This window comes from Oryx dammah, unplaced genomic scaffold, assembly GCF_014754425.2.
Source record: "Oryx dammah isolate SB20612 unplaced genomic scaffold, SCBI_Odam_1.1 HiC_scaffold_25, whole genome shotgun sequence".
In the NCBI taxonomy this organism is placed as follows: domain Eukaryota; kingdom Metazoa; phylum Chordata; class Mammalia; order Artiodactyla; family Bovidae; genus Oryx; species Oryx dammah.
The window spans coordinates 17,499,804-17,643,982 of record NW_024070209.1 but is presented as its reverse complement, the minus strand read 5'-3'; positions in this window follow the sequence as shown (position 1 = coordinate 17,643,982).

Sequence of the window (144,179 nt, the reverse complement as noted above, 5' to 3'; positions counted from 1 at the left end):
CCCTCTTGTATTTCTTTTTCTTTGGGATTGCTTGGTCACTGCCTCTTGTACAATGTTACAAACCTCTGTTTATAGTTCTTCAGGCACTCTGTCTACCAGATAAAATCCCTCGAATCTCTTCATCACTTCCACTCTATAATCATAAGGGATTTCATTCAGTCATACCTGAATGGCCTAGTGGTTTTCCCTACTTTCTTCAATTTAAGCATGAATTTTGCAATAAAGAGCTCATGTTCTGAGCCACAGTCAGCTCCAAGTCCTTTATTTTTTTGCTGATTGTGTAGAGCTTCTCCATATTTGGCTGCAAAAAATGTAATCAATCTGACCTTGGTGTTGATCTGGTGATGTCTCTCTTGTGTTGTTGAAAAAGGATGCTTGTTATGATCAGTGTGTTCTCTTGCCAAAACTTAGTCTTGGCCCTGCTTCATTTGGTACTCCAAGGCCAAACAACTGTTACTTCAGGTATTCTTAAGTTCCAACTTTTTCATTTCAACACCCTATGATGAAAAGCACATCTTTTTTTTTTTTTTTTTTGGTGTTAATTCTAGAAGCTCTTGTAGGTCTTCATAGAACTACTCAGCTTCAGCTTCTTCACCATCAGTGGTTGGGGCATAGACTTTGGTTATTTTGATGTTGAATGATTTGCCTTGGAAATGAATTAAGATCTTTCTGTTGATTTTGATAGTGAAACCAAGTACTGCATCATCAGACTCTTCTTCTTCTTTTTTTTAAATATGAAGATTAACTACTTCATTTCTAAGTAATTCTTGCCCACAGTAGAAGATACAGTGGTCTTATGAATTAAATTCACCCATTCCCATCCATTTTAGTTCACTGATTCCTAAGACATTGATGTTCAGTCTTGCCATCTCCTGTTTGACCACATCCAACTTACTTTGATTCATGGATCTAATATTCCAGGTTCCTATGTAATATTGTTCTTTATAACATTGGGCTTTACTTCTACCACCATACACATCCACAACTGAGTGTCATTTCTGCTTTGGCCTAGTAATTAGTAATTGGCCTCCTCTATTTCCCCAGTAGCATGTTAGACACTTTCCAACCTGGGGGACTCATATACCGGTGTCACTTTTTTTTTTTTTTTTCCTTTTCTTACTGTCTGTGTAGTTCACTAGGCAAGAATACTGAAATGAGTTGCCATTTCCTCATCCAGTGGGCTATTTTTGTCAGGACTCTTCACTAAGACCCATCAGTCTTGGTAGTCCCTACTCAGCATGGCTCATAGCTTCATTGAGTTACACAAGACCCTTTGCCAAGAAAAGGCTGTGATTCATGAAAGGAATATTAGTAATTACTTGTTAGCTAATCCTGATAGCTAAAACACAATTGCACTAGACTCTGAGTATATAAAATATATTAAGAAATTCAGCAGATATTTAATTTGGATACTTAATTTTCCCTTATACTGATAGAACAGTACATTTCAAATGTTCTTCATCAGGAAGTTTTACCCATTTCTCTAATTTGAGCCCTCGGATCCTTTTTAGTTTGTGTGGAATTTTATACATTTTCTCAGCCTCTTAGCAGAACAGTTAGATCCCCCTAGAACTGTACCCACTTTGCCTTTGTCTTAGTTATTGTTCCTCTCTTTGACCTCAGTAATCACTGCAAAGTTGCCAAATTCTTAATCTTTTGCTTTAGAGCACAAATAAAAAGCTCCTTCCCCTCTAGTAGCCTGTCTGACTTTTCCTTTCATAGAGAACCCCAGGAATTTGCTATAAATAATTCCCGTTGAGGTTAATTGGAGAACACATTGAGAAAAATGGTCACAAACTCAAATACCACCTGCCTAATGCTAAAGACTGAAAAGCAAACTTGTAGTTTAATTGGCACCCTTCTATGAGGGTAGGGGATGAAGTCAGTTAGCAGATTATTATAATTATCAGAAACATGTAAGCATAACCCTGTGTTGAATATTTTGCTACTTTTCTTCTTCATTCAATAATCCATATCATTCTGTAAGTTTCATTTCATAGAAAATGTCTGAGTTAATAATCACAGCCCTTACTAACTAAATATAATATACCAAAATGGTGATTAAATGTATTTTAATAAAAATCTGGCTGTGTTTTTTATCCTTAGAAATGCAAAACTTAATTTATTCATCTATTCCCATAATATAATTTCTTACTATATATAATATTATATATATATATTTTTTGAGAACATATTTTTCTTTTTTTTAGTATTTTCTTTTTTTAATTTTTATTTTTTAATTAATTAATTAATTTTTTTTTTTTTTTTACTTAATAATACTGTATTGGTTTTGCCATACATCAACATGAATCTGCCACGGGTGTATGTAAGTTCCCACTCCTGAACCCCCCTCCCACCTCCCTCCCCGTATCATCCCTCTGGGTTATCCCAGTGCACCAGCCCCAAGCATCCTGTATCCTGCATCCTGCATCAAACCTGGACTGGCGATTCATTTCTTATATGATATTATACATGTTTCAATGCCATTCTCCCAAATCATCCCGCCCTCTCCCACAGAGTCAAAAAGTCTGTTCTGTACATCTACGTCTCTTTTGCTGTCCTGCATACAGAGTTATCCTTACCATCTTTCTAAATTCCATATATATGTGTTAGTATACTGTATTGGTGTTTTTCTTTCTGGCTTACTTCACTCTGTATAATCGGTTCCAGTTTCATTCACCTCATTAGAACTGATTCAAATGTATTCTTTTTGATGGCTGAGTAATACTCCATTGTGTATATGTACCACAGCTTTCTTATCCACTCATCTGCTGATGGACATCTAGGTTGTTTCCATGCCCTGGCTATTATAAACAGTGCTGTGATGAACATTGGGGTACACGTGTCTCTTTCAATTCTAGTTTCCTCGGTGTGTATGCCTGAGAACATATTTTTCAAATAATTATTTGAAGCATATTTTCCTTGGGACACATTTCCTGGTTTATACTTACCTATTAATTAGAAATACTGGAAGACACCTAATCCTTTTGTGAAGGGGTTGTATATTCTGCAGCATGTAGGTGGGAGAACAAACTCAATAAGCTGAACGTAGGAGGTGAGACTACATTTACTAGGAACTATCACTGAAATTACTTTTAAAACATAATTAACAAAATGAGTAAAATATTGAGATCTAAAAGAAGAGGTCAGAAACAAACTAATAGCATTATCTCTTTTTAATTATTAATATTTACATTTACTGTTAAATATATTATCATTGACTTAATAATATAATTTTAGATTTTTTAAGGTGCTAAATTATCATCACAATCAAACATTTAGCCCAGGAGCTTGGTTGCTAACTGTGATATTTAAAGCATAAAAATGATCATTATATTTAGGAAGGCTCAGAGGACGTCTAACTCAGAATATAGATGTAATACACATTAGTTGCAGTGGTATAGCACAAAATATATTTTGTGTTTGTCTCTGGACTTGGAATTTCCCTAGTGATAGAAATTTTGTTACTCAAAATGAACCCCTTTAGACCACATACACTAAGTTTATGCTAATAATGTAATTTAGGGTGGGGTCCCCATATAGTCTAGTAGTGGGGGAAGGGGCTGGATATTTAGCTCTATAAAACTCTTGAATAAGGATATTTAATGAGTTCCGGGTTAATGAACTGTGGGGTACTGGAAGGGCAGTGTATCCAGAGAGGACCCATAAGTTCCCACTTACCCTCCTGTACTTTGTTCTATTCATATCTTCTTTCTGGTTGCTCCTAACTTATAAATGTAAAAAGGCACTTTTATGAGTTCTGTGAGTTCCATAGCAACTTTCTGAATCTTGGGAGTTGGGGGGGGGGTGGTCCTAGGAACTATCAATCTACTATTAAGTTGAGCAGAAATATGGGTGGCCCAGGATTTATGACTGATATCTGAAATGGGGCCGGTCCTGTGGGACAGAGCCCTTAAATGTGGGGTCTGTGCTAACTCTGGGTGAAAGTGAAAGTGAAAGTCACTCAGTTCTGTCCAACTCTTTGAGGCAGCATAGACTGTATAATCCATGGAATTCTCCAGGCCAGAATACTGGAGTGGGTGGCCTTTCCCTTCTCCAGGGGATCTTCCCAACCAAGGGATCAAACCAGGGTCTCCTGCATTGCAGGAGGATTCTTTACCAACTGAGCTATGAGGGAAGCATTAGTCAGAATTTAGGGAAATTGTTGAACACCAAGTTTGTATCTGTCAAACAGAGAACTGCTTGTTAGTGTTGAAAAACACCCCAGAAGTAACATCACCACATTGTAATCTGTCTTACAACATGGACCATACACTGTAGTATTTATTCTTCATAATTTCACATTGAGCATTCTAAGAAACTTAATTCAGTATTTGCGTTTGACTCTGTGTGATCTATGGATGGCAGCCTGCCAGGATTCTCTGTCCACGGGATTCCGCAGGCAAGAATACTGGAATGGCTTGCCATTTTCTTTTCCGGGGGATCTTCCCGACCCAGGGATTGAACCCAGGTCTCTTACATCTACCTGCATTGGCAGGCAGGTTCTTTACTACTAGGGCCACCTGGGAAGCCTGATTAGATAATTGAATTGACAGTTAATTCATTTTTCTTTGGAACCTATTACATTTTGATCTGAAGAATCTATGAATTTCCTTTAAAGTACCTTATTTTTATACAAAATATGGAGCTGCTCATGTTGGAAAATAAATTTACATAACAGTCTTCATTACCAGGATGTATTAGGTTATGCCAATGGAAGAAATAATCAAAGGAAACATGGAAGGCAAAATTCTTGTGGTAGATAACACTACTCTTTGAGTCATAAAACAATGAGTTCAATCCTACTATTATATGTACTTATTATGAGTATAGGTATATACTTGCTTATGTTCTGAGCAAGGCTTAACTGTCCAACATGTATAGAAGCAAATAGTGTGGCATCAGCTTTTAAGAAAAGAGTTTTATTGCAAGGTCCATTAGCAAGGAGGTGGGAGGCAAGGCTTTCAAACTCTGTCTCCTAGATTCAGAGTTAGAGGCACAATTTAAGGAGTTAAGGGGATTTCACACTTGGAAGCTGATTGGCTAGTCATGAATTAGTCCATATAAACTATTCCTGCTGCTGGAAGCCATGTTTCCTTCATTGAAGCCATGTTTCCCTCATTGAAGGACTTCTACTTCTGAACGGGCTCTTGTGACAATGTTTCTATTCTTTAAATTTTGTAGACTGAAGATTCTTGGTTCCAGGGTCATCCTAGAGACACAGGTTCCCATTTTGCACATGTGTAGTGCTATCTCACTTTCATCAAGAGGCTTTTTAGTTCCTCTTCACTTTCTGCCATAAGGGTGGTGTCATCTGCAAATCTGAGGTGATTGATATTTCTCCCGGCAATCTTGATTCCAGCTTGTGTTTCTTCCAGTCCAGCGTTTCTCATGATGTACTCTGCATATAAGTTAAATAAGCAGGGTGACAATATACAGCCTTGACATACTCCTTTTCCTATTTGGAAGCAGTCTGTTGTTCCATGTCCAGTTGTAACTGTTGCTTCCTGACCTGCATACAGATTTCTCAAGAGGCAGGTCAGGTGGTCTGGTATTCCCACATCTCTCAGAATTTTCCACAGTTTATTGTGATCCACACAGTCAAAGGCTTTGGCATCGTCAATAAAGCAGAAATAGATGTTTTTTCTGGAACTCTCTTGCTTTTTCCATGATCCAGTGGATGTTGGCAATTTGATCTCTGGTTCCTCTGCCTTTTCTAGAACCAGCTTGAACATTAGGAAGTTCACAGTTCAAGTATTGCTGAAGCCTGGCTTGGAGAACTTTGAGCATTACTTTACTAGCATGTGAGATGAGTGAAATTAAAAGACGCTTACTCCTTGAAAGAAAAGTTATGACCAACCTAGATAGCATATTCAAAAGCAGAGACATTACTTTGCCGACTAAGGTCTGTCTAGTCAAGGCTATGGTTTTTCCAGTAGTCATGTATGGATGTGAGAGTTGGACTGTGAAGAAGGCTGAGTGCCGAAGAATTGATGCTTTTGAACTGTGGTGTTGGAGAAGACTCTTGAGAGTCACTTGGACTTCAAGGAGATCCAACCAGTCCATTCTGAAGGAGATCAACCCTGGGATTTCTTTGGAAGGAATGATGCTGAAGCTGAAACTCCAGTACTTTGGCCACCTCATGTGAAGAGTTGACTCATTGGAAAAGACTCTGATGCTGGGAGGGATTGGGGGCAGGGGAGAAGGGGATGACAGAGGATGAGATGGCTGGATGGCATCACTGACTCGATGGATGTGAATCTAAGTGAACTCTGGGAGTTGGTGATGGACAGGGAGGCCTGGCGTGCTGCGATTCATGGGATCACAAAGAGTTGGACACGATTGAGTGACTGAACTGAACTGAACTGAGTGCTATCTCTGAAAAATGACTAAAGGTGCTTAATCAACAACCTGTTTTAAGAAAGCAACACCAGTTTAAGCTGGTCACAGTTGTATGTGTTGTTTCACTTATACTTGGTTATATGATTTATCTCACTTTCCTTTTATAAACAATGAAAACAGTACCTACTCATTTCAAAGGCTGTCAAAAGAATTAAATGAACGATGGCATTACATAATGACAAGTAGTATACTATCAAGCACACAAAATTTTCTGTCAACAAGATTAGTCATTTACTCTGTTTAGCTGGCACTATCTGAGCACTATCACTGTAGATAAATAGCTTGATTCATGATATTGCTATATTTTATAGATTACTAATGTCCATTTCCCATTGAAAAACCCAAATGTATGACCAAACCATTTGGAAGAATTTTTTGCGTATTGAGATATGGGGAAGTCATTCTGTCTTATACATGATTTGGTGTGAATTTTATTCTAACTAGAATAGATTGTCTTATGCCTTATCAAATATACATTGTACATCTGCTATAGCTATTAAAAATGTATTTAAAAGTCAAAATAGAATGACTGGTTCAGGTATCCAAAATGGAGCCAAGGGGCGGTTGTGGATGTGGTTTAGGACAAGTTTTTGAGAACTTACATTTTCTGAATTATATTAAAGCAAGGGCATCACTAGTCATTCTCAAAAGAGTATCTGCTAGCTGCCAGCTGCAATCTTATGGTCTCAAGATCTCCCCTTGTAACTAGGCAACCATTCCAGACCCCAACCAATCCTTATTTAACAAGCACCCTTACTTGCCATCTCCAATTATAATTCTTTACAAACCACTTAGGTAATTTTGTGGGTTTTGCCTATTATAAGCCCACCCCCACCCCCAATTTATAGTCCAGTGGAACACAATTCAAGTACTTCTTGAATCTGTGTCCCCTGGATTATAGTTTTTGGTCTGGCTTAAATAAAACTTTTTTCTATTCCTGTTATAGAATATTCATTGATTATTTCCATTGGCAGAATATCTGTCTCTTAGGTTGACTTCTGTTACCAAATCTATGCCAGATACAGAAACCACTAGTAATTTGAACAGGGAAATTTTTAATATAAATAATGGATAAGCATACATTTTCTGCAAGAGGTTAGATAGGACATATTTTAGACTGCAGGTTATAAGGTCAGTATTATTTTTCAACTACTCAGCTGCTCAATTCAACTCTGTGCTTATGGAGTAAATGCAGCTATGGACAACATGAAATGAATGAGAATATTTGTATTCCAATATAATTTTATTTACAAAACAGAAAACAGTCAAGTGATATAAAATACTATTAATTAGTAAAAGGAGGTTAACTGTAAAAATATGGTAAAGGAGGACCTCAAAGAATATAAGAAAAGCAAATCTAGGGAGACTATACTACTTTTGAAGATAAAGGTGAGAACTCAAGGAAGAAATAAATTTGGAAGGACCTCAACCTCCTCATCTCATCCAGGAGGCTGACTTTCAAGCTTCATTGGAAATGGCATGGCTATAATCCACTGCATGACGGAGGGATTTTCTAGAGTACAGATGATCTGGAATTCTTTTTGGGGTGCAGCAAAGTTTGCTACAGTTCCTAGAGGCCAGAGTTTAATCCAAATACAATCAGACTAAGATTTCTTACTACAGGCAGAGCTATAAAAAATAAACAATAAGTAATAGTTTCAAAATTCTAAGGCAAAATATTTGCCAATGTATAAAATGTCAGAATTTATGTAAAACATTTATATTATCTTTTTCAAAAAGAACAGCTAAAGGCAATACTTTATTCAACCAGCCATAGACAATGACTAAATTGAAGAAAATTGAGAAACCATGGGAAGTAGCATTAAAGAATGACTCTGGGATAGAAAGCAGAAGCCAGAATCAAAGACAATTATAGACTAGATAGGAAAAAAGAAAGTGAAAGTGTTAGTCACTCAGTTGTGTCTGATACTTTGAAATATGGACTGTAGCCCACCAGGCTCTTCTATCCATGGAATTCTCCACGCAAGAATACTGGAATGGGTTGCCATTCCCTTCTCCAGGGGATCTTCCCGACCCAGGGATTGAACCCAGCTCTCCTGAATTACAGGCAGATTCTTTACTGTTTGAGCCACAAGGGAATACGGAGTTTGCCACAGAATCTTGATTGGATAGAAATTTGGTTCTTTGTCATGCATAATAGTGCAAAATTATAGTCGTCCCACTAATAACCTGTTCTCAAATATTAATCCACCATCTACAACACTGGCAAGAAGACTCTTGAAGGGATAAATTGCATAACAATGTAATCTGTAATATGATAGGGTGTATTGTCTGGAAAGGTGTTCTGAGCAGAAACATATTTGCCGGGGTCCAGCCCAGGTGGATCCAGGGAATTCGAAGGTGGAGACGGCGTCGGCGTCTTTGGAAAAATACATATTTAATCACAGATATAGAGAGAGATTAGAAACAGATAGTGTAGTAGGAGAATTAGTGGAGAAAAGAGGCTGAATTTCAGCCAGAGAAACGGGAGCAAGAAAGAAGCGACATGGTGGAATCAGTCTTTCTGGAAACTGATCCGATTTCTTTATTTTGGGGTTTGCTTATATACCTTTTGTTACACATAGGGATGAATACAGAGTCACGCGGGGGTCTTAGGGATATTACATCATCTTCTGGCCATGAGTGAGACTTGCTGACATTCTATGGTCCTTTCTTTCTGATAACCAAAAACCTCATTTCTTCCAAGGGTGTTTTTTCTTAAACCAGGCACCACCCTCCAGATAAAGTTGCATCCTATAGGGTGAGGGTGTAGTGAGTTACAATCAAGAAAGGAATTTATTTAACCCAAGGTTAACAGGATTAATCTTAAAGGTTAATACCTATCTCTCCTATATGCTTAAAGGTTAATACTTATTTCTCCTATATGTTAGTTATATTCATTATAAGGGCAGGGAATATGGAGATTTAGCAGCATACATCAGCCCAACAAATGAAAAACCCTTCACCAATATAATTCCTAACCAACTCACTGTACTAATAATTTCTAACTCCCCAAAAGAATTTGCCTTTAGTAAGTCTAAAACATCTTGTGCCTCTCAGATTGGGAGGCTGTAAACAATCACATGTGGCCGGATGAACCTATACAGGCAGGCTAGATAACCTTCAAGGAGTCCGCAAGCTGAAACACTCTTGTCACGCCCAGGAATTTTTATTGCCTTGGAGCTGCACGTTTACTCCTTCTCTGAGAGAAATGGTTATGGGGGAGAGCCCCCTGTAAAGTCAGAGGCATAGGTGAGAGCATAAAACAGACTCTGGTTTTGGGGTAGATGCTTGGGAACAGGGGGTTTCCTGAGGCTTGATCACGCCTTTGCATATACCAAGCCTCTTTCCTCATGACCTTTGCCATGGGCGGAGTTCCTCACGCTGGCCCCCAACACATATTGAGAGAATCTACATAGTCTGGAGACAGAGAAATTAGTCAACAGTAGAGTTTTCCAAACTCCTGCCCAAATTCAGCAACCTGTTTTTGCAAATAAAGTTTTATTGGCACATACCTGCATCTATTTATTTGCCCATTGTCTATGGCTCCTTCTGCTGGTGTCAGAGTTGAGGTCACATAGATAACAATGCTTAAAACATATACTCTCTGACCCTTTACAAGAAAAGTTATCTGACCTCTGAACAAGAATGTGATCAAATGAAGGACTGATGACTGGTGTAGAAAGAGAAAGTGCCTGCTATAAGATTTGTACTTGTGAAAACTTGAGGTATTCAAACTGGAGAAAGCATAACTCTCAAAAGAAGCATTAAATGTATGAAATCTAAAATGAAAAGTTGTGATTCAATTTCCTGAAACTCTGCACTCTGAAACTGTGGTTAGAGGAATATCTAATCAGGAGAGTGGCCATAGCCAGAGATTATGGTCATTACTGAGCTTTGGATTGTGGGTTAAATCAATATTTCTCCTCCTAGTACCTAGGTCAACACTGTGGAAATTTTGCTGATTAATTAATTATGAATAATTATATTTTTACTATATTAAGGATTTGAAAATTTACAATTTCTGGTTCCTGTCTTTGTTTCCAATTCCTATATCTACTATTGTCCTTTTGTCCTCACAAAACAGAGCTTCATCCTGTCACATTTACATTTTAATTTTCTGTTTAAATATCTCTTCCCGATGAGAAATTTCTCTGACCCTTATGTTGAATTAGTTCCCCAATCCTGCTATATTTCCACATCATAAATGTTCCTCTCTTAGCACACAAAATTATAGCCATATCTGTATTCTCCTTGTGGCCAGAAAAGCTTTAGGCTTTAGGACAACAGACCATGTTTGTCTTGTTCAAAGCTCTGTGCACTGAGCTTGGCTTATGTATATAATATATGTTTGAAAAATAAGCAATAAACAAATTTATGAAAAAACTTTATGAATGCCATCACCATCATCATCCTCATTGCCAGTATAAAATATGACATTACATGAATTGTATTTGCATTATGGTTTTATTTACAATAAAACATTTGAGAAAACAGATTGATTAGAGAAAAATTGCATTTTCATTATGGGCTTTATAAAATGACCTGTACAAAAACCCAGACTTAATTTTATTAAGTCAACATTTTTATGATTAGACAAAATAACCATACAAAATGCTCAGAACAGCATCTAGCCCCTTTTATGTTCCTCAATAACTGCTAGTCACTGTTAGCCCAAATCCCTCTCATCCTTTTTCATTTGCCTCCTATGGAGAAGAGAAGAAAAATTAAGATACTGACTCTGGGGAATTCAGTCCACTATGCAGACATAATGATAATTTTTCAGTTTGGGTAGATTATTTAACTGACAAAGGAAATGCTTACAAAGAATATTCATCACGAGGGTTAAAATTGGTTGCACATGGAAAATAGAAGAATATACATGGTTAATCTTGGTGTCCTTCATAAATTCTAAGTACAATTAAATTTCTTTTTAATAATTTAATACTTCATTGAAAGATACTATGATGAATTAGAAAGTGGGACTTGTTCAAGAGTGTAATGACATTTTGCATTTGTCTTTTAGCAGGTGCAAATATCTCACAATCATCTCTTTAGCCTTTACCATGGCCTTGAGGTTTAGTGCCCTTTTCAGAGATTTTTTTTTCTTTTTTCTTTTTTTTTGGCAGATATTGCTCTACCCTTCAAGGAAAAGTAAAGACAAAAAGATCAGATTGAAAGTTGAGTGGCAAAATTTTATAGCCAAGTATATTTAACACAGAGCCCAGCATTGGAGGGTGAAGTTGAGGGAGGAGAAAAGTGAGGTTTCTAATGACAAATATTGCAGACTCCGTTCCATAGCACCAGAGAAAAGGCTCACTGCATTAAGATGCTTATAATTGCTCATAACAAGGTTCATTATAAGAAACAATAGCTTTTCTCCAGTCAGGCATAGTCAACATTATTTAACCAATAATAGTCAACCAATCTGGGCTTCCCCTTTGACTCACTAGTAAAGAATATGCTTGGCAAAACAAGAGACACAGGTTGGATCATTGGGTCAGGAAGATTCCCTGGAGAAGGAAATGCAACCCACTCCAGTATTCTTGCCTGGAAAATTCCATGGAGAGAGGAGCCTGGAGGACTATGGTCCATGGAGTCACAAAGTGTTGAACACAACTTAGCAACTAAAAAACAAGTCTACCAATCAATTGATAGAAATAAAAATTTTCAACTGTATTCTACAATAAAACTTCATAAACAATTAAAAATATTTATAGTCATATGTCAACATAGCAATGATAGTGAACCAAGTCCTTTTTATGGGTACATATCTTCAGGGATAAATAACATTTACAAACTATACTGACTACACAATTAGTACACAATTTAATGTGTACTTTGTAAGTTATGAGAGAAAGAAAATATTACCAGGAAAGAATTATTTTGATATCTGTTGTGATCTTTCAACCTTTTTATTTGTTTCTTGATTGTTTGCTTATAACTGATTTGTGTGAAAATATCATTAGTGTTCCCATAATGCATGAGATGACTTGGGTTTTGCAACCTTCCTTCCTTCTGGGAAAGCTCTCAGCTTTTTTTTTTTTTTTTCATTGTCTCTTCCAGTTTCCCAAATCTCTATTTAATCACAGAATATTTTAGTATAGGAATAGAAAAGTGAGTCTGCCAAAATTTCAACTGAAAAAAATGTATGAGCATACCTAGGAAAAAAAGATATAATTTCTAAAATTCCTAATATTTCTTTTACCCTTTACCAATTTCATCATTGATTGACTACTTTGAGGGAGAGTATACTGTTCTCAACTTTGTACATTTCCATTTTTCTCACAAAGGTTCAGTTCAGTCGCTCAGTCGTGTCTGACTCTTTGCGACCCCATGAATTGCAGCACGGGTTAGTTGTATGTAAATGAAGTTATTGGCAGTAGGTTAACACAAAATTTAATACCATGTTTATGTACTGTTGAAGTGCTGTGTGTAAATGTAAGAGAAAATAGGGGAAGAATCCTTCTATTTAAGGAGCAAGTGAAGAAATATTAGTATAAGTGGATCATAGAAAAAGGAAGGGATTCTAGAAAAACATCTACTTTTGCTGCACTGACTGCACTAAAACATTTGACTGTGGAGTGCAACAACTTGTTGAAAATTCTTAAAGAGATGGGAATATCAGACTGCCTTACCTCCCTCCTGAGAAACCTGTATGCAGGTCAAGAAACAACAGTTAGAAACAGACATGAACAATGGACTGGTTCAAAATTGCAAAAGGAGTACATCAAGCCTGTATATTTTGTCACCTTGCTTATTTAACATATGCAGAGCATATCATGCAAAATACTGAGCTGGATGAAACACAAGCTGGAATCAAAATTGCTGGGGAAAATATCAACAATCTCAGATATGCATTGACACCACCCTAATGGTAGAAAGCAAAGAACTAAAGATCCTCTTGATGAAGGTAAAAGAGGAACATGAAAAAGCTGGCTTAAAACTCAACATTAAAAAAACTAAGATCATGGTATCTGTTTCCATCACTTCATGACGCATAGAAGTGGGAAAGGAATGGAAACAGTGACAGACTTCTTGGGCTCCAAAATCACTGAAGACGGTGACTGCAGCCATGAAATTCAAAGATGCTTACTCTTTGGAAGAAAGCTATGACAAACCTAGACACATATTAAAAAGTAGAGACATCACTTTGCCAACAAAGGTCTGTATAGCCAAAGCTATGGTTTTCTCAGTAGTCCTGTATGGATGTGAGAGTTGGACCATTAAGAAGGTTGAGCACCAAAGAATTGATGCTTACAAATTGTGGTGCTGGAGAAGACTTTTCAAAGTCCCTTGGGTACAAAGGATATCAAACCAGTCAATCCTAAAGGAAATCAACCCTGACTATTCATTGGAAGGACTGATGCTGAAGGCCAAAGCTCCAATACTTTGGCCACCTGAGGTGAAGAGCTGACTCATTTGTAAAGACCCTGATGCTTGGAATGATTGAGGGCATGAGACTAAGGGGGTAACAGAGGATGAGATTGTTGGATGGCAGAACCGTCTCAATGGACATAAATTTGAGCAAATTCTGGGAGATAGTGAAGGACAGGGAAGCCTGGCATGCTGCAGTCCGTGGGGTCACAAAGAGTCAGACAGGACTGAGCTACTAAGCAACAGTAAAGCTAAGCCAAAGTAGCTGACAAATTTCTTAAAGAGTCCCTAGGAACATTTTTTGTTTTCTGGTCTTGGAGAAATAAATTACTTGTATTTTTAATTTTGGCCTCAATCTCTCTTTTTTCAGGAAAACCTCCATTCTGGATAACATCTTAAAGAGCACTGAGAGTGAGACCAAGTAATGAGAATTCCCATTGCTCATAGTTTAGATTATTCAGCATTGTTATTTTTGGCAAGGACTTATCTTCGATCAAAGTCAATATTAATGTCAGGAGAACATGGAAATGTCCTTTTCTAATGTATGTAGTCAAGTATGACAAAGGGAAGGACCCCAAGTTCGACATTGTCTCTGGGGCAATTTTAACTCTACTGGTGAATACCACATTATGAAGACACAAAGCAAATTCCTGTAAGGAAACTGGATTCAATATTGATCTCTTTCTGATTGTACTCAATGTCACACCAAGCTGACATTTGAAAGGATTGTACAGCATAGTTTTGAATGACCGAGGCAACCCAGCCATGTCAGGAAATTCCCTGTGTGAATTGGAGGGTTTTCATACCACATTCTCTGTTAATATTTGATTTCAAGCAATAGTAAGCTGGCCATTAGTTAGGTTTATGAAAAGCTGACTGCACAGTAGTCTTGAGAGCTTGACTTAACTTATCACTTGTATTGTCACAATTCTTCTGCCATTGACTGCTTTATAAGCCTGAACTATATTTTAAATTCTTCTGATTTTAGACTTATGGTCTAAGAACTAAATCTAATGAATTCTTGCAGGAAGCACAATTTCCATTTACTGTTTGGAATACATATTGAATCATTCAGGGATTCTGCCTTCTAAACAAAAGAGAAAATAGAGATTATAAATAGGAAATGGAAAAAGAAACTGGAAGGCAGTGAAGATAACTGATTCTCAGAAATAGCTTGCCTGAGACATAATGGAAATGAAGGGAGATTTTCAAGTATTAAGTGCCTTATCTGTGTTTTTAAGAAGACAAGATTTTGAAAAGTTCTTAACTGAGTTAAAAGGCCACATTTGTAAAAAATGTGTGGAAAACTCCACTGGCTTTAAATATGTGAGATACTCTCTTGTGTAATCGACTAGTCTAATTAAAATAGAAAAGTCTTAGAGAGAGAATCGAGCAGAAAGGAAATGGAAAGGAAGTTCAACAGAAAATAAAGACCTTCTTAATCTACTGTGCAAAGACAATGGAGAGTCTATTTGTTCAAGGGCAGAACTTGATGTCAGCCAAAAATAGGTAGGTTGTCTGGAGTGGAGACAGAACCTCACTTGTACTGGCAAGATATTTCAGCAACATGTTTACTGTGATCTGCCTTGATCATTTATAGAAAGGAAAAAGTATTAGTGAGTTTGACTTCCTCTCACAAAAAAATGGACAATTTCTGAAGTCCTAAATTTTGTAGGGAGTTCACAGGAGTGGAATATTGAAGATATGAAACATTAGAAGGTAGAATGATCCTTGTTACCACATAAACTTCAGATGCTTAGATATCATACACACTTAAAATTATGTTTAAATCTTGCAAAAGGACAATGAAGTTGAAAACAGAATAGGGGAAGGATAGTCACATGAAAAAATAAAAACAGTGCAGGAAACTGCACAAGAGGAAGAAATGAAAGGGAAAGTAGTGAGGACATAAACCAGACATGCGTCCTAGTTTGCCTATGTCACCCAGGCCTTTCAGGCTTCATTCCGGAAAGGAACACCTGTACCTCTCTCTGGCACATACTTTGTGTGTCCTGGGTACTTAGTGAATATTTGTCAATGATGCTATTCTTATCTGTCTATCACCTTTCAGACAAATTTCACTTCCCAGCATCTCTCTCACATCCAAGAAAATCATATTTACAATTTGGTATTATTAAATGATTTATCCAAAGCACTTTACCAATTAAAACACAATTTAATGCAAGAAAAGGACATAAAAGAATGAATTTCTGAGGTAAAACCACTCTCAAATTACCTACACTTCTTCCTGGATTGTCAATGGTGAGAATCTGACTGAACATCAATTGAACTTTAGCTTTTTCCAGCAGAGAGACTAACATAATTTCTAAAATACATTTATAATCTGTCATAACACAGCACTTAACTCTTTTCAGCCATATAAAATACCTGCTAATACACAATCCCAAATAAATGTTATTTTTATAGCTGCGAAATAACTATTTTTGTAAGGTTTGCAAGCAGATTATTTTGGTGTTCAGCCACACAGAGTGATAATTACCATTTATAACTAATGCTATATTCAAGGCCTTTAAAAGAAGAAAAAAATGTATCAACATATTCTGCTGTTAATACTCATCTTCATCTAAAATGTATATAATATTTTCTTCATAGTGTTTTCTGTTTCTTAGGCTATTAGCTTGAAATCACTTGGTCTGCTTATAGATATTTAACAATTTAAAAGACTTATTTAAAATAAAGTTATGTCTTCATTTCCAACTTCTTTGTGACTAGAGATAAATTTGGAATACAACTAAAGATGACTTCTTAAAACTGGCATATGTTTATGCAAGTTTAGGATAATTTTTAAAGTGATTTTAGCTAAATAAGTGACAGAATTTTTGACAAACTTCTATTAATTTATGAATCACGAAAATAACTCTTTAGCTGGGTACTTAAAGATGTTTTTGTCTTTACAGTTCTAATGGAAAAACCCAAATTAGTTCAGTCTGAGGAATTTGCAGTATCTTAAGAGAGTATCAGAAAGCACTTTGAGTGAGTAATCATTTAATCATTAACAAAACACAACTGTATTATTTTGCTGAATTTGACTGAATTAGTTGTTTTAAACTAACAGGAAGAGAAATCCAGTTGTTATGAAATATGCAAGCAGTAAAACTGAGTAAGCACATCTTTAGCTTTTCATTCACAGTAACCAAAATTTATTTATTTACTATTTATTACATAAGCTATAGGTTAGGGTATATATGGATCTAATGACATAGATGTAACATCTACTGGAAGATCCCCTGGAGGAGGACATGGCAACCCACTTCAGTATACTTGCCTGGAGAATCCCATGGACAGAGAAGCATGGTGGGCTACAGTCCATGGGGTTGCAAAGAGTCAGAGAGGACTGAAGTGGCTTTGCATGCAAACAATTAAAGGTTGCTGCGGCTGCTGCTAAGTCGCTTCAGTCGTGTCCAACTCTGTGCGACCCCACAGATGGCAGCCCAACAGGCTTCCCCGTCGTTGCGATTCTCCAGGCAAGAACACTAGAGTGGGTTGCCATTTCCTTCTCCAATGCATGAAAGTGAAAAGTGAAAGTGAAGACGCTCAGTCGTGTCTGACTCTTAGCGACCCCATGGACTGCTGGCTACCAGGCTCCTCTGTCCATGGGATTTTCCGGGCAAGAGTACTGGAGTGGGTTGCCACTGCCTTCTCCTAAGACATACTAAGCTAGAATATATAAACAACATCTTAAGGTACAATATTCGGTTAAGAAACAGTGCTGAAAAACTAATAGTTTGTGAATCTTAAAGTGTGTGTGTATCTATCTTCAAAGTCATTTTCTGAAATGTTTTTGGATAGAATAGTATACAGTTTCAAAATATACTGACATCTGGAAACTATCATATTTATTTAATTATCTAATTCTAAGGCTAATTGGTTAGTGAGTGTTTCTGATGTCATATTACTAATTATTTAATTCTTAATGATATTTGAATAAGCTCTTATTTGGAAGTATGCAATAAAAATGTCTATTTATCACTGTATTTGGCTAGACAAATAATTTTGAAGCAAATATATTGTAAAGATACGATATCTTGATATTGTAGAGAACTTTTAAGTAGTTTTAAAATATAATACTGAGATTACTATAAACAAATGGTAATTCCCTTCACAGATTTTTATAAATGAGATAATACTAAATAATGAATTATTTAAGATATAGAAAGAGCAACCTGTGCAAAAGAAGATTGATAATTTTTCACTTCTTTTATGTGAGAATAATTAAGCAGTTGATTATAGTCAACTCCAACTCAGTTGGTTCAAACATAAAAGGATGTGTTACCTCAAAAGCAGAAAGTCTATATATAGGATAAGTTTCCATTATGATGTAATTGGGCTTTGGCCTGATTTGGTGTAATTCTTTCGGCTTTACACTCTTGTCATGTGCTGGTTTCATCTTCAAAGTAAAAACAAGACAAGTTCAAAAGGAAAAGAACTGTCTCTGATTAGTGTTCATTTAAATTTAATAAACATTATTATTGCATCACTTCAGGAAACACATATTGCATCAGTTCTAACACAGGTAATGCTTGTGGTGGTAATGTTAAGGGTTCTCTCTTTGTTTAATGCTAAGAGTTATCACTTAGCTGAGGGTCACCAAATGTTTCTAATGTAAAATAATGCTTTCCTTCGTAATAAGTATTCAGTTGGGACCTACTTTGAGAACCTGTGAACATTTTTTTACCTCAACAAACTTTAAGTTCCAGTGATGATTATTACTTGTTTCAGTTACTGCATTGGTGACTGGAAAATGGTCATTTTTAATTCTGTTTTTTTTTTTTTTTAAATATTTGATAGTTAAACACTGTTGTGCATAAAGGTGATTTATGTCCTTCTCCTTGCCATTCTCTCTAACCTTCTTTCTCTTTTTCTCTTTCTTTCTCTCTGTTTTTCTCATTCTCTCTTTTCTTTTAAGAAAAAGTAGTACCATATTATGGACCCACAAATCTTTTGTTTTGCTTGTTTAATATGTAATTCTTTAACAGTTTTATTTGAAGTTCAAGTCATCCCAAATTTGGCCAGTTGGAAAGTCTTCAGATTTCTTGGTATTATTTTGATATAACTCATTTAGTTTTAATGAGTTTAACATGCCTAGGTTTCCTGTGTACTTTTTCTAATAGAACTGAGATCAGCTAGTTGCCAATGTCCTTATTTTGGGAAATGTCTCTTTCAAATCAGGATCTCAATACTCTATGTGCTTACTGTTACCTAAGTATCAGTCTTTAAGCATATTTTATGGACTAAACACTGAGTTTTTCCATTCAGATCCAATACTATGGGACTTTTATTTTTCTTTATTTCACACTTGTCTCCTTTCTCTTTTCTAGGCAGATTCATGTACCTGACTATGAAAATTTTGGCATGACAAAGTATACTTCTCCTTATTTGGTTTATACTGGCTGCATGGACTCCATGCTTGGCCCCTTGCAAAAAATGCTACACTTTCCTTCTCCATAAGCAAGTTTCAATAGATTGACTTTACTGCATGCAGATGAACAGATCCAACTTGGGTTCGGTAACAGTAGTTTCCATCAGGAGAAAGGCAGCTTGGAAGCTGAGTTGGTAAGTATCCTCTTCGTGTGTTGAGTTGAAGTGTGGAACATGAGGTGGAAAGAGCAACTCCTCCATATTCCTCCTTGATTACCTCCCATCACCACCTTGAGTAATTGTCCTTTTGCATATGAATCTAGCAGCTCAAGTCAGATAGACAGATGGTGACAGTGCATTGATTTCCCAGATAATCCAAACACAAGCAATTAGGAATGCACTATATCTTAATATCTTAGATTACAAGAAAAATAATTTGAATTAATTTTTATATTTTGGGGACTAGATGAAAATTTTGATATTATCAAAGAGATATGTTTGTTTAGAAGCATGAACAACACATTTTATTTGAGAGTTTGAGTGAACTGAAATATTAGACACTGATATCATTATACATGCAGGTCTTTTCAGATATTAAAGTAATATAATATAATTATAGACTCTCAAGTGATCCTTGTGAGGATTTAAGTGCTTTACTGTGGCCCTATTATTAAACCTCACATTTTTATTATACTGTGAAAAAGTCACATAATTATTTTCTAGCAGGGAATTTTCATTTTTATTTATAAATATTATTAACCTATTTTGCCATCCAAATAAAAGACACTTTGCTTTTGCATATGTAGAATCAAAATTAATTGTTTTTATTTTAGAGCTTGTTTATTCTATGATCCTAATGGTTTTGCTAAATAATGAAAGCCATTATCCATTTACCTGATATCTTGAAGGTAATTTTGCAGAATGGTAAAATGGAAGGAACCATGCAAGGTAATAGCTTTATTACATTCTGCATTCTAATAGACCAGTGACATAGAATGCTAAAAGTTTTCCTGTGTCCAATACAAGTTGACTAGAATCAATGTCATGTTACTTCATTTTTATACTTATCTTTTTTTTTTCTTTTTGTCTTTTCAAATTATGAAATTGTGTTGGCTCTTTGATCTAGAGTCAGTCATCTCTTCTTCAGTGTTTCAAACCTTAATTCCAAGTTAGTCCCCACATTCAGACTAATGTTGCAAGTACACTTTTCACTATACAACATTTTAAGAGTGCCTTACCTTAAAATATTAACCTCACCCCTTATCATTTCCTCATTAATTCCTTTGTTATTGCTAGCTTCTCAACATCCTACAGAGCCACAGTTTTGTAAAACATGACGTGGGCAATGATGATCTAATAAACCCTCTGGAAAGAACAATACTAGTTCTTTTCAGCAAATATACTTTGCCACTTAATACTTCAGTAAAAATCCATAGGCATAGCATGTAGACCTTCAGAAGAGAAGGCTTTAAGGAACTGATAGTTCCTACTTATTATTATATTACAAAACTCTATCATACAAAACCTGTGTCATACTCTGTTTTCCCACATATCACCTAATATTGTGAAGCAGAGCAGTGTGTTAAGAGCAGGGATGCTAAAGATAAAGATAACTGCTTTGTTTTGTATCTCAGCTCTGGTTAATTCTAGTATATGATCTAGCTGAATTACTTAATCCTTCTCTGAATGAGTTATCTCACTGGTGAAAGGGGATAGTAGGCCTAATTCATGTGGCTGTGATGAGGATTAATGGATATATGTAAAATTCTTACCACAGTACCTGGCATTTGTGAAATTCACTTATATTTTGCAATTATGATTTCTGCATGTGCATGTGTGTGCCAAGTCACTTCAGTCATGTCTGAGTCTTTGCAACCCCATGGACAATAACCAGCCAAACTCCTCTGTCCATGGAATTTTTGAGGCCAGAATACTGGAATGGGTAGCCTTTCCATTTCCAGGGTATCTTCCTGACCCAGGGATCCAACCCCAGTCTCCTGCATTGCAGGCAGATTCCTTATCATCTGAAACCCCAGGGAAGTCCCATCAATAATTGAATATGCCATGGTGATTCTTACATTGTTTTCACTTTTACTGAGAACTTTAAGCAACTGCAGAAAGAATGAATTTTCAAAAATTAGTATTAAAAAAACAGTGACCTAAGAGAAGAGCTACACTGACAGAATTCACGAGAAATGTGAGCAGCACAGAACACAGAGAAAATCCCTGGATGACTAAGGAAAAACAAGAAAAAAGAAGCCCCAGAAGGAGTTTCCTTAGGTGCTACTTAACTAAGGATTTCAATAATACTTAAGTGTGGAGAAATTTTGGGTTAAATCCTCTCTGGGGAAGAGAGTGCTAAAGAAAAAAAATACACAGTAGAAAATAATATAAGGTTATTGAAATTTCCTAACAAAACTCACTAATTATTATATCTAACTTATTTCTGTAATTGTAAGTAGTCACAGAGAATGTACTGCTTAGCATATATTTATGTATATATATATGAAGTGAGTGAAAGTCACTCAGTCCTGTCTGAGTCTTTGCGAACCCATGGACTATACAGCCCGTGAAATTCTCCAGGCCAGAATACTGGAGTGGGTAGCCTTTCCCTTCTCCTGGGGATCTTCCCAACCCAGGGATCAAACCCAGGTCTCCCGCATTGTGGGTGGATTCTTTACCAGCTGAGCCATAAGGGAAGCCCAAGAATACTGGAGTGGGTAGCCTATCCCTTCTCCAGGGGATCTTCCTGACCCAGAAGTCAAACTAGGGTCTCCTGCACTGCAGGCAGATTCTTTACCAATTGAGCTATCAGGGAAGCTCCCTATATATCTTCTGGATTGGTTTCATTTATCCTAAATATAATTTATAATTCACTCATATGGACTTTAGTAATAGCTTTTTTTTTTTTAGTGTGACCAGATCAGGACATATGTATCTCCTTCCTGCTCCTGATTTCTAAGACAGAAAAACTACTTAATTACAGATTTGTAACATAAGATGCACAGTTCATAGACCCTAAAGTCTGAACATATCTTTACAGACAAAAGGAACTAAACATTTCCACAGGAGTCGGTTTGTGTTAGTGATGAAAGCAGTTACTTGCTTAGAAGCAGCAGCTGAAGGAGCAGGGAGATCTCTCAGGCAGCCACCAGTGTTATAGTCCAGGTACCTATAAGAGAAACAACCAGTCAGGCTACGACACCCCAGTCACCAGGCAACAGACAGGTGGATGCCCTGAAAAGACATAAAGAGGGTGCTGTGTCCCACAACCAGAAGATTAGTTACAAATGCGTATTTCATGCCGTTCCAATAATCACTGGAGAAATCTCCATGAGGGCAAACAGGCTGACTGCTTTGTCTTTTTTTGGGACATCTATACTAGAAAATGCCTGGTATACTAGGAAAAAGGTCTTTGGTAAGCATTTGTTCAGCTTCCTTGTTGGCTCAGTTGGTAAAGTGTCCACCTGCAATGCAGGTGACCCAGGTTCAATCTCCGGTTTGGGAAGATCCCCAGGAGAAGGAAATGACAACCCACTCCAGTATTCTTGCCTGGGAAATCCCATTGACAGAGGAGCCTGACAGGTTACAGTCCGTGGGGTCGCAAAGAGTCAGAAATGTCAGAGTATACACATGCAACAACAGCAACACAACAAGCATTTGCTAAAAATAATTAACACATCTTTGCAAAATAGACTAGAAAGAAAATAAGATGTCATTTAAGTTTGGATGTCCATGCTTTACATCACTTCTATACATAAACTAAAACTGAACATTTTATTAAAAGTTGTAGGATTCGAATATTATTGGGAGATGTAAAGTTATTAATGAGCTTTTCAAATACCAAATATTTCTGTCAGTCAGGTAAACAAATTATTCTACATTTAACTACTGTTCTTAGGAATAGAGAGTGGTTTTTATAACAGTGATTTCAGATGGAGTACAGGTATGGGGACTGAACTGGATGTACTTCTTACAAGGCAATCTTTCTGGTCATAATGTAGTGCCACCAAGATTGGTAGCTGGGGTTTATTCTCTGTCATATCTCAACATCCTGACCAAGTGGCCAGCCCAGGATAGGCCATCAATAAGTGGTGAATTAATAATTGAATGAATGTGTAATTTTGTTTTCCAAGAAGAGCAAATTCATGTTACATTTTCTGTTTTTTTCTCCACATTTTTTCCTCCTAACTTGTTTATATATTCCAAATTCTCTAAATACTTAGGCATCCAGACTTTTTAGCATATATATTATCTCTTCAAGCAGAAATTAGCTACAGGGTAAAATGTCTCTGCTTTTACTATCAACTTTCTAAACATCTTCAGTGAGCTTAAGGCTCTGGGAGGAGACAAACCAGTTAACAAATACCTGCAATAACATTTGTACTGAGTGATAAAAATTCTGCTTAGGTTCTGAGAAAGCAAAGGAACAGCAGAAATCCTTCAAAAAAGTGTTGATGAAGACTAGATATTTGTAAAGCCATCCAGTGAGCAGGAAAAGCTGGCTTTCATTAGGGTTTCTGGGAACAGGCTATATTCAGAGTTTCAGGCAGGGCAGAAAAGCAAACTCAAATCAGATGACTAGAGCCTTTTAGTCATTGCCTTATAAATATACCCAAAACACATTTATAGAGAGTCTGTTATATTCTAGACTCTGGTAATAAAGCTGTGAAGACAAATCATTGCCCTTATGGGCCTTATACTCTAGTGGTAAAGACAGGCCTTAAAAAGAACAAAGAAAAAAAAAATGGATAGCTTGATAAACAAGAAGTAAGCACTAAGAGAAAAACAAAGCAAGTGAGAGGAATAGGAAATAATCAGAAGGCAGTCAGGGAAAATGACATTTACATACGGTCATGAAGAAGAGAGAAATGAGCCAAGTGGATAGTACAGAATGTGGTGGGAAAGTGCAAAGATAATGCAATTGTTAGTCAATGCAAAGACGTAGAGGAGGGGTGTTTCTGAACGGTGTGGTGAGAGAGGAGAGTATAGATTTGGTTAGAGAGGCAATGATGCCCCACAGCCCAGGGGTACTTATACACATAACGATGACTTGACTTTCACAATGGCTAAGTGGGAGGTGACTGAAGGATACTGAGCCAAGGTATGGAACAATGTGACCTACATTTTGACAGGTTTACATGTATGCAAAGAGGAATTTGAGTGAACTCTGGGAGATATTGAAGGACAGGGAAGCCTGGTGTGCTGCAGTCCATGGGGTCACAAAGAATCAGACATGACTTAGTGACTGAAAAACAACATGTGTGCTCAGAGAGGAAAGACAAGGTCTAGGAGTGTCCTGAAATCAGCTGAGGAAAATGTTTGAAAGAAGATGGTGTTGTCACTTGTGCACAATGTCATGAATAAGACAAATAAAAGTTGCCTTGAGAACTGACCATTAGATAAGGAGCAAGAGAGATGATGTTGCTAAATCCACTAAAATGGCAGGAAATGTTGGAGGCAGATGTCTAAATGGAGAAGTCAAATGAGAGGAAACAAAAAAGAAAATCTTCACAAATCTGTTGTAAGTAGTATGGATACAATTTTGAAGGGGTCAAGGGGGCCATGAAATAATTATTTTCAGGAAGTTATAGTGGTTTGTTTTGAATGTTTGCTGGATGTTCTGCAAGCCAAATGACAGAAAGATTGGAAAGGATGATGCAAACCTCCTTGAGTTCCATAGGAAGCCTTTTCCAGTGGGCCACTCAACAGATAAGCACGGAGATAAGGATGTTTTTAAAGTGTGAACCAGTTTTCTCAGAGAATTCTAATGAATTTTTTATATTGTGTCACATTTTAAAATTAAATGTTTACTTGGCTGTGTCAACTTTAATTAGCTTGTTATATGTGACACAATGCTGTCCAATGAAGTGAGCTGGTTTTCTTATTATGAAGATGGTTGGCTGATAGAACCTCATTTCAAAACCCCAAGTCTCCTTTCTGAGCAGTGACAGTTATTTATATAGGCTGATGAATTGAGATTAGGAATTCAGATAGTGATTTTTAAGTTGTATCATTCTTTGTGCAAAGATAATAAATAGGTGGAGGCAAATCCTTTGGCCTCATTAGCTCTGTTTTCTAACTTCTCCATATATTCTTTGCTTTAGAACAAATACATCAAGGGCTGCCAACTACTTTGTTTATGTTTTTATTCCTCCAAATGTTCAATCACTCATCTCCCTTCAATCAAATCCTATGTGTTTCTATTTTAAAAAGAAAATAGAATGACCCTGGTGGCTTATTCATTAAGGAATCCACCTGAAATGCAGGAGACCTGGGTTTGATCCTAGGGTCAGGAATATCCCCTGGAGAAGGAAATACCAACACACTCCAGCATTCTTGACTGGGAAAGCCCATGTACAGAGGAGCCTGGCAGGCTACAGTTCATGAGGTCACAAGAGTTGGACATGACTTAAAGACTAAACCATCAAAGCATATGTCATAACAGTTTTGAAAACCCCAACCAAGTAGCCCAGGAAGCCTTGACTGGTCATCCTGAGTCTGTGCCCTGCCCTGAAGAATGGTTTCTGCTATAAAATTACAGGAGTTTCCCTTGACTCTTATCTTTTGGGTTTTCTCACAGGTGGTAAGGCATTTTCATTTTAAACCAGTTTGAGGACACAATTTGTGGGCTCATTATGAAAATGAGCAATATTTTATAAAATAGTTTAGGGGTGAATGGATTTTTAGAATAAATAAGTTTTGTGTGAGACTTTAACTTAATGGATTTTAACTTTAAGTTTATATAGCAAGCTTTTTCATATTACAGTGGAGTGCGTGCTCAGCCACTTTAGTCATGTCCAAATCCTTGTGTTGTGTTTTTGACTTAATTTAAAAAAAAAAAAAGTTTTTTCACACTTAAACTGAAGAAAGTAGGGAAAACCACTAGACCTTTCAGGTATGACCTAAATCAAATTCCTTATGATTATACACTGGAAGTGACAAATAGATTTAAAGGACTAGATCTGATAGACAGAGTGCCTGATAAACTATAGACAGAGGTTTGTGACATTGTACAGGAGACAGGGATAAACAACATCCTCAAGAAAAAGAAATGCAAAAAAGCAAAATGACTCTCTGAGGAGAACTTACAAGTAGCTGTGTAAAGAATAGAGACAAAAAGCAAAGGAGAAAAGGAAAGATATACCCATTTGAATGCAGAGTTTCAAAGAACAGCAAGGAGAGATAAGAAAGCCTTCCTTAGTGATCAGTGCAAAGAAATAGAGGAACACAATAGAATGGGAAAGACTAGACATCTCTTCAAGAAAATTAGAGATACCAAGGGAACATTTCATGCAAATATGGGCTGAATAAAGGGCAGAAATGGTATGGACCTAACAGAAGCAGAAGACATTAAGAAGAGGTGGCAAGATACACAGAAAAATTGTACAAAAAAGATCTTCAAAACTCAGATAGTCACGATGATGTGATTACTTACCTAGAGCCAGACATCCTGGAATGTGAAGTCAAGTGGGCCTTAGGCAGCATCACTACGAACAAAGCTAGTGGAGGTGATGGAATTCCGGCTGAGCTATTTCAATTCCTAGAAGATGATGGTGTGAAAGTGCTGCACTCAATATGCCAGCAAATTTGGAAAACTCAGCAGTGGCCACAAGACTGAAAAAGGTCAGTTTTCATTCCAATTGCAAGGAAAGGCAATGCCAAAGAATGCTCGAAATACCACCCAATTGCACTCATCTCACACACTAGTAAAGTAATGCTCAAAATTCTCCAAGCCAGGCTTCAGCAGTATGTGAACCGTGAACTTCTAGAGGTTCAAGCTGGTTTTAGAAAAGGCAGAGGAACCAGAGATCAAATTACCAACACACTGGATCATTAAAAAAGCAAGAGAATGTCAGAAAAACATCTATTTCTGCTTTTTGACTATGCCAAAGCCTTTGACTGTGTGGATCAAAATAAACTGGAAAATTCTTCAACATATGTGAATACCAGACCACCTGACCTGCCTCCTGAGAAATCTGTATGCAGGTCAGGAAGCAACAGTTAGAACTGGACACGGAACAACAGATTGGTTCTCAAGGCTGTATATTGTCACCCTGCTTATTTAATTTATATGCAGAGTACATCATGAGAAACGCTGGGCTGGAGGAAGCATAAGCTGGAATCAAGATTGCTGGGAGAAATATCAATAACCTCAGATATGCAGATGACACCACCCTTATGGTAGAAAGTTAAGAAGAACTAAAGAGCCTCTTGATGAAAGTGAAAGCGGAGAGCAAAAAATTTGGCTTAAAGCTCAACATTCAGAAAATGAAGATCATGGCATGTGGTCCCAACACTTCATGGGAAATAGATGGGGAAACAGTGGAAACAGTGTCAGACTTTATTTTTCTGGGCTCCAAAATCGCTGCAGATGGTGACTGCAGCCATGAAATTAAAAAAAAAAAAAATGCTTACTCCTTGGAAGGAAAGTTATGACCAACCTAGATAGCATATTCAAAAGCAGAGACATTACTTTGCCAACAAAGGTCCGTCTAGTCAAGGCTATGGTTTTTCTAGCAGTCATGTATGGATGTTAGAGGTGGACTATGAAGAAAGCTGAGTGCTGAAGAATTGATGCTTTTGAACTGTGGTGTTGGAGAAGACTCTTGAGAGTTCCTTGGACTTCAAGGAGATCCAACCAGTCCATTCTAAATGAGATCAGTCCTGGGATTTCTTTGGAAGGAATGATGCTAAAGTAGTACTTTTGCCACCTCATGCGAAGAGTTGACTCATTGGAAAAGACTCTGATGCTGGGAGGGATTGGGGGCAAGAGGAGAAAGGGACGACAGAGGATGAGATGGCTGGATGGCATCACCAACTCGATGGATATGAGTTTGAGTGAACTCCGGGAATTGGTGATGGACAGAGAGGCCTGGCGTGCTGCAATTCTGGGGTCGATAAGAGTCGGACAAGACTGAGTGAATGAACTGAACTGAACTGAACTGAAAATCACTGCAGACTGATGCTTAAGCTGAAACTCCAATACTTTGGCCACCTGATGCAAAGAGCTGACTCATTTGTAAAGACCCTGATACTGGGAAAGATTGAACGTGGGAGAAGGGGATGATAGAGGATGGATAGTTGGATGGCATTACCAACTTAATAAACGGACTTCCCTGGTGGCCCAGACAGTAAAACGTCTGTCTACAATGTGTGAGACCTGGGTTCGGTCCCTGGGTCAGGAAGATTCCCTGGAGAAGGAAATGGCAACCCACTCCAGTAATCTTGCCTAGAAAATCCCATGGATAGAGGAGCTTGGTGCAGGCTACTGTCCATGGGATCACAAAGATTCAGGTACGACTGAGCTACTTAATGGACATGAGTTTGGATAAACTCTGGGAGTTGGTGATGGACAGGGAGTTCTGGCATGCTGCGGTCCATGGGGTCACACAGAGTCAGACACGACTCAGTGACTGAAGTGAACCGAACTGAACTGTACTCCTTGTGACCCCATGGACCATAACCTGCCAACCTCCTTTGTCCATGGGATTTCCCAGGCAAGAATACTGGAGTGGTTGCCGTTTCCTCCCCAGGGGACTCTAGTTTCCCCTGAGTCTCCTGCATTGCAGATAGATTCTTTACCACTGAGCCACCAGGGTAGCCCTATGTGACCGGAATACAGACCCATGTATTTTCAGGGATCAGGCAGATAGACCAATGAATTAAACTGGTTGGTATGTGGTATTAGGGAGTGGTGGAACCTGGAGAAACACAGAGTGCCTTTCCTACCCAATATCTTAGGAGGAGAGTGTGGGAACAATGTGCTAGAGTAAAGGAACAGAAACATTAGACTTTAGAATATATGGACAGGAAGCTGTCATTTCACTCTTGGAGCTGAGAGCAGAATACGGCAGTAGGGACTTGAAGATGAAATGGAAGATGGAGAGCACAAAATCGAACCAGGTCAGTAAACACAGGGTGAGGAATAAAAGCTTAGGGTAAGATTGGCATGGTAATTCACTGGGTACAGGAATTCATCCCTATGAAATGTTTGACAGTCTGAGCCCACCTCCTATGGACACTCCTATGTTACTGACCAGTGTTCTTGGCCTCCTCGATCAATAGAAATTGATAAGAGACCAGACAAGAAATTCAGGCAAGGCTTTATTGGGGCCGCTGTAGCAGTGAGAGGGAGTGAAAAAAGTAACAGATTCCCTTGCTTGTTCACCAAGGCAGGGTGAAGCTTGTTCCCTATATGCTGTGAGGGCAGGGACAGGTTCAGAGATTAAATGGGAAGGGTGGCATAGGTGGTTTGCCCACCCCTTTGGTGGTTTTGTGTGCAGGGGGCACGTGCAGTCCACTGCTTTTGCTCCCAACTCTTCGAAGTGTTGTTGTTCAATCCCTTAGTCGTGTCAGACTCTTTGTGACCCTGTGGACTGCAACATGCCAGGCTAGCCTGTCCTTCACCATCTTCTGGAGTTGCTCACACTTATGTCCATTGAGTCAGTGATGCCATCTAACCATCTTGTCCTCTGTCGTCCCCTTCTCCTCCTGCCTTCAATCTTTCCCAGCATCAAGGTTTTTTTCAATGAAAACTGGCCCTTGGGTTTTGGTCTTTTTGAATCTTGTTGTTCATAATTGGTCCTAACTGGGCGTGCATGCAGTTATTTTTAGTCCTTTAGCATTTCTTTGTATTCTGTTGTAGGAGAAGATATTGTCCAAGTGCAAGCACCCAGCCCATTTCACCTGTGGATAATGAACTGACAGACATTCTTTGAAGGGCCAAAGAGTAAATATTTAAGCTATGTGAGTTCTGTGGTCTCTGTCCCAACTTCTCAACACTGTCATAGTACTGTGCAGAAGCAACTACTAAAAATGTGGAGTAATTTGTGTTGTTCCAGTAAAGCCTTTTTTATTGAAATGGGTTATGAGTCAGATTTGGCTCATGGACTAGAGTTTGGCTGGCCTCTGTTACAGATGATGAAGTTGCTGCTATTTTGAGAGATGCTGACAGTTACTTAATGCTTAATTTAGAGTGGTCGTTCTCCCTGTTTAAAGCCCCTGATTTCTGTACGTTTGATTGGATATTTCTGGACAAATTCAAGACAGTTCTTAAGATAGTTACAACTATAAATAAGCCTTCAAATTTTCTAGCAATTTTCATCATATGTATTCATTCATTTATTCACCCAACAAATATTCATTGGATTTCTATTTTGCCCTTAGCATTGTCCTTGCTACTAGGAATATATGAACAAGCAAGACAGATAAAGTTTCTGATGTCAAGGATAGTTAGTTTATTGGAATTGTGATATTGTTGTTGTTCAGTCGCTAAGTACTCTCTCACCTCTTTGCAACCCCATGAACTGCAGCACACCAGGCTTCCCTGTCCTTCACCATCTCCCAGAGTTTGCTCAAATTCATATCCATTGTGTCTGTGATGCCATCCAACCATCTCATCCTCTGTCATCCCCTTCTCCTCCTGTCTTCCATCTTTCCAAGCATCAGGGTCTTCCAATGAGTCAGCTCTTTGCAGCAGGTAATTTAATTGGTGAATATGAAAAATGACATCTTGAGTCACTTCCATCAGAGAGAGTGGAAATTCTCTGGAAACTTTTCCCCTGGCACTCAGAAAAGAGCATATCTTGAGCAAAATAAAGAACTGAAGGAGAGGAGTCTGAGTAGAGAGCATTCTGTCAGCACTCTTGTCATTAACTCTTCTGAGGTCTAACTGCAGAATCAGTCCCTCAGCAGAAATAGGAAGTGGTCGTTTATGGCACCTGATCTTCCGTGGTGCTAGCGTAGAAGACAGAGCTATCTCCAGCTAGAAACTTCCTTACCTGCTTTTCTGCTTGTTTTATTCTCATGGAAAATTCCATTAGGATAGAAAGCAGAGAGCTATTCTAAAGTATGATTAAACTAGTGATTTTTCCTGGGAGATGATGGCCAAATATATATATTTTTTAAAGCCATGATAATGCTTTTTCGTCATGGTCTGAAAGCAAAGAATAAACTGGTTAAAACACTTGATAGATCCCGCGATATCAGTGCCAGTGCTTAACAAAAGAGCTGAGGGCTAAAGTGCCCCATAAAGCATTCCATAGTAAAAGTGATGATAGTTATAGTAAAATAAAATAGTATGGTGGGCCAAAGTGAAGATTTACTGCAACTTCTCAAACAATATAATAGCGAAAAGAGTGGGATGGATTTTTTTATTCTATATGATAGTTTGGCAGCCCACAATTCTTCCTTCTGTTATTTTTAAAAATAAATCTTTCACAGTTCTTAAGTGTGCCACTTCCTCATGGTAACTGTGCAGTGTTATAGTTTGAGATAATCAAGAACCCTGAAGACAAATACTTTTCAAAGTTTTTAGATCAAGCATGAGAACATAATCCTTGTGTATGTCATTTATGCTATATTTCTATCACAGTATCAATTATTTATGTACAGTCTCTGATCTTGATGCATATTTCAATGAAGGAATAGTTGTACAGTGGATGTGCATGGAGGATGAGGGAAGATATTTATAATGGGATGGAAATTGAGTGGTTACGTGAAGACAAAGAAGAACTGGAAATATTTTTTTAAGTAAAATAAAAGCTTCAAATAGTTCAGTAGGTGCTTTTTCTATTGTAATAATTTTTAATATGGATCTAAAAAGATTATTAAACACATAGATGAAAGAAATCTTCCTTTCTATTTGGTTTGCTGCTGCTGCTGCTGCTAAGTTGTGTCTGTTCAGTTATGTCTGACTCTGTGCGACCCCATAGACGGCAGCCCACCAGGCTCCCTCGTCCCTGGGATTCTTCAGGCAAGAACACTGGAGTGGGTTGCCATTTCCTCCTCCAATGCATGAAAGTGAAAAGTGAAAGGGAAGTCACTCAGTCATGTTGGACTCTTCACGATCCCATGGACTGTAGCCTACCAGGCTCCTCCGTCCATGGGATTTTCCAGGCAAGAGTACTGGAGTGGGGTGCCACTGCCTTCTCTGTCTAGTTGGTTTACTGTCTGACAATGGGGACACTGCTTAGGTGGTTTAATTGGATTCACAAAATGAAGTAAGATAATGTTTGATTACTTTGCTTCATTTAATGAAATATCAGTTTAGCTATTTGATCATTACTAATCTTTTTACTTTTCAGTTTCTTTAAATGATTGTGTAAGCATAATGAGATTTTTAATCTTCCCCATCATAAAGCAGTTATACAAACTTTTTTAACCTACTTACCTGGGCAAATTTAATTACATGCACACACACACACACACACCCTATATTTAGAGGCTTCCCTTGTGGTTCAGTGGTAAAGAATCTGTCTGTCAACCAGATGTGATTTTGATCCCTGAGTCTGGAATATCCTGTGGAGAAGGAAATGATATGCCACTCCAGTGTTCTTGCCTGGGAAACTGCGTGGACAGAGGAGCCTGGCGGGCTACAGTCTATGGAGTCATAGAAGAGTCAGACATGACTTAGTGACCAAAAGACAACAATGACCCTATGTCGGCTATGTTTAAGGTGAAATATGTATTAACATATTAATTAGTTAATATATTAAGGTTTTTACTTACATTGCTTTGAAACAGCAAGAGTTTAAATAATTTAGTTATTGAAACAACAAATCAAAGGAGATAAAAATTTAAACTCTCATTTAACATGAATGCAAATAGCATTTTTGGAGTAGATCATTGTCACTATCATTTCATTATCATTCCTGAGGAAAGGCTGTGTTTCATGTTAGCAACAATTCAACCAAACAATTTTTCATGAGGCTTGAACTTTGGAAATTAACCTATGTTAAATACTGATAGCTTATGGTGAACAATGGATTTGTGATCTCCAAAGAAGAAAATTTAGCTTCAGGACCAGGGACCAGGCTTGATCACTCAAGATTTTTTTGTAGCAGAGTTTTATTAAAGTATAAAAAGAGACAGAGAAAGCTTCTGACATAGACATCAGAAGGAGGGATGGAGGGTGCTCCCCACCCCCACCCCCACCCCCGCTAGTTTTAGCAAGCTGTTTTATGTCTGTTAGAAAGTTATTAATCAGATAAGAGAGACACTTCAAGGCTGAGGGAGTTTCACCAGGCCCCTCTCCCACAATATGCATTTTTGAGATAAGATGGCAGGTGGTGTGTCATCCCCCAGCCATGAAACAATTGATATGAATACTGGTTTGTTGAGCTATTATCAGCCAAAAGTTATTCTTCAGTTCAGTTCAGTTCAGTTCAGTCACTCAGTCGTGTCCAACTCTTTGTGACCCCCTGAATTGCAGCATGCCAGGCCTCCCTGTCCATCACCAACACCCAGAGTTCACTCAAACTTATATCCATTGAGTCAGTGATGCCATCCAGCCATCTCATCCTCTGTCGTCCCCTTCTCCTCCTGCCCCCAATCCCTCCCAGCATCAGAGTCTGTTCCAATGAGTCAACTCTTTGCATGAGGTGGCCAAAGTACTGGAGATTCAACTTTAGCATCATTCCTTCCAAAGAAGTTAGTCTTAGGTGGAACCATTTTGAAGAAAGGTAAATTCCAAAGCAAATACATAGTTTCATTAACATAGTGTAAGAAAACATTTCTATAAGAAAAATGCATTGGTTAGCTCAAGATTTAAGAAAAGTTAAGTTCAGGTGTAACCAGGTGTCATCATAGCAACACAGAATTTTAAGAGACACTTGCAGCCTATTTCCTCCATTTGGAGACCCCTGGCCTTCCTGCCTGTTACCCTCTCAATACTGAGGTTGTACTTTAAATGAGTTCTGAATACAAAAGTATTACCCTTCAGAATTTTTGTAACTTTGTTTGATGATCTAACATATATTTTTAAGATAGGATTTGATGATTCTTTTTGACAATGTTAATATGACACTCTCAGGTAGTGAATGTATCCTACGTCACTTTAATAAGGTTTGAAGGTATGTGTGTATTTTGTTCTCTTACAAACAAGATTTGAAGGAGCATCATGATTTTTATCATATACCTAATTTTACATGAGGTATCAAAACACTGTTTTTTTCCACTGTAGTATGTTTTGAATATAATTTTAGATTTCATCACCACCAATACATATGTAGAAGACTAATAGGCAAAATAAACAAATCCCTAATTAGTTTCTCTTGTGCAAATATTTTCTGGATAGCTATTTTCCTTGAAGTATTATGCCTGACATTTTAGTGAGCACCCAGAGGACTAAGATGTTATTTGTTCCCAGTGGAAGAAATAGAGCAAAAGAATAAATAGTGATATTATAGGGCAAAAGATAATTGCTCTGAGAGAAGAATAATTCAGTGCTATGGAAATTCACAAGAGTAAGCAATTATAGTTTTATTAGGTGGAGGAGGAATCAAAGGGTTTCATACAGAATGTGACATTTGAGAATGACCTTAAATAGTATTTCAAAAAACAAACAACAGATAAGAGACTCCTAAGGGCCAAGAATAGCATGACAAGGGAAGAGACAGAAAAGCAAGGGCTGTATTCAGGACTGTGTATAACAAGCATGATCCCTGGGTTGGGGAGATATCCTGAAGCAGGAAATGGCAACCCATTCCAGTATTCTTGCCTGGGAAATCCCATGGACAGAAGAGCCTGGTGGGCTACAGTCCATGGGGTTGCAAAGAATGAGACATGACTGAGCACACACATGCACTGCTGATATAGTAATACAAATGGGAGGGCAGAGGAAGATTAGGCTTAAGATGCAGGCTGGGGACATTGTAGACAAGCCTTGATCCATGTGCCTACACTTAATTCTTTGTCAATTAAAGTGATAGTATCTTACTTGTTTTAGCTATGGGTTGTTATAGTCAGAGGTGCAACTTCGCAAAACTATTTTCCCTGGTGTGTTTGAAATCTACTGAGAGTACATTTGGAAAGGAGGGTTTGGTGGAGATCTCAGCTTTACAGAGGATACTTGAGCCTCAACTAGGATGGCTTCAATGTTAGTAGTGTTTAACTTCATGAATTTACTGACTGGTGTCTGGACCTTTGCCTTGAAATCATAGGACAAAAAGACACGTTTCAGTGTGTCAGAGCTAATCTCTTAAATATGCAGATAAGAATATGTTACTTTCTTTCAATGGACATTTATTGCTCTTGGGAGGGAGGAATCAAAATCTCTTCCATGGATGATAAGGTCCTAAATATTTAGGCTTCTATCAATTTTCGGATCTTTATCATTTCTGTCTCTGCTTTGGTCATGTTAAGCTTTGAATTTCTTAAATGAGCCAGGATACCCCCTTGGAGCAACTCTTCCAATCTTCCCTTGCTGGCTTTCTATTCTTCTGTGATCTCAGTTCTGTAATGACTTTGTCAAAGGAAATTTCTCTCAAATTTATTGTATTATTTTCCTAATAAGAATTATTTGAGGTCTATGTGCTTAGCATTGGAGATGCTCATTCCAATCATAATTTAGTATTTATTTGTCTGCTTTTTGATTAATATTTCTCACTGAATAGACTATAAACTCGATATGTATGAATGTATTTACACATCTATATATATTTTTTCAGCTACCATTGTGGCTAGAATAGAGTCATCAACAAATATTTATTGAATAAGTAAAAAAAAAAATATGTATTCTGATTATTCTAGACTAACAATTATGGCTATAAAAATATACATTAAAATGTACTCATGTCAATTGGCCATTTATATTGAACTGATCAGGACATGCGTTAGTATGGAAAGAATGTATATTATCCTATTGTATGAATGCACTGCAATTTATATCTCAATACTATTCTTGACCAAATATTTGGTTGTTTCTCATTTCTGTATTAGAAATAATGCTGTTTTATTACACTTGGACTTGTCTTTAGGTATTCATTTTAGTAACAACTTGTATCCAGCATTCTTGCTAAATGCATGTCTTTAATATTGCTTGTTTCTTACTTTTACATTTGCAATCATATTTCCTGCAAACAATGAAAGTCTTATCCTTATAATAATTCTTTATATTTGTTTATATAAATCTTTCATTTCTGTTCTATTTCAACATTATTTTACCTATTCTTGATATTTAAAATTTCTACATAAATTTTAGAAGCATGTTGTCAATTTGTATAAAACTGCAACTGAGTTCTAAATTGTGGTTGCATTGTACTTGTAAAAAGGATATAGTATGGGTGGTCATATAGCACATCAAGTATATAAAGATTAGGTAAACAGAGGACCACTTGAAAAAGAAATATACAATTATCATACTGAGAAAGATTTGCAAATATATCTAGGCTTTTGGGAGAATGGCACTGAAACATGTATAATATCATGTAAGAATCGAATCACCAGTCTATGTCCGATGCAGGATACGGCATGCTTGGGGCTGGTACACGGGGATGAACCAGAGAGATTGTGGGGAGGGGGGTGGGAGTGGGGTTCATGTTTGGGAACGCATGTACACCCATGGTGGATTCATGTCAATGTATGGCAAAACCAATACAGAATTATAAAGTAAAATAAAAAATAAATAAATTAATTTTAAAAAATGAATAGGAAAAATAATTGAATTAATATGCTATTATAAGCATTTTGGAAATAAAATTAATTCAGATCAGTTCAGTCACTCAGTCATGTCCGCTCTTTGCGACCCCATGAATCGCAGCATGCCAGGCCTCCCTGTCCATCACCAACTCCTGGAGTCTACCCAAACCCATGTCCATTGAGTCAGTGATGCCATCCAACCATCTCATCCTCTGTCATACCCTTCTCCTCCTGCCCTCAATCTTTCTCAGCAACAGAGTCTTTTCAAATGAGTCGGCTCTTTGCATCAGGTGGCCAAATTATTGGAGTTTCAGCTTCATCATCAGTCCTTCCAATGAACACTCAGGACTGATCTCCTTTAGAATGGACTGGTTGGATCTCCTTGCAGTCCAAGGGACTCTCAAGAGTTTTCTCCAATACCACAGTTCAAAAGCATCAATTCTTTGGCACTCAGCTTTCTTTATAGTCCAACTCTTACATCCATACATGACTACTGGAAAAACCAGAGCCTTGACTAAATGGAACTTTTTTGACAAAGTAATGTTTCTGCTTTTTAATATGCTGTCTAGGTTGATCATAACTTTCCTTCCAAGGAGTAAGCAACTTTTCATTTCATGGCTGCAGTCACCATCTGCAGTGATTTTGGAGCCCCAAAAAATAAAGTCTGAAACTGTTGACACTGTTTCCACTGTTTCCCCTCTATTTCCCATGAAGTGATGGGACCACATACCATGATCTTAGTTTTCTGAATGTTGAGCTTTAAGCCAGCTTTTTCACTCTCCACTTTCACTTTCATCAAGAGGCTCTTTAGTTCTTCTTCACTTTCTGCCATAAGGGTCGTGTCATCTGCATATCAGAGGTTATTGATATATCTCCCAGCAATCTTGATTCCAGCTTCTGCTTCATTCAGTCCAGTGTTTCTCATGATGTACTCTGTATAGAAGTTAAGTAAGCAGGGTGATAATATACAGACTTGACATACTCCTTTTCCTATTTGGAACCAGTCTGTTGTTCCATGTCCAGTTCTAACTGTTGCTTCTTGACCTGCATACAGGTTTCTCAAGAGGCAGGTCAGGTGGTCTGTTATTCCCATCTCTTTCAGGATTTTCCACAGTTTGTTGTGATCAACACAGTCAAAGGCTTTGGCATAGTCAATAAAGCAGAAATAGACGTTTTTCTGCAACTCTCTTGATTTTTTGATGATCCAGTGGATGTTGGCAATTTGATCTCTGGTTACTCTGCCTTTTCTAAAACGTTTTCTAATAAAAAATTAATGGAAACATGCAAAATTGAGTTAAAATTGTATCTCATAACTATAATGTGAGAAGTCAGAGAGACAATAATTATAAAGAATTAAACCTATAAAATATCATTTCAGAAAGTTCAATTCACTAGGACATTATATAGATTTTAAAAAATGAAAATGATTTCTCCCTCGTTGAATATCAAAAGACAACGTGTATTTTGTTCTTGTTTTTATTTTTATTTTTGAAAGTCATCTGGTTTTGTACATATTAATAACATCAAATGGGCAGTAAAATTTATCTGAGAATCACTGCAAATTAGAAAAAAAGAGGAAACATGCTTTGAATAATCTTTGGTAAACAAATTTCAGTGCCAGATTCTGTTCAGTATCAACACTGTAATAATATTACTTGTGGATATACTACATAAATCTTGAACCAATGCTACAACTCGGGAAAAATTGCTTTATACATTGATTATGTAAGAAAGTTACCTGAGGTGGTACTTGTCCAAAATTAAAAAATGTATAGAATCAAGAAAGAGGAAAGACAGACCTTATGAAAAAGATAGTTCAATCCAAGAAACCAATGATCAAAAGTTTTAGAATGAGATTGATATTATACACCTAGCTAACAAGTATAGATTTCTGTAGAAAGAATAAAGGTTCTGGAAAAAATAATAAAAATATAAAGAAAAAATTAAAAAAATTGATTAGTAGATATAATTGAAACTTGGAATACAAACTATTTCCAGACATATAATGGTACAAAGCAGAAAATGAAGTGAGGTAATTCCAAGTTCCAAATATATGTCCTACAAGAAAATCATACAAGCAAACTCAAACATGATATAATTTTAAACAATTGTTTATTTTTATAAGATAAATGCATTTATTTGATATGACATCAGGACTATTCTCTTTCGATTGGACTAAGAGTCATGGCATTGCATTCAGAGAGAACAAAATATATTTTTAAAAGACTATCTAACCTGGTATAGGACAATGTAATTCCAAGTTAATGAAATTGTCATTTACTGATTTCCAATTTTAAAACTTAACCAGCAAACAAAGTATTAAAGATGTTGGATCAAGGAACATTTGCCTCCCTAATTTATTATTTTATATTGCATACTAATTAATTATGTATGAAATCAATGAAAGGGATTAGGAGGTACAAATTGTCAGTTATAAAATAAATAAGTCTCAGAGATGTATAACATAGGGAATATGGTCAATATTTTATAACAACTTTATATGATATGTAATATATAAAGATTTTCAATCACTTTTTGTAAACCTGAAGTGAATGCAATATTGTAAGTCAACCATACTTCAATAAACAAATGAAGTTAAATTAAATAAATGATTACTTACAAATAGAACTCTAAAACAAGAAAACAAGATCTCTAAAACAAGCAAAAACAAGACCAGGAGCTGAATGTGGCTCAGATCATTTATTTAACTTAATTTATTTTTTTATTAATTAAAGTATGGTTGACTTACAATATTGCATTCACTTCAGGTTTATAAGAAGTGATTGAAAATTTTTATATATTACATATCATACAAAGTTGTTATAAAATATTGACCATATTCCCTATGTTGTACATCTTTGAGACTTATTTATTCAGACTTAAATTGAAGAAAGTAGGGAAAACCACTAGACTATTCAGGTATGGCCTAAATCAAATCCCTTATGATTATGCAGTGGAAGTGAGAAATAGATTCAAGGGATTAGATCTGATAGACAGAGTCCCTGAAGAACTATGGAAGGAGGTTGGTGACATTATACAGGAGGCAGTGATTAAGACCATTCCTAAAAAAAGAAATGCAAACAGGCAAAATGGTTGTCTGAGGAGGACTTACAAATAGCTGAGAAAAGAAGAGACACTAAAGGCAAAGGAGAAAAGGAAAGATATACCTATTTGAATGCAAAGTGCCAAAGAATATCAAGGAGAAGTAAGAAAACCTTCCTCAGTGGTCAATGCAAAGAAATAGAGGAAACTAATACAGTAGGAAAGAATAGAGATCTCTTCCAGAAAGAGCTACCAAGGGAACATTTCATACAAAGATGGGCACAATAAAGGGCAGAAATGGTATGAACCTGACAGAAGCAGAAGATATTAAGAAGAGGTGGCAAGAATACACAGAACTATACAAAAAAGATCTTCATGACCAGATAACCACGATGGTGCAATCACTCACCTAGAGCCAGACATCCTGGAATGCAAAGTCAAGTGGGCCTTAGGAAGGATCATTGTGAACAAAGCTAGTGGAGGTGATGGAATTCCAGTTGAGCTATTTCAGATCCTAACAGATGATGTTGTGAAAGTGCTGCACTCAATATGCTAGCAAATTTGGAAAACTCAGCAGTGGCCAGAGGACTGAAAAAAGTCATTTTTCATTCCAATCCCAAAGAAAAGCAATGCCGAAGAGTGCTCAAACTACCACACGATTGCATTCATCTCACACACTAGTAAAGTAATGCTCAAAATTCTCCAAGCCAGGATTCGGCAATACATGAACCGTGAACTTCCAGTTGTTCAAGCTGGATTTAGAAAAGGCAGAGGAACCAGAGATCAAATTGCCAACATCTGTTGCATCATGGAAAAAGCCAGAGTTCCAGAAAAACAACTATTTCTGCTTTATTAGCTATGCCAAATTCTTTGACTGTGTGGATCACAACAAACTGGAAAATTCTGAAAGAGATGGAAATACCAGACCACCTGACCTGCCACCTGAGAAATCTGTATGCAGGTCAGGAAGCAACAGTTAGAACTGGACATGGAACAACAGACTGGTTCCAAATAGGAAAAGGAGTACGTCAAGGCTGTATATTGTCACCATGCTTATTTAACTTATATGCACAGTACATCATGAGAAATGCTAGGCTGGAGAAATCACAAGCTGGAATCAAGATTGCTGGGAGAAATATCAATAACCTCTGATATGCAGATGACACCACCCTTATGGCAGAAAGTGAAGAAGAACTAAAGAGCCTCTTGATGAAAGTGAAAGTGGAGAGTGAAAAAGTTGGCTTAAAGCTCAACATTCAGAAAACATGTGGTCCCATCACTTCATATCAAATAGATGGGGAAACAATGGAAACGGTGACAGACTATTTTTGGGGGCTCCAAAATCACTGCAGATGGTGACTGCAGCCATGAAATTAAAGGACACTTGCTACTTGGAAGAAAAATTGTGACCAACCTAGACAGCCTATTAAAAAACAGAGACATAACTTTATCAACAAAGGTCCGCCTAGTCAAAGCTATGGTTTTTCCAATAGTCATGTATGGATGTGAGAGTTGGACTATGAAGAAAGCTGAGCACCGAAGAACTGATGGGTTTGAACTGCAGTGTTGGAGAAGACTCTTGAGAGTCCCTTGGACTGCAAGAAGATCCAACCAGTACATCCTACAGGAAATCTGCCCTGAATATTTACTGGAAGGACTGATGCTGAAGCTGAAGATCCAATACTTTGGCCCCCTGATGCACAGCACCGACTCATTGGAAAAGCCCCTGATGCTGGGAAAGATTGAAGATGGGAGAAGGTGATGACAGAGAATGATGGTTGGATGGCATCTCTGACTTGATGGACATGAGTTTGAGGAAGCTCTGGGAGTTGGTGATGGACTGGGAAGCCTGGCGTGCTGCAGTCCATGGGGTCACAAGAATTTGGACACAACTGAGTGACTGAACTGAACGACAAATATAACACAATTTGTTATATGAATAGGCTACTCAGAATATCAATAATCACAGGATATGATTATTTGAGTGTGGCCATATGACCAAGTAATAAGACAAAAGCAGAGGTGATATGATGAAACTTCAGGAAGTCTCCTTGAAAAGAATGTTCATACTTGTTTCTCCTTGTGAATTTTTATTTTATTGTAGTTCTTGCTTGCAGTTCTTCTTTGATAATTAGAACTACATTACTTGTTTTGGATCATGTTTGATTTTAAAATGGCATTTGTGCACCACAATGGTAGAGAAGAACAATAGAAAAGCCTGGAACCCTGGAGAAGGGGTATCTGACATTGAACACAGTAGCTGACCCTCCTCATCTGCAGGTTCCACATGCACAGATTCAACCAACTATGGATTGGCAATGTTCATATAAAAGCTCCAGAAAATTCCAAAATCAAAACTTTAATTTGAAGCATGTTGCCAACTATTTACATATAATTTACACCCAATTTGGTATTAGAAGTAATCTAGAGATGATTTCGGAGAAGGCAATGGCACCCCACTCCAGTACTCTTGCCTGGAAAATCCCATGGATTGAGGAGCCTGGTGGGCTACAGTTCATAGGGTCGTGTCCGACTGAGCGACTTCACTTTCACTTTTCATTCTCATGCACTGGAGAAGGAAATGGCAACCCACTCCAGTGTTCTTGCCTTGAGAATCCCAGGGACAGGGGAGCCTGGTGGGCTGCCGTCTATGGGGTCACACAGAGTCGGACACGACTGAAGTGACTTAGCAGTAGCAGCAGAGATGATTTAAAGTACTTTTGTCCCTCTATATAAAAGGGATTGATTCCAGGGCCCATGCTCAGATATCAAAATTCTTGCATGTTCAAATCCCTTGAATAACCTTTGCACATTCCCAAATAATTCTTAAATCACCTCTAGATTACTTGTACTGTCTAGTATAATTTAAATGTTTGAAGAAAAGCTTGGCTGGTGCACAGAAAAGTATAATTTTGCTTTTGGAAATGTCTGGAATTTTTTTCAAATATTTTTCATCTGAAGTTGGTTGATTCTGCAGAGGAGGAAACCATGGATAAAGAGGCCCAACTGTATTCAGGAGGATATGTATATGTAGCAATATACTACATAATTTTTGTAAGGTACTTAGCATCAGTAGATTTTGGTATCCATGGAGGTGTTAGAATGACTCCTCTGCAGATACCAAGGGATAACTAACTACTATCTACCCCAGAGTTATTTATTAAAAAACTAAGCCTACTTCTATATTCTTTAATTCTGTGTAATGTGGTTTTCCCTCTATTATATGTGGCTGACACCAATATGTTAGATTTGAACTTGGATGACAAGAGTGATTTATTAATAATGATGACAACAGGAAGATGAAAGGATTAGAAAATGTAAGTTTTTAGATATTAGATAAATATTAGAGTAATAGCTACTCTGTCAGCCTTATCTTATAGAGAGTAAAGATTAGAAAAACAATAAACTAAGAAATAAAGATTTAGCAATACTATGTAAAGTCACAGGTGTTGGAAAGCATATGAAGAAATATGACTTAACTATATATTCAGCAGGACATGAACCAAGAACTTTCAGATGTACAAGCTATGTTTAGAAAAGGCAGAGGAACCAGAGATTAAACTGCCAAAACTTACTGGGTCATAGGGAAAGCAAGGAAGTTCCAGAAAAGCATCTACTTCTGCCTTATTGATGATACAAAAGCCTTTGACTGTGTGGATCAAGCAAACTGGAAAATTCTTAAAAAGAAGAGAGACAGGAATACCAGGCCACCTTCCTTGCCTTCTGAGAAACCTGTATATAGGTCAAGAAGCAACAGTTAGAACTGGACATGGAACAAAGGAATAGTTCAAAATTGGGAAAGGAGTATGTCAAGGCTGTATCTTGTCACCCTGTTTATTTAACTTATTTCTATTTCTATCATGAGTAAAGCTGGGCTGGATGAATGCCAAGCTGGAATCAAGATTGCTGGGAGAAGTATCAATAAAGTGTAAACTATATCATTAACCTCAAATATACAGATGATACCACTCTAATGGCAGAAAGTGAAGAGGAACTAAACAGACTCTTGATGAGGGTGAAAGAGGAGAATGGAAAAGCTGGCTTGAAACTTGGCATTCAAAAAACTAAGATCATGGCACCTGGTTCCAACACTTAATGGAAAATAAAAATTGGAAAATCTAGAAGCAGTTTTCTTGAACTAAAAAATGGATTTAAAAGATGTTTGCTCCTTGGAAGGAAAGATATGACAAGCCTAGGAAGCATGCTAAAAGAAAACAGAGATGTCATTTTGCCAACAGAAGTGCCTATAGTCAAAGCTATGGTTTTTACAATAGTCATGTAAAGATGTGAGACTTGGGCCATAAATAAGGCTTCACACCAAAGAATTGATGCTTTCCAATTGTGGTGCTGGAGTAGACTCTTGAGAGTCCCTTGGACAGTCCCCAAACCTGTCAATCCTAAATGAAGTCAACTCTGAATATTTGTTGGAAGGACTGATGCTGAAGCTGAAGCTCCAATACTTTGGCCACCTGATATAAAGAGCCGACTCACTGGAAAAGACCCTGATGCTGAGAAAGATTGAGGACAGTAGGAGAAGAGGGCAGCAGAAGATGAGATGGTTAGATAGCATCATTGACTCAGTGGACATTAATGTTAGCAAACTCTGGGTGATAGTGAAGGACAGGGAAGTCTGGCCTGCTGTGGTTCATGGGGTAGCAAAGAGTCAGACACAACTTAGTGACTGAACAACAACAACAATAATAATTTGAAACAAAGGAATGGGGATGAGGAATATAGTATCAGTAAACACTTCTTTTGACTTATTTTTAGGAGTAAATGATACATGTAAAGATATAAAATTGAGATTTTTGTTTCTTCTATCTGAACAAAAAAACTCTATAAGCATAAATTGAAATGTATGTTGAATAAAAAAGTAATAAAACCATTAATAACTGAAATAGAAGATAGAACTATTTATTTCTAAGTAAGACCAAGAATAATAACCCTGTGAACAATTCTTTAGTCTTCAGGTTTTAACTTCATTAAAAGTTAACCATACCTTTTAAAAAGATTTTTACATTGACTGTTCATTCTTAAATGCACAGTATCAGAATATTGCTGAAAATTATTAAACTTCATCAGGCATACTTGATCATTATGGTTTCTATGATAGCAGTCTTTGATAACCTGTAAATGGTTTGATCATTCACCTAGCTACATGAGTGTTTGCTTTGTCCAGTTTTTTTATGCATACATAAAAATACAATTAAGGACATATTTTGAAGAATTCAATAAAACTCCCATTGAACTAGAAACATTGTCTGCTCTGTGTACGTGTGTTGAAATCTCATTCCAGGTTCTGTTTCACAGAAATTGTTCAACTTGAATGTAGTCTTTAAATATTCATTATTTAATATAAATATTTAAGCATTTAATATAGGTAGCTGACCTCCGAATAACTGCTGATGCTGAAGCAATCACCAGGCATTTTTCTTTATTTTTTTTTTCCTTTGTACTTTGCTGAAAGCTTTTCAATATATAAACTATTTTTATGGCAAAGATCCTTAGGTAATGCATAAGATGCATGTAAAAACATATCAAATGTGAGCCCAATATATGGGTAGAATACTAGACTTGTAAAGGTGTAATGAATTGATGTTTATACTTATCCAATATTAAATAAAATCCCTTGAGTGAGTAATAGTGTTTGCTTTTCTATTTGGCTATAAAGTCTTTGAAGGTACACTCTCTGAGTTCCTTGTCACTGTATCACTTGATCCTTAGATAATGTCTGAATGTTTACTATCATGAGTATGGTAAATACTTAATGAGTACTGAATGTGTGGTACATATGACTCTTGAGCCACAAATTCAAGTGCATTAGTAATATAAAAATTATTTCCTGATAATGTTAATCAAACCTAATAATCATGTTGGTCCATTTTTTCTGCCTCAAAAAAGTGAAATCTCATTCACTTTAAAGTCATTTTTACTGTTAAAACTTTCAAGGTGTCTATAAATCACATCAGAGCTTCCAAAACACAAAGTAATTTGGGAGTTGAGATCTATCTGGGTTCTTGGTTGTAAAGCGTCTATGCTGGAATTCATGTTGACATCTGCATTTCAATCTTGCCTTTATTTAGGGCCCTTGTCCCCATTTACAGCCATCTTCACAATTGTGATTCATTTCTATTGGAATCTACGTCATTTACCCATTGCACATTCAGTTCAGTTCAGTTCAGTCGCTCAGTCGCTCAGTCGTGTCCGACTCTGCGACCCCATGAATCGCAGCACGCCAGGCCTCCCTGTCCATCACCATCTCCCAGAGTTCACTCAGACTCACGTCCATCGAGTCCATGATGCCATCCAGCCATCTCATCCTGGGTCATCCCCTTCTCCTCCTGCCCTCAATCTCTCCCAGCATCAGAGTCTTTTCCAATGAGTCAACTCTTCGCATGAGGTGGCCAAAGTATTGGAGTTTCAGCTTTAGCATCATTCCTTCCAAAGAAATCCCAGGGTTGATCTCCTTCAGAATGGACTGGTTGGATCTCCTTGCAGTCCAAGGGACTCTCAAGAGTCTTCTCCAACACCACAGTTCAAAAGCATCAAATGTTCGGCTCTCAGCCTTCTTCACAGTCCAACTCTCACATCCATACATGACCACTGGAAAAACCATAGCCTTGACTAGGCGGACCTTAGTCGGCAAAGTAATGTCTCTGCTCTTGAATATACTATCTAGGTTGGTCATAACTTTTCTTCCAAGGAGTAAGCGTCTTTTAATTTCATGGCTGCAGTCACCATCTGCAGTGATTTTGGAGCCCCAAAAGATAAAGTCTGACACTGTTTCCACTGTTTCCCCATCTATTTCCCATGAAGTGATGGGACCAGATGCCATGATCTTCGTTTTCTGAATGTTGAGCTTTAAGCCAACTTTTTCACTCTCCTCTTCCACTTTCATCAAGAGGCTTTTTAGCTCCTCTTCCCTTTCTGCCATAAGGGTGGTATCATCTGCATATCAGAGGTTATTGATATTTCTCCCGGCAATCTTGATTCCAGCTTGTGTTTCTTCCAGTCCAGCGTTTCTCATGATGTACTCTGCATATAAGTTAAATAAACAGGGTGATGATATACAGCCTTGACATACTCCTTTTCCTATTTGGAACCAGTCTGTTGTTCCATGTCCAGTTCTAACTGTTGCTTCCTGACCTGCATACAGATTTCTCAAGAGGCAGCATAGGTGGTCTGGTATTCCCATCTCTTTCCACAGTTTATTGTGATCCACACAGTCAAAGGCTTTGGCATAGTGAATAAAGCAGAAATAGATGTTTTTCTGGAACTCTCTTGTTTTTTCCATTGCACATTACGGGATCAGAAAGGGACACTTTGAGAATGCCCCAGTCTCTTTCTGCCTGAACAGATCCACTGTTCAGGCATACTCCTTTCCCTACTGTATATTAAGAATAACAATTTCAAGGTTGTTAGTGTTTTTCTCAGAGTTATTCTGAGTGGTTTATGTACTGATTAGTCACATACTCTTTGAAGTTCTCTAGTTTATGCCCAGCACCTTTTTTTTTTTTAATTTTTTATTTTAATTTTTACTTTACAATTCTGTATTTGTTTTGACATAGATTGACATGAATCCACCACAGGTGTACATGCATTCCCAAACATGAACCCCCCCTCCCACCCTCCTCCCCACAACATCTCTCTGGGTCATCCCCACGTATCAGCCCCAAGTGTGCCATATCCTGCATCAGACATAGACTGGCAATTCGATTCTTACATGATATTATACATGTTTCAATGCCATTCTCCCAAATCATCACACCCTCTCCCTCTCCCTCTGAGTCCAAAAGTCCGCTATACACATCTGTGTCTTTTTTGCTGTTCTGCATACAGGGTCATCATTGCCATCTTTCTAAATTCCATATATATGTGTTAGTATACTGTATTGGTGTTTTTCTTTCTGGCTTACTTCACTCTGTATAATCGGCTCTAGTTTCATCCATCTCATCAGAACTGATTCAAATGTATTCTTTTTAATGGCTGAGTAATACTCTATTGTGTATATGTACCACCGCTTTCTTATCCATTCATCTGCTGATGGACATCTAGGTTGTTTCCATGTCCTGGCTATTATAAACAGTGCTGCGATGAACATTGGGGTACATGTGTCTCTTTCAATTCTGGTTTCCTCCGTGTGTATGTCCAACAGTGGGATTGCTGGGTCATAAGGCAGTTCTATTTGCAATTTTTTAAGGAATCTCCACACTGTTCTCCATAGTGGCTGTACTAGTTTGCATTCCCACCAACAGTGTAGGAGGGTTCCCTTCTCTCCACATCCTCTCCAGCATTTATTGCTTGCAGATTTTTGGATCGCAGACATTCTGACTGGTGTGAAGTGGTACCTCATTGTGGTTTTGATTTGCATTTCTCTAATAATGAGTGATGTTGAGCATCTTTTCATGTGTTTGTTAGCCATCCGTATGTCTTCTTTGGAGAAATGTCTATTTAGTTCTTTGGCCCATTTTTTGATTGGGTCGTTTATTTTTCTGGAATTGAGTTTCAGGAGTTGCTTGTATATTTTTGAGATTAGTGTTTGTCAGTTGCTTCATTTGCTATTATTTTCTCCCATTCGGAAGGCTGTCTTTTCACTTTGCTTATGTTTTCCTTTGTTGTGCAGAAGCTTTTAATTTTAATTAGATCCCATTTGTTTATTTTTGCTTTTATTTCCAGAATTCTGGGAGGTGGATCATAGAGGATCCTGCTGTGGTTTATGTCGGAGAGTGTTTTGCCTATGTTCTCCTCTAGGAGTTTTATAGTTTCTGGTCTTACATTTAGATCTTTAATTCATTTTGAGTTTATCTTTGTGTGCGGTGTTAGAAAGTGATCTAGTTTCATTCTTTTACAAGTGGTTGACCAGTTTTCCCAGCACCACTTGTTAAAGAGATTGTCTTTACTCCATTGTATATTCTTGCCTCCTTTGTCAAAGATAAGGTGTCCATATGTGTGTGGATTTATCTCTGGGCTTTCTATTTTGTTCCATTGATCTATATTTCTGTCTTTGTGCCAATACCATACTGTCTTGATGACTGTGAATGCCCAGCACCTTTGAATTTGTTCCTGTTATTTGGTTATCTTGTATCTTTTCTAAGACAAGGAGAGTAAAATATTGGTCTGCCCAAATTAGAGGGTAAAATAGATAGAAGTTTAAAGATAATAGGCAAATATATAGATATATAATAGCAACTAAGTGCTCTTATCCATTTATCTGTTTAAAAACACTTAGGCTGCTTCCATATCTTCACTATTGTAAATAGTGCTGCCATGGATATTGGGACACTGGGGTGCACATACCTTTTCAAATGAGTGTTTTGTTTTCTTTGGATATATGCCCACAAGTGGAATTGGTATATTATACTGTAGTTCTATATTTAGCTTTTTGTTGAATATCTGTACTGTTTTCCACAGTGCCTGCACCAATTTACATTCCCATCAGCAGTGTAAAACTGTTCCTTTTTCTCGACATCCTCACCAACATATGTTAGTTGTATACTTTCTGATGATAGCCATTTTGACAATGTGAAGTGATATCTCTCATGGTTTTGATTAGCATTACTCTGACGGTTAGCAAAATTGAACATCTTTTCATCTGCTTCTTGGCCATTTGCATTTGCTCTTTCTCAAAATGTCTATTCATATCTTCTGCCCATTTTTTAATTGTGTTGTTTGACTTTTGATATTGAATTTAATGAGTTTACAATGTTTTGGATGCTAACCCTTATGGCAGAAAGTGAAGAGGAACTAAAAAGCCTCTTGATGAAGGTGAAAGAGGAGAGTGAAAAAGTTGGCTTAAAGCTCAACATTCAGAAAACGAAGATCATGGCATCTGGTCCAATCACTTCATGGGAAATAGATAGGGAAACAGTGGAAACAGTGTCAGACTTTATTTTTCGGGGCTCCAAAATCACTGCAGATGGTGATTGCAGCCATGAAAGGAAAAGATGCTTACTCCTTGGAAGGAAAGTTATGACCAACCTAGATAGCATATTCAAAAGCAGGTCCATCTAGTCAAGGCTATGGTTTTTCCAATGGCCATGCTTGGATGTGAGAGTTGGACTGTCAAGAAAGCTGAGTGCCAAAGAATTGATGCTTTTGAAAAGTGGTGTTGGAGAAGACTCTTGAGATATGCAAGGAGATCCAACCAGTCCATTCTAAAGGAGATCAACCCTGGGATTTCTTTGGAAGGAATGATGCTAAAGCTGAAACTCCAGTACTTTGGCCACCTCATGAGAAGAGTTGACTCATTGGAAAAGACTCTGATGCTGGGAGGGATTGGGGGCAGGAGGAGAAGGGGACGACAGAGGATGAGATGGCTGGATGGCATCAACAACTCGATGGACATGAGTTTGGGTGAACTCCGGGAGTTGGTGATAGACAGGGAGGCCTGGCGTGCTGCAATTCATGGGTTCACAAAGAGTCAGACACGACTGAGCGACTGAACTGAACTGAACTGAAGTGATTGAATGAAATAGTGCTTTATTTTTTTCTGTAGTGTTTTCACATACAATGCATCAGATTTACACAACCTTATAAGATATCAATCATATGTACTTTAATTGCATAGACCACATTGGTTCAAGGAAATTAAATGGCTTTCCTAGATCTCATCTGCTATTGACCCACTTATTGAATTTTCAGTTTCAATAATTTTAATTTCTAAGAGACATATTAGTCTATTTGGGTATATATATATATACATATATATAATATTCTTCATTTTTTTTATTTCTACATTGAATAAATATGCTTACACTGTACCTAGGGGAATTTGTTTTGGTTTGTTAACTTTTCCTTCTTAGTCTCATTTATGCTTTATTTCTTAATTCTTATTTTAATCAATAAACCATTAAATTTATATCATTTGGAGTTTTAAAGGAGGCAATATTTTGAGACTTCTGTTGAAGAAGAATTGTTTCTAAGAAATGGTGCTTCTTGAAGACAAATTCTGTGCTGACCATTTTCAGATCACCTTACAGTATGAATTTGGGTGGGAAAACTGAATAATAAATATTTCTCTTTCTATTAGGAATAAAACTCAAGGTTTTTCTTGAGCTTTTTCTAGTTTTCCTTTTTCTTTTTCTGAGAACATATTGAATATCGGTGTGGAGGTCGATGGGATTTTTCTTTACCCATAAACTGAGAGATTAGGCCATTGTGATTTTAGTTCCATGAAGATCATTTTCTACTAGACTCCTCTATATCTTCTATCCTATGGGCTGCAGAGCTATGAAAATCAAAGTTAACGTTTCTTGGAATTGAAGAATGCCCACAGGGCAAATGCAGCTTCACTGCTCTACTTATATTTCTGGATTCTAACTTTCACTTAGTATTTGACCTCTGAGGATTGCTTCTTTTCTTTCTAGTTAAAGGATGTATTTTAAAATAGACTGAAGAATACATCCAACCTTTTTAGTTGTTTTAATCAGGAGAGACATTCAATATATCCTATCTCCTAAACTATTAGTGATATGTCTAATGCTCTACTATTTGAATACTAACTTACTTTCAATTATAAATACTACTAAATCTCGGTGCACATCTTTAAGTAGACTTATAAGAATAGCACAATAAGTGAAATGATTGGGCAAATAGCATGCATATATTTAAGACTCTTGATTTTGTACTGATAAATTGACCATAAATAAGTTTTGCCAATTAGAGCCAGCAACACAGAATAGGAAACTAAATAAAATTATTATTCTACCATTTTACTTTTGAAATACAGAAAATTAATATGATCTTAATATTGGAAATCTTATTTTGGGAAGTTCTTTGGTATCTTGGTGGTTAGGACTCCGGGCTTTTACTGCCATGGCCAGGGTTCAGTTCCTGGTTGGGGAACTGAGACCCCACAAGCCATGCAGTGTGACCAAATATGTGTGTGTGTGTGTGTGTGTGTGTGTGTGTGTGTAGGCTTTCCTGGTAGCTCAGCTGGTAGAGGATACACCTGCAATGCAGGAGACCCTGGTTTGATTCCTGGGTCAGGAGGAATCCTAGGAGAAGAGATATGCTCCCCACTCCAGTATTCTTGGGCTTCCCTGGTGGCTCAGATGTTAAAGAATCTGCCTGCAATGTGGGAAACCTGGGTTCAGTCCCTGGGTTGGGAAGATCCCCTGGAGGATGGTGTGGCAACTCATGACAATATTCTTGCCTGGAGGATCCCCATGGACAGAGGAGCCTGGCAGGCTACAGTTTATGGAGTCAAAAAGAGTTGGAGATGATTGAGCGACTAAGCACAACACAATATATATATGGGCTTCCCTTGTGGTTCAGCTGGTAAAGAATCCAGCTGCAATGTGGAAGACCTGGGTTTGATCCCTGGGTATACATATGTATATATACATAAATATGTATGTATGTGTGTGTATATATATATATGTAACTACATATATACATACATATAATGTGTTTATATACATAGGACTGATGCTGAGGCTGAAAGTCTAATACTTTGGCCACCCCATGTGAAAAGTTGACTCATTGGAAAAGACCCTGATGCTGGGAAGGATTGGGGGCAGGAGGAGAAGGGGACGACAGAGGATGAGATGGCTGGATGGCATCACCCCTTGATGCACATGAGTTTGGGTGAACTCTGGGAGTTGATGATGGACAGGGAGGCCTGACGTGCTGCAGTTCATGGGTTCGCAAAGAGTCAGATATGACTGAGCGACTGAACTGAACTGATACATATTTGTGTATATATAATGTATATATGTATATATAATGTATGTATATACATGTGTATATATGTATACATAAATATAGAGATATATAAATATATATTTATATATTTCCTAAAATTATATATGTAATTTTAGCTAATTTAAAAGTTCAATGTAGTAAGTTTAAAAAAAAAATTTAAGGGGTGAGAAAGAGAAAGTTTTGGTTGCATAACCAAGCTGATGGTGGTCTCTAAATAGATATGTCCATGGTTTAATCCTTAGAAACTCTGAGAGTTATTTTAATGTGTATCTGGAGAAATGGGTATTTACAGATGTAATTAAGCTTAGTATCTTGAAAGAAGGAAATTATCCTGTATTTTCTGGGCGGGCCCTAAATACAATCACATGTAAACTTATAAAAGACAGATTAGACCAAGAAACATCAAAGGAGACAGACACACAGAAGAGAAGGAGATAATGCGAACTTTAAGGCAGAGACTGGAATGATGTGGTCAATAAATGCCAACAGCCATCAGAAGCTAGAAGAGGCAAGGAATGGATTTTCCTATAGAGCCCCCAGAGAGAGAGAGTGTGGTCTTAATGACACTTTGCATCTGAACTTCTGGGTTCAGGACTGTGAGAGAATAACTTTGTCATTTTTAATGTCACATCATTTGTGGCAACTCTAGGAAACTAATACTGGTGGTGGTGGCAGTTTAGTCGCTAAGTTGTGTCCAACTCTTGCAACCCCATGGACTGTAGCCCGCCAGGCTCCTCTGCCCATGGACTTTCCCAGACAAGAACACTGAAGTGGGTTGTCATTTCCTTCTCCAAGGGATCTTCCAGATCCAGGGATGGAACCTGGGTCCCCTGCATTCGTAGGTGGATTCTTTACTAATTGAGTCACCAGGGAATTTCTCATCTTTTTTCTTACTCCTACTTTTTTCTTCAGTCACTTTTATTCTACAGATCTGTGTATTTGTATGGCATCTGACAAAAGATCTAGTAAGAAAGACATTCAATTTGAAGTTTTAAGTTCTAGAAAAACTTTTTCTTTCACCAGTTTGGCTTTCCAGTCCTTGGTCAGATCATCATTACTATCTATGTGGAGAGACACCATGATTGGTTGACCATGAGTTACCTGACTATTCTTTTGAACAAATAAGAAGCATTTGTGATTATCAGACACTAACAACACCACCTAAATAGTTTGCAAAATAAGGGAGAAAATTTTCTGAACAAAGCACTATATAAATGCATGAATGGCATTCTGGCTCAGCCCTTTATTCTGCACGACACACTCACATAAACACAGTAGTAAGTTCCATATCTGGAAAATGTTGAACTTACATTTCAGAAAGACTCTTTCTGTGTCACTTGCATCTCTTTCAACCAGAAAGCACCAACAGTTCAATTGGCAATAGACAGAATTTGCTCAGTGTCTGGCCTCTGTGTAGATGATGAGGGTGACAAAGATGGATTATTTCATGAGCTGTCAGAGTTGTGCCTTATTGAAGGTGGTAACAAATCTACTAGCCCGGGCTCTCAGTCGGCTTCACTGAGTATCCCTAGAACCCCTCTAATAGGCAAACTTGAATTATTTTCTGTAGCTGTCTTCTGTGTCACATTAAATTTTTAGTCTTAGTGAAGAGAGTAATGTCAAATTTTGGAGATTCAGTTGTTTCAAAAAAATGTTCCTGTGATTATCAACTGATATTATCTAGATAGTTTATTTTCAGATGGAGGTTATGATGTGGCTCTTCTAGCCTCTATCAAATATACATGACATTGTTCTATTAATGTATTCTACACTGCTGAAAGTTGAAAAAAATCTGTGAAGAACTGTAAGAAAGATAGACTACATATAAATAATTTCTGGAATTTCAATTAAATAAGATCCCAAGAGATCTGGATATAACAGACACATACATAGTTGAGGATGAGATCTGGATCAACTATTTCTATTAATTCTGTTGTGTCACGCCTGGCATTCCCTAAACATGATGTGGACAGAATGGATATTAGAGAGATAGAGACAATTTCAATATATGTAACCTGTTATACAGGCTTCCCAGGTAGTGGTAAAGAACTCGCCTGCCAATGTAGGAGACACAAAAGATGTGGGTTCAATCCTAGGGTCAGGAAGCTCCCCTGGAGGAGGTCATGGCAATCCATTCCAGTACTCTTGCCTGGAGAATCCCATGGACAGAGAAGCCTGGCATGCTACAGTCCTTTTGGTCACCAAGAGTCAGACACGACTGAAGTGACTTAGCACTCATGCACAACCTATTATACTTCAAATCAGTCACTCAGTCCGATTCTTTGCAACCCCATGGACTGCAGCACCCCAGGCCTCCCTATCCATCACCAACTCCTGGAGTTTACACAAACTCATGTCCATTGAGTCGGTGATGCTATTTTACTTGGAAGCATGTAAAGCAAAGAAACAAAGTTATGTAAAAGATAGGGATGGGATGGTTTGCACTGTAAGCTGTCAGATAAAATTATGTCTCATACTTTACCATCTAGCAGCAAATTTTACATTCCAGAGGTGAGCTAGTCAAAAATGGATAAATTTCATGCTTCACATAATCTACAGTGACGATTTCAGAGATCTAGAGAAAAGTCATATAACATTCTGAGATACACTTAGCAGATGAGAGAAATGATATACTAGTGGCATCAACTGAACAGCAAGTTGTGCGTAAAACAGCATAAAACATTAGCTTGGAATTTGATGTACCAAAAATATGAAATTAAATATAATAATGAATAAATCTGAGAGCCATTCCATCTCCAAAGCAACTGTCACATTTTTCAACAAGAGAAATGATGTATCAGCACATGAATTCTATAGGAAGTTGTATAAAAATTCTCAAATTCTCAGATATCATGGATCAGCCAATTATGTAGAGAAAAATAATCCATGAAAAGATAGTGGATTATGAAAATGATTTTTCATCATAAAAAATTAACTCTTAGCTACCTTTAAAGAATTTATATTTCCAGAAATATGATCACAAAAGGAAAAACAAAAGAAGTTGACTATCCAGGAGAAAGGCTCGAGGGATGAAAATTGTGTTCCTAACTTGATTTTAGATGTGTTCAAAAATAAGTACGTAATGATGTGGCATATATTGTTGTGTTGTTTAGTTGCTCAGTCATGTCCGACTCTTTTGCAACCCCATAGACTGTAGCCCATCTGGCTCATCTGTCCATGGGATTTCCCAGGCAACAATACTGGAGTGGGGCCATTTCCTTCTCCAGGGTATTTTCCTGACCCAGGAATTGAACCCATGTCTCATACATTGGCAGATGGATTCTTTACCACTGAGCCATCTGGCAAGCTCTGGTGGCATATATTAGAATCCTACAAAGCAAAAGTAATTATATTTTTGGACTCTTGTGTCTAGAACAGTGTCTAGATCCTACATTTTTGTTCAGTGGAATTTAGTGCTAAATCTCATAGGGACTTATAGAAGGTTAAAAGATTTGGCTTGCCTACATCTTTCTCCCACAATCTCTGATGGATTGGGTGGCTCTGCTTGTATGATGTCTGCTACTGCTGCTAAATCACTTTAGTCTTGTCCAGCTCTGTGCAACCCCATAGATAGCAGCCCACCAGGCTCCCCCTTCCCTGGGATTCTCCAGGCAAGAACACTGGAGTGGGTTGCCATTTCCTTCTCCAATGCATGAGAATGAAAAGTGGAAGTGAAGTCTCTCAGTCGTGTCCAACCCTCAGCGACCCCATGGACTGCAGCCTTCCAGGCTGCTCCGTCCATGGGATTTTCCAGGCAAGAGTACTGGAGTGGGATGCCATTGCCTTCTCCTGTATGATGTCAATTAGATTTAAAATAAGGATATTCACTCCATCTGTTGAGTGAAAATTTAGGGTTTCAGTAAACCAAACATTCAGTTAGTGAAATGACTCATTTTTCACCTGACTCTGTTCTTTCACATTATATAAATCAAGGCTTGGCAAGCAATGACTTATAGGTGAACTGTAGTCCACGGGTCAAATCTGGTTTGACTCATTTTTTTTTTAAATAAAGTTTTATTGGAACACACCCTGCCCATTTATTTAGGCATTATCTAAGACTGCTTTCTTGCTGCAATGATAGTTCTAGGTCCTTGCACCAGAAACCACAGTCCACAAAGCTGAAAGTATTCATTGTGTGGGTCTTTATAGAAACAATTTACAATCCCATTCTATCTATCAGTTCAGTTACAGTTCAGTCGCTCAGTCATGTCCAGCTCCTTGTGACGCCATGAATTGCAGCACACCAGCCCTCCCTGTCCATCACCATCTCCTGGAGTTCACTTAGATTCATGTCCATCGAGTCAGTGATGCCATCCAGCCATCTCATTCTCTATCGTCCCCTTCTCCTCCTGCCCCCAATCCCTCCCAGCATCAGAGTCTTTTCCAATGAGGCAACTCTTCACATGAGGTGGCCAAAGTACTGGAGTTTCAGCTTCAGCATCATTCCTTCCAAAGAAATCCCAGGGCTGATCTCCTTCAGAATGGACTGGTTGGATCTCCTTGCAGTCCAAGGGACTCTCAAGAGTCTTCTCCAACACCACAGTTCAAAAGCATCAATTCTTCGGCGCTCAGCCTTCTTCACAGTCCAACTCTCACATCCATACATGACTGCTGGAAAAACCATAGCCTTGACTAGACGGACCTTAGTCAGCAAAGTAATGTCTCTGCTTTTGAATATGCTATCTAGGTTGGTCATAACTTTTCTTCCAAGGAGTAAGCGTCTTTTAATTTCATGGCTGCAGTCACCATCTGCAGTGATTTTGGAGCCCCCCAAAATAAAGTTTGACACTGTTTCCACTGTTTCCCCATCTATTTCTGCAAATCTTTTGTTCAAGTCTCTTAAGAAAAAAAGCAAAGTAATGCTGAAAGTTAGGTCCTATTTTAAAATTGGAAATTCTCTGACCACTGAAACACAGGTAAATAATGTCATTCAAAGCAATCATAAAAATCAGTTCAGGGATTGGTGTGCTGGTAATGAAGAAAAGTAAACTTTTATTCAGGAAAACGCTTCAAATTAGATACTATTGAAAACTCAGAGAAACAGAAGTAGTAGTCTCATTTGATCTTTAGCTAAGAGATTAAAGAAAAAGGCAAAGTTTCTTCTGTTCACTCTTGGATCTGATCCTGATTAAACAGTGGTTGTGGATGTTTTGTTTTTTTGAGTCACAGCTAAGAAGGCGGCTGTTAGCCCTTCTCATTCAAGTGGAAAACTTCCCCCACTCCATGTATTCTTTAAACGATTGGTTTGGGAATTATGGGAATCCTCAGTGATCCATGTTATTTTAGTCAATCCAATAATCAAATTAAAGTGATTCTGTAGCAATTTAATTAATCATTCATTGATCTGAAATTATAGTTTAAAAAACAAAGAAATATATTGGCTAGAAAATTATTGATTTGTTTTGATTATGTCCACAGAGGAGCTTTAATTTCTTTACCAGTTGTCTGAATATAATTCATAGAATTACCTGCCTGCAGTTATAATGCAAACATGAAAGAAATGTTCTACAGTCTCAACTTTCAAAATATACCAGGAGGAAAATAAAGGCAATTTTTTCTTCCAAAAGATATATTGAAAAAATCATTTTAAGTGAAAGTAGTGGAATAAAAATGCACTTAAATAATGATTATAGCAGTATATATCTGTCCTCAGACAAGATTTTTACATTTTTAATACCATACATGTAATGGCAAATAAGATTTTGCTGTAGTACAAAACAAAGGTTTTAGCGTTAAGACCAAATTTACAAAAACAGACAAAATCCTGACTTAAAATCTCTGACCCATCCTGGTGAAGTAAGTAACATTTGAAAGTGTCAGGGGTATGTTGCTGACTTAGATCCTTCTTCAAGATTGAAGGGCTTATTCTCTCTTTCAACCCCCATGGAAAGAAGGTTGATAAGTGTCAGCTGTCAGACCACTCAAGAAACTATCTTTAGCTAAAGAGAGTCACCTCTCCCAAAGTCACACCTTCTTTCCAGGACAGCCTCCATCCAGTGACTGGACAGTAAGTTGTATAAAGGACTAGATACTTTGTCGCAACTCAAGGGCAGTTCTGGCTTCAGAGTTCCATGGAGGGTTGCCTGAAGCCCTACTGTGACTTCTCCACAACCTAAATTATCCCTCTGTCAATCATTCTTCTTTATCTCCCCTGTAGCAGTGATCCCAAGAGAACTCAAAAAATTATTTATTTTTTGGCTGTACTGGGGCTTTGTTGCTGCATGGTCTTTAGTTGTGGCGAGCAGAGACTACTCTCTAGTTGAAGTGTGCAGTTTTCTCATTGTGGTGGCTTCTCTTGTTGCAGAGCTCTGGCTCTGGGGCATGCAGGCTTCAGAAGTTGTGGTGCTTGGGTCCAGTTGCTCCACGGCATGTGAGATCCTCTCAATATGGGGACTGAACCCATGTCTCCTGCATTGGCAGGCAGATTCTTTACTCCTGAGCCACTATGGAAGCCCCCAAGAGAACTTATGAATTATCATCCACCATGCTAATCTCTGGGCTTCCCTGGTAGCTCAGCCGGTAATGAATCCACCTGCAATGCAGGAGACCCTGGTTTGATTCCTGGGTCAGGAAGATCTGCTGGAGAAGGGATAGGTTACCCACTACAGTATTCTGGCCTGGAGAATTCCATGGATTGTATAGTCCATGGAGTTGCTAAGAATTAGACACGACTGAGCGACTTTCACTTCACTTAATTTCCTGCTAATCTCCAGGCTTCCCTGGTGGCTCAGGGGTAAAGAATCCACCTGCAATGCCAGAGATGCTGGCTGGATCCCTGGGTCTGGAAGATCATCTGGAGAAGGAGATGGCAACCCACTCCAGTATTCTTGCCTGAAAAATCCCCTGGACAGAGGTGCCTGGTGGGCTGCAGTCCATGGGGTTGCAGAAGAGTTAGATATGACTTAGTGACAAAGCAACAATAACAGTGCTAATCTCCATCTCAGTTCTGCTTCCTATTAAGAGTCAGTGATTGGAATAGGCTAAAAAAGTTCACATTCAGATTGAATTTTTGGAGATAGAGCACCCAAATCCGGCTGGCAATGAAAAACCGAGCATTGTGGTAGGTGGAAAATGATAGCCTCTGGCTCAAATAAGCTGACTAATGATGCTTTTGAACTGTGGTGTTGGAGAAGACTCTTGAGAGGCCCTTGGACTGCAAGGAGATCCAACCAGTCCATTCTGAAGGAGATCAGCCCTGGGATTTCTTTGGAAGGAATGATGCTAAAGCTGAAACTCCAGTACTTTGGCCACCTCATGCGAAGAGTTGCCTCATTGGAAAAGACTCTGATGCTGGGAGGGATTGGGGGCAGGAGGAGAAAGGGATGACAGAGGATGAGACAGCTGCACGGCATCACTGACTCGATGGACGTGAGTCTGAGTCTGAACTCCAGGAGATGGTGATGGACAGGGAGGCCTGGCACGCTGAGATTCATGGGGTTGCAAAGTGTCGGACATGACTGAGCGGCTGAACTGAACTGAACTGAATGTGCCCTGGTAGAGACATAGTGACTGATATCAAGTTATCATGTAGCCATCACGTGTTTGGTTCTGTTGCACTTAACAAATCATGAAATCAAAGAGGTCCATTGAAATTCCATTATAACATGGAAGTTGTGCACTTGGAATTGAGCATGACCAGTGCCAAAAATGTCATGCAAACAAGGTTACCTAGACTCCATGTTCAACACCATTGTTTTTATTTTTATTTATTTATTTACTTTACAATACTGTATTGGTTCTGCCATACATCGACATGAATCTGCCATGGGTGTACATGAGTTCCCAATCCTGAACCCCCCTCCCACCACCCTCCCCATATCATCTCTCTGGGTCATCCCAGTGCACCAGCCCCAAGCATCCCGTATCCTGCATCGAACCTAGACTGGCGATTCACTTCTTACATGATAGTATACATGTCCCAATGTTAAATCAACATCTCTCCTTCAGCTCAATTCTATTCCCATATGTTGACTTATTATAACCAAGGGACGGAGGCAGAAAACAAGGCCAGATCATTTCTCTGATCTAGATGCTTAGTACAAGTGAGTACAACTGAAAATGTATTGCAGCTGGTAATCCACTTTGGTTAAATGGAAATATCCTGAGTCAGTACAGTTGTCCTTTGGTATTTGTGGGAGATTGCTTTTAGGACCCACTGGAGATCCATGAATACTCAATTCCCTTTGTTGGTTCTCTGTATCTGTGGTTCTCCATTCACGGATTCTGAAGGCCAGAGGGCCAATTATATGTAGATTCATGAGCAGTGGCAAATGGCTTAGGGAGAGTGCTTAGAGGTTGAACAGAGAAAAAGAAATGGGTTGGCAAGTTCATCAGGAGCCAAAAAGAGAAAAAATGGTAAGGGCATCTGGAATAGCAGCATGGGATGTGCCTACAGGAATGGACACAAAGTGTAAAAATCTTTGTATTTCATGTTAATGCCCACTGGTGCATATCTACCATGGAAGGGTTACTGTATAGCCAACTAGAGTATGTATGCCTTAGCTAGTTGACATCAACCAGCCTTTGTTATTCCCCTCTCCTCCAATTCTGGCACAATGAATGAATGGACAAAAGAGTTATGGTAGCATGTATGGGCTCAACAGCATGGATTCCCACTTGCCAATCTGGTATAGATAAGGTGATTTATGGGTTTCAGCCTGTCAGCAAAAAAAGTTCAAGTCTAAATCCCTGATTGAGTCTCCTCCATCAAGGATAATAACCATATCCTTTCAACCAGGAAGGGACAGTGATTTATTTTGATGGACATTGATACATGTTTTAGGTATGGGTTTTTCCTTCCTGCTTGAAGGGCCTTATCCAGGATGACTGTCAAGGTATTTGTGTAAGTATCTGATGCATTTACATGGCATTCCCCAAAGTATTATGTTCAATTGTATTTTTGGTCCTTAGCATTATTTTCTCATCAGCCATATTAGCTCTCTGGTGCTATGTAATTTCACAGCCTGTCTAATATAGTCTGTCTTACAAATACATAATTTTATAAGGAAAAAAGTCAGAACAATCAACTAAGCTACAAATAGCTATGTGGGCCAATTGTTGGTCAGCTTTCCATTTAAAAAGCATGGAAATGCTGAACAATAGGATTCTTCTATTTATTTCTTCTGGCCTGACCTCTTGTCCAACTACAACCATTACATTGCCTTCTAACTCTATTCAGCTTAAACACTACTGAGTGTTGTGAATGTCGTTCTTGAACTTTTAATAACTATCCTTTATTTGGGGACAAGCACATAAGGGCTTCCCTGATAGCTCAGTTGGTAAAGAATCCGCCTGCAATGACGGAGACCTAGGTTTGATTCCTGGGTTGGGAATACTCCCTGGAGAAGGAAAAGGCTACCCACTCCAGTATTCTGGCCTGGAGAATTCCATGGACTGTATAGTCAATGGGGTCACAAAGAGTCAGACAGGACTGAGCGACTTTCACCTTCACGTAAGGAAACTGGATAAGAAACATGCATAGCTGGGAATGCAATGCAGATGAGAAAATAAATAGACAAAATCTGACTCTGATCTGCAACTAAAGTGTTTGAATCTTGTGGAAGAGATGGTTTATTGATACCAGTATTTATCCTCCACTCTTGTTGTTGTTAAGTCCCTCAGTTGTGTCTGACTCTGCAACGCCATGGACTACAGCACGCCCAGCTTACCTGTCCTTCACCATCTCCTAGAGCTTGCTCAAACTTATGTCCATTGAGTTGATGATGCCACCCAACCATTTTGTCTTCTGTCCTCCCCTTCTCCTCCTGCCTTCAATCTTTCCCAGCATCAGGGTCTTTCCCAATGAACTGTCTCTTCACATCAGGTGGCCAAAGTATTGGAGCTTCAACTTCAGCATCAGCCCTTCCAATGACTATTCAGGATTGATTTCCCTTAAGATTAACTGGTTTGATTTCCTTTCTGTCCAAGGGGCTCTCAAGAGTCTTCTCTAGCACCACAGTTTGAAAGCATCAATTCTTTGGACCTTAACTTTCTTTATGGTCCAACTCACATCCATACATGACTACTGGAAAAACCATAGCTTTGCCTAGATGGACCATTGTTGGCAAAGTGACGTCCCTGCTTTTTAATAGCTATCTGGGTTTGTCATAGTTTTTCTTCCAAGGAACAAGTGCCTTTTAATTTCATAGGTGTAATTACCATATGCAGTAATTTTGGAGCCCAAGAAAATAAAGTCAGTCACAGTTTCCATTTTTTCCCCATATATTTGCCATGAAATGATGGGACCAGATGCCATGATCTTCATTTTTGGAATGTCAAGTTTAAGCTAGCTTAAACTGTTCATTTTCTGCTATTAGGATAGGCCATCTGCATACCTGAGATTATTGATATTTCTACCAACAATCTTGATTCCAGCTTGTGCTTCATCCAGTCCAGCCTTTCACATGATGTACTCTGCATATAAGTTAATTAAACAGGGTGACAATATATAGCCTTGATGTTCTCCTTTCCCAATTTTGAACCAGCCTTTGTTCCTTGTCCAGTTCTAACTGTTGCTTCTTGACCTGCATGCAGGTTTCTCAGGAGGCAGGTAAGATGATATGGTATTCCCATCTCTTTAAAAATTTTCCATGGTTTATTTTGATTCACACTCAAAGGTTTTAACATAGTCAATGAAGCAGAAATAGATGTTTTTCTGGAATTCCTTGCTTTTTCTTATAATCCAACAGATGTTGGCAATTTGACCTCTGATTCCTCTGCCCTTTCTAAATCCACCTTGTACATTTGGAATTCTCATTTCACCTATTCAAGTTTTAATTAGGACTCTGGCTCCCTCTATGATGCAGCTAGATAGTATTAGCAGCTAAGAGACCTTATTCCCCAGGCTCCCTCGCTATCACTTTCCAGTATATAAGCAAAGTGATTTGTTCATTTCTGGCTCACATACTTAGAGCAAGCTGCTTGCTCTCCACTTCCTCTTTCCTTTTTCTGATCTCCAGGAAATAAATAAACCCAGACAAAGATACTATGTGTCAGAGATTAGAGTCATTCCTTAGACTTCCATTTTCCCTCAGTCGCTGTATTTTTGGAAATCTCTTTGTTATAGCTACTTAGTTTTAACCACATGAATAAATGAATCATATTAATCAATAAATATATGAAGAGGAAAACAGGAAGTGCTGTTAATAGAAGTGTGGGTTGCTCCTGTTTGCCCCAGGAATCAAAAGTAAGTAATGTATTTATCAGGAGTATGGTGAGAGGTGCATAATATAAATAGAAGCAAGAATCTATAGGAAAATCTAAAGAAGGAGGTAAGCTTAGAATAAGGAATGGCAACAGTAGAAATATACAAAATTAACTTTAATATTAAAATACACAGCCAGTGTTTCTGATTATTTATTTTAATGAGGCTGCTTTTTAATTTTTATTTAATTTTTTGGCTGTACCATGAGGCCTGCAGAAACTTAATTTCCCAATCAGCGGTCAGAACTTTGCCCCCTACAGTGGAAGTTTGGAGTCTTAACTTCTGGAATGTCTGGGAAGTCCCTGCTTCTGGTGATTTTATATGAACTTCTAATTGGACATCATGGACACCTCAAGTTTAATATAAATGTTTACTCTTAGATTTCAGTCCAGATTCTTTTATGTTTCCCCAGGTGTTCAACTCTGAGCTATGATGCAGAGTCATGAAAAGGAGGGACCCATATGTGCTATATTTAAAAATATGTACTGTAGACCCATTTAGAATTGATTCTGTTCCTTCACATACTATTGCTTCACTTACTGTTAGTAGATTCTTTGAATTTCAGTTTATAATTATGTAAATGAGGATACTAACACCCACAACAGAGAGTTAACATAAGGTGTAAAGGAATAAAACTTCAGTCAGTTCAGTTGCTCAGTCATGTCTGACTCTTTGTGACTCCATGAACTGTAGCACATTAGGCTTTTCTGTTCATCACCACTCCCAGAGCTTGCTCAAACTCATGTCCATTGAGTCAATGATGCCATCCAACCATCTCATCCTCTTTCATTCCCTTCTCCTCCTGCCTTCAATCTTTCCCAGCATCATGGTCTTTTCTAATGAGTCAGTTTTCCGCATCAGTTGGCCAAAGTATTGGAGTTTCAGCTTCAACATCAGTCCTTCCAATGAATATTCGGTACTGATTTCCTTTGGGATGGACTGGTTGGATCTCTTTGCTGTCCAAGGGACTCTCAAGAGTCTTCTTCAACACCACAGTTCAAAAGCATCAATTCTTCAGTGCTCAGCTTTCTTTATAGTCCCACTCTCACACCTATGCATGACTGTTGGAAAAACCATAGCTTTGACTAGATGGACCTTTGTTGGTAAAGTAATGTCTCTGCTTTTTAATATGCTGTCTAGGTTGGTCATAGCTTTTCTTCCAAGGAGCAAACATCTTTCAATTTCATGGGTGCAATCACCATCTGCAGTGATTTTGGAGCCCAAGAAAATAAAGTCTGTCACTGTTTCCCTTATTTCCCCATCTATTTCCCATGAAGTGATGGGACCAGATGCCATGATCTTAGCTTTTTGAATGTTGAGTTTGAAGCCAGTTTTTTCACTTTTCTCTTTCACATTCATCAAGAAGCTCTTCAGTTCCTCTTCACTTTCTGCCATAAGGGTGGTGTCCTCCGCATATCTGAGGTTATTGATATATTTCCTGGCCATCTAGTTGGCAAATCTTACAATCTTGTTGGCAGTCTTACTCAGCAAATGAATAAAAAGGCTTAGCTAAATGCAAAATTTTATTTTGTTGAGTTTTTCTAACAAAAAGTTAACATAATATAAATACATAAATTTTAAAATGAATAAAAAGACTTAGGACATTCCCTAGCACATAAGAAACACATACTTAGTTTGTTGTTACTACTGTATTATTATTATTGATAATAAAACTGTAACTGATGCTTGTTTCCTTCAGTGACCAAAACTTATTGATATTAAAATATCTGAATATAGAAACATTTTTATCTCTATCTAATATTGTAGGATTTCTCCCCACCAGAGAGAAATATACAACTAGAAATAGAAACAGTGAGAAGCTTGTATCTACTTTCCTATCTCTTAGTGATTAATGAACCAAAGACATGTTTTAGTGTAGAAACTTGAAAGTCAAATCTCCAGAGTCCTTCATCCATGCAGAGTGCTATGGAATTTCTCTATGTTCCAAGTCACTATTTAATATGGTTCAAAGTCCTGGTGTTTAACGGTAAATGGCAGTGAGAATGGCCTCTTCAAATGACAATAAATTAATGGCAAAGACCACAGATCTGCTGAGTTGCTTACTAAGCTTTAAATCTAGCAAATAGCTTCCTACATGTATATTAGAATTTTTAGATAGATTTTCCAGTACAAAGAGGCCTCATGTTTATAAGTATTCAGATGGACTATTTTAAGTTTTAGGAACTTTAAATGAGATAGGTAGAGTTCCTGAAGAAAATACTAAATCACTGGAGCTGAACTTTAACACCTGTTCTACAGCTAATTAGTTGAATTAGAGTCACTTTGTAAGAGTTAATCAATTCTCTTGTTTTAGCTGCCCCAATGCTTCTGAAATTTGCTGATGGTATCATTACATTGGAAGGAGACACTCTGAATTTTAATAGGAATATTTCTTTTAAAATCTTAATGTTACAACAAAAACAAGCATTAAGATATTTTTTTTTCCTGAAAAATTAGAACTTTACCAGGGAAGGATTATGCCCTTATCTGAACAATAGAATGAAATAATATAGCAATCAAATGTAGCTTTGTTAACTGCAGCTTGGTAGACACTATGCCTAGTGCAGTATCTGGCATAGACTAAGATTTAACTAAACATTTTCTAACATTGTTTGTGTAAGTAGTAATACAATTATCTCTTTGACAAAATGCCTAAATGCAGTGGGTTGCTAACTACATTATATAATATAAAGATCTTCAGAAAAATGTTTCTTTCACATCCAAAAATATTTTTTCATTAAAGTTCTCACATTAAGTTATGACTAAAATATTCTGTGACAAAAGGCAGTTTTTATTTTAAGTGTGTATAGATATTTTCTTGGGCTCCAAAATCACTGCATACAGGGACTGCAGCCATGAAATTAAAAGACACTTGCTCCTTGAAATGAAAGATATGACCAACCTAGACAGCATATTAAAAAGCAGAGACATCACTGTGCCGACAAAGATCCATATATTTGAAGCTATAGTTTTTCCAGTAGTCGTGTACAGATATGAGAGTTGGACCATAAAGAACATTGAGCACCAAAGAATTGACGTTCTTGAATTGTGGTACTAGAGAGGGCTCCTGAAAGTCCTTTGGATTGCAAGGAAATTAAATGAGTCAATCCTAAAGAAAATTGACCCAGAATTTTCATTGGAAGAGCTGATGCTGAAGCTTAAACTCCAATACTTTGGACACCTGATACGCAAAACTGACTCATTGGTAAAGACCTTGATGCTGGGAAAGATAGAAGGTAGGAGGAGAAGGGGATGACAGAGGATGAGATGGTTGGATGGCATCACTGACTCATGGACATGAATTTGAGCAAACTCTGGGAGATAGTGGAAAATAAAGAATCTTGGTGTGCTGCAGTCCATGGGGTCACAAAGAGTTGGACATGACTTAGGGACTGAATGACAACAAAACATGTCTATCAAATGTAACTCTCTGAAATGCAGCTTGGTAGATACTGTACCTAGTGCAGTATCTTGCATAGACTAGGATTTAACTAAACATTTTCTAACATTATTCATGCAAGTGGTAATACAATTATCTGTTTGATGAAATACCTAAAAGCAGTGAGTTGCTAACTGCGTAATATAAAGGCATTCAGAAAAGTGTTTACTTCACAATCCAAAGTATTTTTTCACTGAAAATCTCACATTAATTTATCACTAAAATGTCCTGTGACAGAAAGGCAAGAGAGTGTAATTTTTGGTTACATATGTATACACCACCATCACACACAGACAGACAGACGTACACACATATTTGGCAATTACATGTCTGGCCTGTGACTAAGGACTTTAAATATATTAACTCATTTAAACCTTGCAACATGACTCAGTACTGTTATTATCATCAGTTAATTTTCAAATCATTTGATTTCCAGTTATTTTTTTTTATTTTTAAGAATTCTCCATACTCTTTTTCATACCCTGAGAAAACCATAATTGAAAAAAAAATGAGCACATGTACCCCAATGTTCATCTCAGCACTATTTACAATAGCCAGACATGGAAACAACCTAGGTTCACATTAACAAATGAATGGATAAAGAAATAGTGGTACATATATGCAATGGAATATTACTCAGCCATAAAAAGGGATGAATTTGAATCAGTCCTAGTGAGGTGGATGAACCTAGGGCCTGTTATACAGAGGTAATTCAGAAAGAGAAAAACAGTTATCATATATTAATGCATACATATGGAATCTAGAAAAATGCTACGATGAACCTATTTGTAGGTCAGCATTAGAGATGCAAATACAGAGAACAGACTTGTGGACACGGCAGGGGGAAGGACAGAGTGGGACAAGCTGAAAGAGCACCATTGAAACATATACATTACCATATGTACATAGCAGCCAGTGGGAATGTGCTCTTGAGGCAGGGAGCTTGTGACAACCTAGAGGGGTGAGATAAGGTGGGATGTGGGAGGGAGGTTCCAGAGGGAGGCAGCATGTATACCTATGGCTGATTCATGTTGATGTATGGCAGACACCAATAGAATATTGTAAAGAAATTATCCTCCAATTAAAAATAAATTAAAAAAAATAAGAAAACATTTTACAAGCATTTGAAACGCTAGTGAGCTAGTCTGATAGGGTTGTGAGGATACTGGGAATTCAATGATAGAATTCTATTTTGGAAAATTGGGTCTATCTTGATGCTATGGGTTTAATTAAGTAATTCACTATTTATACTGTACTACTATAATTTAGCAATTTCAAAATATATAGTGCTCTCTTGAATCTGACACTGTTGCATCCAAGATCTATTGGGATAGTATATGCAAGACATAAAATGCAATTCACTATATTATGTAATATATTCAAGAGGCAGCAAGAAAAAAAATGCTTTTAGATAAAGTGAGTTGAATTTGCATAAATGCCTCCAGCTTTATTGACTCTCTACATTAAACTATTATTTCCCTTAATCAGTTCATTTTCTATACCCTATATGAGCATCATTAAAGAACTGTGAGGGGACTTTGGATTAGGCTTTAATTCTTGAAACCTCTAGAATTTCTGCCATTTTGTGAAAATTTATTATACCATAGTATGTTTGTGTGGCTTAATATCTGTCCTCTATGCTTTTTTTTTTTTTTTAATTTATTTGTTTGTTTGGTTGCCTCGGATCTTTGCAGTATGGGGAATCTTTTGTCGTTGCACCTGGGCTTCTCTCTAGTTACAGATCAGGCTTAGTTGCCCCACAATATGTGGGATCATAGTTGCCTGACCAGGGATCAAAAGAGTTGGACATGACTCAGTGACTAAAAACAACAATAACATTGGGTTGTAACCTAAAGTATGAAATAAATACACATGAGTTCATAGGACATGAATAAATGATTGAAGAGATATATTAATTTAAGCAAAGTTACAAATATTGTTTAAAGGAATGTTCCAAATTAATTTATATAAATTCTCATCCTCAATCCCAAAATGAAGAATACTTCCCCTTTCGCTCTTCTCTCCCCAATTGGGAGCTACACATAATGACTTACTTCCAAAGACTAGCATAAGTAAAGTGAAAACTTTACAGTGTAGAAGGAAAACTTTAACTTTACAGTGTAGAAAGCTTGGCTGTATGATCAAAGATAATGTCATCAGTAATAAGTCATGTCAGTGGTACGTACTCCTGAAATAAGTGATGAAAAGAATATGTCTATGTTATTCTTCCTCCAATATACCAACTATGATTTAGACAATGAGAAAAACACCACACAAAATCCATATTGAGGGATAGTCTACAAAACACTTGAACAGTACTCCTCAAAATCATCAAGAGAATGAAAAACAAAGAAAAATTTAGAAGCAGTCAAAGGTCGAAGGAACTAAGAACATATAATGATTAAATGCAGTATGTGATCCTGGCTTGAATCTTAGAATAGAGAAAAAATGTCCGACCCTTTGTGATTCCACGAACTATACAGTTCATAGAATTCCCTAGGCCAGAATACTGGAGTGGGTAGCCTTTCCCTTCTCCAGGGGATCTTCCCAACCCAGGGATCAAACCCAGGTCTCTCACATTGCAGGCAGATTCTTTACCAGCTGAGCCACAAGGGAAGCCCTAGAAGAGAAAAAAAAAAAGTCTTAGATGAACAATTGAAGTATGAATAAATTTTGGACTGTAGTTGATAATGAACAATTTTGGGAACTTTCTATAGTTTCTTAGCAACTTCTTTGGAAAACTAAAACTATGCTAAAATTAAAAGTTCATTTAAAATATATATATATTGATCATACTGCTTCCAGTATTAGTGACCCAAATAACTGTGCCTGCATACTCTGTCGCTTCAATCATATCAACTTTTGTGACCCTATGGACCATAACCCACCAGGCTCCTATGTCCATGGGGAGTCTCCAGGCAAGAATACTGGAGTGAGTTGCAATTTCTTCCTCCATGGGATCTTCCCAACTGAGGGATAAAACCCACATTTCTGATGTCTCCTGCATGGGCATGTGGGTTCTTTAGCACTAGCTCCAACTGGGAAGCCCCTAAATAATGATACACTTGTAAAAAATTAATAAGAAGTAAAAGCTACCTGAAGGCACTGGAGGATAGACAAATACAAGCAAATTTTAGAGAAGTATTTACACTAGGAAAAGGGGATGACTCTTGGTTTAGTTTTCAGCCTGATACCAAGCCACAGACACAATGTAAAGTGACTGACACTATAATAAGAAGACCTTAGTCACATCCTTATGACCTTAAAGAACCAAAGGGTAAGGTTCAGGAAACCATAGTTGCTAGATATCAATAACCTCAGATATGCAGAAGACACCACCCTTATGGCAGAAAGTGAAGAAGAACTAAAGAGCCTCTAGATGAAAGTGAAAGAGGAGAGTGGAAAAGTTGGCTTAAAGCTCAACATTCAGAAAACTAAGATCATGGCACCTGGTCCCATCATTTCATGGCAAATAGATGGGGAAACAGTGTCAGATTTTATTTTTCTGGGCTCCAAAATCACTGCAGATGGTGATTGCAGCCATGAAATTAAAAGACGCTTACTCCTTGGAAGGAAAGTTATGACCAACCTAGACAGCATATTAAAAAGCAGAGACATTACTTTGCCAACAAAGGTCCATCTAATCAAGGCTATGGTTTTTCCAGTAGTCATGTATGGATATGAGAGTTGGACTATTAAAGAAAGCTGAGTGCCAAAGAATTGTTGCTTTTGAACTGTGGTGTTGGAGAAGACTCTTGAGAGTCCTTGAACTGCAAGGAGATCCAACCAGTCCATCCTAAAGGAGATCAGTCCTGGGTGTTCATTGGAGGGACTGATGTTGAGCTGACTCATTTGAAAAGACCCTGATACTGGGAAAGATTGACAGCAGGAGCAGAAGCGGACGACAGAGGATGAGATGGTTGGATGGCATCACTGACACAATGGACGTGGATTTGGGTGGACTCTGGGAGTTGGTGATGGACAGGGAGGCCTGGCGTGCTGTGGTTCATGTGGTCGCAAAGAGTCGGACATGACTGAGGGACTGAACTGAACTGAACTGAACTGAACTGAACTGAACTGAACTTAACTGAAGGGAGAAGGAGGATCATGAAAAGAACAGAAATGAAAGGAAAACCTCTGATTTTTTTTGTATAAACTCTGCCCAGATCTCTGAATGAGCTCTGAACCATACACACATAGGCAGACTTGCAACAGCTTACCTCAGAATAAAATAACTAAACTGTGATTCAAGATGATCTCAATGTACAGAGTTTGCAGTTTGAGTCCATAAATAAGTTAATTACCCTCTATAATGACAAAGCCCATATTTATCAAGGATAATAGAAAATTAACATTCTGGAGGGGGATATATCTACATGTATTATTTGAGATTATTCTGTAAGAAATATGTATTAATTTAATTATTTATGCATCCTTTCACTTATTTATATCTAGGTTGGCTCATATGCATTTATTTTACACTTTGAGTAAATTCAGTATTGTGCTATTTATTTTGTTGCTCAAATTTTTCCAACCTTACCTTTGGACCTCTTTCACGTTGATTCCTAAGTCTCTCTGACATGTGTGTATACTTTTGTTTCCTGCTATCTGGCATGGCAAGATGTTCCTTGCTCATCTTGTGTTTTCCCTGCTCCAGTCCCTTCAGTGTAGGCTGTACTCAGTAAAAATCCTAGAAAGATTTCTTGTGTAACCAGAAAAATATATATATAAGAAAATAGATGTGCAGTTATAGCTAAAAATCTTTCGGAAAATTTGTGGGGAAAGTGATTACATGGGTTCATTGAAAGCAGGGAGACTTATTATGCATAGGAACGAAACATATTGTCAACCTATAGTAAATAAAATACTGTTAGCATTTGTACTCATGGATTAACAATATAGCTGCTTCTGCTGCTGCTAAGTCGCATGAGTTGTGTCCGACTCTGTGCGACCCCATAGACGGCAGCCCACCAGGATCCCCCGTTCTTGTGTCCAGTTCTTTGTGACCCCATGGACTGCAGCCTACCAGGCTCCTCTGTCCATGGGATTCTCCAGGCAAGAGTACTGGAGTGGGTTGCCATTGCCTTCTCAGAACAATATAGCAATTTAAAATAATACATAATTTAGAGCTTATAAATTCACAAAAATAAATTCATACATATAATAACCACCACATATGGTGTCAGTATGAAAAGATGAATTAGTCAATATATCAGATTAGGAAAACTGTCACTCCTTCAGAAAACATTAAATTAGTTTATTAGCATTGTTTTGTTGTTCATTTGCTAAGCTATATCCAATTCTTTCACCCCATCAATGCAGCATGCCAGGCTTCCTTGTCTTTCAGGATCTCTCAGAGTTTGCTAAAACTCATATCTATTGAGTCGGTGATGTTATCAAACCATCTCGTCCTAATAAAGGCAAACACAATATTAACATGAAAGCCCTTATTAAAATGTATTTATACAAATAAATGTATAAGCTAATATGTCCAAGGAAGAAAAGAATTTCTAAAGAAAAAAAGAGTTAAATACATGAAGGATGAGAGTATATAAATTTAACTACTGTAATAGTTAATATATTTGTGTGCAATACATAAACTATGTGAAACATATCCAACAAATTATTAGTGCTCAAGATTTTACTAAAGAAAAACAAATTTAAAGGATACAAATGAACTTATTTATATAAACAGAAGTAGAACCACAGATGTAGAAAACAAACTTATGATTACCAAGGTATAAAGGGAAAAGGAGATAAATTGGGAGATTGTGATTGACATATACATACTGCTATATATAAAATAGATAATCAATGTGGACGTATTTATAGCACAGGGACCTCTGCTTAATACTCTGTAATGAACTATATAAGAAAATTTAAAAAGAGTGGATATATGTATGTGTATAACTGATATCCTTTGCTGTACACATGAAATTAAAACAATATCAAAATATTTGTGCATGCATGCTATGTCACTTCAGTCATGTTCCACTGTTTGTGACCCTGTGGACTGTAGCCTGCCAGGGTTCCCTGTCCTTCACTATCTCTTGAAGTTTGCTCAAATTCATGTCCATTGAGTTGGTGATGCCATCCAACCATCTCATCCTCTGTCATCCTCTTCTCCTCCTACCTTCAGTCTTTCCCAGCATCAGGGTTTTTATTCCAATGAGTCAGCTCTTCCTATCAGGTGGCCAAAGTATTGAAGCTTCAGCTTCAGCATCAGTCCTTCCAATGAATATTCAGGGTTAATTTCCTTTAGGATTGACTGGTTTGATCTCCTCTGTCCAAGGGACTCTCAAGAGTCTTCTCCAGCATGACATTTTGAAAGCATCAGTCCTTTGGAGCTCAGCCTTCTTTATGGTCCAACTCTCACCTTCGTACATGACTACTGGAAAAACCATAGCTTTGACTATCCAAATCTTTGACAGCAAAATGACAAGGTTCCTCTACCTTTTCTAAATCCATCCTGTGCATCTGGAAGTTCTTGGTACACACACTGTTGAAACCTAGCTTGAACAATTTTGAGCAGAACCTTCCTAGCATCTGAAATGAATGTAATTGTCTGATAGTTGAACAGTCTTTGATATTGCCCTTCTTTGAGATTAGAATGAAAACTGACCTTTTCCTGTGGCCACTGCTGAGTTTTCCAAATTTGCTGGCATATTGAGTGCAGCACTTTCACGGCATCATGTTTTAGGATTTGAAATAGCTCAGCTGGAATTCCATCACCTCCACTAGCCTTGTTCATAATGATGCTTCCTAAGGCCCGCTTGACTTCACACTCCAGGATGTCTGGCTCAAGGTGAGTGACCACACCATCGTGATTATCTGGGTCATTAAGACTTTTTTTTTTTTTTCTTTTTCTTTTGTACAGTTCTTCTGGGTATTCTTGCCACCTCTTGATCTCTTCTACTTCTGTGAGGTCCTCACTGTTTCTGTCCTTTCTTGTGCCCATCTTTCTCTAAAATGTTCCTGTGATGTCTCCAGTTTTCTTGCAGAGATCTCTAGTCTTTCCATTCTATTGTTTTCTTCTATTTCTTTGCATTGTTCCCTTAAGAAGGCTTTATTATATCCCATTGCTATTCTTTCGAACTCTCTATTCAGTTGGGTATGTCTTTCCTTTGCTTTTAGCTTCTCTTCTTTTCTTAGCTATTTGTAAGTCCTCCTCAGACAGTTATTTTGCCTTCTTGCATTTTACCTAAAAAGGAGCATGGCTCAATAAGCTCTGTTGTGATTAATACTACTGAATAGTTTAAAACAATTAAAAGGAATAAAAAATATTTACATGTATTATCAAACAAAGATTTCAAAAATTTTATTGTTTTGGGAAACCAATCTTAGAAAAAACATATATATTATAAAATTATTTATGTAAAATATAAACAATCAGTGATAAAACTGTATTTTATGACTATATGTGCACATATATGGAAAGCACATAAAAGGAAAATATATATAGCCTTATGAGATAATTAAGAATATGAGGGAGAAATTTGGAAGAAAGTGAAGACTTGAGCTTATCTGATATAGCTTAGATTTTTATAAAGAATCCATATTAACATATTCCTTATGCAATTAAAACTAATTTGAGAGTAGTACAGAATAATGCTGCTGCTAAGTCGCTTCAGTTGTGTCTGACTCTGTGTGACCCCATAGACAGCAGCCCACTAGGCTCCTCTGTCCCTGAGATTCTCCAGGCAAAACTACTGGAGTGGGTTGCCATTTCCTTCTCCCTACAGAAGAATAAATGCTATTTAATCCATCAAATAGATGTATTAAATGACATAATATGGTAAACATGTGTAGCACTGAGCCTGGTTGAAAGAAGTATGTGAAAATTGCATATAGTGTGTATATGATAGTATGTTGTGCTGTGCTGTACTTAGTCGCTCAGTCATGTCTGACTCTTTGAGACCCCATGGATTGTAGCCTGCCAGCCTCCTCAATCCATGAAGATATCTCCAGGCAAGAATATTGCAGTGGGTTGCCATGTCCTCCTCCAGGGGATCTTCCCAACCCAGGGATCAAACCCAGGTCTCCCACATTGAGGCAAATTCTTTACCATCCGAGTGAGATATCATATATATAACATTCATGATAGCATATATATATATATAAAATGCCAAAATATGGCATATGATAGTAGGCAAATGGTTGTTGAAACATATGTTACAAAAATATTAACATTATTTTAGACTTTGTATCAAAAAAAAGAGAAAGTCCTTTGATATCTAAGAATGGAAAGATACACCTCTAAAGATAAAAATAAGTGTTTTTCTAAAACAAAATTATGACATATTCCTTAAAAATCATCTCTACTAATATAAAGATAAAATAAAGTTTCTCTATAATCACTATAATTATATAACATTGTTCAAAAATTTTGGCCAATGCAACGAGAAATAAATTGAATCAAAGCAATGAAACAGAAAATTAGTTAGTTAGTTCAGTCGCTCAGTCTTGTCTGACTCTTTGCGACCCCATGAATCACAACACGCCAGGCCTCCCTCTCCATCGTCATCTCCCGGACTTCACTCAGACTCACCTCCATCGAGTCAGTGATGCCATCCAGCCATCTCATCCTCTGTCGTCCCCTTCTCCCCCTGCCTCCAATCCCTCCCAGCATCAGAGTCTTTTCCAATGAGTCAATTCTTCGCATGAGGTGGCCAAAGTACTGGAGTTTCAGCTTTAGCATCATTCCTTCCAAAGAAATCCCAGGGTTGACCTCCTTCAGAATGGACTGGTTGGATCTTCTTGCAGTCCAAGGGACTCTCAAGAGTCTTCTCCAACACCATAGTTCAAAAGCATCAATTCTTCGGCACTCAGTTTTCTTCACAGTCCAACTCTCACATCCATACATGACTGCTGGAAAAACCATAGCCTTGACTAGACGGACCTTTGTTTGCAAAGTAATGTCTTATAGTTACATAAACACTGGAAAAGAGGACCATATTTTATCTTTATCATTTCGTATATTTTTGGAGGGTAGGGAGTGGAAAATAAATGGGTAGAATTACAAGTGCCGTTGTAAAAACTGGATTTTTCCTTGACTACTCCCATCCCAATTTGTTTTGTATGTAAATACCATCAATGGTGGCTTCTCTATAGAAACAAAATTTAAAAACTTTTAGAGCCATAAATTAAATAATATCATAAAACCTCCATAAAAGTACAAAAGAATCTGTAAACATCATCAGTGAAGTTGCTCAGACTCTTCGCTAATCCCATGGACTGTAGCCTACCAGGCTCCTTCATCCATGGAATTTTCCAGACAAGAGTACTAGAGTGGGTTGCCATTTCCTTCTCCAGGGGATCTTCCAGATCCAGGGATCAAACCCATGTCTCCCACATTGCAGGCAGATGTTTTACCATCTGAGCTACCAGGGAAGCCCATTTTACTGTGGTTTAAAAGGTGCTGTATGTTCTTGTCTCAGATACCACTTTCATCCCATGACTCTTGACATATTCCTTGAAATTCTTGTGTGTTCTGTTTCAATCTTTTAAGGTATAATACACAACCACAAATGAGCATACACATCTTGACATTTTTGACATTTCCCAATGCCTAATCTGGTATCTGTCCCAATCCTGACTACTTTGCAGATTATATTCTTATAGATAAAGGTGAATCCAGGGTCTCTGGCCTCAGCCCTATAATTTTCTTTCTGTAAAATGGATTCAGATTTTAGAGGCTCTGATATTTACACTCTTTGGAGGGTCATCTTTAAGAAAAGTAATTTAATGTTACAGTTACCAAATTAAGTATATCAATGAGTATATATTTAGGAGAAAATAAACTGAACAAATTATAAATGTTGAAAGCTGACAAACACTATAAGCAACACAAAATGAAACTAACTGTCTAGTGCTCATCTACATTTTTTTTTTTAATATTTGGGGGTTCATTCTAATGATTGTGTTCTATAAGCAAATTACTTGTAGAGTTTTCTCTAGAGAAAATCAACACTTATTTCAGTCTTCCCTTTTGGGTGGCAAATATAAATTTATTTATTTTTTTATTACTGCAAGTTTAGAAGTGATTTTCAGCTTCACATCTGGTTGTTGCTAAGGCTACACACATTACTCTCAAGGCAGATTTTTTTCTGAGAGAGTGTAGCTTAGGATCAGAGGGGCTTCCTGGGAACTATGACCCTTTGGCTGTTTGACAGAATCCAAAGCCCCTCACGCAGCAGTTGGTCCAGCTTAGCCAAGAAACTCTGGTAGGAGTTGAGCCCCCTCCCACCAAGGGGAAGAGCAAAGCCTTCTTCAGGTCTCTTGCATCACTGTGAAGTTGCAGCTGGTCCTTTTCTCACATAATTTGATTTATTATTAGGAATATGGGAGTATAGTAAAGGACACTCTCAACTTTACCTTAGACTTTGATCTTAAACAATAATTGATTCATTTCAAAAAGTTTTGATATAAATCAGTGCTTGCTCATTATACAAAAAATGTAAAGTATAGAAAATATAAAGAAATAAGATACTATTACCTAGAGGCAACCACAGTTAATATTTGTATTTATTTCCTTCCAGTTTATTTTTCTACTTTGTTTACATAGTCATGAAGATGCTGGACAAATATTTATTATTTGGTCTTATCATTTATGAACTTGTTCCCAAGTCATTAGAATTTCCTAGATAGTATTTATTTTATTTTATGATTTACGATATTATTTTATTAACTAGATGCATCATAATTCACTATTTCTCTACTATTGGTTATTTAAATTATTTTGTCCCTGATATGTTAGCCTGTCATCTTTGTGCTTAAACATTTACCTATATTTCTGCTTATTTATTGCACAGATTTTTAAAAATAGAATTATAATATTTAGAAATATCAATGTTTCTAAGTTTCTAGGTATATATTGGAGAAGGCAATGGCAACCCACTCCAGTACTCTTGCCTGGAAAATCCCATGGACGGAGGAGCCTGGTAGGCTGCAGTCCATGTGGTCACTAAGAGTAGGACACGACTGAGTGACTTAGCTTTTACTTTTCACTTTCATGCATTGGAGAAGGAAATGGCAACCCACTCCAGTGTTCTTGCCTAGAGAATCCCAGGGGCAAAGCCTGTTGGGCTGCCATCTATGGGGTCACACAGAGTCAAACACAACTGATGTGACTTAGCAGTAGCAGCAGGTATATATTGTCAAGAGTCTTTCTAACATATTTTCACTAACAACTTCAGTACATAAGATCATCCATTTCATAACACCATTTCCAGCACTACTTATTAATCAAAACACAGATTAATTTGAGAAATATAAAGTGATGCTTCCTTAAATGTATAGTATTTTCTGATTTTTTGTGCTTTTCTATGTTTCATTTTCAAACTGCCTGTGACTTCACTGTAATATTTTATTTATGATCTGCTGATCATATATAAAAGCTGAGCACCGAAGAATTGATGCTTTTGAACTGTGGTGTTGGAGAAGACTCTTGAGAGTCCCTTGGACTGCAAGGAGATCCAACCAGTCCATTCTGGAGGAGTTCAGCCCTGGGATTTCTTTGGAAGGAATGATGCTAAAGCTGAAACTCCAGTACTTTGGCCACCTCATGCGAAGAGTTGACTCATTGGAAAAGACTGATGCTAGGAGGGATTGGAGGCAGGAGGAGAAGGGGACGACAGAGGATGAGATGGCTGGATGGCATCACTGACTCGATAGAGGTGAGTCTGAGTGAACTCCAGGAGTTGGTGATGGACAGGGAGGCCTGGCCTGCTGCGATTCATGGGGTCACAAAGAGTCCAGACACTAGAGTGACTGAACTGAATTGAACTGAACTGATCATATATAAGTGAAAGTGAAAGTTGCCAGTCATGTCCCACTCTTTGGGACTCCATGGACTGTAGCCTGCCAAGGCTCCTCTGCCCATGGAATTCTCTAGGCACGAATACTAGAGTGGGTATCCATCCCCTTCCCCAGGAGATCTTTCCAACTCAGGGATCGAACCTGAGTCTCCTGCATTGCAGGCAGACAGTAACGTCTGAGCCACCAGGGAAGCCTGATTGTGTACAGTAAATGTCACCAAACTATACCCTTTGCTATCAGTCATTCACTACAGAGATAATTATTACATCTGTCTAGTCTTTCTTACTTCTATTTTCCATTTCAAAAAAATATTCCCACTCTTGATAGTCTGACCTTAATTAAAATATCAGCACCATAATTTTAAAATACTGTTTATATTGATGTTGTTTTGTAATTTAGGCTTACAAATAACTAAGAAAGTAATTCTCACCCATCAAAGAAGCGGGAAATTAAATGCACAGATAATGTCTATCTACCTATAATCTATTTATTATCTCTCTATCATCTTTAAAAGCATCAATGCTAAGTAGCATATGCTCCACATGAATCACATGAAGCAAATACAGGTTTGAAAGAGTGAGTGATCCTTAAGGCTTCCACAGCTTCATTCAATTTCCTATAGGAGAACTGTGAGTCTTGGAGGAAAAGTATGTCAAAGAGTAACAGAAAAGACATAAAAACAAAAGAATGAGAGAAATGAACAAAAGTTTTCAGGTGGGTGAGTATCTCACAAGTATAGGTAAGAAGAGGTGGAATTGATTTGACTAGATATGTAACTTTAGTTGTATTCAGATTCTGCTTCCTAGGGACCACATAGCATATTCTCCCTCCAACATCTCTGGCCAACCATAGTGGAAGGGAGAACTATAAGTGAGAGAATGGCTACCAACACTCCCCCACAATTCATCCCTCACCTTATTCACAGCAACTATTTTCATCTTCTTGCCTGTAGGAACCCTGTGTGGGATTCACTGTGAATATAGCCATGCTTTGTCAAAAGAATTTTTAAAAGCTCTGTTGAAGAGGCAGAAGTATGGAAAACAGCATGTAGAATAAGTGTGAGCAGTATACTGGTAGGGGAAATACACCAGAAAAGCAGAGGACAGATTTAATTGATGGGAGCTTGCCATAAAGAAATGAACTTGAAGATTATTGCAGATGTTCAACACTTCCCACCACTGATCATTGACAAGACATCATTAGTTCAAGAGTAGAATGACAAACTCCTTCTTAGTTAACATTAGCTTGAATTGTAAAAGGGAAATATGAATATATGACACATTACTCCTAGATTTGATAATAGAAAAGAGAAATTCAAAAAGAACCTCAAACTTTTCAGACTGGGAGATTAAGGGTAAAAACCGTAAGTAAAAAGAAAGGAGGGGGGGAGAAAAAAAGATCAATATTGATAGAATTTTCTTGCATAATTAAAATACTATGTATTTCCATGGTATGAATTTATTCCTTTGAAGGAATGTCAGAATACTTAAATGGATTTGTTTAGCTGTAGCTAGAGGTTGCATACTGCTGCATATCTACCATCCAGGAGAGGGGTTTTTGCAAATCTTTGTAAAAATAATAATGGTGAAAAAAAAAATAATAATGGTGGATATGTCTCCTGATCAGAGAGTTTAAAATGAAAAAAGGGAGGATATGGTATATGAACCATAAAATAATTCCTTGCTGAACACTGAGCCATAAATAGATCCATTCAGGTAAAGGGGTGTAGCATGGATTCAATGACAATCGCCCTTCTGCCTTTACCCCCTGCACAAATCTGGGCTTTCTTCTTCCAAATCCCGGGGTTTTGGTTTGTTTCAGAGTATAGGACAGGAGCTTAACTGAATCAAGTCCTAACTCCTTTGCCTGACCTTCAAATTAGTGTATAACACCAACAACAACAATGACAACAGATCTATTCAGACACCTTCTGGGAGGTCTGACTCCTTCCTGTTCTTTCAGCACTGTGGAAATGTTCTAATCTTCTACTTTACATGAGGGCAATGTCTATTAATTTTCTCTTGTGATTTGTGCCCCAGTAGAGTCTGTTTCAGCTTCCCAGGTGGCTCAGTGTTAAAGAATTTGCTTGTAAATGCAAGAGATGGGAATTCAATCCTGGGTCTGGAAGATCCCGTGGAGAAGGAAATGACAGTCCACTTTATTTGTTTATTTATCATCTCGATTTCTCAACAAAAGGGAGTTTTGTGTCTAGGGAATTCCATGGACAGAGGAGCCTGGCAGGCTACAGTCCATGGGGTGGCAAAAAAGCAGGACACAACTTAGCGACTAAACCACAACAGAGTCTGTTTAAGTGACTGCTGGTCCATACTTCCTACCTGACCACCTCCTATGAGTCTTTGTTTTGAAGATAATAGTCCTCCAAATAGAGGAAGACACTTCTTACTCAGGTTCACATCTATGGACCGTCAAAGAAGCTCACCAAGATCCATTTGTAGCATAATATGGGGCAGTAAAGACTCCATGTTCCCGTTTCATTAGGAGGCTGTTTTGAGAAACAATCAGCCTTTCATTGGACTTTCCTTCACTTTATTTATTTATTTTTAATTTTATTTTTACTTTATTTTACTTTAAAATACTGTATTGGTTTTGCCATACATTGACATGAATCCACCACGGGTGTACACGAGCTCCCAATCCCGAATCCCCCTCCCACCTCCCACCCCATATCATCTCTCTGGATCATCCCCATGCAACAGCCCCAAGCATCCTGTATCCTGTGTCAAACGTAGACTGGCACTTTGTTTCTTACATGATAGTATACATGTTTCAATGCCATTCTCCCAAATCATCCCACCCTCTCCCTCTCCCTCAGAGTTCAAAAGTCCGTTCTATACATCTGGTTTTCTTTTGCTGTCTTGCATATAGGGTTATCATTACCATCTTTCTAAATTTTATATATATATGTCAGTATACTGTATTGGTGTTTTTCTTTCTGGCTTACTTCACTCTGTATAATTGGCGCCAGTTTCATCCATCTCATTAGAACTGATTCCAATTTATTATTTTTAATGGATGAGTAATACTCCATTGTGTATATGTACCACAGCTTTCTTATCCATTTATCTGCTGATGGACATCTAGGTTGTTTCCATGTCCTGGCTATTATAAATAGTGCTGCAATGAACATTGGGGTACATGTGTCTCTTTCAATTCTGATTTCATCGGTATGTATGCCCAGCAGTGGGATTGCTGGGTCATAAGGCAGTTCTATTTGCAATTTTTTAAAGGAATCTCCACACTGTTTTCCACAGTGGCTGTACTAGTTTGCATTCCCACCAACAGTGTAAGAGGGTTCCCTACTCCACCAGAAAATTACTAGAGCTAATCAATGAATATAGTAAAGTTGCAGGGTATAAAATCAACACACTGAGATCCCTTGCATTCCTATACACTAATAATGAGAAAGTAGAAAAAGAAATTAAGGAAACAATTCCATTCACCATTGCAATGAAAAGAATAAAATACTTAGGAATATACCTACCTAAAGAAACTAAAGACCTATATATCAAAAACTATAAAACACTGATGAAAGAAATCAAAGAGGACACTAATAGATGGAGAAATATACCATGTTCATGGATCGGAAGAATCAATGTAGTGAAAATGAGTATAGTACCCAAAGCAATCTACAGATTCAATGCAATCCCTATCAAGCTACCAGCGATATTTTTCACAGAGCTAGAACAAATAATTTCACAATTTGTATGGAAATACAAAAAACCTCGAATAGCCAAAGCAATCTTGAGAAAGAAGAATTGAACTGGAGGAATCAACCTGCCTGACTTCAGGCTCTACTACAAAGCCACAGTCATTAAGACAGTATGGTACTGGCACAAAGACAGAAATATAGATCAATGGAACAAAATAGAAAGCCCAGAGATAAATCCACACACCTATGGACACCTTATCTTCGACAAAGGAGGCAAGAATATACAATGGAGTAAAGACAATCTCTTTAACAAGTGGTGCTGGGAAAATTAGTCAACCACTTGTAAAAGAATGAAACTAGATCACTTTCTAACACCACACGCAAAAGTAAACTCAAAATGGATTAAAGATCTAAATGTAAAACCAGAAACTATACAATTCCTAGAGGAAAACATAGGCAAAACACTCTCCGATATAAATCACAGGAGGATCCTCTATGATCCACCTCCCAGAATACTGGAAATAAAAGCAAAAATAAACAAATGGGATCTAATTAAAATTAAAAGCTTCTGCACAACACAGGAAACTATAAGTTAGGTGAAAATACAGTCTTCTGAATGGGAGAAAACAATAGCAAATGAAGCAACTGACAAACAACTAATTTCCTTCACTTTATTGCCTACCTAATCCTTGCTGAGTCACAAATCAAAATCAGACAAAAACACTGTTATACCTAAGCAAATCATATCTCTTTAGGTTTTTTTTTTTTTTTTTGCATTTCCAAATGAATATCACATAGTTTAGTTCTCATTCTCCAAAGTCTGTGGGTCTCTAATGGCAAGAACTTTATCTTAATCCCTTTTTACAATCTTCATAATACCTGTTGTGGGTTTATGCAGGTAGGATGTTCTTCATAAAACTTGTTCATTTGGGCATTTATTTAAGGTTGGTAGAAATAGCAGGTAATTTACAAAAAAAAAATGGTTCTAAAGGTTATTAATAAGATAGAAACTGCTGCTTTCTGAAATTTTGGAAATGTAAATGTGAAAATTAATGATACTAGCATGTTAACTATATCTGCTTTTAATTCTAAAAACCTATTATGACTTAGGGATTAGCCAGCAGTGTAGGGGATGAAAAGCAGGTGCAAGAGTTGTAAACCACCAAATAATCCCTTTCCCTGTTCTCTTCTCCTCATCCTGCCCTTCTGCTTATCTTCTCATCTCCAGAATTTGGAATCTCTAACTCTCCATGTCCCCTTAGGCTACACTGGGCTCCCAGACTCCTTGTTTCAAGCTTATGTTATGCTCAGAATCTGGATTATGGTTGTGCCATTTGTTCCACTGTTTTACACTGGTTTTTCTGATTCTTAACTATATTCTGACTCAAATTAATCTTGTCATACTGTCTTTCAAAGAGAAACTCATGGATTTATATATATAATTTGGATTGATCATGACATTGCAAAATGATGGGATTGAGTTGTTAGAAAATCAATCTCTTTTTGTCCATTAACCTTGTTTTCTGAGTTGGCAACCCACTCCAGTACTCTTCCCTGGAAAATTCCATGGACTGAGAAGCTCCTCAGAGCCTGGTAGGCTACAGTCCATGGGGTCATAAAAAGTCAGACACAACTGAATGACTTCATGCACTCTGAGTTTGACTGACAGATTGTTGATAGCAACAAGAAACACATTTGGTGGTAAACTGATGATTTGAAACCATATATAGATATAGCATAAGATACTACTAACTAAGTTGTTCTAAGAACTAATGCCAAAAAAACTGTCCTTTTCAACATAGGGAACCAGAATATAAAAGTAGAAGTCAAGGGTTACCTAGAATAACAAGCAAGTTTAGCCTTAGAATACAAAATGAAGCAGGGCAAAGGCTAACAGAGTTTTGCCAAGAGAATATAGTGGTCATAGAAAACACCATCTTCCAACAACACGAGACAACTCTACACATGGACATCACCAGATGGTCAGTACTGAAATAGATTGATTATATTTTTCATAGCCCACGATGGAGAGGCTCTATACAGTCAGCAAAAAACAAGACCAGGAGCTGACTGTGGCTCAGATCATGAGCTCATTATTGCAAAACTCAAGTTTAAATAGAAGAAAGTAGGGAAAACCACTAGGTCATTCAGGTATGATATAAATCAAATCCCTTATGATTATACAGTGGAGGTGATGAATAGATTCAAGGCTTTAGATCTGGTAAACAGAGTGCCTAAGAACTATGAATGGAGGTATGTAACACTGTACAGGAAGTGGTGATCAAACCATTCTCATGAAACAGAAATGCAAAAATGCAAAATGATTATCTGAGGAGGCTTTACAAATAGCTAAGGAAAGAAGAGAAGTTAAAGGCAAAGAGAAAAGGAAAAATATACCCAAATAAATGCAGATTCCAGAGAATGGCAAGGAGAGATAAGAAAGCCTTAAGTGAACAATGCAAGCAAAGAGGAAAACAATAGAATGGGAAATACTAAAGATATCTTCAAGAAAATTAGAGATATCAAGGGAACACTTCAGGCAAAGATGAGCACAATAAGGGACAGAACCGAAAGGGACCTAACAAAAGCAGAGGAGATTAAAAAGAAGCAGCATGAATATACAGAAGAACTATACAAGAAAGGTCTTGACCTACAAAGCCTCAATGGCTTGGTCACTCACCTAGAGCCAGATATCCTGGGATGTGAAGTCAAGTGGGCCTTAGGAAGTATTATTACAAACATAGGACTGTAAAAAAAAAAAAAAAACAGTTTTCATTCCAATACTAAAGAAGGGAAGTGCAAAGAATGTTCAAATTACTAGACAGTTGTGCTCGTATCACATGCTAGTAAGGGTATGCTCAAAATCCTTCAAGCTAGGCTTCAGCAGTATGTGAACCAAGAACTTCCAAATGTACAAGCTGGATTTATAAAAGGCAGAGTAACCAGAGATCAAATTGCTAACATTCATTGGATCATAGAGAAAGCAAAGGAATTTGGGAAAAACATCTACTTCTGTTTCACTGACTATGCAAAAACCTTTGACTGTGTGGATCCCAACAAACTGTGGAAAATTTTTAGATATGGGAATACTAGACCATCTTACCTGTCTCCTGAGAAACCTATATACACATCAAGAAGCCACAGTTCAAACCAGACATGGAAAAACTGACTGGTTCAAAATTGGGAAAGGAGTACGTCAAGGCTATATATTGCCATCTTGCTTAATTAACTTAAGAATGAACGTTTTAGCTGTTCAATCATGTCTCACTCTTTGTGAACCCATAAACTATAATGCACCTGGCTTCTCAGTCCAAAGAATTCTCATGGCAAGAATACTGGTGTGGATAGTCATTCCTTTCTTCAGTGGATCTTCCTGACACAGGGATTGAACCCAGGTCTCCAGCATTGCATGCAGATTCTTTACTATCTGAGCTATCAGGGAAGCCCTATATGTAGAGTTCAATTCAGTCCAGTTCAGTCGCTCAGTTGTGCCTGACTCTTTGTGAGCCTATGGACTGCAGCACACCAGGCTTCCCTGTCTATCACCAACTCCGAAAGCCTACACAAACTCATGTCCATCACTTCGGTGATGCCATCCAACCATCTCATCTCTGTCGATTCCTTCTCCTCCTGCCTTCAATCTTTCCCAGCATCAGGGTCTTTTCCAATGAGTCAGTTCTTTGCATCAGGTGGCCAAAGTATTGGAATTGCAGCTTCAACATCAGTCCTTCCAATGAATATTCAGGACTGATTTCCTTTAGGACAGACTGGTTGGATCTCCTTGCTGGCTAAGGGACTCTCAAGAGTCTTCTCCAACACCATATTTCAAAAGCATCAATTCTTTGGTGCTCAGCTTTTTTTATAGTCCAACTCTCACATCTGTACATGACTGCTGGAAAAATTATAGCTTTGACTAGATGGACCCTTGTTGGCAAAGTAATGTCTCTGCTTTTTAATATGCTGTCTAGGTTGGTCATGGTTTTTCTTCCAAGGAACAAATGTCTTTTAATTTCATGGCTGCAATCAACTTCTGCAGTGATTTTGGAAACCAAAAATATAAAGTCTGTCACTGTTTCCATTGTTTCCCCATCTATTTGCCATGAAGTGATGGGACTGGATGCCATGATCTTAGTTTTCTGAATGAAATACTGGACTGGATGAATCACAAACTGGAATCAAGATTGTTGGGAGAAATATCAACAACCTCAGATAGGCAGATCATATCACTCTAATAGTAGAAAGTGAAGAGGAACTAAAGAACTTCTTGATGAGGGTGAAAATGGAGAATGAAAAAGTTGGATTAAAACTCAGGATTCAAAAAATTAAGATCATATAGTCAAGGTATGGTTTTTCTAGTAGTCAGGTACAGGTGTAAGAGTTGGACCATAAGGAAAGCTGAATGCTGAATAAATTGATGGTTTTGAACTGTGGTGTTGGAGAAGACTCTGGAGAGTCCCTTGGACAGCAAGGAACTCAAGTCACTCAATCCTAAAGGAAATTAACCCTGCATATTCATTGGAAGGACTGATGCTGAAGCTCGAATATTTTGGCCACCTGATGCAAAGAGCTGATTCACTGGAAAAGACCCTGATGCTGGGAAAGATTGAGGACAGGAGAAGAAGAGGACAACAGAGGGAGAGATAGTTGGATAGCATCATTGACACAAAGGACATGAGTTTAAACAAACTCCAGGAGATAGTGAAGGACAGGGAAGCCTTGCATGCTGCAGTCCATGGAGTCATGAAGAGTCAGACATGACTTAGAGACTGGATAATAAAGATTCTACAGCTAAATTGATTCAGAATGAAAAAGAAAAATCCTTGCAAAATACTTAATATGTCTGTTTATATTTTAAAGTCAGCAACCTGAGACAGATATTAGTTCTCTGAACATAAACTTAGGATAATCAGTTAATGTGTTGAAAAGAGTAGATTTGGTCCACAAGACCCAGATTGAATCTACCTTTTGTTACTTACCATCTGAGTGACCTTAGATAGTTCAGTTCAGTTCAGTCGCTCAGTTGTGTCTGACTCTTTGTGTCCCCATGGACTGTAGTGCACCAGGTTTCCCTGTCCATCACCATCTCCTGGAGCTTGCTGAAACTCATATCCATTGAGTTGGTGATGCCAGTATGAAAAGTATGAAACGATGCTAATATGAAAACCATATGAAAAGACCTTAGATGAGTTGTTGATTTCTCTGAGTTTCAGGGTATTCTATAAAATCCACTTGATAAAATTACCCTGATACCATTTAAGTTGTTCTAATTTCTCTAAGAGATGGATAGAAAGGATGGATATGAAAATTAGTCTAACTATTGTTGTTCAGTTGCTCAGTCCTGTCAGACACTTTGTGATGCTATGGATTATCTACAGGTATTTTTTTCCCCTGATAGTTATAACTCTGGCCAATGGGGCAAACCTCTTTCCTCTTGTCCCTTAACACCCCTTCCCAATCCATCCAGGTGAACAACTATGTGGAGATAATATTTTTAAAGTACAAGTAAATTTGGTAGTACACCTAGCACACTCCTCCCAAGATCCTCATATAGCAAAGGCTTTTCTGTCCCCCGTTCCACAAAAATATACATAACTTCACTCTTTTCCTTCCTTTTCTGAAACTCTGACTTCCTTGTTCTGCTCTAAATGAAAATTATGTTTGCAATGAAGTCTGCTACTTCTTGAAATCAAACAAATTTGTATTTGTTTGCTTTTTTAGAGGGGAGGTGGAGAGCAGGTCTGAAAATGCCATATATCATTTTCATGTATAGCTCATTGGCTAAGTCAGTGACTACAAAGGAAATGGAAATGTAGTGTAGCTGTGCATCCAGATAGAAAACACACACACTCATCTCCCTCCCCGTCTCTTAGGAAGTCAATACCTCATTTCAAAGGGCAGGATCTCCAGGTAAGAGGCTGCTTCTCCCCAAAAAATTCTGATGCAGCTCCCATTGATCTAGTGACTCTCCATAATACAACTAGTTCACCATGGGGGAGAATGCATCTAAAGCACATAACAGTAGCTCTCAGTAAACAGAGAGAATCAGAGCCACAGCAATTTTGTCTGTAGTTAAGTCTGAAATCTTGCTAGGCTGCTTGTGTAAAGACTTCTTCACTCTTCACACACAGTTCTGTTCTCTGGGAAGAATCCCCCTGGTCCTTGTTTCCTGTGGTCTTGACTGCACCTACCTTCTCAATGTTTTCCCCCTGATCATTACTTTTATTGCCCAAATTTAATGTGGAAAAATAAGTTCATATTTGGGGTGGGTACTTTCTTAAATATATTGATACTTAGTCCTAAAGCCAGTATCTCATTTAATGAAGAGTCATTTCCAGGAAGCCAAGGAATGTCCAAGGATGCTTTCTACCTCTACTATTATATTATAACATTAATATTATATATTGATGTATCCTATATTGGTGATATTACAATCATCATCATTGTACAAGAGATTTTAGTCAACTCAATTAGGTAAGAGAAGTAAAACATAGAAGGATGATTTTGAAAATCATATGAGAGTATATTCATAAAATACCTAAGAAATACTCATAAAACAAATTCAAACAAATAAATCTAGTGAAGAAAAGAAAACAAAATAATATAAAATCTACAACTTTCATATGCCCCAATAGTAAACAACAAGAGGATATAATGGGCTTTCCTGATGGCTCAAGCAATGAAGAATCCTCCTGCAGTACAGTAGATGCAGGTTCAATTGCTGAGGAAGGGAGATCCCCTGGAGGAGGAAATGGCAACCCACTCCAGTATTTTTGCCTGGGAAATCCCAAGGAGGGATGCCTGGCAGGCTGCATTCCATGGGGTCACAAAGAGTCAGACATGACTGAACATGTGATGGATGAGAAGACATACCAAAATAGCAACAAAAATATTTAAATGTAAAGCAGCACAATTCCAGAAAAATAAATGACCCAATCAAAAAGTGGGCTAAAAAACTAAACAGACAGTTCTCCAATAAGATATACAGATGGCTAACAAATGCATGAAAAGATGCTCAACATCACTCATTATCAGAGAAATGCAAATCAAAACCACCATGAGGTACCATTTCACATCAGTCAGAATGGCTGCTGTCTAAAAAGCTACAAACAATAAATGCTGGAGAGGGTGTGGAGAAAAGGGAACCCTCTTAAACTGTTGGTGGGAATACAAACTAGTACAGCCACTATGGAGAACAGTGTGGAGATTCCTTGAAAAACTGGAAATAGAACTGCCATATGACCCAGCAATCCCACTGCTGGGCATACACACCGAGGAAACCAGAATTGAAAGAGACACATGTACCCCAATGTTCATTGCAGCACTGTTTATAATCGCCAGGATGTGGAAACAACCTAGATGTCCATCAGCAGATGAATGGATAAGAAAGCTGTGGTACATATACACAATGGATATTACTCAGCCATTAAAAAGAATATATTTGAATCAGTTCTAATGAGGTGGATGAAACTGGAGCCTATTATACAGAGTGAAGTAAGCCAGAAAGAAAAACACCAATATGGTATACTAACGCACATATATGGAATTTTGAAAGATGGTAATGATAACCGTATATGCGAGACAGCAAAAGACACAGATGTATAGAACGGACTTTTGGACTCTGTGGGAGAAGGCGAGGGTGGGATGATCTGAGAGAATAGTACTGAAACATGTATATTATCATATGTGAAACAGATTGCCAGTTCAATGCACGAGACAGGGTGCTCAGGGCTGGTGCATTGGGATGACCCAGAGGGATGGGATGGGGAGGGAGGTGGAAGGGGGTTCAGGGTAGGGAACACATGTAAGCCTATGGCTGACTCTTGTCAATGTATGGCAAAATCTACTACAATATTATAAATAATTAGCCTCCAATTTAAATAAATAGTTTTTAAAAATACATAAAAATTTTAAAAAAAAGAATAGAAATGGACAGTAGTGCTGGTTGCAAATTGCGAATGTACTTAGTGTCACTGAATTGTAAATTGAAAAGTGGCTTTAAATAGTAAGTTTTATGTTATATATATTTTACTACAATAAAATAAAAAAATGGAAAAAATGTAAAGCAATAAATGCTGCTTTTTACAGCTTTATTGAGGTATTAGGAACACATTTTAAGGAAATATACAAAATGTCCACAAACCTAAAAGACACAAACTTAGTATTCAACAAATATTGATAATTCCTGTCTCATGAGCATAAAATAAAGTAAGCCATAAATAAAATGAGGCAGAATTATAAAGGCATAAATGTAGAGCTTGACTAGTGTAGCCTGCCAGGCTCCTTTGTCTCTAGAATTCTCCAGGGAAGAATACTGGAATGGGGTGCCATTCCCTTCTCCAGGGCATCTTCCTGACTCAGGGATCAAGCCCAGGTCTTCTGAATTGCACCGGTTAGATTCTTTACCATCTGAGCCACCAGGGATGCCCCAAATGTCGAGATTGGCTGGTAACACATCATATGCCCATATAGATGGAGGCATCTGATTCTCCAGTGATTTCCTCCCATCTTCCCTTTCTTCTTTTCTCCCTCCCTGTCTCCTTCTCTCCCTTTCTTCCTGCCTTTCTCTCTCTCTCTTCCTTCTTGTCTTTTATCTCCATTATGCTGTGTACTCTGCTTTGTGATTCAGCCAAGTGCTGACATGTACTATCTCAGAGGAAAGAAAAAACAAACAAACAAACAAAAAACTAGCTTGGTGAATGAACTTTTTTTTTCTGACACAGAGCAAAGTTAAAAGTTCACAGAATGCTGTCCTCCATAAGGTGCCCATCTCTGCTAGCTGATTTATGAACTATCTAGAGAGGGTACCAGTACTCTTCAGTTTATGTTAACATGGAATTAAATAATACAGCTGTTCAGAAATCACTACAGTTTCCATTGCTTATAAATTATTGTTAAATCCATAATATCAAAAGCACAGGAGACTACCCAGTGTTCTTATGATAAATTATACATGCACAAATACATATAGGTACATGCATGTACACTTATACTTGCTTCTGTGCTGTGTTAAAAATGAAAGAAAACCTAATATTGCTGATAATTACTTGTATTACCTCAAAGTATAAGATTTAATACTTTAGAGTTGTCAGCAGGTGCTCTGTTAATGCTGAACTGAACAATATTCTGCAGAATCTTGCTGTGCCCTTTGGAAGAAAACCAACAATAATGGAAAGGAAAATTAACTATTAAGAAACCTTGTGCATGTGTTCTTAAGAACCCAGATATTAGCATTTTCTATTTCCTTTCCCTTGCCAAAGATTACACTTTGTACCAAGGAAAGCATTGACTGAAAAAGTAGTAAGTGACAGATATTTTCTAAAGCTCCCCTGTGATTTTACCCAGCTCGTAAAATGAAGAATTGAAGCCAGAATGCTGTACTTAATAAAATAATATTACCCACTTTTTAAAAGTAGCTATCCTCAAGTAACTGACCTTTTTCTTTTATTTTTCTGCACTTTCTGAAATTTTTTTTTTTCCCTTAATAAGTATGTGGTAGGGTGTTTTCTCTCTTTTTCACTTTAGGTAGGATGCAGACAAAAGCAGTTTTCAGGGAACATTCCCTCTAGAAATATTAGCTGTTTTTGAAGCACATTTATTTTTCTGTTTTGGCAATACTTTAAGATTATTGGCAAGGACAATGTTATCCGTTAAGAAAAGAGAACTGATTCATTTTAGTGGAGATTTTCTAAGCAGTTCCTAATTTATTGTCTTTGAAATTGAGAATTCTTCCCCTGGAAATGTTATCCAATTAAATGAAAACACATGAGGTAAATGAAATTTTATCATGGCATGATTATCTTGAATCCAAGAACAGTGATGGAGCAGAATGAAAAAATGAAAAATAAGTTGCCACCTCATTTTTGTCTGGGTGATACATCCTCTACCCCAGCATCCAAATGATATGTGTTGTGAAGCAATCATTAAAACAAAACAAAACAAAAAAAAAACAGATTTTAATACTTGAATGAGTACATAAGTCAACTTATAAAGCACTCATGAAAAAGATGAATCTTACTCTTGTGACACAGACACCTTCATCTTTTCCACTGAGTTTTGATTCATTTCCTCTTTATTGTGCCTCACAGGTAGAGGGTTTAGCTGTAACCCAAGAAGCTTGCATGTATTAAATACTCTCTATAACTCAAAAGTCCATTTCATGTTTTTCCCTGGATTACATTGTGTGTGAGGATCAGGAAGGTAGGCCACCAGGTAGGAGTGCATTTGGAAATGCCTGCTGTGTGTTTCAAGTTTTCCTGTCAATGGGAGATGATGTTTGGGAAATGGAGAACAGCCTGATGGTTTTTCTTTTCAAAGAGAGTGTGGAGAGGTAGACATTGTAATATTTTATTTGATACCTTCCTTTGAGCACAGACTTCAGAAGAAGGATTTATTTGGTCATTGGACTCATTCTCTCCAGTTCAATTCTCACCCTGAACAAGTAGTTTTGCATTTCAATAACCTCTTTTCTTGACTGAAGCAATATTTGTAGTGGTTCTTTGAGCATGGAATAAGGGACAGCAAAAGAGGCAGTTTTGTTTTCTTGGATGTTTGTGGAGTGGAAGAAAGGAGGAAATAAAAGCATCTATGTAATATGATTATGAAAGATACAGAAAAGTTGTTGGAGTATCATAAAGAGTCTTGGATAAGAATGGAAGAATATTAAGACCCCTTAGCATTGTGCCAGAAATTCCAGCAGCACAAGAGACAGGGTACAGAAATATGGTATGGTATTTCATGACTAGATATGGGAAAAGTTGTTCAATGATACAATTTTACCTAATGAGGTTTTTAATAAATGAAAATCATATTACTGGAATTTAAACTATTTTATTGATTGATCCCTGCACATAAGCCCCATAATAAATACTTCAAAATAAGAGTTTACTTGTCTTTGAAACCCAAATAATAACGTGAGAATTTTTGTTATCCATAAAAGGCAAAACTTTCTTTATTACTTTCTTGACTTTATGTTTAAATGGGTGTATAGTGTTTTTTTTTTTTAATTTTAATTTTTACTTTATTTTACTTTACAATACTGTATTGATTTTGCCATACATTGACATGAATCCACCACAGGTGTACATAAGTTCCCAATACTGAACCCCGCTCCCACCTCCCACCCCATATCAGCTCTCTGGATCATCCCCGTGCACCAGCCCCAAGCATCCTGTATCTTGGATCAAACATAGACTGGTGATTCGTTCCTTACATGATAGTATACATGTTTCAGTGCCATTCTCCCAAATCACCCCACCCTCTCCCTCTCCCTCAGAGTCCAAAAGTCTATTCTATACATCTGTGTCTCTTTTGCTGTCTCGCATATACGGTTATCATTACCACCTTTTGAAATTCCATATATATGTGTTTAGTATACTGTATTGGTGTCTTTCTTTCTGGCTTCCTTCACTCTGTGTAATAGGCTCCAGTTTCATCCATCTCATTAGAACTGATTCAAATGTATTCTTTTTAATGGCTGAGTAATACTCCATTGTGTATATGTACCACGGCTTTCTTATCCATTCATCTGCTGATAGACATCTAAGTTGTTTCCATGTCCTTGCTATTATAAACAGTGCTGTGATGAACATTGGGGTACATGTGTCTCTTTCAATTCTGGTTTCCTCAGTGTGTATGCCCAGCAGTGGGATTGCTGGGTCATAAGGCAGTTCTATTTGCAACATTTTAAGAAATCTCCACACTGTTCTCCATAGTGGCTGTACTAGTTTGTATTCCCACCAACAGTTTAAGAGGGTTCCCTTTTCTCCACACCCTCTCCAGCATTTATTGCTTGTAGACTTTTGGATCACAGCCATTCTGACTGGTGTGAAATGGTACCTCATTGTGGTCTCGATGGACATGTGTCAGTAAATCTGAGAAACCTCTGGGAGACTGTGAAGGATAGGAGGGTCACAAAGAGTCGACATGACCTAGAGACTGAACAACAAAAACAACAAACAAGTAATAGTAGGAATAGAGACACAGTAGCAGAGAACAGACATATAGACATGGAGCAGGAGGGAAGGAGGATGGAAAGATCTGGGAGATTGGGATTGACACACACCCACTCCCATATGTGAAATAGCTATTGCGAACCTGCAGTATAGTGCAGGGAGCTCAGCTCTGTTCTGTGGTAACTTAGATGGGTGGAACAGAGTCGGGTGGGAGGAAGATCCTAGAGGGAGGGAATATATATGAACAATGCAAAGAAGTAGCAGAAAACAATAGAATGAGAAAGACTAAAGATCTCTTCAAGAAAAGTGGAGATATGAAGGGAGCATTTCAAGCAAGGATGGGTACAACAAAAGACAGAAATGATAATGACCTAACAGAAGCAGAAAAGATTTGGAAGAGGTAGCAATAATACACAAAAGAACTATATATATATATATATGTCCCCTCTCTCTAGGATCTTCCTCCCACCCGACTCTGTTCCACCCATCTAAGTCACCACAGAACAGTGGTGAGCTCGGACAGTGACTGCAGCCATGAAATTAAAATATGCTTGCTCCTTGGAGGGAAAACTATGACAAATCTAGACAACATATTAAAAAGCAAAGACATCACTTTGACAATAAAAGTGCATATAATCAAAGCTATGATTTTCCTAGTAGTCAAGTATGAATATGAGGGTTGGACTGACTGTAAAGAAGGCTGAGTGCCAAAGAGTTGATGGCATCAAATTGTGGAGAATACTCTTGAAAGTCCCTTGGACTGCAAGGGGATTCAACCAGTCCATCCTAAAGGAAATTGACCCTGAATATTCATTAGAAAGAATGATACTGTAGCTGAAGCTCCAATACTTTGGCCACCTGATGCAAAGAACTGATTCATTGGAAAAGACCTTGATGCTTGGAAAGATTGAAAGCAAAAGGAGAGGAGAGAGGCAGAGGATGAGATGGTTGGATGGTGTCACTGACTTAATGGACATGTGTCAGTAAATTTGAGCAACCTCTGTGGTGACTTAGATGGGTGGAACAGAGTCGGGTGGGAGGAAGATCCTAGAGAGAGGGGATATATATATATATATATATATATATAGTTCTTCTGTGTATTATTGCTACCTCTTCCAAATCTTTTCTGCTTCTGTTAGGTCATTATCATTTCTGTCTTTTGTTGTACCCATCCTTGCTTGAAATGCTCCCTTCATATCTCCACTTTTCTTGAAGAGATCTTTAGTCTTTCTCATTCTATTGTTTTCTGCTACTTTGCATTGTTCATTGAAGAAGGTCTTCTTCTCTCTCTTTGCTATTCTCATGAAGTCTGTATTCAACTGGGTATATTTTTCCCTTTCTCCCTTTATTTTCACTTCTCTTCTTTCTTCAGCTATTTGTAAAGCCTCCTCAAACCACCCATTTGCCTTCTTGCAGTTCTTTTTGTTTGGGATGGTTTTGGTCACTGCCTCCTATACAATGTTACAGACCTCTGCCATAGTTCTTCAGGCATTCTCTCTACCAAATCTAATCTGTTCAATCTATTCATTGCCTCCACCGAATAATCATAAGGGATTAGATTTAAGTCATACCTGAATGGCCTAATGGTTTTCCCTACTTTCTTCAATTTAAGCCTGAATTTTGCAATAAGGAGCTCAGAATCTGAGCCACAGTCAGCTCTTGCTCTTGTTTTGCTGACTATATAGAGCTTCTTCATCTTCAGCTACAAAGAATATAATCATTCTGATTTTGGTATTGACCATCTGGTGATGTCCATGTGTAGAGTCATCTCTTGTGTTGTTGGAAAAGGTGTTTTCTATGATCAGTGTGGTCTCTTTACATAACTTTATTAGTCTTTTACCCTGCTTCCTTGTGTACTCCAAGGTCAAACTTGCGTTTCTTGCTTGACTTTATGCTTAATCTTGACTGTCTCAAGTATTTTTTAAAATCACTTCATCAATTCTTTGTTTATTCTTGAAAGCATAAAGAACAATTTTACTTCTTTATCTTCCGATTGTACTTTTTAAGTCAAATCTCTTGAATTATGGATGTGTATATACTTAGAGATACTTTTGTACTCTCCTTGAAAAGTCAAAGAAAAAAGTGCACTTTGTAACAAATTTCTCCTTCCTTTTTCCATTTACCTATAGATTTGGATAAAACCAAACAAATAAAATATGTCTTCAATTTTCTATTTTAATTGACCAACAATTCAATATTGAATCTCTTATTTCATGATTAGATAACATGCTAGGCAATGGGAACACAATTAAGAACAAGATTGATATATTATTATCCTCTAAGAGCTTACATTTGCGTTTCGGGACCCATAACTTCATTAACAAAAACATTTCAATAATTTTAAGTACTAGAGAAAAAAATTAGCAAATAACATGTGATGACAAGTACTGTGTGTTTGGGGTAGATTTCCTTTCAATAAATCAGGCAGAGAAAGTTTTCTGAGGAAATAGCCTTTTATCTGAAAATGAAACATGATAAAGAGCAATAAAGAAGCTAAGACAGAATTTTACAGGAAAAGAAAGCAAGTACAAGATGGAGAACCTGTCCTGCTAATCAAAGAGAGAAAAGTAGATGAGTGTGGAAGGTGAATCTGGGGGAGATGACAGTATGTTCTTTACTCCAAGCAGAATCAGAAGCTATGGAAGGATTTCAGAAGGGAAGCCATACAATCTATATTCAAATGTTCTTGCTCAGTGCTGGAGGGAAGTACACAGTAGGTTGAAGGAGTGAGAGCAGAGGGCTCACTGTGGGTAACTGTAACAATCCGAATGAGAGATAACTGTGGGGTGGATTAGGGCAGCAGCAATGAAGCAAGTGAATTATGTTTGATTAGACAATATATGAGATTATATATTAAAATGACTAAAAGCATTGAATCTGGAATCAGACTGCCTAGGTTTAAATCCTAGCTTTAATCACACTAAATTTTTATCTTGGGTATATCACATAATCTATTTGTTTGTTTGTTTATCCTTATAAAAGAATGACAGCTTCTGTTTTATTTATTTATTTTTTGAGGATTCATAATGTATTCCATATCAAGCACTTGGAACAGAATCTGAAACATAGAAGTCATTCAATACATTAGCTAGTAATGCCACTACATTAGAATAGATAGTGAAGGGGAACAGAATTTCTCACCCCCAAATATAGCTTTCTGGTATAAGGATTATTTTAAGTTGATTATTTTTAAGAAACAGACCCAGAAGCTCTGAAAACCAAGTAGAAGTTCCCCTTTCTTAAGATCCTAAAGTTTATTTTATTTTTTGGTCCAGTTTATTGATAAGTAATTGACATAGAGAACTGTATAAGTTCAAGCTATACATAATGAACTGATTTACATACAGTATGAAGTGATTATCATTAACAGTTTAGTAAACATCCATCATCTAAAGAAGGAAGACAGTTAAAGAACCAAACAAAAAAAAGTTCCCTTGCAAGAAAGACTAAGGTTTATTCTTCTAACAACTTTCATATAAAACTTTGGTCATTACTGATGGAGACAGCACTGACTTAAATATGCTAACAACCTTACCTTCCTTTGTTTACTGGGCTTTGCCTGATAAGTTCTCATAACTGGTTCTGAGAAAGTTAAAGCTTAGGGCCCTTTAAGAAGGAGGTGAACATTCTCTCTACTGCTTTCCTTAAGCCTTGTGCAACAATGTATCTTACCCGAGAACTGGCCTTTCTTCAGGTCCAGAACTAATGACTACACAACACAATATCTTATTTATAGAAATACTTTTATTAGACTCTGTGTTAATGTTTATAATTGTAACAAAACTTGCCTGGAATCTGTTTTTCAAGACTTGTATCTCTGATGACACAGCAACAGTATATCTAGCCCAGAGACACTGCCAGAAAGCTGTTCTCCCTGGCTAATCTTGTCCCAAAGTTATCTCAGGATGTATGCCTTGGGAAAAGGTCTGGTGGAACTTTTACAAAACTTGAGGTATTATTTTTATCTATTTTCAGCAGCTAGCAGGAGAGTATATAATACCCTATCCAAACTAGCAAAGTGGGGTACTCTCCTACCCGCTTCTGATGTCTTTGTCAGAAGCTTTTTCTGTTACTTGCACTTTATATATAGTTTTAAATATAAATTTATTTATTTTAATTGGAGGCTAATTACTTTAAAATATTGTATTGGTTTTGCCATACATCAACATGAATCCACCACGGGTGAACACGTGTTCCCCATCTTGAACCCCCTTCCCACCTCCCTCCCCATACCATCCCTCTGGGTCATCCCAGTGCATCAGCCCTGAGCATCCTGTATCATGCATTGAAACTGAACTGGCGATTTATTTCACATATGATATTATACATGCTTCAATGCCCTTCTCCCAAATCATTCCACCCTTGTCCTCTCCCACAGAGTCCAAAAGACTGTTCTATACATGTGTGTCTCTTTTGCCATCTCGCATACAGGGTTGTCATTACTATCTTTCTAAATTCCATATATATGCTTTTCAGTTCAGTTCAGTTCAGTCACTCAGTCATGTTCAACTCTTTGAGACCCCATGAAGCGCAGCACGCCAGGCCTCCCTGTCCATCACCAACTCCTGGAGTTCTCTCAGATTCACATCCATCGAGTCAGTGATGCCATCTAAACATCTCATCCTCTGTCGTCCCCTTTTCCTCCTGCCCCCAATCCCTCCCAGCATCAGAGCCTTTTCCAGTGAGTCAACGCTTCACATGAGGTGGCCAAAGTAATGGAGTTTCAGCTTTACCATCATTCCTTACAAAGAAATCCCGGGGATGATCTCCTTCAGAATGGACTGGTTGGATCTCTCTGCAGTCCAAGGGACTCTCAAGAGTCTTCTCCAACACCACAGTTCAAAAGCATCAATTCTTCGCAACTCAGCTTTCTTCACAGTCCAACTCTCACATCCATACCTGACTACAGGGAAAACCATAGCCTTGACTAGCTGGACATTTGTTGGCAAAGTAATGTCTCTGCTTTTCAATATTCTCTCTAGGTTGGTCATAATTTTTCTCCCAAGGAGTAAGCATCTTTTAATTTAATGGCTGCAGTCACCATCTGCAGTGATTTTGGAGCCTCAAAAAAAGTCTGACACTGTTTCCCCATCTATTTCCCATGAAGTGATGGGACCAGATGCCATGATCTTCGTTTTTTGAATGTTGAGCATTAAGCCAATTTTTTCACTCTCCACTTTCACTTTCATCAAGAGGCTTTTAGTTCCTCTTCACTTTCTGCCATAAGGGTAGTGTTATCTGCATATCTGAGGTGATTGATATTTCTCCCAGCAATCTTGATTCCAGCTTGTGCTTCTTCCAGCCCAGCAGTTCTCATGATATACTCTGCATATAAGTTAAACAGGCAGGGTGACAATATACAGCTTTGACATACTGCTTTTCCTATTTGGAACTAGTCTGTTGTTCCATGTCTAGTTCTAACTGTTGCTTCCTGACCTGCATACAGGTTTCTCAAGAGGCAGGTCAGGTGGTCTGGTATTCCCATCTCTTTCAGAATTTTCCACAGTGTACTGTGATCCACACAGTCAAAGGCTTTGGCATAGTCAATAAAGCAGAAATAGATGTTTTTCTGGAACTCTTGCTTTTTCAATGATCCAGCAGATATTGACAATTTGATCTCTGGTTCCTCTGCCATTTCTAAAACCAGCTTGAACATCTGGAAGTTCACGGTTCATGTATTGCTGAAGCCTGGCTTGGGAATTTTGAGCATTACTTTACTAGTGTGTGAGATGAGTGCAATTGTGCAGTAGTTTGAGCATTCTTTGGCATTGCCTTTCTTGGGATTGGAATGAAAACTGACTTTTTCCAGTCCTGTGGCCACTGCTGAGTTTTCCAAATTTGCTCGCATATTGAGTGAAGCACTTTCACAGCATCATCTTTCAGGATTTGAAACAGCTCCACTGGAATTCCATCACCTCTACTAGCTTTGTTCATAATGATGCTTTCTAAGGCCCACTTGACTTCACATTCCAAGATGTCTGGCTCTAGGTGACTGATCACACTGTCATGATTATCTGGGTCATGAAGATCTTTTTGTACAGTTCTTCTGTGTATTCTTGCCACCTCTTCTTAATGTCTTCTGCTTCTGTTAGGTCCAGACCATTTCTGTCCTTTACTGAGCCCATCTTTGCATGAAATGTTCCCTTGGTATCTCTAATCTTCTTGAAGAGATCTCTAGTCTTTCCCATTCTGTTGTTTTCCTCTATTTCTTTGCATTGATCGCTGTGGAAGGCTTTCTTATCTCTTCTTGCTATTCTTTGGAACTCTGCATTTAGATGCTTTATCTTTCCTTTTCTCCTTTGCTTTTCACCTCTCTTCTTTTCACAGCTATTTGTAAGGCCTCCCCAGACAGCCATTTTGCTTTTCTTTTCATGGGGATCGTCTTGATCTGTCTCCTGTACAATGTCATGAAACTCATTCCATAGTTCATCAGGCACTCTCTCTATCAGATCTAGGCCCTTAAATCTATTTCTCACATCCAGTGTATAATCATAAGGGATTTGATTAGGTCATCTGAATGGTTTAGTGGTTTTCCCTACTTTTTTCAATTTAAGTCTGAATCTGACAATAAAGAGTTCATGATCTGAGCCACAGTCAGCGTCTAGTCTTCTTTTTGTTGACTGTATGGAGCTTCTCCATCTTTGGCTGCAAGGATTATAATCAACCTGATTTCAGTGTTGACCATCTGGTGATGTCCATGTGTAGAGTCTTCTCTTGTGTTGTTGGAAGAGGGTGTTTGCTATGACCAGTGCACTTTCTTGGCAAAACTCTATTAGTCTTTGCCCTGCTTCATTCTGCATTCCAAGGCCAAATTTGCCTGTTATTCCAGGTGTTTCTTGACTTCCTACTTTTGCATTCCAGTCCCCTATAATGAAAAGGATATCTTTTTGGGGTGTTAGTTCTTTTTTATTTTATTTTATTTGATTATTATTATTATTATTATTTACTTTACAATATTGTACTGGTTTTGCCACACATCAAACATGAATCTGCCATGGGTGTACACATGTACCCAATCCCGAACCCCCCTCCCACCTCACCTGATACCATCCCTCCGGGTCATCCCCGTGCACCAGCCCCAAGCATCCTGCACCCTGCATCTAACCTAGACCGGCGATTCATTTCTTATATGATATTATACATGTTTCAATGCCATTCTCCCAAATCATCCTACCCTCTCCCTCTCCCAACTGTCCAAAAGACTGTTCTATACATCTGTGTCTCTTTTGCTGTCTCGCATACAGGGTTATTGTTCCCATCTTTCTAAATTCCATTAGTATATTGTATTGGTGTTTTTCTTTCTGGCTTACCTCACTCTGTATAATTGGCTCCAGTTTCATCTACCTCATTAGAATGGATTCAAATGTATTCTTTTTAATGGCTGAGTAATACTCCATTGTGTATATGTACCATGGCTTTCTTATCCATTCATCTGCTGATGGATATCTAGGTTGCTACCATGTCTTGGCTATTATAAACAGTGCTGCGATGAACATTGGTGTACACGTATCTCTTTCAATTCTGATTTCCTTGGTGTGTATGCCTAGCAGTGGGATTGCTGGGTCATAAGGCAGTTCTATTTGCAATTTTTTAAGGAATCTCCACACTGTTCTCCATAGTGGCTGGACTAGTTTGCATTCCCACCAACAGTGTAAGAGGGTTCCCTTTTTTCCACACCCTCTCCTGACTGGTGTGAAATGGTACCTCATTGTGGTTTTGATTTGCATTTTCTGATAATGAGTGATGTTGAGCATCTTTTCATGTGTGTGTTAGCCATCTGTATGTCTTCTTTGGAGAAATGTCTATATAGTTCTTTGGCCCATTTTTTGCTTGGGTCGTTTATTTTTCTGGAATTGAGCTTCAGGAGTTGCTTGTATATTTTTGAGATTAGTTGTTTGTCAGTTGCTTCATTTGTTATTATTTTCTCCCATTCTGAAGGCTGTCTTTTCATCTTGCTTATAGTTTCCTTTGTTGTGTAGAAGCTTTTAACTTTAATTAGGTCCCATTTGTTTATTTTTGCTTTTATTCCCAATATTCAGGGAGGTGGGTCAAAGAGGATCCTGCTGTGATTTATGTCGGAGAGTGTTTTGCCTATATTCTCCTCTAGGAGTTGTATAGTTTCTGGTCTTACATTTAGATCTTTAATCCATTTTGAGTTTATTTTTGTGTATGGTGTTAGAAAGTGTTCTAGTTTCATTCTTTTACAAGTGGTTGACCAGTTTTCCCAGCACCACTTGTTAAATCTTGCCTCCTTTGTCAAAGATAAGGTGTCCGTAGGTGCATGGATTTATCTCTGGGCTTTCTATTTTGTTCTATTGATCTGTATTTCTGTCTCTGTGCCAGTGCCATACTGTCTTGATGACTGTGGCTTTGTAGTAAAGCCTGAAGTCAGGCAGGTTGATTCCTCCAGTTCCATTCTTCTTTCTCAAGGTTGCATTGGCTATTTGAGGTTTTCTGTATTTCCATACAAGTTGTGAAATTATTTGGTCTAGCTCTGTGAAAGATACCATTGGTAGCTTGATAGGGATTGCATTGAATCTATAGATTGCTTTGAGTATATATTCATTTTCACAATATTGATTCTTCTGATCCATGAACACGGTATATTTTTGCATCTATTAGTGTCCTCTTTGATTTCTTTCACCTGTGTTTTATAGTTTTCTATATATAGGTCTTTTCTTTCTTTCAGTAGATATATTCCTAAATATTTTATTCTTTTCTTTGCAATGGTGAATGGAATTGTTTCCTTAATTTTTCTTTATATTTTCTCATTATTAGTGTATAGGAATGCAAGGGATTTCTGTGTATTGATTTTATATCCTGCCACTTTACTATATTCATTGATTAGCTCTAGTAATTTTCTGGTGGAGTCTTTAGGGTTTTTTATGTAGAGGATCATCTCATCTGCAAACAGCAAGACTTTTACTTCTTCTTTTCCAATATGGATTCCTTTTATTTCTTTTTCTGCTCTGATTGCTGTGGCCAAACTTCCAAAACTATGTTGAATAGTAGCAGTGAAAGTGAGCACCCTTGTCTTGTTCCTGACTTTAGGGGAAATGCTTTCAGTTTTTCACCTTTGAGGATAATGTTAGCTGTGGGTTTGTTATATATAGCTTTTACTATGTTGAGGTATGATCCTTATATTCCTACTTTCTGGAGGGTTTTTTTTTTTTATCATAAATGGATGTTGAATTTTGTCAAAGGCTTTCTTTGCATCTATTGAGATAATCATATGGCTTTTATTTTTCAATTTGTTAATGTGGTGAATTACATGGATTGATTTGTGGATATTGAAGAATCCTTGCATTCCTGGGATAAAGCCCACTTGGTCCTGATGTATGATCTTTTTAATGTGTTGTTGGATTCTGATTACTAGAATTTTGTTAAGGATATTTGCATCTATATTCACGTGATATTGGCCTATAGTTTTCTTTTTTTGTGACATCTTTGTCTGATTTTGGTATTAGAGTGATGGTGGCCTCATAGAATGAGTTTGGAAGTTTACCTTCCTCTGCAATTTTCTGGAAGAGTTTGAGTAGGATAGGTGTTAGTTCTCTAAATTTTTGGTAGAATTCAGCTGTGAAGCCGTCTGGACCTGGGCTTTTGTTTGCTGGAAGATTTCTGATACAATTTCAATTTCCGTGCTTGTGATGAATCTGTTAAGATTTTTTATTTCTTCCTGGCTCAGTTTTGGAAAGTTGTACTTTTCTAAGAATTTGTCCATTTCTTCCACGTTGTCCTTTTTATTGGCATATAATTACTGATAGTATTCTTTTATGCCCCTTTGTATTTCTATGTTGTCTGTTGTGATATCTCCATTTTCATTTCTAATTTTATTGATTTGATTTTTCTCCCTTTGTTTCTTGATGAGTCTGACTAATGGTTTGTCCATTTTATTTGTTCTCTCAAAGAACCAGCTTTTGGCTTTGTTGATTTTTGCTATTGTCTTTTTTTTTTTTTTTACACTTATTTCTACCCTAATTTTTAAGATTTCTTTCCTTCTACTAACCCTGAAATAAAAATCTACATAACGCTCTGAGTGACTGAGACTGTCTTTGGTCCCAGAGTTAGATCTTCTGCTTTGGAGACCACAAATCTTGTGGCACTGTTCACCATACGCATAATCTATCTGTTCCCTTAACTCCAAGTCTTCTTTTGTCTTTAGCCGAAGATGGTATTTAAGGTGATGGCCTCGGTTATTTCAGGGAATTACTTAGTAATGAAGGGCTTCCCAGGTGGCTCTAGTGGTAAAGAATCTGCCTGCCAATGCAGGAGGCACAAAAGATGTGTGTTCAATCCCTAGTTCGTGATGATCTCCTGAAGTAGAAAATGGCAACCCATTCCAGTATTCTCACCTGGAAAATTTCATGGACAGAGGAGCCTGATGGGCTACAGTCCATGGGGCTGCAGAGTTGGACACAGCTAAGTGACCAAGCACACACACAGCCCACATACTATTAAACATCTCTTTGGTTTTATCTTGCTTACACATTTGATGATGGTTTATAGTAAAGGAAGTGTCCTCATCACATATTGCCTTAATGAATAACTTTTCCATATCAATTTAACAATAAATGAGCAAAATCAAGAATGATAAAACTGAGTCCTGGCCAAGGTAGAAAAAGAATTTAAGTGCTCTCTTAGTAAAATTATAAATTGAAATTTCTTCTTTGAAAGTCTTATTGGCAGTGTGCTCAAAACAATTTAACTTGCTCATCCCATCTCTCAGAATGTGTCCTAAGGCTAGAGTCAGAGTTGGATGATTCACTTTCTGCTCATGATCCAGACAGCTTCACCTACATGTTGTTAAAACAAACTATTGGCCAGCATCTAAAAACATAAAATCAGCAGCACCAAACAGCAGTAGCTTGGCACATAGCTATATTATTATTTACTATCCAAAGTTGGATAAGTTACTACAGAATGAATATCTCTATATGGATAGTCACTCACTGATTCACTAAACAAATGTGAAAAATCTGGCTGAGTGGCAAATTTATAGCTCCAGTCCAGACCACTTCCCTCAAATCTAGGCTTGTGTAACTTTGGCCTATTAGACATTTCAACTTGAAAGTCTAATAAGCGTCTCAACTTAATATGCCCTGAATTGATCCCTTCTCTTCCTACAACTTCTTTGAGTTGCTTAGGTTAAAAGGTTGGATCATGCTTCACTCCCATCATTATTTCACACTTGACATTCAGTACATTGACAAGTGCTGTCAGCTTCCCCCTCACTTTTTAACCACCTTTTCTGCTACTAGACTTTTTGAAGCTCCCAGTGTATCTTACTTGGATTAGTACAAAAGCCCAACTGAACTTCTATATGCATGGTTGACTCCTGTATTTTATTTTCAGCTTAGTCCTCAGAGTGAGAGTTATAAAACAAATCAAAAGAGGTTGCTTCTTCTATCAAAAGCCTTCAAATAGCTCCACATCCTCCTCAGCATACAAGTCACTCTGCTTTCAGAGGTATGAGTCCCATGTGACTGGCTCAATGCCAGTTCTGCCCTTTCTCCCAAAATTCTCCCCTGTGTTTATTATGTTCAAAGCTACACTTGCTTCTTTGACTATATCAGACACAGACCTGATTTCAGTTCAGTTCAGTTTATTTCAGTCGCTCAATCATATCCAACTCTTTGTGACCCCATGAATGACAGCACGCCAGCCTTCCTGTCCATCAACGACTCCCGGAGTTCACTCAGACTCACGTCCATTGAGTCAGTGATGCAATCGAGCCATCTCACCCTCTGTCGTCCCTTTCTCCTCCTGCCCCCAATCCCTCCCAGCATCAGAGTCTTTTCCAATGAGTCAACTCTTCGCATGAGGTGGCCAAAGTACTGGAGTTTCAGCTTTAGCATCATTCCTTACAAAGAAATCCCAGGGCTGAACTCATTCAGAATGGACTGGTTTCATATCCCTGAAGTCCAAGGGACACAAGAGTCTTCTCCAACACCACAGTTCAAAACCATGAATTCTTCAGCACTCAGCTTTCTTCACACTTCAACTCTCACATCCATACATGACCACTGGAAAAACCATAGCCTTGACTAGATGGACCTTTGTTGGCAAAGTAATATATCTGCTTTTCAATATGCTATCTAGGTTGGTCATAACTTTTCTTCCAAGGAGTAAGCATCTTTTAATTTCATGGCTGCAGTCACCATCTGCAGTGATTTTGGAACCCCAATAATAAAGTCTGACACTGTTTCCCTTGTTTCCCCATCTATTTCCCATGAAGTGATGGGACCAGATGCCATGATCTTCATTTTCTAAATGTTGAGCTTTAAGCCAACTTTTTCATCTCCATTTTCACTTTCATCAAGAGGGTTTTAGTTCCTCTTCACTCTGCCATAAGGGTGGTGTCATCTGCATATCTGAGGTGATTGGTATTTCTCCCAGCAATCTTGGTTCCAGCTTGTGCTTCTTCCAGTCCAGCATTTCTCATGATGTACTCTGCATGTAAGTTAAACAAGCAGGGTGACAGTATATAGCCTTGATGTACTCCTTTTCCTATTTGGAACCAGTCCGTTGTTCCATGTCCAGTTTTAACTGTTGCTTCCTGACCTGCATATAGGTTTCTCAAGAGGCAGGTCAGGTGGTCTGGTATTCCCATCTCTTTCAGAATTTTCCACAGTTTATTGTGATCCACACAGCCCAAGGCTTTAGCCTTTTAGTCAATAAATCAGAAATATATGTTTTCCCTGGAACTCTCTTGCTTTTTCGATGATCCAGTAGATGTTGGCAATTTGATCTCTGGTTCCTCTGCCTTTTCTAAAACCAGCTTGAACATCTGGATGTTCATGGTTCACGTATTATTGAAGCTTCGCTTGAAAATTTTGAGCATTACTTTACTAGCATGTGAGATGAGTGCAATTGAGTGGTAGTTTGAGCATTCTTTGGCATTGCCGTTCTTTGGGATTAAAATGAAAACTGACCTTTTCCAGTCCTGTGGCCACTGCTGAGTTTTCCAAATTTGCTGGCATATTGAGTGCTGCACTTTCACAGCATCATCTTCCAGGATTTGAAATAGCTCAACTGGAATTCCATCGCCTCCACTAGCTTTGTTCATAGTGATGCTTTCTAAGGCCCACTTGACTTCACATTCCAGGATGTCTGGCTCTAGGTGAGTGATCATACCATCGTGATTATCCTGGTTGTGAAGATCTTTTTTGTACAGTTCTTCTGTGCATTCTTGCCACCTCTTCTTAATATCTTCTGCTTCTGTCAAGTCCATAAAATTTCTGTCCTTTATCGAGCCCATCTTTGCATTAAATATTCCCTTGGTATCTCTAATTTTCTTGAAGAGATGTTTAGTCTTTCCCATTCTGTTGTTTTCCTCTATTTCTTTGCATTGATCGCTGTGGAAGGCTTTCTTATCTCTTCTTGCTAATCTTTGGAACTCTGCATTCAGATGCTTAAATCTTTCCTTTTCTCCTTTGCTTTTGGCTTCTCTTCTTTTCACAGCTATTTGTAAGGCCTCCCCAGACAGCCATTTTGCTTTTTTGCATTTCTTTTCCATGGGGGTGGTCTTGATCCCTGTCTCTTGTACAATGTAATGAACCTCATTCCATAGTTCATCAGGCACTCTATCTATCAGATCTCGTCCCTTAAATCTATTTCTCACATCCAGTGTATAATCATAAGGGATATGATTTAGGTCATACCTGAATGGTTTAGTGGTTTTTCCCTGCTTTCTTCAATTTAAGTCTGAATTTGGCAATAAGGAGTCCACAGTCAGCTCCTGGTCTTGTTTTTGTTGACTGTATAGAGCTTCTCCATCTTTGGCTGCAAAGAATATAATCAATCTGATTTCGGTGTTGACCACCTGGTGATGACCATATGTAGAGTCTTTTCTTGTGTTATTGGAAGAGGGTGTTTACTATGACCAGTGCATTTTCTTGGCAATACTCTATTAATCTTTGCCCTGTTTCATTCTGTATTCCAAGGCCAAATTTGCCTGTTACTCCAGGTGTTTCTTGACTTCCTACTTTTGCATTCCAGTCCCTTTTAATGAAAAAGACATCTTTTGGGGGTGTAAGTTCTAAAAGGTCTTGTAGGTCTTCACAGAACCATTCAACTTCAGTTTCTTCAGCGTTACTGGTTGGGGCATGACTTGGATTACTGTGATATTGAGTGGTTTGCCTTGGAAACGGACAGAGATCATTGTGTCATTTTTGAGATTGTATCCAAGTACTGCATTTCAGACTCTTTTGTTGACCATAATGGCTAAGCCATATATTCTAAGGGATTCCTGCCCACATTAGTAGATATAATGGTCATCTGAGTTAAATTCACCCTTTCCAGTCCATTTTAGTTTGCTGATTCCTAGAATGTCAACTTTCACTCTTGCCATCTCTTGCATGACCACTTCCAATTTGCCTCGATTCATGGACCTAACATTCCAAGTTCCTATGCAATATTGCTCTTTAAAGCATTGGACCTAGCTTCTATTACCAGTCACATCCACAACTGGGTATTGTTTTTGCTTTGGCTCCATCCCTTCATTCTTTCTGGAGCTATTTCTCCACTGATCTCCAGTAGCATATTGGGCACCTAATGACCTGGGGAGTTCCTCTTTCAGTATCCTATCATTTTGCCTTTTCATACTGTCCATGGGGTTCTCAAGGCAAGAATGCTGAAGTGGTTTGCCATTCCCTTCTCCAGTGGACCACGTTTTGTCAGACCTTTCCACCATGACCTGCCCTACTTGGGTGGCCCCACAGGCATGGCTTAGTTTCATTGAGTTAGACAAGGCTGTGGTCCTAGCATGATTGGATTGACTAATTTTCTAATTATGGTTTCAGTGTGTCTGCCCTCTGATGTGTCAGACCTGCCTTAGGGTCTTTTATTCTCAATTTCCTTCTAGCCAGGATTCTCTTCATGACATCCACAAGACTTGTCCCTTCACATTAAGTATCTGCTAAAATATCATGTTTTCTTTAAGATCTTTCTTTTTCACCCTATATATAATTGCAGACACTTTCAGCTCTCCTTACTGTTCTTTATTTTTTTCATATTTATATACCTTTTCATATCTGTATATTATCTTATGGAATTGCATAATAATTTTTTTTTTTGCTTTTAAACAGAGAAATCTAGTTGTGCAAATATATATATATATATATATATATATATATATATATATATATTGGCCTGAGACAAAATGGGTGTGCAATTATTGACATGGGTGCTCAGTCATGTTCGACTCTTTGTGACCCCATGGATTGTATCCCTCCAGACCCCTCTGTCCATGGAATTTTCCAGACAAGAATACTGTAGTTGCCATTTCCTTCTCTAAGTGACTTTCCTGACCCAGGGATTGAACCCATGTTTCCTGTATCCTGTGTCTTCTGCTTGGCAGTCAGATTCTTTACCACTGCCCCACCTGGGAAGCTGTGCAATTGTTGGCTAGTGAATAAATGTGCCATGCACCAAGTAAAATAGTGGCTTAATTACAGCATCTATTTTTATATTGTAAGGCATCATTGTTGTTTTTCAGTCATGTCTTATTTTGCAACCACGTGGACTATGGGACACCAGGCTTCCTTCCCTGGTCTTCACCATTTCCCAGAGCTTGCTAGATAGAACTCATGTCCAATGAGTCTGTGATGCCATCTTGTCCTCTGTCATCCCCTTCTCCTGCCTTTGAATTTTCCCAGCATCAGGGTCTTTTCTAATGAATTGGCTCATTGCATTAAGTGGCCAAAGTACTGGAGCTTCAGCTTCAGCATTAGTCCTTCCAATGAATATTCAGGACTGATTTCTCTTTAGAGTTGACTGGTTTGATCTGCTTGCAGTCCAAGGGACTCTCAAGAGTCTTCTTCAACACCACAGCTCAAAAGGATCATATCCTACTAAAAATCTGTTAATTCAGGAGGAAAACACTGAGAATCTAAAGAAATATTTTCAAAAATGTTTTAATATTAAGTTGGCCAAAAAGTTCATCTGTATTTTTCTATTATGAAAATATCTGAATGACTTTTTGGCCAATCAAATGCAGGTTTCCTTGTCCAAACTTGATATGGAAGTATGATCGCCTTTGGCCTCAAAGGAATGAAACAGACATTGACAAGGAAAGCATCACTTGGAGGCTGGTACCCTAATTGGTTCAAAAAAGTGGAACATTATTCTCTGTCCAAGACTTAAAAATGCCTTTGCTTCCCCAAGGGGTGTTGATAGAAAAAATAGTGACTGAGTTCCTAACCTGCTTGTAAAGAATGGAACTTAGATTTAAATTTTAACTGATTATAGGAATTAGTGTGATGTATCTTGCACTGTTTTTTTTTTTTGTCACATATTTATGTTGCTTTTTATATTTATATGTATTTATATTAGGAATTTAAATTTAAATTAGAAATTTTATTAGGCATAGAATGAACCTATCTAGCCATTTACATTTCTAGAATTTCCAGACCTCTAGAGGAGCTATGGTTTTGGAAGCAGGCTGTCAGTCATTAAACTCATTTCTAATCTCTCTCATTTCTACTCTTAATCTTGATGGGTATTTTCTAAAAACAAAATGTCTTGTCAAAGTCACTAACAAATTTCTAAATTTAACCAACTTCGCATGTAACTTTAGAAGAAATACAGTGTTCTGTTTGGTTATAGGCATGTATGATGTTGAACCATCTCTCAGGTAAAATTATTCTGATGCTAAAAAAAAAAAAAAAACAGTGTCATTTCCCAACCAATCCCTTAGAAAGAAGATATAAAGACAAGCTTTCATATCACCCAAATGTATATTTTTGTCAGAATCTGTTGTTTCAAGAATAGAGAACCTTTCTGGGGCTGGGGGGAGGATTCACTGATACATTTTCAGCACCAACTCTAATGTCTGGCCCAGAAATATATGTTTATTAATGAGTGAATGAGACCCATCTGTTTGTTTACCCTGATGGTTTATCATCAGAACACATTCAAGGAAGAGCTGAGAGGCAAATTGCTTTCCTAATTAGACACTGCCAAGAAACTGAATCCTCATGTTTCTTATATGCAATGCTGAAAAACTTCCTTTGGTTTCCTTGCTATATTTTATAGTTATCCCCATTTAAGGATTAACCTCCATCCTGACCTAGAATTGACTTTTGAAGGCTATGACATTGTCATGTTCACACTCTGGCATTCTTTATTACCATATTTGTTTTCCAATAAGGTTTTGAAATTCAGATGATCCTTGAAAATCATTTATTTATGAACTATTTTTCCTTCCATTTATGACATTATATGATCTATTTGAATGTGGAGTAGCTCCTCTCAGCCCTCCTGCACCTGCGCAGCCACCGCTCCTTGGACATGGGGTTGCTCCTCTCTGCTGCTGCCCTTGACCTCGGGCGTGGGATAGCTCTTCTCGGCCACGCTTCTGCATGGTCCATGGCAACCAGCGTGCTTCTGCTGCGCAGTGCATGTTCAAGGTCAGGAGTGGCGGCTGTGAGGAGATACCCCTCATCCAAGGTAAGGAGCAGTGGCTGCACTTTGCTGGAGCAGCCGTGAAGAGATACCTCACATCCAAGGTAAGAGAAACCCAAGTAAGATGGTAGGTGTTGCGAGGCATCAGAGGGCAGACACACAAACCATAATCACAGAAAACTAGTCAATCTAATCACACTAGGACCACAGCCTTGTCTAACTCAATGAAACTAAGCCATGCCATGTGGGGCCAGTGAAGATGGACGGGTGAGGTGGAGAGGTCTGAGAGAACCTGGAGAAGGGAATGGCAAACCACTTCAGCATTCTTGCCTTGAGAACCGCATGGACAGTATGAAAAGGCAAAATGATAGGACACTGAAAGAGGAACTCCCCAGGTCGGTAGGTGCCCAATATGCTACTGGAGATCAGTGGAGAAATAGCTCCAGAAAGAATGAAGGGATGGAGCCAAAGCAAAAACAACACCCAGTTGTGGATGTGACTGGTGATAGAAGCAAGATCCGATGCTGTAAAGAGCAATATTGCATAGGAACCTGGAATGTCAGGTCCATGAATCAAGGCAAACTGGAAGTAGTCAAACAGGAGATGGCAAGAGTGAAAGTTGACATTCTAGGAATCAGCAAACTAAAATGGACTGGAAAGGGTGAATTTAACTCAGATGACCATTATATCTACTAATGTGGGCAGGAATCCCTTAGAATATATGGCTTAGCCATTATGGTCAACAAAAGAGTCCGAAATGCAGTGCTTGGATGCAGTCTCAAAAATGACACAATGATCTCTGTCCGTTTCCAAGGCAAACCACTCAATATCACAGTAATCCAAGTCATGCCCTAACCAGTAATGCTGAAGAAGCTGAAGTTGAATGGTTCTGTGAAGACCTACAAGAACTTTTAGAACTAACACCAAAAAAAAAAGATGTCTTTTTCATTATAAGGGGCTGGAATGCAAAAGTAGGAAGTCAATAAACACCTGGAGTAACAGGCATATTTGGCCTTGGAATATGGAATGAAGCAGGAAGAAGGCTAATAGAGTTTTGCCAGAGAAAGCACTGGTCATAGCAAACACCCTCTTCCAACAACACAAGAGAAGACTCTACACATGGACACCACCAAATGGTCAACACCAAAATCAGATTTATTATATTATTTGCAGCCAAAGATGGAGAAGCTCTATACAGTCAGCAAAAACAAGACCAGGGGCTGACTGTGGCTCATATCATGAACTCCTTATTGCCAAATTCAGACTTAAATTGAAGAAAGTAGGGAAAACCACTAAACCATTCAGGTATGACCTAAATCACATCCTTTATGATTATACATTGGATATGAGAAATAGATTTAAGGGACTAGATCTGATAGAGAGAGTGCCTGATGAACTATGGACTGAGGTTTATTACATTGTACAGGAGACAGGGATCAAGACCAACCCCATGGAAAAGAAATGCAAAAAAACAAAATGGCCATCTAAGGAGGCCTTACAAATAGCTGTGAAAAGAAGAGAAGCAAAAAATAAAGGATAAAAGGAAAGATATGAGCATCTGAATGCAGAGTTCCAAAGAATATCAAGAAGAGATCAGAAAGCCTTTCTCTGCAATTAATGCAAAGAAATAGAGGAAGAGAACAGAATGGGAAAGATTAGACATCTCTTCAAGAAAATTAGAGATACCAAAGGAACATTTCATGCAAAATGGGATAGATAAAGGACAGAAATGGTTTGGACCTAACAGAAGCAGAAGATATTAAGAAGAGGTGGCAAGAATACACAGAAGAACTGTACAAAAAAGATCTTCACAACCAAGATAATCACGATGGTATGATCACTCACCTAGAGCCAGACATCCTGGAATGTGAAGTCAAGTGGGGCTTAGAAAGCATCAGTATGAACAAAGCTAGTGGAGGTGATGGAATTCCAGTTGAGCTATTTCAAATCCTGGAAGATGATGCTGTGAAAGTGCAGCACTCAATATGCCAGCAAATTTGGAAAACTCAACAGTGGCCACAGGACTGGAAAAGGGCATTTTTCATTCCAATCTCAAAGAAAGGCAATGCCAAAGAATGCTCAAACTACCACTCAATTGCACTCATCTCACATGCTAGTAAAGTAATGCTCAAAATTCTCCAAGCCAGGCTTCAGCAATACATGAACCATGAACTTCTAGATGTTCAAGCTGGTTTTAGAAAAGGCAGAGGAAACAGAGATCAAATTGCCAACATCCACTGGATCATCGAAAAAGCAAGAGAGTTCCAGAAAAACATCTATTTCTCCTTTATTGACTATGCCAAATCCTTTGACTGTGTGGATGACAATAAACTGTGGAAAATTCTGAAAGAGATGGGAATACCAGACCACCTGACCTGCCTCTTGAGAAACCTATATGCAGGTCAGGAAGCAACAGTTAGAACTGGACATGGAACAACAGACTGGTTCCAAATTAGAAAAGGAGTACATCAAGGCTGTATATGTTAACCTGCTTGTTTAACTTACATGCAGAGTACATCATGAGAACTGCTGGGCTGGAAGAAGCACAAGCTGGAATCAAGATTGCCAGGAGAAATATCAATAACCTCAAATATGCAGATGACACCACCCTTATGGCAGAAAGTGAAGAAGATCTAAAACCCTCTTGATGAAAGTGAAAGAGGAGAGTGAAAAAATTGGCTTAAAGCTCAACATTCAGTAAACGAAGATCATGGCATCTGGTCCCATCACTTCATGGGAAATACATGGGGAAACTGTGGAAACAGCATCAGACTTTATTTTTTTGGGCTCCAAAATCACTGCAGATGGTGACTGCAGCCATGAAATTAAAAGACGCTTACTCCTTGGAAGGAAGTTATGACCAACCTAGATAGCATTTTAAAAAGCAGAGACATTACTTTGCCAACAAAGGTCCGTCTAGTCAGGGCTATGGTTTTTCCATTGGTCATGTATGGATGTGAGAGTTGAACTGTGAAGAAAGCTGAACACCTAAGAATTGATGCTTTTGAATTGTGTTGGAAAAGACTTGAGAATCCTTTGGACTGCAAGGAGATCCAACCAGTCCATTCTAAAGGAGGTCAGCTCTGGGTGTTCTTTGGAAGGAGTGATGCTAAAGCTGAAACTCCAATATTTTGACCACTTCATGTGAAAAACTGACTCATTGGAAAAGACTCTGATGCTGGGAGGGATTGGGTGCAGAAGAAGAAAGGGACGACCGAGGATGAGATGGCTGAATGGCCTCACCGACTTAATGGACATGGGTCTGGGTGAACTGTGGGAGTTGGTGATGGACAGGAGGCCTGGCATGTTGCAATTCATGGGGTCACAAAGAGTCAGACACGAATGAGCGACTGAACTGAACTGAACTGATGATCTATTTGCATAAGGTTATTAACCTATCTTCAATATATAGTGACTATATAACCATACCTTGAGTTTGAGTTTTGCTGGTTGTGTTGAAAAAGATATCAAGCAAGGGGGTAAATGTGTGGGAGTTTCAGGGGAAACAGTATCTAGTATATCAGTCATGAAACTCTGAAGAACAGCAGTTCACTGTGGTGAAGTTTTACTATCCAAGCTTGGGGGCTGATTTGCTCTAGCAATCTGCCACCCCTATGGGGATTCTTTTGTTTTGTTGCATTTTGTCATTGTTCAGTCACTGTCATGTCTGACTCTGTGAACCCACGGACTGCAGCATCCCAAGCTCCTTTGTCCTCCACTCTCCCAGAATCTGCTCAAGTTCATGTCTATTGTACTGGTGATGCTATCTAACTGTCTCATCCTCTGCTGCCTCCTTTCCTTTGCCTCAATCTTTCCCAGCATCAGGGCCTTTTCCAATGAGTGGGCTCTTCACATCAGGTGGCCAAATTATTGGAGCTTCAGCTTCAGCATTAATCCTTCCAGTGAATATTCACAGTTGATTTTCTTTTGGATTGACTGATTTGATCTCCTTGCAGTCGAAGTTACTCTCAAGAGTCTTCTTCAGCATCGTAATTCAAAAGCATCAGTTCTTCAGTGCTCAGCTTTCTTTATGGTCCAACTCTCACATCCATATATGACTACTGGAATAACCATAGCTTTGACTTAGGAACCTTGGTCAGCAAAGTGTCTCTGATTTTTAATATGCTGTCTAGATCTGTCATAACTTTTTGTTACAGTTAGAAACATTTAATGTATTTTTTATAAAAATTTGGACATAGAGCATATCTTAAGATGTCATATTTAAAAAAATGACTCATATTTCTGACTGATAACACTTGAAATAAATTAAAGAACAATTGTCACCGTTTTAGGGATTCCCAAGTGGCTAAGATGGTAAAGAGTCTGCCTGGAATGTGGGATACCTGGGTTTGATTCCTGGGTCAAGATCCCCTGGAGAAGGAAATGGCAACCCAGTTCAGTATTCTTGCCTGGAAAATCCCAAGGATGGAAGAGCCTGGCAGGCTACAGTCCATGGGATCACGAAGAGTCAGACAGGGCTGAGTGACTTCACTTTCACTTATCACCATTTAAAGGAGGCAAAAATAAAAATTCCCCAAATCATTTAGATTACAAAGAGAGAGCATTTTCATCATGTGTATTACCTGCTTGGATCTAACATTTGTATTTGCAGGCTACATTAATGAGATATAATCTCAGCTAAATGTATAGTTTAATACAGTCATTTGTGAATAGGAATGTAAATAGAATAATACAGAGAAGTTTTATTGAACACCTGTGAAAACAAAATAGATTGAACAAAATGTCTCAGTTCTCCAGAGGGTGCATTCCTTCAGAAACCTGAATAGGGAAGGCATTCTATTCTATTGGATTTTTGCTGAAGGAAAGCCTATAGCCTCTAAGTTGAGAGTGGAAGAAACAGAATGTGGAATACCACACAGATCCTTGTACTGATCAAGAAGAAACTGCAGTTTTCTCAAGAGATACTGGTCATAGAATTCTACCAACCATAAATTACTAAAAATTCTTTTACAAATTCTTTTATGGTATCCCAAATTCATATAATAGAGTACTATCAAATCAATTCATTTTCTTAACTCTTGGACTGCATTATCTTAATTTGAATTGTTGGTGAACCACTGCGTGTGTGTGTGTGATCAGATGCTCAGTTGTGTCTGACTCTTTGCAACCCCATGGACTGCAACCTGCCAGGCTCCTCTGCCCACGGGGATTTCTAGGCAAGAATACTGAAGTGGGTTGCCATTTCATCCTCCTGGCAATCTTCCAGACCCAGGGATCGAAACTAGGTCTTCTGTGTCTCCTGTATTAACAGGTGGAATCTTTACTACTGAGCCACCTGAGAATCCCTAACCCAAGCCATTCAGCAGTTGTAGGGATGAATAATGTATGATATATTATCCATAAGTCCGACCACCTGAAGAATGAAATCAGAGTTGTAAAATAAACTGTAAATTGAGTCCTCCATTAATTAAATACCATTTAATGATTCTATACTTGCAGGCACACTGCCTGCATATCTTTATATTATGGAAAGAGTTATCACACCCATGATATTACACACATTTATATCCATAGAAGATTGGAAATGTAAGAGTTATACCTCGTATAACAGTAGCTAAACTGAACATACTGTTTCCAGTAATAATATAATATTTATAAGACAGTGATTACCATTACAACTATACCTTTTATTCTCTTCAAGTTGAGATGTTCTTTTCGGAAATAAGCAAGAACCTGTGATGAAAAAAGCCATGTGTTAGCAGAAAGACAAGAAAACCTTGTTAATGGCTAATTATCGAAGCTAATATATGCTAAGCATTTTCTTCCTAGGTATTTTGCAAAAACTTTGCAGTATTATCTCATATTGCATTATCAGTAAGTTCTTATTATAGGTGAGATGAATAAGTATTGGAGAGGTAATATGACTTGGCAAAGGTCACAATACTAAAAGTCACTGGGACTGAGATAGATGCTGGCAGACTGCATGGCTCTGTTGTGGACCAATGTAAGTAATGCTTCTTCATTGCGGTAGAGTAATGACCATGTCTCTGGAACCCAAGTAGTCTCTTGTTCTTTGTATGCTATCAGGTGGGTGCTAAAGACCCACAAAAGTCAGCTGGATGATGAACTGAAAATTTCAGCTTTAACTTTCTATTTCCCATCAGAACTTCAAATGTTTGTTTTTATTTTTGTCAAAATAATTTCCAATTTTTTTTTATTCTTAAATGAGAGAGCTTCTTACTGAAGTATGTGCTAAAATTTATACTAATAATTTTATTATTTTTCATTCTTTAAGTATTTTAAAGCATCTGCTTGATTTAGTCACAGTATGGATGCTAAAAATACAAAATAAATATATCACACATGGATTTTAATTTTTCTAGTCACAGAAATTAGAATACCATACAGTAAAATTAAAGCTTTATAATAAAGAAAGAATTTGTAATGCTCTAAGTGAACATAGAGATTTTCAATTTTTAGTTTATTAGCAATGGCAGAAACCCCACTTATTAAAGTACAGATTTTAAATGACTATGGGCATCCTTTTTAAAAATGAAAGTATATTTTTACATTGGTAATCAGGGTATATTAGAGCTGAATTAAGTCAGTCTGCTGCTTCATTAAACATTCTAATCCAGAAAAGTCATTGATTTACTATTAGGAACATTGTACCACTAATACTGCATATTGGATGTTGAAATCTACCGAAGAATGAAGGCGGGAGGATGAAGTAATAGAGGAAAAGAATAAAAATGGATAATGTTTTGGCAGATACATCCAATTTTCTTCAAATATTTCATCCTGACAAATATTTCTTCTTAATATAACATCCTGACCAATATCTATCTATTATATTATACAGATTAACCATTTGCTAGTTGTATGACCAGGACAAATGTATCCACTGTCCTAAAACACTATGCATGCTCAGTTGCTCAATCGCATCTGACTCTTTGTGATCCCATGGGCTGTAGCCCACCAGCATCCTCTGTCCATGAAATTTTCCAGGGAAGAATTCTGGAGTGGATTGTCATTTCCTTCTCCAGGGGATCTTCTCAACCCAGAGACTGAATTCACATCTCTTGCATCTCTTGCATTGGCAGGCAGATTCTTTACCACTATACCATCTGGGAAGACCATAACATAGCTTGTTCATCTGAAAAATAATAAAAAATATTAACTGTACTTGTTTTGCTGCATTGTTTTGAGGTTTTAATGTGTCGCTACTATCCAATCGTTAGGCAAAATATCTGGCATATGATGATTAATAAGTGAGAGCTATTATCATTAGATTAATCATCATTGCCATTACTGTTGCTGATAGAAGGCTTGAATTCTGCAGTTCATTTCTAGAAGTCTCAGTCTGTAAAAATCAATATATTTGACAAATTATTATTTCAGTCATGTACACTTTCTTTCTCCATGGCATGAAAAACTCTTAATCTAACATATCTTACTGTTCTTTACATTTTATAGCTTTTCAGATACATTATTATTTTATAAAAACATATAAGACCATCATTATTTTATAAATAAGGAAACTAAGACTCTGAGATTTAGAAAACAAATATATGTTGGGCATTTACTATGTATTGTAAAAGAAACTGGGGGCCTTATATTTACTCGCTACACAGTGATTTTTAACAGAATTTATGGAATCTAAGTCTAGTCTCTTTCAATAACACTATCTGTCATTCTGACCAGTAAACATGTTCACTTAGTTATAAATAGCACATCACTGTATGTTCAAAAAGTGAAGAAAAGGAAATGTAGTATTTTCATTATATATACAATTTTTCAGTTATGCAATGACAAGAGTTTGTAAAAAACTAGATATGTTGTCATGAAAATGAACATTACAATAAACTGTAATTCAAGAATATGGGGGCCTCAAAGAGAAATTCTTAGAATGTAATTATAAATAAAGCTAAAGAGTAGGAAAAATAAGTATGTATATGATGAAAACAGAATGGATTTTCAAAGAACTCAAAGAACATTCAACTTTCAAACAAGAGTGCAAGTGGTTTAAAGATGGAAATATTTTCAACAATCACAAAGATGTACAAGAGAATATTAATAAGGATAAAGAAAATAATAAAATGTACATTGTAAAAAATTTTGCATTCAGTATTTTAAACTTATATCCAAAGTAAAAAGAGAGCAAAAAAAAAATTACTAGGAAAGGATGGCATATTTTTAATGAATGCCAAAATGTACCAAATCCTACTGGGCTTTCATTTACTTCAATAAGAATGATCTTTGGATTTTTAAAAATAAAAATAATTTAAAGGAGGATTTTCAGAACATCATCATCAATATGTTAAAATAAGTATTTTCTGTCTTCTCTTCAAAGAACACTGATGTAGACAAGAGAGTCTTTGTGGAAGTCAAGGAGTGCAGCAGAGAAATTCCAGCTCACCACTGGAGCAAAATATATCCAAGATCAGATGAATAAAAAGGAATTCTGAGATGGCTGAGACACTTGGATGTATGCTCAATAGCTTAGTCGTGTCTGACTCTTTGTGACCCCATGGACTGTAGCCTTCCAGGCTCCTCTGGCCATGAGATTTTTCAGGCAAGAATACTGGAGTGGGTTTCCATGCCCTCCTCCAGAGGATCTTTCCAATCCAGGGATTGAACCTGTGTCTCTGGCACTGCAGGTGAATTCTTTACTGCTGAGCCACTGGGGAAGCCCCATGAGACTTGAATATTCACATGCAAAAGAATGAAACTGGACTCCTGTCTCATATCACTCACAAAAAATAACTCAAAATTAAGTAAAGACATAACCATAAGATGTGAAACGGGAAGAAAACAGAGTCAAACTCCTTGAAATTGGTTTTGGGAATGACTTTCATCAAAAACATAAGTAACAGAAGCAAAAATAAACTAGCAGACTACATCAAACTGGATAGCTTCTGCACAACAAAAGAAAATCAACAAAATGGAAAGGCAACAAACAGAATGGGAAAATATATTTGCAAGCCAGATGTCTGATAACGGGTTAATACCTAAATATATATATTGAACTCATATATCTAAATGCAAAAAAAAATCCAATTTATAAATGGGTAGAGAATTTAAATACACATTTTTCCAAAGAAGACACACAAATGGCTGACAGATACATGAAAAGATCTCAACATCATGAATCATTAAGGAAATTCAAATCAAAGCTACAAAGAGATATCATCTCATCTCTGTTAGAATGGCTTTTATCAAACAGATAAGTGTTGGCAAAGATGTGGAGAAAAGTAAACCACTGTGACTGTTGGCAGGAATGTAAATTTGTTCAGTCACTGTAGAAAACAGTGTGGAGTTTCTTTAAAAAAAAATGCAGAAAAAAATGGCAATTTTGTGAGTTTATAGATGTGTTAACTAACCCTATTGTGGTAGTCATTTCATAACATATATATATGTATCAAATGATTACCTTGTACATCTTAAATTTACCCATGTCATATCAATTTTATCTCAATAAAGCTGAAAAAGAAGAAATTATCGACCCAAATATGGGGTATCTAGTGACAGAGGCAAATATTTAATTTAGGAACTTTTAATCTCAGTAGGACTAATGATTGTCACTCAATGTTTCTAGAGAAAATTATCATTTTTCTATCTGTGAAATCATAGAGAAAAAGAAAGAAACCAGAATAATATACATGTACACTTACTTTCTTTTCCTAAAAGAGAAAATCATGGTTTCTAAAAATTGTACAAAAGTGTACTAACAAATATTTTGTTTTCATTTATCATTAAATAATGTAAACACTGAGGCCAAAAAAGAGTTCAATAAGGGCAAACCATTTCAAAGTAACCTCATTTTTCTTTAAAAATAAGGTTATTGAATTCTTAAGTGAAGGGAATAAGTTAGAAATATTATATCTTTAGTTTAGATACACATAAACTTCAAGGAAAAATGTTTCACATGACATATTTATAGAAAAGATGACAAAAAGTTAATGATGATACTGTGTGAGTGATTTGTTGCTGTTTTCACAGCCACATCTGAATATTTTCAATTTATTTATTTGTTATCCCTAAGAAAGCTCTTGATTAACATGGCTTAAAGCACCTTCTCCCAAGTCATGTCTCAATCTTTTTAGCCAGTGATATAAATATAGATTTCATAGTTGTCAGCCAGAAATTTGAATGGTAATAAGTATTAAGTTGACCAAAATATTTGTTCATGTTTTTTTCCATGAGATGTTAAGGAAAAACCCAAGTGAACTTTCTGGTCAATCCAATATACATAAATGAAAAACAAACAAACAAAAAATACGTTTTTGAACGTGTAGAATGAAACCACAGAAGAAAACAAGATGAGATTCTATAGAAGCAGGTTAACAGGTATTAAAATAATCAGTGAACAACACTTAGGATGGAAAGACGCTTCAACAGATAGTTCTTCATCAAAAATAACTAAGAAACAGAATAGGACTATGTAGAGTTAACAGAGTGTCAAAAATTATACCAAAAGAACTTTCTAATACCATATACTATACTATTTGCAAGCAACCAGTTAACTTGCCATTCATGAACCCATAGCTTCATGAACTCTGATAGAAGACAAGAGATTCCTGGATCAGAGACAATGGAGAGTTTGTTACTCATTAAGAAACCATGAAAGGAGCATCGTTTGTGGCAAGTTCCTTAGGGTCCAGTTCCCACAGTGTGAGGTAAATGGAGGTAGGTGACACTTGCATAAGAAATGGGTTGCAGTTTGGGACCAAAACCAAGTTTGTAATGAACAGTAAACAAATAGTAAACAAACTTGCCCTTTGCCCCAGAAGGAAACATTATTTTTATTATACTGAACAGTAAACAAACTTTTCCTGTCTGTGGAAAAGATATAATATCTCCCAAAGCTATTTATTATACAAATATCTTTGAAAAAGTAATCTAGACAAAAGGGCAGTTAGTTAGCTCCTTTGTTTGCAAGCCATGGAGTAATGTGAGAGCCATAGAAAATTAGATCTCACTGTTAGAGCTTTGAAAATACAAATACAAGATTGGTATCAGATTTCAAATAATTATAGCTTAATAGAACACTATACTTGTCACATCAATTGGATTATTTTATTCAAATATGAACACCGTATTTTGAAGCACAGGGTTCCCAGGTGGCTCAATGGTAAAGAATCTGCCTGCTGATGCAAGAAATGCAAAAGATGTATGTTTGATTCCTGGGTCAGGAAGATTCCCTGGAGAAGGAAATGACAACCCACTCCAGTATTCTTGCTGGGATAATCCCATGGACAGAGAAGCCTGGCAGGTGACAGCCAATGGGGCTGCAAAGAGTCAGAAATGACTAAGTGACTAAGCACATGCACATTTGAAGCACACTAATGCAAACTAGAGGATATTCAAATGAAGATCATGGCATCTGGTCCCATCACTTCATGGGAAATAGATGGGGAAACAGTGGAAACAGAGTCAGACTTTATTTTGGGGGGCTCCAAAATCACTGCAGATGGTGACTATGGCCATGAAATTAAAAGACACTTACTCCTTGGAAGAAAAGTTATGACCAACCTAGATAGCATATTCAAAAGCAGAGACATTACTTTGCTGACTAAGGTCCGTCTAGTCAAGGCTATGGTTTTTCCTGTGGTCATGTATGGATGTGAGAGTTGGACTGTGAGGAAGGCTGAGTGCCAAAGAACTGATGCTTTTGAACTGTGGTGTTGGAGAAGACTCTTGAGAGTCCCTTGGACTGCAAGGAGATCCAACCAGTCCATTCTGAAGGAGTCAGCCCTGGGATTTCTTTGGAAGAAATGATGCTAAAGGTGAAGCTCCAGTACTTTGGCCACCTCATGTGAAGAGCTGACTCATTGGAAAAGACTCTGATGCTGGGAGGGATTGGGGGCAGGAGGAGAAGGGGACGACAGAGGATGAGATGGCTGGATGGCATCACTGACTCGATGGACGTGAGTCTGAGTGAACTCTGGGAGATGGTGATGAACAGGGAGGCCTGGCTTGCTGCGATTCATAGGGTCACAAAGAGTCGGACACGACTGAGCGACTGAACTGAACTGAAAACCATCAAATAAATGAAATTAATAGATGAAATGACTTAGGCAGAAGACCCTGGAGTGCTTTGGGTCACCAGAGGATGGCATGGATTCTAGTTACCTAGCAGAATACCCTCAAGTTTCACTGGGAAGAACTTAATAGGCTTATAGTCACAATGACAATTAAGTGGGGGGACTATGGAAGAAAAATGGTTAATATGTCCCCTCAATCTGGGCCTAGAGTTAGATGTAAGTTTTAAAAATGTCTTGCCTAGGTTACTGTGATGACTGTATTCACACAACTGGTAATATATCGCTAGTAAGCATATAGATGGTATTTGTGTTGGCAATTTGAGTTTCTAATCTTCAAGTAGTGTGAATTTACATATCTTTATTATGATATCTCAATGCAAATTGATTACGGTCATTGTAATTTTAAAGATTTGCTAAATTCAAACAGTAAATAATGCAAAGCTGATTTACTGAATTTTTACAAAATATTTACCTATTGGTAAATATGTGTATGGCTTCCCTGGTGGCTCAGAGGTTAAAGCGTCTGCCTGCAATGCGGGAGACCTGGGTTTGATTCCTGAGTTGGGAAGATCCCCTGGAGAAATAAATGGCAACCCACTCCAGTATTCTTGCCAGGATAATCCCATGGAAGGAGGAGTCTAGTGAGCTACAGTTCACGGGGTCGCAGAGTCGGACACAACTGAGCGAGCGACTTAAATGACTTAAATATGCATATATAAGCTTCTTGGAGAAGGAAATGGCAATCCACTCCAGTATTCTTGCCTGAGAAATCCCACAGACAGAGGAGCCTGGCCAGCTACATTCCACAGGGTAGCAAATGAGTCCAACACGACTTAGCGAATAAACAACAATAATTATTTATATGTGATATATATATAACACATATAAAATGGAGTTTACTATTTATTTAAAAATGTCTTCTCTATATATTATTTATAGCTTTTTTGAAATTAAACATTTAATATGAGATAATTGTAAGTTTATATGTAGTTGTTACAAATAATGCAAAGAGATCTCATGCACCCTTTACCCAGTTTGCCCCAATGTAATAGCTTGCAAAGTTTTATAAAAGAGAACTATTTATGAGGAGGCTATTACGATAGTTTTAAATCAAGAGTATATTTAAGACCATGGAAAATTTTCTGAGCTTGAGCAATATGAGACTCTGGAAGCCAGGCTGTAAGAGGCAATTGGTTTCCCTCAATCTCATGGCACATGAGAGAGAGGATCTGGCTGAAGGGAGAGTACACAACAAACATGGTAGATTTTGCACTCCAGATCACTGAAAGATATGTGGGCAGAGAGCAACCTCAAACCAGTTCAATGCTATAGCAAGTGTTTTAATTACATATTTAAAATATAAAAATAGCACATTTACGAGCTAGTTCATATAATTCAGTTCAGTCACTCAGTCGTGTCCGACTCTTTGCGACCCCATGAATTGCAGCACACCAGGCCTCCCTGTCCATCACCAACTTCCAGAGTGCACTCAGACTCATGTCCATCAAGTCTGTGATGCCATCCAGCCATCTCATCCTCATTCGTCCCTTTCTCCTCCTGCCCCCAACCCCTCCCAGCATCAGAGTCTTTTCCAATGAGTCAACTCTTCTCATGATGTGGCCAAAGTATTGGAGTTTCAGCTTTAGCATCATTCCTTCCAAAGAAATCCCAGGGTTGATCTCTTTCAGAATGGACTGGTTGGATCTCCTTGCAGTCCAAGGGACTCTCAAGAGTCTTCTCCAACACCACAGTTCAAAAGCATCAGTTCTTTGGTGCTCAGCCTTCTTCACAGTCCAACTCTCACATCCATACATGACCACAGGAAAAACCATAGCCTTGACTAGACGGACCTTAGTTGGCAAACTAATGTCTCTGCTTTTGAATATGCTATCTAGGTTGGTCATAACTTGTCTTCCAAGGAGTAAGCGTCTTTCAATTTCATGGCTGCAATCACCATCTGCAGTGATTTTGGAGCCCCCCAAAATAAAGTCTGACACTGTTTCCACTGTTTCCCCGTCTACTTCCCATGAAGTGATGGGACCGGATGCCATGATCTTCATTTTCTGAATGTTGAGCTTTAACCCAACTTATTCGCTCTCCTCTTTCACTTTCATCAAGAGGCTTTTTAGCTCCTCTTCACTTTCTGCCATAAGGGTGGTGTCATCTGCACATCTGAGGTTATTGATATTTCTCCCAGCAATCTTGATTCCAGTTTGTATTTCTTCCAGTCCAGCATTTCTCATGATGTAATCTGCATAGAAGTTAAATAAGCAGGGTGACAATATACAGCCTTGATGTACTCCTTTTCTAATTTGGAACCAGTCTGTTGTTCCATGTCCAGTTCTAACTGTTGCTTCCTGACCTGCATACAGATTTCTCAAGAGGCAGGTCAGGTGGTCTGGTATTCCCATCTCTTTCAGAATTTTCCACAGTTTATTGTCATCCACACAGTCAAAGGATTTGGCATAGTCAATAAAGCAGAAATAGATGTTTTTCTGGAACTCTCTTGCTTTTTCCATGATCCAGCAGATGTTGGCAATTTGATCTCTGTTTTCTCTGCCTTTTCTAAAACCAGCTTGAACATCTAGAAGTTCACGGTTCACATATTGCTGAAGCCTGGCTTGGAGAATTTTGAGCATTACTTTACTAGCATGTGAGATGAGGGCAATTGTGCAGTAGTTTGAGCACTCTTTGGCATTGCCTTTCTTTGGGATTAAAATGAAAACTGCCCTTTTCCAGTCCTGTGGCCACTGCTGAGATTTCCAAATTTGCTGGCATATTGAGTGTTGCACTTTCACAGCATCATCTTTCAGGATTTGACACAGCTGAACTGGAATTCCATCACCTCCACTAGCTTTGTTCGTACTGATGCTTTCTAAAGCCCACTTGACTTCACTTTCCAAGATGTCTGGCTCTAGGTTAGTGATCACATCATCATGATTATCTGGGTCGTGGAGATCTTTTTTTACAGTTCTTCCGTGTATTCTTGCCACGTCTTCTTAATATCTTCTGCTTCTGTTAGGTCCATACCATTTCTGTCCTTTATCGAGCCCATCTTTGCATGAAATGTTCCCTTCGTATCTCTAATTTTCTTGAAGAGATGTCTAATCTTTCCCATTCTGTTCTTTTCCTCTATTTCTTTGCACTGATCATTGAAGAAATCTTTCTTATCTCTTCTTGCTATTTTTTGGAACTCTGCATTCAGATGCTTATATCTTTCCTTTTCTCCTTTGCTTTTTGCCTCTCTTCTTTTCACAGCTATTTGTAAGGCCTCCCCAGACAGCCATTTGCTTTTTTGCATTTCTTTTCCATGGGGATGATCTTGATCCCTGTCTCCTGTACATGTCACGAACCTCATTCCATAGTTCATCAGGCACTCTATCTATCAGATGTAGGCCCTTAAATCTATTTCTCACTTCCACTGTATAATCATAAGGGATTTGATTTAGTTCATACCTGAATGGTCTAGCGGTTTTCCCTACTTTCTTCAATTTAATCTGAATTTGGTAATAAGGAGTTCATGATCTGAGCCACAGTCAGCTCCTGGTCTTGTTTTTGTTGACTGTATAGAGCTTCCCCGTCTTTGGCTGCAAAGAATAATTACCTGTATGATAAAAATTTTACAAAAATTGGACAATGTGATAAATTAGATCAGCACTCTTTGCTGCTGACTGCTCCTTTCCTTACACTTTTATAACTTCTAAGCAAATTTTCTGATTCTCTTAATTTGAGTTTAGACTCTCTTATGAATCTTCCAGTATATACTTCACCACACGTTTATCTAAAGAATACTTCAATCTCCCAGTGTCTGCCCTGAAGGTCCATTCTCTATAACATCCATATGGTGTTATTACCTAAAAAACCTTAGCTCTTCCAATTAAATACTATTTTTCCTATGAGTGAAAAGCTAATTTTTTGCTTCTATATTCTATGCTCATTCTTTAGCTAAACTATTAGTTTCTGAGGCTAGATAGTTGGGAAGGTGGGAGGAAAATTGATCAATAGTATTAACTTCACTTCATGATTTGGTTTCAGAAACATGTAGGCTAAAACTGGCTTCCAGTCAAGTTTGAAAATTGGTGATTTTGTGGCAGGAGAAAGGGCAAGAGAGAATGGTAATATCCTGTCTCCAGTGAGTTCCTGGGATGGGCTGACAAAATAGGGTTCTTGGCCTTGCACAGGACAGAATTCAAGAGTGAACCATAGTAAAGTGAAAGAGAGATTGAAATATGTATTTCAAGAAATAAACATTCCATAGGCAGAATACAGTTCAGCTCAGAAGTTGAAAGTGGCCCTAATGTGCAGAGGTGGTTAGTTTCTATGGGCTGAGTAATTTTATAGGCTAACCAGTTGGAGGATATTCCAAATATTTTGGGAAAGGGGCACAGATTTACAGAAATTGGGCCACTGCCCACTTTTGGCTTTTTATGATCTGCCTTCAAAATGTCAGGGCACCTGTGATTGTGTCATTTAGATGCACATGCATTACATGTTAATATCTTAACATTGTTAGCAACAAAAATAGCGATGTTATTTGGGAGTTTTTTAAAATATAAATTTATTTATTATAATTGGAGGCTAATTACTTTATAATATTGTATTGGTCTTGCCATACATCAACATGAATCCGCCACAGGTGTAAATGTGTTCCCCATCTTGAACCCTCCTCCCACCTCCCTCCCCATACCATTTTGAAGTGACTCATGAACTGTGTAAGAGAAACCATGAAGAAATGAAGTTCATTTCATATCACAAGCAGCTCATTGTGAGTCATTTTTTAATTTTAAGAAACTGACCAAAATTCTTTCAACTACTTTTAGAGTCTTTTAAGATGTATACTGTATAAAAAGTAATAAACAGAAATCTCAACTAAAATAGAGTAGAGAGGCCCAAAATAAGAGCCTTCAATCCTACAACAAGAGTAGAATCCAACAGGAAGGTGCAAAATTTCTTCTTCTTACCTGGCAAGAGCTCAGCCAATGAAAGACTGACAACTCAGCCAATGAAAAGCCACTATATTTCCAACACTCAGTTTCTCTAATGGACCCTTTTTACTATAGCTGCCCCAATTTCCTTTACCTTTCTTTAAAGGAGTTCTCTCCTTGTTGCATAGGACTTACACATGGCTTGCCATGGTTGCAGACCCCAAACTGCAATTCTTTGCCAATCTCAAATAAGACCATATTTGCTGGAGAAATAACTGGCAGTCTATTTGTTTAAGATCAACAACTGTGGCAGTCAAATAACTAAATCTAACTTTCATCAATAGTAGTAATCATAGAGTAAATAAAATATAAATGTCACTTCCTCAGAGAAAATTTCTTGACCAGTCAATCTAAATCAGATATTTTTATTTTATGCCTTGCAGCAACCTAAAATTTCCATTATAGTAATCAAAATTTTGAAATGTACATGTGTGTGTTGAAGCTATTTGCCTTTAGAGTTCCATGACAATGGGTAAGGTAAATACTAATATTATTCACATTTTATGAATGATGAAGAGGTTGCTCAATACATTAAATTTGTTGAGAACACACAGTTCATAAGTGGCAGAGGCAGAATTCAAACCCTGATCTCACTAATAGAAGCAGAACAGCTTTCAACTACTTTGAAAGTGAAAAAAAAAAAAAAGTGTTGTTCACTCAGTTGTGTCCAACTCTTTGAACTATAGCCTGCCAGGCTCCTTTGTCATGGAATTCTCCAGGCAAGAATACTGCAACAGGTAGCCATTCTCTCCTCCAGGAGATCTTCTCTAACCAGGGATTGAACCCAGGTCTCTTGCATTGCGGTGGATTTTTTTTACTGTCTGAGACACCAGGGAAGCCCTTGAACCACTTTACTGCTTCTTATTTCATGCAAACATTCTTTACATTCAACCAGCAACTGTGCATAAAGTTGAACCATGAAGTAGCACATTTATTTTTCTGTTGTCAACTACAGATTGGCCCTTGCCAAGAGCATCTGCCAACAACTGAACCACAACAGCAAAAGCATTTGCCATCTGCCACTGTGGAGATTGAACCCTGTGCTATTGCAACTGCCAACCTTCAGGACCCCCTGAAGGGAATTCAGGGTGAAGAGTTAGGTACTCTGTGCTTCAGGGAAACTACTGGAGCAGGTCTTTAGGTAGTTATTTCCAGGAACTGATTTCATCATTCCAATCTTTGCATCACTTCATATCTAGAAAATTACTAAATCCCTTCATGGTAACATCAGCTCCTTGTGACTAGCTTAAAACCTTTTGTATAGTAAACCCTTGATTGCACTGAACTCCCCCTTCACCAAAATCTTATATATTGACCTTTCCCCACTACTTCTTTACTGGCGCTCCAATGGCACAACTGGTTAGTGCAGAGCACTTATAAAACAGTATGCTTATGGACAATGAACATGTTGTGAGCTTAAGCCTCATCTAGAGCAACTTTGGACTTCCCTGATAGCTCAGCTGGTAAAGAATCTGCCTGCAATGTAGGAGACCCTGGCTCAATTCCCGGGTCAGGAAGATACACTGGAGAAGGGAACAGCTACCCACTCCAGTATTCTGGCCTGGAGAATTCCATGGACTGTATGGTCACAAAGAGTCGGACACGATTGAGCAACTTTCACTTTCATTACCTCTTTGGGGCAGTCTCTCAGAGCGATATGAAGTGCTGTTTTCTGGGCTGCAGTCATCATTTTGCCCCGAATAAAACTTAACTTAAAACTCACAATGTGCATCTTTTTAGTTTACATTGTTTTTTCTGTGCTTTCATATGTGTTCAGTTCAGTGCAGTTGCTCAGTTGTGTCCGATTCTTTGTGACCCCATGAATCACAGCACGCCAGGCCTCCCTGTCCATCACCAACTCCTGGAGTTCACTCAGACTCATGTGCATCGAGTCCGTGATGCCATCCAGCCATCTCATCCTCTGTCATCCCCTTCTCCTCCTGCCCCCAATCCCTCCCAGCATCAGAGCCTTTTCCAATGAGTTAACTCTTCACATGAGGTGGCCAAAGTACTGGAGTTTCAGCTTCAGCATCATTCCTTCCAAAGAACACCCAGGGCTGACTCCTTCAGAATGGACTGGTTGGATCTCCTTGCAGTCCAAGGGACTCTCAAGAGTCTTCTCCAACACCACAGTTCAAAAGCATCAATTGTTCGGCGCTCAGCTTTCTTCACAGTCCAACTCTCACATCTGTACATGACCACTGGAAAAACCAGAGTCTTGACTAGATGGACCTTTGTTGGCAAAGGAATGTCTCTGCTTTTGAATATATCTAGGTTGGTCATAACTTTTCTTCCAAGGAGTAAGCGTCTTTTAATTTCATGGCTGCAGTCACCATCTGCAGTGATTTTGGAGCCCCCCAAAATAAAGTCTGACACTGTTTCCACTATTTCCCCATCTATTTCCCATGAAGTGATTGGACCAGATGCCATGATCTTCAGTTTCTGAATGTTCAGCTTTAAGCCAACTTTTTCACTCTCCTCTTTCACTTTCATCAAGAGGCTTTTTAGTTCCTCTTCACTTTTTGCCAAAAGGGTGGTGTCATCTGCATATCTGAGGTTATTGATATTTCTCCTGGCAATCTTGATTCCAACTTGTGCTTCTTCCAGCCCAGCGTTTCTCATGATGTACTCTGTATAGAAGTTAAATAAGCAGGGTGACAATATACAGCCTTGACAGACTCCTTTTCCTATTTGGAACCAGTCTGTTGTTCCATGTCTAATTCATATGTGTAGTGATGGCTATATAGATTAAAGCATAATTCTGTTAAATTATAAAGAAATTGATAAATAAATGTGATATGAATAAGAAATGTTTAAAATATAAAAGTAAAGCCTAAGTTTTAAGGTTTAGCAATAGTATTACAAGATACAACTTCAATATACTTAAATCTGCTCCTTTTCAAAAAAGCAAGTATAATAGTCCAACAGTTTGGTTATCCTTCCTAACAAATGTCATAAAAAATTAGAGATTTAGCAAAGATTTGACTATTTTAGACATCAAAAGGTCTATTTGATACTTATTCTCTTAATTATTTTAAATGTAAAAGAATACAATGAACATAACAGTAATTTTAGATATGGCAAAGTAAATTATTTCAAAAATTGCAGGTAATTACTTCAGTGATAGCAGTCATGCTAATTTCTATAGAGGTTTTTTTTAATCTACTTTTTAAAAAGTTTTCTTCTTTTTTAAAAAAAAATCTGAATAAGGTTTTTCTCCTCCAAATATAGTGCTGAAACTTAAATTTTATTATTTTTTAGAAAATGTTCCCAGCCAATCTAATTACTATATAACTCATATTAGATAATTTGTGAACCATTTCTCAACATTTTTTAACTTAAAATTACTTTAAAATTGTTTCTTAATATTATATAGATATATCAATCAGAACACTTCATTGTTTACTGTTCAGTGAATGCAAGTTCAGGCAGCCTGATGCACAGTGAGGGTGAACAAACTGAAACAGAGTTTGGAACAGAAGAGTTTTATTGCAGGGTAAAGCAAGGAGAATTGGAGGTTTTTGCTGACAAACCCAAACTCCCCAATGTTTGGGGGGAGAAGTTCATATAGGCAAAATTTGGTGTAAAGTATGCAGGGTGTGTGTGTTTTTTTTCTGATTGGTTGTTGGTGAGGTAAGACACAGTGTTCCAGGACCCTCAATTATTGGCTTCCTGGTTTAAGTGAGTCTGGGATCTCAGCATATAGTTATCATCTTCCACTTGGTTGGAGGCCTTAGTTTCTGCAGAACTCAAAGAAATCCTATGAGGAGAAATGAAGATTCTGCTTTCATCCCTGCTATATCTTGGTTTTTCATTGCTCCTCCTTTGGTTTTGCATTCCCTTATTTTCCCCAATTAGCAACTGTTTGAGCTGGCCCTTTGGTACTCAGGGAAGGTCTGGGGGCTGAAGTCTTTTTCCTAAAAATAGAATTGTAGGGGGCACATGCAACTAAAAACAGCCATATGCTGTAACTAAAGATCCTGAGTGGTGCAACTGAATCTTGGCACAGCCAAATTCAAAAAAGAAAAGAAAAGAAATAAACAAGCAGCATAGAAAGAATTTGAATACAAAGGATGGAATTTTGGCGGATGTTGGGATCATTTGGTATCCTCTCAGTGTTGGTGGTTAAAAGAATCTATGTCTGTGTAGAGGTTAATGTAACTGTGCACTCCAAATAGTGAATTTTGCTGCATATAAATTTTGAAAAGGAAAAATAAATGAATAGAAACAAACGAATCATTATTAATCTACAATGCACAGTCATGTCCAATTCTTTGCAACCCCATGGACTCTTTGTAGCCCGCCAGGCTCCTCTGTCCATGGAATTTTCCAGGCAGGAATATTGGAGTGGGTTGCCATTTCCTACTCCTGGGGATCTTCCTGACCCAGGGATAGAACCTGTGTCTCTGCATCTCCTGCATTGGTGGGTGGATTCTTTACCACTGCACCACCTGGGAAGCCCTACAAAAGGTATAGCAAATTAATAATTAACTTAATGTCATTGGGAACCAATGTGTTTTTTTAGCATAAGAGTAATAATACAAATGTAAAATTATCCAAGTTAAATAAAATCTCAGAAATATTAATTTTGAACAGGAAATATCATTATGCACTCATTTTTTCCTAAAAATCCATACCTTATTGTCTAGAAGCTATGAAAACTAATTAGAAATAAAACATATAGCAGTTAGATTGCAATCTCCACATAGAATTTCATATAAAAACAAACCAGGGTCCCTGAAGAAACAGCTGATTTCAGGTCTATGACAGAAAAGAGATAAAAGAAGCCCATAAAATTTGAACCAGAAAGCAAATAATCTATCAGAAATGTATGGGATTATGTTAAGACACCAGAGTCAACTTGAATGGCCACACTGGCCAAAGATGGGACAATATGAGCATCAAATCCATGGTGCTCAGTGGTTGCTTTATATATACACATATATGTATGTATACATATATGTGTAAATTTATGAGTCATTATGTTACTCAAAAAATAAAAATTAAGACATAAAAAGGGAATTACTGATAAATTTGGCTATTGTACAACAGCTTATTCTGAAAGCTAGAGTATTTGTGGAAAGACAAACTTCAATCCTTCTTTTTCTATATGAATTTCCTCCCAGGGTAACCAAATCTATGATATAGTGTGATGAAGTAAAGTTCTTCCTTGGAGAAGAATTCCAGTTAACAAATGCCAAGAACTATAAAGGGTCTGAGATTTTACTCTACTTTCAGGCTTAGAATTTAGCTTGCCACAGTTTTGTGGATGCTGGCAGAAGACATGAAACTTCTGAGTAATAGCAAAAGGACAGCTCATTACTCATATCAATAGTATTATAATAGCTATTTTCTTCCACTGATTCCCCAAACTTCAGCTCTCACAGGGTTGTGTGATGAAGTCAGATAATGTCAGCTATTTAGTGAATTGTGTTAAGGGAAAGGAACACTAAGCTCTAGAAACAATGATCTTTTATAATGGATTTCAAACAAACTTCTTCAATTTTGCTCCAGAGGAACTCGTTTTCTTTGTTAACCTGCTGCTGCTTCTAAGTCGCTTCAGTCGTGTGTCCGACTCTGTGTGACCCCATAGACGGCAGCCCACCAGGTTCCCCCGTCCCTGGTATTCTCCAGGCAAGAACACTGGAGTGGGTTGCCATTTCCTTCTCCAGTGCATGAAAGTGAAAAGTGAAAGTGAAGTCGCTCAGTCGTGTCCGACTCAGCGACCGCATGGACTGCAGCCTACCAGGCTCCTCCGCCCATAGGATTTTCCAGGCAAGAGTACTGGAGTGGGGTGCCATTGCCTTCTCTGTCTTTGTTAACCTGGATAGTAACAAATGTGGCTTCTGCTCAAGGGTGACTTGCCATCTCTGTCTCCTGAACTTGTTCATTAAACATATATCCTTAGGGATATTCTAGAGCAAAAGTCGTCAGTGTCACTACTCTCAATATGTGGAGCAAAGCAAGAGACCCATGGAGTACTGACTCCCAAAAATCAACACAGAAGAAAAATGAAATTAGGAAATCATCATTTTGAAACTTATAATAAAATAATGTATCTTATCAGTGATTATCTGGATATTGAAAATGATTAATGTGATGGTTGATGAGAAATGTATAATTAATGGTTTAGGCTGACAAACCTAAGTACATTGACCAAACTTAAAATCGCTGAATATGAAATATGCAGACATCATTTACCTACTGGTGTGATGCAATTGGAAATATGAAGCAACACCTCTATAGGATTCTTGCAAAAATGATTGAACCAGAATATTAGCAATCTTCTAATTGCTAATACTAACAAAAGTCTAACTAGTTCATAGGAGGAAATAAGAGGACAAAACATGTTTATATATTTTAAAAATATGTATATGTTTAAAAAACATGATCTAATTATCAGAAAGTGGAAAATTCTATCCCAGTTTCATTAATGCATAGATACCATTTTAAAAAGTCTTGTGGAAGGAAATTTTTTTGTAATTAAGAGATATAGTAACTAAATGTAATATGTATATAATATTACAGGATGTTCTAATTTTTTGAACAACAGAAAAGTAAGATGGTTTTGAGAATTACAGTAATTTGATTATAATCTAGGTATTAAATACAAAAGAATTATAAATAATTATATTAGATCTGCCATGGCTTTAAAGGTCTTTATTTTTTTTAAGATATCCTGATATACAGATAATAATATTCTTGGGATTTATTTTAAAATATTTCAACAGAGAAATAAGGCAAGAGAGGGAGGAAGGAAGGAAGAGAACAAGGAAGGAAGGAAGGGAGTGAAGGAAGAAGGAAGGGAGGGAGGGAGAAAAGGAAAGAAGGAAAACATTTTCTGTAAAAGCTAGCAAACATTTCTGAAACAAGAGCTTACCTGCTATTTGCCTTGAAAATGTTTTTGGAAGGAAAATTTTCCCTTCTATGACTAGAAATCCACCTTAATTTTTTTTTAATAAGGTATAAGAGGATCTGTACACAGTGTCACAGTCTGGAGGAAAAAAAGAACAAAACCCTAAAAGTATAGCATAAGTACTGATATTACAGCCAAACTCTATACAGTTTACAGTGTTTCCAGCTATCAGATTGCTAAAGACAAATGTGAAAGGCACAGAAGTGGAAAGCAGCCCAGACTTTCTGATATTAAACAGAAAGACAACACAGTTGTATGGGGATTAAATCAGGAAAAAGAAAAATGCACGACAACCATTTTGTAAGAAGTGAAAACATGTTTAGAATCCATTAAATCCACTTTCCTAAGGAAAGTGTACAGGTTTCAAGGACAGAGCTCTGCTTTGATAATGCATGATTGTTAAATTCCCAGGGTCTGTATAAATTTTGTAAACCCCTCTATTTTACAAATTAAAAGTTGATTTATTTTTTTGCAACAATAATATATGTCAAACTAATAAGAAAATTATGGAGAAGGTGACATCAGGGTGTGGACATTTCCACATTTTAGCAGCAAGGTTAACCAGTCATTTAGAAATCTAAGAAGAGTTAATAACTCTGCAGGGTTCATAGAGAAGTCCTTCTGTGTGGTTCTGGGGAGTCAGCGCAGAATCTGGAGAAGCTTAGAGAATTGTGTTGTGTGCTTTGTGTCCTTGTCATTTCCCACTGAAGCCCCTGTGATGGAGCATTTTTCCCTTTCTGAGCTGGTGATGCCTCCTGTCTTTATGAGGCATGCATGGGTGCATGCAAAGTCGCTTCAGACATGTCTGACTCTTTGTAACCCTATGGACCACGAGGTTCCTCTGCCCATGGGATTCTCTAGGTGTGAATACTGGAGCAGGTTGCCATGCCCTCTTCTAGGGGATCTTCCCCACCCAGGGATTGAACCCATGTCTTTTATGTCTCCTGCATTGGCAGCCTTCTTCTTTACCACTAGCACCATTTGGAAAGCCCCTTTGATGAGGTAAACACACTCAACTGATTTATGGTAACTTGCTTCTTTCTTCCCAAAAGAGAGAACTGGACCAAATGCTATTCTGATTCTGGCCAAAAGAGTTTTTAAGCCTGAAGAGAGTAGTGCAAATCCCTGCTTCTATTTGCCAACAGGATTGTTCTTTGGTTACTCCAAATATATGGATTGCTTCTATTCAGTTCTATTCAGGAGCAGCCTTTGCCGTATACAGGTGGTCCTTCTCTGTGAGTCCTAATGTTTATAAGTAGCTTTATTAAGGTGTGTTTCTCTTGTGTATGAATTTTAGCTTGAGAGCACTTCAGTTGATTGAAGTGCCCCATCCATCACAGAAGATTTTACTTTTCTCAGTAAGTTCTTATTGGCTGCTTCTTCAGCATATGCTTTGTAGGCTTCTAGAGTGCTCCACACTTAAATTATATATCACTTTGGTATTTAAATCAATGAATTTAAATTACTGTATAATGATTACTTTCAATATGCCTTCACTTAAGGAAGATGATATAATTAAACATGTTTGTTAGATCAGGTCTTGCAAATGAATCTGTACATTTACATTAGGTCTCTATGAGATGAGTTAATTCCCTTGAGTTTTTTATACCATTTGGAAAATGTTGTCAGTTCTATGGTTCAGTCACAGTCTTTCCTCCCTCCCTTTCTCCTTTCCTCAATCTTCTCCCTCTTTTTGCCTCTTTTCTTACCTCTTTCTCCCTAGCCCCATACCTACCTTTTTTTTCCTTCCTCTATTTCATGCTTATAGTGTACTCAATTGGAGGAGACACTGGTGACCCACTCCAGTACTCTTGCCTGGAAAATCCCATGGATGGAGGAGCCTGGTAGGCTGCAGTCCATGGCGTCGCTAAGAGTCGGGCACGACTGAGCAACTTCACTTTCACTTTTCACTTTCATGCATTGGAGAAGGAAACGGCAACCCACTCCAGTGTTCTTGCCTGGAGAATCCCAGGGACGGGGGAACCTGGTGGGCTGCTATCTATGGGGTCACACAGAGTCAGACACAACTGAAGTGACTTAGCAGCAGCAGCAGCAGGGTACCCAATACTGCTCTAAATACTCGAAATAAAGTATTGGATAACTTAGAAGCTGATCTGACTTGTATTTCCAAACTGATACCAATTAAATTTGCTTTCTTCCTGTGCCCAGGGATCTTGCAGTATTTGTCAGGGAGGTTTAGTGGAAGTTGAAGAAGAAATTTCAAAGAAAACCAATATGTCCTAAGCTATCAAGAAGTTGAGATGAATGAGAATTATAGACAACTAACCTAGGAGATTTCATATATGGTATTTATCATCACAAGTTCAGTTGGGGACACTTTACACATCTTCTGTGCTTTCATAGTCTCATTTTTCATTGTACTTTCCTGAATATATGGCATATAGTTATAAAAACTGCTTCATGTCTACCATTTTATCAGCTGTGTAATATCTCTGTTTGTTTCTAATTTGTTGATTTTTCTCCTTATCATGGGCTATATATCCTTGCTTCTATGGCCTAGCAATTTTTTATTGGATGCTAGAGATTATGATTTTACCCTTTTGAGAGATGATTAATTATGTATTCCTCTAATTTTGAGCTGGGATACAATTAACTTTGTTGGAAGCAGTTTAATCCTTTAAAGGCTTACTTTTGAGATTTGTTATGTGGGACCAGAGCACTTTTAAGTCTAGGGCTAATTTAGCTCCATTGTTGAGACAAAACATTCACCTTCTGAATACTCTACCTAATGACCTATATGTTATAAGTTTTGCCACTCTATGTGATAGTATCCTAACTATTTTCAGCTCTTTGTGAGCTCTGAAGACTGTGTCACCTAGTCCTGTTTGGTGGTTCTTTCCCAAGCTGCACTGACCCGTACTCAACTGAAAACTCAAGGGGAACCTTCTGAAAGTCTCCAGAGCTTGAGATCTTTCCAGGCAACTGTCTCTGTTAGTAGCACTTTTCTTTTTATGTGGTTCTTCCCTCCCTATCAAGAAATCTCTTTGGATTTTATTCTACAAATTCTTGCCAACTTATCGTCCTGCATTCTCAACTGTATCTCAATTCAGGAAGTCTGTTGGCCTCTGCCTAGGTTCCCCCTTGTTCTGTGTGGCCTGGAAAAGTTGGGGCAATAATTTCATCATCTGCTTTGTTTCCCTTATCTCAGACATCAATGCCTTGTGCTGAAAGCATTGCCATTTACATTGTGTCCAACTGTTTTAGTTGTTTAAGAAGGTATATTTAATCCTGTTACTCCATATTGACCAGAAGCCTCATAGCAAGTAGTTATAGCTAAGTTTATCTAAAATGAGTAACTTACTTAAAAAATCATATATTTAGTACAGATAGAAGGAAATCGCAACCCACTCCAGGAGTCTTGCCTAGAGAATCCCATGGACAGAGGAGCCTGGCAGGCTACAGTCCATGAAGTCTCAAGAGTTGGACATGACTTAATGACTAAATCACTACCACCAGAGGCAAAAGGCAAACCCTAATCTCTTATACAGAAGTTCATATCGATGTTTCTCTTGTGTTTGACCACATTCTAGATCTTACAGAGTAACTTTTCTAACAGGTGATTTCCAACAGTTCAGAAGTAAGTGGTGGGTACTGTAGGTGGTAAATGTAAACATTTTTCCACAAGGCTGAACGTGAGGGAAGAAAAAGAAAACAACCGGAAAGAGAGAAATTGAAGCCTCAAGAGAGTGTGTCAAGACTGAGAGAAACTTGTGTTTGATATATAGTTGCTCTCAATCTGATAGCTCCCTAGTAATAAAGAGAGATCAACAGTACACCACTAACCCAGGGCTTAAAAGACTAAAGGGGTAGAAAGAATCTTATGAAAAGTGTGTCAGAAAATGCTTGCTGGAGGAGGCAAGGCTTAAGCAAATCCCTAAAATGCTCATCAAGGACACAGAAGAATATAAGGCACTAGGGACTTCACTTTAGTGGGAGAAGGATGAAGGCAAGGGACCTGGAACTGTATAAGTTCTGTTTGCAGGACAGTGAGAGGATGAATGAAGGTAGAGCAGAGAATTTTGTTCACACTCTCATTTCCTAGATTTCACTCCAAGAAATGTATCCATAGGATGATCAGTCTGTGGCCAAGGATGACAAATTAGGACAGCCATTGGCTTGTCTAATCCTCTCCTCATACACGCATTGTCAGCTATCATCCAATATAATTTACACCCCGATAATTTTCACCCCTATAATTTACACCCAAGTGTAGGGGAACTTGGAAGGTGTTGGTGGGAACCATTAGGACTATAAGGTGAACAATATATGGTTGATAATTTTGTTTATGAATAAATGAGCTCAGTTTTCCTCATCACAGGTATATGAAGAACATTTCCCTTTTGTCTCTGTTCCAAATTATTCTCAAGAGAAACACCCCATCTTGCCATCCCTTTTCAGATTTATTTCAGCCATCACTCCTCCAGAAACAAATCTTCACCTTCTGTGGGGGGAAAAAAATGGAGCTCTGAGCTATAGTAGAGATGAAGATATAATCAGTTTCACTCTTGGACTTTTATCTAATGTTTCGCTACAACAACTTTTCCTTAACACACACTTACATCCCACTAGATAATCATAATATAATTGATGTTTGACAATGCATATGGATCAAAGAACAAGTTTGCTTGTTCTAGGCTACAGTACCTAAACAAAAGAAGAAAATGAAAAAAATTTCAACTGGAAGGATCGTCTATATATATATATATATTTTATTTTTTTTTAACATAGGGCTAACTGACTATTTTGGAGGGAGAGTATTTCAAATAGCCTAGAGTCTTGAGAAATTAGTCTAGTTTTAGGAAGTAATTTCTATTGGTTTAAGAAAAATCAATTACCTGTCTTTAGACTCTGGAACCCATTCCTTTTGTGAGGGGGCCATACTTTTTGCAAAGCAGTCAGCAGGGTCATAACTAAGGGTGAGGAGGGAAGGGAGAGGCAAGGCAGACCACCTGGAGAGGAGAGGAGGTGTTAATGAATGGTGTGATCACAGAACTCTCAGAGTATTGTGCAGAGAAACAAAGCCAGAAACAGAACAGTCTCAACCTAGGGAACTGAGTGCTGGGTTTAACTGAGGATATAGTGAGTGTCTATTTCCTGTAAAGGTAGGTAAGTGGATCTAATTCTCTGCAGAGGTGTTTTTTTTTGTTTGTTTGTTTGTTTCTTTTTTTCCCCCCTGAGTTAGAAAAACATGCTAGAGCCAAAGATAAATTAGTTGGTACAAAGTTCACAAACTTGAATACAGGTACCCCTCATTCATATAACACCCAGGTTATTTTCTAATGCTGACTGTATATGACTTTGTGTGTGTGTGTGTGTACACTAAATTGCTGTAGTTGTGTCCAACTCTTTGTGACCCCATGGACTATAGCCTGCCAGGTTCCTCTATCCATGGAATACTCCAGGCAAGAATAGTGGAGTGGGTTGCATGCACTGTTCCAAGGCATCTTCCCAGCACAGGGATGGAACCCACTTCTCCTGGGGCTCCTGCATGCAGACAGATTCTTTGCTGCTGAGCCACCAGGGAAGTCTGTAAATGACTTTATTTTTTTAATGGTTTTATTTTATTTTATTTTGACTTTGTATGGCAAAACCAATACAGAATGGTAAAGTAAAATAAAAAGAAAAAAAATAAAAAATAAAATCACTGAACTGTAAATGACTTTAAAGAGACTCCAAATAATTAGCATGCCTATGGTATCCCATACCAATACCAGTGTCCAGACCTGCCTTTCTCTTTCTCTCTCTCCCTTTTTGGCCATGCCACATAGCTTGCAGGATCTTAGTTCCTTGACCAGGTATCATACCCAGGCCCGTGGTAGTGAAAGCCCTGAGTCTTAATCACTTGATGGCCAGGGAATTCCCCCTGCCTTTCTGATATAATTATAGTGATGAAAAGAGGTCTTTGTGGGGATAGGTACAATCTAGCTTTGACTAACAGCACCCGACTCTCAAGACAAAAGGTACTCCAATCTGGCAAGATAAATTATACCCAGTTCCATTCACCCAGAGTATTTAACCCTCAACTCTGCCCAGAAAGAATCTTGTTGAATATAATATATTAGGTGTCCCATTAGAAGACATGGTCTAACTGAAGATTGGACATGTGTATGAGAAAGTATTGTGTACATAAAGAAAGAAGCGAGCAATAGCCAGATATTCTATGTATTTTTCATTTATGACATGAAATATGACTTATAAAGGAGTACCAAAAATATATATCAGATGCTGCATAAAGAATAAACTGAGTGCAATGAATTTTACTTTGTGAGAGCACACTTACAATTTTGATTTCTTTGAAATAATCAGAGAGAAAAAGTACATAGTAAAACAAAGGCCAGTTCCATCCATGAAAAGTAGCTCCAGTCAGTCATATATTTTGATGTATGCCTCCCTTCCTTTAAGCTTAAATCTCATGTATGTTTTACCTTCTAGTATTTAGCACATGATGAAATTTAACATACCTAAAGCACATTTTCAGAGATAGTTAGATGGAGATGGGGTTAAAACATGTAAAGTAGAACCATGCAAAGACATTAGTAGGCATTTTTAGAAACTTCTACTTAGTATAAATACTTTGATTATATTGATTCAGGAGCTTAATCAGGACAACAATGTGGAAGATAAAATGGGCATATTTTCTATTCTTTAACTTGTAGGAAGTTTTGGAAGCAACATTTTTTGTAGTGAAATTGTTGAAAACTGCTATTTTTCTTTTACTGTATAAGAAACACAGTTGAGTAGATTTACATAAAAGTATAGCTGTTAAACTGACACTGAAAGAAAATGCTTTTAAAAATGTTGAGGTTTTAGATGGATTTCTCTAAGATTAAAATGTGGGAAAAGAAGATCAAGGAAAGTACTCTTTAGCAGGATTGTAAGGAATACATAATCAAAAATCATGTGGAATCTAGAGAAATAGTACAATAAACCTATTTGAAAAGCAAAAGTAGAAATACAGATATAGAGAACAAGCATATGGACAATGAAGGAGGGAAGGAAGGTGGGATAAACTGGGAGATCGAGATTGATATATACACATTACCATGTACAAAAGAGATAACTAATGAGAACCTACTGTATAGCACAGGGGAAAAAAGGTACAATCTGTTTGTAAGTCATGTATTAAGTTAACTTTAAAAATGCATTCCAATATATGTTAGGTGCAGAAAATTACTGACTTCACTTTCACTTTTCACTTTCATGCCTTGGAGAAGGAAATGGCAACCCACTCCAGTGTTCTTGCCTGGAGAATCCCAGGGATGGGGGAGCCTGGTGGGCTGCCATCTATAGGGCAGCAGAGTTGGACATGACTGAAGTGACTTAGCAGCAGCAGCAGACAATTACTATTTGATTCCACTTATACAAGATACCTAGTATAGACAAATTCATACAGTCAGAAAGAACAATGGAAAATGCCAGGGGTGAAGGATGGGGAAATAGGGAGTTAGTGTTTAATGGGGACAGAGTTTCTGTTTAGGAAGGTGAAAAATTTGAGATGGATGCTGGTGAAAGTTGAACAACAATGTGAATATACTTCGTGTCACTGAACTGTACATTTAAATATGGTTCAAATAGTATGTTTTATATTATATGGCTTTTAGCAGAATTAAAAAAAATTAAAAGATAGCTTAACACCTACTAAAAAAAAATCAATGTGTAAGAGATGAGTCAAATGATCAAACTCTTGAGGAGGCAACTTTCTTCCTTGGTAGCCTGAGAAATCCCTTATCTGCCATTTTCTTCCAAGTTTTAACAAAAAGTGAAATCACTGATGTAAAGAAAAAAAAGCCTCAGGAACAAAATAGAGCTAACTACCTGATTCAGTAACTACTTTAGCTTAAACTTTGTTCAGTTTTCTTTGTTTGCAAATAACCTGAAACCTGGGAGTGTTCAAACAGGCAAGAAGTGGAAACTGATAGCCTTAATTTCTCAGCCAAACACTTGGCAGAGAATCACTTCTACCATATTGTTCAAAGCAGTTGAGTCTGCTGAGGCTTATTGATAGGGGACCATTTACCATATCTCTCCACGAGAAGAGTGGACCTTCTGTAGTCTTTCATAATGCATGCAGGACCAACTGGAATCTCTAAGAGCATCAGAAGGAATACCTTAGTGAACACATGATGCTCTGAATATCAGAAAGTATTTCTCAGGATCAAAAATGGGGAACATTCTTTATTATTTATGGGTTCAAAGGAAGATTGCAGGACTGTGTTCAAGAACTAGGCCACATTCAGAATAGATATGGAATATTGCCCATGTTCAGATTCTGGAAAAGCTTGGGAGCATACTTAGAGTGCCAAGAAGTTTCTTGATGAAATTATAATCACTTCATAATTAATTTGTGCTACAACTGAAGATCTACTTGATCAATAATATGATTAATTTGGTCAGTCCATGAAGCTCTTTTTTGTACACATACATTTTAGAAATTTAT